General features: G+C 41.6%; 3 protein-coding genes, 1 long non-coding RNA gene and 1 other non-coding gene across 11 annotated transcripts; 3 read left to right on the top strand and 2 right to left on the bottom strand.

The window, feature by feature from the left end:
- Nucleotides 1-1,169: 1,169 nt before the first annotated feature.
- TMEM230 (transmembrane protein 230) lies at nucleotides 1,170-9,057 on the bottom strand. Of its 7 annotated transcripts, none has more exons than XM_070472297.1 (6): nucleotides 8,591-8,940; nucleotides 7,697-7,845; nucleotides 6,868-6,981; nucleotides 5,440-5,562; nucleotides 5,246-5,315; nucleotides 2,112-2,276 (listed from the first exon to the last, which is right to left on the bottom strand). In XM_070472297.1, exons 2-5 carry the CDS (start codon nucleotides 7,739-7,741, stop codon nucleotides 5,247-5,249), a joined length of 351 nt encoding a protein of 116 aa, XP_070328398.1. In that variant the 5' UTR covers nucleotides 7,742-7,845; nucleotides 8,591-8,940; the 3' UTR covers nucleotides 2,112-2,276; nucleotide 5,246. The 7 variants fall into 7 exon arrangements, with proteins under 7 accessions (XP_020739331.1, XP_020739333.1, XP_020739332.1 ...); XM_070472298.1 differs by lacking the exon at nucleotides 2,112-2,276 and adding an exon at nucleotides 3,443-4,208; XM_020883672.2 differs by lacking the exons at nucleotides 5,246-5,315; nucleotides 7,697-7,845; nucleotides 8,591-8,940 and adding an exon at nucleotides 8,947-9,057 and having other exon boundaries at nucleotides 1,170-2,276.
- Nucleotides 9,058-10,315: 1,258 nt separating this feature from the next.
- Nucleotides 10,316-15,257, bottom strand: PCNA (proliferating cell nuclear antigen). The gene is made up of 6 exons (XM_020883666.2): nucleotides 14,889-15,257; nucleotides 13,655-13,752; nucleotides 13,449-13,516; nucleotides 12,555-12,749; nucleotides 10,803-10,926; nucleotides 10,316-10,712 (listed from the first exon to the last, which is right to left on the bottom strand). Exons 1-6 carry the CDS (start codon nucleotides 15,107-15,109, stop codon nucleotides 10,633-10,635), a joined length of 786 nt encoding a protein of 261 aa, XP_020739325.1. The 5' UTR covers nucleotides 15,110-15,257; the 3' UTR covers nucleotides 10,316-10,632.
- Nucleotides 15,258-15,400: 143 nt separating this feature from the next.
- Nucleotides 15,401-17,282, top strand: LOC139036674 (uncharacterized). Its single transcript, XR_011489503.1, has 2 exons — nucleotides 15,401-15,629; nucleotides 16,928-17,282. It is a non-coding gene; the product is annotated as an uncharacterized lncRNA (long non-coding RNA).
- A 3,547-nt stretch (nucleotides 17,283-20,829) lies between these two features.
- CDS2 (CDP-diacylglycerol synthase 2) lies at nucleotides 20,830-80,148 on the top strand. The gene is made up of 13 exons (XM_020883646.2): nucleotides 20,830-21,164; nucleotides 62,455-62,591; nucleotides 63,875-63,971; nucleotides 64,730-64,827; nucleotides 66,839-66,978; nucleotides 68,770-68,828; nucleotides 69,463-69,545; nucleotides 73,503-73,590; nucleotides 74,086-74,154; nucleotides 75,054-75,206; nucleotides 76,709-76,828; nucleotides 77,262-77,365; nucleotides 77,607-80,148. The coding sequence occupies exons 1-13, from the start codon at nucleotides 21,108-21,110 to the stop codon at nucleotides 77,737-77,739; spliced, it is 1,338 nt and encodes a 445-aa protein (XP_020739305.1). The 5' UTR covers nucleotides 20,830-21,107; the 3' UTR covers nucleotides 77,740-80,148.
- LOC139036849 (small nucleolar RNA U6-53/MBII-28) lies at nucleotides 68,349-68,454 on the top strand. Its single transcript, XR_011489711.1, has one exon. It is a non-coding gene; the product is annotated as a small nucleolar RNA U6-53/MBII-28 (small nucleolar RNA).
- Nucleotides 80,149-144,080: the final 63,932 nt, after the last annotated feature.

Below are 144,080 nucleotides of genomic sequence, written 5' to 3' on the forward strand. Positions count from 1 at the left end.
GCTGTTTACTCCCCCCACCATTCCATTTTAATTTTTCCCCCCTTATTAGTAGTTATCATTACCCTTAAAAAATGGCCAAATAATTTAGTTTGGCCAAAACCTTCTGGTTCTTAGCTTTGCAAACACAGCCAAGGATACTAAGCTTTATATATTTCCTCACCTTTTCACTGTCACAGCCCAAGAACTTTAGACTACTATACTCCCCAACCTATTCTCCCATTACCAAATGCACCTAACCTTGGTGGCTGCTTCAGGTCACCCTCTCACTGTCCCTCATTTCCTGAGTCTTAGACTAGATATTTTTCCCCATTTGTGCCCACTGTGAGGGTGTAACAGCTTTTAGAAACCACCCCAATACTGACTCCCAAATTTCTAACTATAGTTTTTACTTCCTTCCCAAACTCCAAACTACATGTTGCAATTGCCTACTCAGTATTTCCACTTGGATGTCAAGTGGACATCTAAATTTAATACATCTGAAGCTGAACTCATCTTCCCCAATAACACCACTCTACCTATAGCCCTTCAAATCTCAGCCAATGGCACTTCCAGCCTTATACTTATTCAAATCCATTCATTCAGTTCAGTCGCTCAGTCGTGTCCAACTCTTTGCGACTCCAAGGACTGCAGCATGCCAGGCTTCCCTGTCCATCACCAACTCCTGGAGCTTACTCAAACTCATGTCTATCACATTAGTGATGCCACCCAACCAACTCATCCTCTGTCACCCCCTTCTCCTTCCACCTTCAATCTTTCCCAGGATTAGGGTCTTTTCCAATGAGTTGGTTCTTCGCATCAGGTGGCCAAAATACTAGAGTTTCAGCTTCAGCATCAGTCCTTCCAATGAATATTCAGGACTGATTTCCTGTAAGATTGACTGGTTGGATCTCCTTGCAGTCCAAGGGATTCTCAAGAGTCTTCTCCAACACCATGGTTCAAAAACATCAATTCTTCAGCGCTCAGCTTTCTTTACAGTTCAACTCTCACATCCATACATGACTACTGGAAAAACCATAGCTCTGACTTCAGAATAAAACAATGACTAGAAAGCAAAGTAAGCACAATGCTAGTTAACCGAAACTGCAGGTTGCCCTGGGGATTGGGATCAAAGACATATAATCATTAAACTGTTTTCTAAAATAGGTTAAAATTAATTTTTAAGTCTAGGATTTAGATTTTGACATTTTAATTTCTTTTGAATACAAGTCATTTTTTGCAAGCTAGGAGGCAGATCAAGCTAAGGCAGTTAGTTCAGTCCTCTGAGATCCAGGCCAATTCTTAAAATCTTCAGCAGAATGTCACTAACACAAGGTGCTAACAACAGGGCTATAAACTCTAAATAATAACCATTCATCTATATTTTTTTCCTTAGGAAACAACCAAAAGTCTAGTCCATAAAGGTATGATATAAGAACATCTTCATCTACACAGGACAGAATGATCCAAATTATATGCTAATTATATGCTGGCCAACCTATCAGTGAGCCAGATCAGAGCTGGTCAAGGATTGGTGTACAGAGAAAAGTGTTTACATTTTGAAAATTTGCTTGGAGGTTTAAAAAATTTCTGGTTGTTGTTAATAAGAAACCAAGTGAAAAATATAGATGCACCACAATGATATTTGATTGTGCCAAGGTCTTCCACTAGAACACAAAGTTAAAGAGTATAGGGAGAAGACACTTAAGATATTTTCAAAATAAATTTCTTAGTAATAAGAAATCTGACATATCGCATTCTTCCATTTGCCATAAGAACATTCTGACCATGAGGACTATTTAAAAGAATGCTCAACTCTAAAAAGGGTGGTGGCAGAACACTTTCCACTACAGAATAACCTCCCACTTTCCCATACAATTAATATTGCTACTCTCCCATGATGCATATTCATACAGAAAAACTTTTGTCAGGAGCTTTTTGCCAGGGCCAGAAAATGAAAAATAAGAGAATGCCTGAATGACAGTTACTTGTGAGCTTAGTTAACATCTTTCAGGATGGACCCATAAAATTTGGCCACTGTTTTGTTAAACATCTGCAAACTGCAGAACTCCTTAGCCCATAGTCATAGTTTCTGCTCAATGTCTTAAAGCTGGGCTCAGTTCCATCTGTGACTCTTTTCTTCAGGGCTGGGGTGGGTGCTAGTCATCAAAGTCTGGAATGTCATCGTAGGAGTATCCCCGGTAGCCTTTAGATGCATAGTAGGCAATGCGCAGGTGGTAAAATCCTGGCAGGAACACCAGGATGCCAATGATCAGGACAGGAACAGCCCGGTCTGCCCCCTGGTGGCAGAAGGAAGCAAACATTACTACATGCAAGTTAATAAAATTTAAAGTCATGGGTCCAATTCATAAATCAGTTATCATATACTTTTCAGAGCTTTGGGAAGTATACTAACAAGAGAAAAGGTTTACATCTCTTTGTCTCTTTAACAATTGCAGAAAAATTTCAAAGTATTAAAATTATAAAGAAATTATTCATGTTCATTCACAGATATTTTGGCTAACTTTTACTCCTTTAAAGTTTTTAGTTGTGAATATACCAAACTCTGTGCCTTGTTTTTTGTCCCTTATTATAACACAATCTGGGTTTCCCTCATAGCTCAGTTGGTAAAGAATCTGCCTGCAATGCAGGAGACCCAGGTTTGATTCCTGGATTGGGAAGATCCCCTGGAGAAGGAAATGGCAACCCACTCCAGTATTCTTGCCTGGAGAATCCCATGGATTCTGAAAGGCTACTGTCCATTGGGTCACAATAGTCGGACACAACTGAACGACTAAACCACCACAACACAATCTATAAAGATCCGCTTTTAACAGAGCTATACATGCAATGTATTGATATACCGACAGGCTGCTTCATTCAAAACTGAAATAGGATTATTTACCTCACAAGGTTATAGTGGAAATTAAATGAGGTGATTGATACATGTAAAGCAAGTAGCCTCAGCTGGCACACAATGACAATAAAAGCAAGCTTAAAACCAAAGGAAGAGAACTTGAAGGGGATTATTTGAACATTAAAAATGATAGTCTACAACTTTCACAACTGACATATTTGGTGCTATTTCTATTATCTTGTGTTACATTTTCTATTTTTTCTGTTTATTTTTTTCTGGATTTTGACTGTACATCCCTAAGGAGATATATCCTAAGGATTAAAAGAGTTGCTAAGAAAACTTACAGTGCATTCAGCCTTCTTTTACTTAGCATTAAACTGTTGTTAAACTGCTGCTGCTGCTGCTAAGTTGCGTCCAACTCTGTGTGACCCCATAGATGGCAGCCCACCAGGCTCCTCTGTCCCTTGGATTCTACAGGCAAGAATACTGGAGTGGGTTGCCATTTCCTTCTCCAATTACTTTTAAACCATTGAATGTCAAATAAGGCATGAATAAATTATTTCAATATCATTGGGATAGACATACATACCTACAAGCAAAGAAATTAAGTTCAAACTGTAATCTTAAACTTGCATGGGAAATATCTAATACTACAGCTATTATGACATATTGGATTGGCCAAAAAGTTCATTTAGGTTTTTTGTAAGATGTTTTGGAAAAACCCAAAAGAACTTTTTGGTCAGGTCAATGTCTATACAATATTTCCTTGTTTTCTAAAGGGTACTTATTTCCTAATTCTGTCTCTGAAAAAGCCTGGAAAAAATGAAAACCAATAGTAACGGCATCATTAATGCCCAGTTTGTGAGCTCTAAATCTACTCCCCATAAAGAAACCAGAGCTCCTTAGTGAAATGGCTGTTTAAAAGTTGGGGGACAGGGAATATACAGATGGGCCTGGGATAATGTACTGAGCCAGAAGGAAAGAAAACTATTAAAGGCTTTGAGAACCCATGTGTAATAGTAAACATACAGCATCCCTATGAAATATTCTTTCTAAAACAAAACTAAAGTAGATCTAAATCTAAGCAAGTTCCTAAATTTATCAGGACGCAAGAAAAAGGGGACTAGAAAAACAAAGTAAATTGTATTAAGACAATACCCCTAGATTTAGGTAAAAACTGTTAGAGATGCATACTGAAGATGCACACTTATAATAATTTACCAATAAATATAAATCTGGTATTTGCTTTAGTATACATAGGAAAAAAAAAGTTGGGGGTATAGATGAAACAAAAGGTCACTAACTGTTGATGTTCAGCTGTGGATATGTACTGGGGGTTCATTATGTTCATCTGCTTCTGTTTTGTTTGAAATGTCTGCAATAAGAAGTGAAAAAACCCCAAACCAAACCAAAAGCCAAAATAATCTAATAACTGATTTTCTTAGTTAACACCTTTATCCTTACTTATAGTCTTATATAAATCACACAAGGTGTGATCTCACCTCCATTCTCAACTTTTACATCATTAATAAAGTTAACTGAAGGCGGTCCTGAAGTTTGAAGTTCAAATTTAGACAGCACTAAGTAAGCCTCTGGAAGCCACATAATACTTTAAAAATAGCTAAAGACAAATTGCTACACAGCTAAAGCAAGTTTATATACATCTCAAAAGCCATATGCAGCCATTTTATTTTGACAGTCTACTATTCCTAATTCCAAGATGTCCAGAGTTTTAGCCCTTTGCTGTGTTCCCTATACAAAACAATGTGACCATCATCCCCTGGTCTGGTGTGTGTTGAAGATCAGATGTGAACTATGGTCAATATTAGTTTACATGCTGTGTATAAGCATCTGTATTGGGCTTCCCTGGTGGTTCAGATGGTAGAGAATCTGCCTACAATGAAGGAGACCCCGGTTCAATCTCTGGGTTGGGAAAATCCCCTGGAGAAGAATATCCTCCAGTATTCTTGCCTGGAGAAATCCCCAGACAGAACAGCCTGGAGGGCTACAGTCTATGAGGTCACAAAGAGTTGGACATGACCGAGTGGCTAACACTACCACTACTATACAATCCAAGAGACAGAATCACCAAAAACTACTTTAGGTTTCTAAGGTATCATACTGAAGCTCAATAGAACTTCAAATCCAATTTAAGAAAGATCTGGTCCATGAGCCAAAAGTCTGGCTTGGTCAGTGGCCCCAGACCTATACAAGCCTCACTGCTTCTGCCCAAACACTAACTACAGCTGTATGTCTGTGGCACTGCAGTTACAATAATAGCATCCCACTCCAGTTACAAACTTTATCACTCAGGAATCCTCAGTGCTAGACTCAGCTGTGCTGTTCCAAACTATGACGGTAGGAAAACTGCCCATATCTCAGAGAGAAAATTTGCCCACCTGCCATACCCACCTCATAGGAACTGTGGGAGAAGTTTGTTGAGGCTCAAAGGAAGAAACATCTTGTTATCTGAGAACAAAATCTTAAAAACAAAACAAAAACAACCTTTTCTTCTTTCTGGTGAAATATGCTGTACTAGATACAAGACAACAGAGTGGCTCACATTTTAAACATCTTATGGAAATCCCACAAGCCCCTCAGCTTACCCCTTTGCTGATATAGCCTGCCAGCAGGAGGGAGCCTATGATAATGAGAAAGGCGCCAATCAAAAACAGCACTGTAGCAAGCGCAATGGCCTTATATGGGATCTTAGGAGGGCTTTTCTTAAACTGGAAGAGAAACAAACAAAAAAAGACAAGGAAGAGCATTATGAATATACCAGGACTCAGATACTTTAAGGCAGGGAGGATATGAAGAATCAATCTTAGTGTGTCTTGAATAAGTCCTACTACCCAGTGCAGCTCTGGGAGAGAAAGAAAAAGGACTGCAGATGAAGCTCCAGTTACTGCTCTAACAATAACTCGAGTAAGGAAATCCCAGCAGAATGTTATTTTTTTCTAGTTCTAGTCTCATTCCACAGACTACTCATTGTACTGTTTAAAAAATAATTTTCTTACAAAAACAAGACACCTCATGTTACACATGTTTTTTAATAAACATGCCTTTGCACATGGAAGGCTGTACTAATCTACAGGGATTAAGAGTGAATACCAAGCTCTGGAAAAGTAAGAAAGAAAAAAATGATTTCTGGCATTCAAAGTTAAGTTGGCATTTGGTCAAAGGTTTTAAAAACAATTTTTTCTGAAGCATTAGCTGCCTGCCCCACAGAGCAAGTAACCTGCCTTATTAACAAGTTCAACTCAAGGTTAACATTCAAAGACAAATTTCTAAGGTTTGGCTCCTGTTTGTGTGTGACCAAACTGACTGGAAGCTTTTCCAACCTGCTTTATTAAAAAAACTCTCTCCTTCAAGTCTGAGTCCCAAAAGTACAAAGAATAATTGATTTCTTTATATTGATACTTATTTAAAAGGATGGGTTCCTGCTACTTCTTTAATCCTAGTTCCACCTAAAATAGCCTAGCCTAAAGGGAAGTGGTCAAAAGGAGATGCTACACCCTTAAGTACTTTATAAACAATGATCAGGAAGGACACACATTTAAAAAATATTCTCCGTTTTACTTACTGTTTGCCACAAAGAATACCTTTAATAAATTGGATCTCATGACATCAGGAAAGAAGGAAGATTCCCACAATCTGCTGGCTTTAGCAGTAAGTTTCTCCCTTAAAAGATGAACTGGTTTTGACTGAAGTGTAAACAAACTGGTAACACAGTCTTTAAAAAATTCTACTTAACAAAAGATAATCTGATTATTTCCAGATAAACTAAATAAAATTTGCAACTATTGGACTCTGGCATCATAACTAAAATTTCTCAGAAATGGACAATATTTATATTGGTTTGAAATTGCTCTGCCAAGGTCCCTTTGTCTGCAGGCTATGGCTGAAAGAGTCAGCAGTTTCTTTCCTGCCTTTCCCTCTAATCCCTAGGAACAATCAGCAAAACCTGGAAGATCTCCCTGCTAACTCAGCATCAACAGAGCCAGCTAATGTCATTAGGTCCTTTCTGCATTTACCTGAAGGTCAATGTAGCCATCATCTGTACTAGAGAGTCTTGAGTATTTCACTTTGCTACTAGGAATTCCAGTAGCCAAGTTGGTACGAGACGGCATCATAACACGCTGACACAGCTACAGTATGAAAACAAAGAAAAGTATTATTGTTTGCAGGCTACAACAATGTGTTTGTTATACACACTGGAGTCCTGGGCTGTCATGTTATACTAGCAGTTGGTGATTGAAGCTCCATTGCTCTTAGAGCCTGATATTCCTTTGACATGAAAACATTCTCATTATGCCTCTCCTCTAGTTTCTCCTGGTAAAATAAGAATCAAGACATTTGCCAAGAACCAGACTTCACATTTATTTTTCCATTAATGTTCCTCTGCTTCCTAAGTTTTTCAAAGTCACAAGAGAGTAGGTGAAACAGTGGTCACTTAAATCCATCTGACTTTTCAACCATTCTGCTACAGTACTGCCTGTCCCCCTGTCCCGGCTTCCAGAAAAAGCAAGAGGAGCATATACTCATGTGATTCTCTTATTTCACTAGGACAGAGGAGAGAGGGTGGGAAATGAAATACATTCACATCAGCATTTTGCCTATTTCCCTCTGATGGATATCATCCGTTTAACCCAAAGGTTCTGTAAAAGTTCTTGTACAGTTGGATAAGCTACTGGCTACCAGTACTATACCAGTGTCCTCTGATTTGCCTGTCTCTCTGCTCCACCCCAGAGGGCTTCCCCGTTGGCTCAGTGGTAGAGTCCAATGGAGGAGACCCAGGTTCAGTCCCTGGGTTGGTAAGATTCCCCTGGAAGAGGGCATGGCAACCCACTCCAGTATTCTTGCCTGGAGACTCGCATGGACAGAGGAGCCTGGCAGGCTACAGTTCATGGGGTCACAAAGAGTCCAACACGACTGAAGTGACTGAGCATGAATGCACTGCTTCACCCCAAGCACTGAAAGTAGCAATTTCACTTTCCAGGTTCCTTCTTCAGCTACATCAAAAACAAAACAAAAAAACTCTGAATGAACACATGGTTTTTGTTCAAACTAGTCAAAGTTGACTCCCATAATGAAATCGTGGCTAATACCTCACCAGCTTAAAAGAGAGTAGATAAGATTAAGTTGAAAAACATTTGTAATTTGTGTACTTTTCCTCCATAAAATCACAATGTTGTGCGAATGAAAAATTAAGCCTATTTTGATCATGAAGTTACTTGATTTCTAAAAGTGAAACATATCTAAGCTTTATATATACTTAATTCTGAATATTAATAAGCTGTTTTACGTGGCCTGTAGTCAACCTAATTAGCATTATAAAGGAACTGGTGCTAAACACTCCCGTTCCTTTTTAGTAATTTTGTAATGATGCAGATATCAAGTACTGAAAAAATAATGAGTATGCTTTCTTATATGCTTTTCAAAAATGGTTAGATCAAATTATGTCAAAAACAATGTTTTTAAGTGTTGTGATCCTGATTACACGATAATCTAAATTTAATTCTATAAAACTTTAAGTCCAAACTACCAATAAGTGGAGAGTTTTGAGAGCATTTAATCACCTGTGATTTGTATCAGTCTTTAAAAAAGTTTACATACTGTCATTAACTATTCATACACTGCATCAAAACATAAAAATGGGCATAGCGTTGAGGAACACCAGACGATTGCGTATTGGTAGCTGAGTAGGAATTCTAAAAGAGGGAAAAGGAAAAACGTAAAGCAATGTTTTCTGAGTACCTGCCCAACAGGCTTTTTTTTTTTTACCAGCCTCACCGGAATCCCAAAATTTCTTCAGCACTTGAACGTTGCAAGAATTTTTAAAGCATCAGCAAAGCACTTAGCGCACAGCTTCGCACTACGGGCCTCTCCACACTACTTCCCCGTCCGCTTACAGACCCAGCCAGCAAGAGAAATAAGAACCGACGTGAATTTAGATGGAAAAAAATCTGGTTTCAGGAAATCGGCCAGCCGTGCCCCGGAAGGGTGAATGCTCCACACCGAGGACTCCGGCCTTGACCGGCGGAGAACGCAGTCTGGGCCGCGCCGCAAGCCTGAGGTGGGCGCTTCCGCTTCCTCCCAGCGAGCACACACACCTTATCCGGGGTCCGAGCGAGGACAGCTCGCTCACGGTAGGCAGCTGGAGCGCCCGAGGCCTCCCCCAACTGCCACCCCGCCTCGACCGGCTGGACGCCGGAAATGGCGTATGTTTTGGAGGCTACGGGCCGGACGTGGCGTCAATGGGGGCGACGCCTTCTCATTATACTTGCTCCGGTTTCAAGCCCGCCTTCTTTCCAGCAGCCCGCAGAAGGCGTCGGGTCTTAGGGCTCCGCAAGCGGAGCGCGCCCCGTAGGGTTTTCTAAGGCTCTGCGGTCCGGGCTGGCTGTCCGCCACTTCCGCCGGGGCCGGTGGGTTCCTAGGCAGCGGCGCCGCCTGGGTCACAGTCAGGCCCAGGGCTACCCGGCCACGTGTTTCTTTCCGGCAGGCCGGGCAGTGTAGAGCTCAGAGTCAGCTCGAGCTGACGAAGCTCCAGAAAGTTAAAGCTGTGAGGTCTCCGTGTGCCCAGGGAAGGCCGCCTTCCCTGGGGTCTGCGCAGCCATCTCTGCCTGCTCTCGAGTAGCACTCTGCATTCTCGTGCTTGTTTCCTGCACATCTTCAGGCCATGCTCCATTAAGAGGCCTGCCCACAAGGGATATTTTGCAATACATAAAGCTTAAAATGTCAAGCTTTATTAAAGTATGATTTACATATAATAAAGTACAATTGGGTTAGTTTTTTTGACAAATGCAGTGGAGACATCACCACAGTGTAGATAAAATATTTTTTTCACTCCAAAAACTTCCACCAGGCCCTCTGCTGTCAGTCTCCTTCCCCAACACACCCGGAAGATAATTTATCTACTGGATACAGTGAGTTCTACCACCGGATAACTAGAATGTAATATGTGACTTTGTAGCACAATTACTGCTGGGCCTTTTTCACTTTCTTGGTTGACTCCCGACACCCATGGAAACTATTTTCATCCTTCAGGGGAATAAGTCCCACTTGCCCCTCCCCAAAGTCTACTTACACTAGAAAAACCATTTTTGCACAAACATATTTCTTGGGACCTATCACAGATCTGCTAACAATTCCAAGACTCCCTAGGCTAAAAAAACACTTCCCTACCACAATGCTATAAGTGGCCTTATAAAGGCCACTGAACTTTACAAACATTAAGCTTCTGTAAAGTGTTAGTTTCTGCTAATACAAAGTATTATATGTGTTCTACTCTTTTCATTTCTTGAGCTCAAGTCAGAATACCAAAGTTAGTTTGGCAAATGAATCACCCCAAAACACTCGCTGTATTCTGAATACTTTGGACTGAAAAAATAGAGCAGTTACATGAAAGAGTTGCTTGAATTGTAACTTGTTTAGGATACTTGCAATCATTGTAGTCCAAATGAAGGCACTGTCCTGTGATGCTTAAATTCAAGTGACTTTTATTTAAATTGAAAATGATACTTAAAACACATTTAAAGTCAAAACTCTTTTGTTTATAAAAACTATAAGGATTATTCCTAGGTAATGCAGAAGTATTACTCGGTTAACAAGACCAGATTTGACTTTGGACTTTTCTTTAAACAAGTTGTAGAGGATGGAGAAAAAAAATTTATTTACAGAAAACAGTATCTACAATATGTATTCAGAGGTACAAAGACAAAAAAGACTTAAGTGTGTGCTGGCATCTCAGAAGCAGTTCTCAAAGAGCTTAGTTTTATTTCTTTGAATTTTAAGAATGTCTAAGATCCTTCTTCATCCTCGATCTTGGGAGCCAAATAGTACTTTAAATGTCCCATATCTGCAATTTTATACTCTACAACTGAAAGAAAACAGGAGAACATAGTTAATTATTGAGAAGTACCACATACACTACCTACAAAACCAAGATTCAACAAGTTTATTATCTTACCAAGGGGTACATCTGCAGACATACTGAGTGTTACTGTAGGAGAGAGTGGAGTGGCTTTTGTAAAGAAGTTCAGGTACCTCAGTGCAAAAGTTAGCTGAACTGGTTCATTCATCTCTATGGTAACCTTAGGGAGAAAACAAAAGATTCATTATACTGAACAACATTAAGAAAACTGCAATCCATTCACTTATAGTATACATTAACAAATAATCAGCTAATAAATAAAGGAATAAAATATATTAATATATTACAATTCTGCAAACCCTAATGACTTAATGATTAAAGACAGAATTTACTATGGCTGATAAATCACAAAGATATCCAAATACCTCATGTCTCCTATAGAGGGACACACCACTATCTATAAAATATTCTCCTTCTCCCACCTCCAAACAAAACACCTTGAAAATCATCAAGCCCCTAGAGCTGTATCTATCAGAAAAAGGATCTGAAAAACATATTAATTGACATAAGGAACTCAGCAAAATCCAGACTTTGGAAAATTTGACAACAAATGACTTACTGTCTTCAACAAATTAAATTATAATGGAGAAAGGGAAACTGAAATTGGAGAAACAATGGATTAAAAAAAACCTGAAGAGCACATCCCAGTGAACTATGTATGGACCGTATTAAAAATCTTGATTCAAATAAACTGAAATAACAAGGGAAGCAGGAACACTGAAATATTCCTTAACATAAATTTTCTTAGATGTCATAAGATGTATATACTATAGTAACAGTAAGATATTCATGTGTGAACTTTTAAAATTTCTGGCTGTGCCCCACAGCTTGCAAGATCTTAGTTCCCAGACCAGGGATTGAACACATACCCTCATCAGTGAAAACATGGAGTCCTAACTACCGAACTATTGAGAGAAAAACAAAAATCAAGATTGGCAAGGAAATGAGATGTAATTTAGAATAAAAGAATTAGCTCCTGGAATTTTGTTACTAATACATATTTATTACACATACATATATATTTAAACTCTTTATTTAAAAGTTAATATATAAGGATTACCTAAGAGCTAGATTTTCCTCCCAACCAGACCCTTTTATTGAGCTGCTCAATTATTTGGTAAAAACAGAGTAAATACCCCCAAAAAGCCAAGAGTAGCCTTCCAATCATATTCTTAAAGAGTATGTGTGGGACTGATACACAAACCCATTGTTCTGTAGTTTATAAAGGCTGCACTGAATTTGCATTCCGTTCTCACAAATTTAAGTTAGATGGCATTTATAGATCAGTTGCAGATTTCAAGTGTCTTTTAATTCTCACAAATCAGTTACTTGAAAATGCAAATTGTAAAAAAAAAAAAAGAAAATGAAAATTGTTTTTCTTTAGAGCTTTCTTTAATCTTAGCAATTACTTTGCTATGGACCAAATGTTTGTGTCCACCCCACATCAAATTCACATTAAAACCAAATTTCCAATACGATGGTATTGGAGGGGACTTTGGGAGATGCTTAGGTTAGGAAGGCAGAGCCCTCATGAATGGGATTAGTGCCTTTTAGAGACCCCAGAGAACTTCCTACCCCTTTCACCAGGTAAGGAGGCTGCTGTTTTCTTAAACCAAGAAGCAGGCCCTCGTCAGACACCAAATCTGCCAGCTTCAGAACTGTGAATAATAAACTTTTGTTGTTTATAAGCCACTCAGTCTATGGTATTTTGTTATGGTAGCCTTAGCAGACTAGGACATAACCTAGTTTAATTTTTCAAAGTATTTTATTTACTTAAAAACTACTTACAGCTTCCTCCTCTTTATCAACATTACTTGTCTGTGACAACTTAATATTTCCATTTCCAAGTTCTCCACTTGCAGAAAATTTCACTCCATCTTTTGCACAGGAAATTACAACAGCATCTCCAATATGACTGAGATCTCGGCATATACGTGCAAATTCACCAGAAGGCATCTTTACTACACAGCTATACTCCTGTTCCTATAAAACAAAAAAATGTAAAGGTCATGGAAATGAAAGATTTGGCACCCTCACTTCCTGAAGATTCAACATCTAAACAAGAACTCAGAATTCAAGATTTTCGATTACTCTGAAATATCACTCATTGTGCAATTTCTTAGCATTCTACTAGAAAAAAAAATGCAGATATAAAAAAGTATAAGAATAATCACACTAAGAAACCAATTAGAACTTAAAACTTTTAAAAGTAAACGCACTATCCAGGTAACAAGAGCCTCCACCTATCACTCTATAGGAGGTCTAAATCTAGAAGACATTAGGATATGGCACGCAAATGGTAACAGCACAAATAGGTTTGCTTTCCAAAACAAGAGCATGTTAGGCATTGTAAACATCTGAACACATCTTCTTTTGATGTTCATAAATCTCCTCTCAATAAAAATCAAGCACTCTAGGAATAATAGTTTTTTAAAAAGATGCAGAGGCTAATACAAATATGTCCTTGGCAGCAATGAATTCAAACCAATGAGCCACTGTAGAATACCATAATTTAATAAAATGACAAATATGTTAGTCTAAATACCCTACTCTGGAATATTCATGATCAGATATATAGAAAAGTTCTGTTAGGAAGTAGGCTTTAAGTTATTATATAAATATATGTTATATAACTATCATGACTGTGTACAGCATGCTCAATCAGAAACTTCTGATACTCACTGGAATTCCAAGTTGTTCAACATCTAAATCCATTAACTTCATTTCATAGTCTGAAACCTTTTCCTGATCTACCAAAAGAAAACAAATTTGAAGAAAAACATGTAAGTTTAAAACTAAGAGGTATATTTTACAATCATCAGACTTGGGAAATACTGACACTGCATTTTAGTTTCCTCTACCATAACTCAGTAGAAGGGTGAACTTACTTGGAGCTTCAAAAACTAGTGCCAAGGTGTCCGCATTATCTTCAGCCCGTAAGGTGATGATGTCTTCATTGCCAGCACATTTTAGTATTTTGGACATGCTAAAACAGAAAAGACAAAGGGTTTTAAATCAACACCATCTTCTCAAGATCGTTAGTTTTCTAATGGAATTAAAATCAGGAGTTACCATTTTTAACCATTAGCTGCTGTAGTTTAGACCCTAAGTGGTGTTCGACCCTTTTGCAACCTCCTGGATTGTAGCCTATCAGGGTCCTCTGTCCATGAGATTTCCCAGGCAAGAATACTGTAGTGGGTTGCCATTTCTTTCTCCAGGGGATCTTCTCTACAACGGGATCGAATCCTCATCTCCTGCATTGGCAAAGGGATGCTTTACCAGTAAGCCACCAGGGAAACCCTTAACCAGTACGCCATCTGTCAGACTGGGGAGTTAGGGAAACGTACTGCACGGGGGATATGCAAGCCGTTCCAGGCATTTTGGAATGCAATCTGGCAGTATTTATACCCCAAAGGCCCACAACATACCAGGAGCAATTTCACTTCTGGATGTAAATAAAAGAACAATATTTTATGAATTTCAAATCCCTTATGGTGGGTGAAGTAAATTATCGGGCCAATTATCTTTAAAAATGACCTAATACACCTATTAAAGTACACTGCCTGTACTATGGATATTTATCATAAGCTTTAAGATGTCAACATGGTATTTATCATAAGCTTTAAGATTTAAATATGTGTATTTCAAAAGTTGAACGCCACTGCCCTGGAGAAAGTTTTCAAGTCCATGATCTTAGGGTGCTCACCGCAACTTTGCAGTAAAAAAAGAAATACTCTGGTCCCTAGATAGGGTGACAGAACTAGGATACACTATAAAGTCAACCAGGACGAAGATTTCTCGTCCAAGTCGCCTGCACTTAAAGACCAAAGCGTTCTGCAACAGTCTTTTCCTGGCACCGCAAAGTCCATCATTTTCCCGCCACCACCAGCTTTGTGACTTTGGCGCGGAAAACAGCGGGTTCGCTGTTCGCGCTGCAGCCAGCGCGGGCTTTGCAAACCGCGCGCTCTGCTGGGTCCCGCCACCACCCTACTCCGCAGCAGGCCAATGAGAAGACGCAGATGGCCCACGCCAGCCAATGAGGGCCCGGCTCGTAGGAGCTCCCGCCAAGAGCCAGAGGTAGGAGTGGACCAAGGCCCGGATGCCCGAGGCTTTGGAGCTCACCTGGTGAGGTTCACGCCCATGGCCAAGTTGCGGTCGCAGCGGTAAGTGTCGAAGCCCTCGGAGCGAAGGGTTAGTTGCACCAAGGAGACATGAGACGAGTCCATGCTCTGCAGGTTCACGCCACTTGAGCTGATGTCCCAGCAGGCCTCGTTGATGAGATCCTTAAGCGCTTCCAGCACCTTCTTCAAGATGGAGCCCTGGACCAGGCGCGCCTCGAACATGGTGGCGGAGTCGCAATGACACGGCTACAGGTGGAAGGAGTGAGGAAGGTGTAGCCGGCTTAGGCTTCACAGGATGAGAGCGAGAGGCAGAACGCGACTACGAACGCCTGAGACGAAGGAAGCCACTAACAACTCGCCGCGCCTGCAGCCGTTTAATACTGCCGCGTCTGCTAGCGCGCGCTCCGCCCCCGCGTCCCTTGTTGATACGTCATCACGCTGCCCTCCCGCTGCCTGGGCGGAGAGACTGTAGAGCCAGTCCTGTACCTGCACTGCACGAAACCCGCCCTACCCCGAACTCCATTGGAGGATGCGGGTATGGGGGCGGGGCGGGGGCGGAGCGTTTCGGAGGCCCTGCAGATAGGCGTGCGCTGGAGTCCTGGCCTTTTTGTCTTGTTACGGCACCCGTTAGAGGAGTCCCTGTGAGTGTGAACATCAGTCCTAGACTGGGCGGGAATAGTCGATGAGCGGCGACTCTGGTGCCTCGTCAGACTCCCACTTGAGGGGTAGAAAATTTACAGCTGTGAGTGAAACGTAAATCCAGCCTGTGTGCTCAGTTGTATCAGTTTGTCTGACTCTTTAGGAAGAAAAGCCACCTTGTAGCCTGAAGAGTGTAGGTGCTTTAAGGGAGGTACCGTTATGATTTAAAAAACGGACAGTTGTCACCTCACCACCAGCTCTTAAACCTCCTCCACCACCTACACACAAATTGATATCATTTATTGTATGTAACTTTCTATGTTTTTTTTCCTCTACAAATTTATATATTTTAAAAAACAAAAATGAGTTCATGCCATAAAGAATTCAGCAAAGTGCTTACTAAAGTATGTTTAATTTTATGCCAGGTTCATGTTTTGTTTATCAGCACCTCTTAAAAAGATGGCATCATATCCTACAAATGTAACCTAACCTAGTTGCCAATCTCTTATAATTCGGGCAACTCCTTTAAGTGGTATTGCTGGATAGAGGAGCATACACATTAAATTTTTGATAAATGTTAACTAAGTTGACTTCTAAAAGATTGTGAATTACATTCCAGCCAAGACTATGAGCATGCTCCTTGCCCGTAATTTTTCTAACTATAGTTATTAGCAATCTAATTTTTAAATCTGTGCTCATTTGTGTGGGAATTTCAATTTGCATATTAAAAGACTGGTGCAAATTGGATATCTTTCATACAGTTCTTGACCATTGCATGTTTATATTTTTTCTATTAAACTTTTTTCTTATTGATTAAAATTATTTCATATGTTAATCATCTCCCTATTATAAATATTCCCCTTTTGTTTCTTTTTTCCTTTGTTTACAGCATTTCTTTTTAGTTGCTTCCAATGTTTTACCTTGTTCTGTAGAATTCTTTAGTCTTTCTACCATGTATGGTGTAGATTTGGTTTTATTTATCCTGTTCATGGAATTTTTGTATTCCTCAGCCAAAAGATTCACACATTTCATCAAGTCTAGAATATTGTCAACATTATGGTTTCAAAAATTGCCTTTCCCTACTCAATGCTCTCCCTCTAGTATTTCTATTAGATGTGTCTTTAATTGAATTTAAGATACCTTCAATTGTAAGATGTAGGACAAGAAAATAAAATATGAAACTATCCTGATTTATCATTTAGATTTTCTGTTTTGTTATTATCATAGAACTTTGACTTTTCAAAACATTTGTATCATATATCACTCTTGTGCATGTGATGCACACATATTATATATATGTAAAAGCACACATATATAAAAGCTCTCGTAATATATCTTAACATTCAGTTTCTCAGTCAGTTGCTGATAACTGCTGTTTTTCCATATATCACCGTTGTCAAGGCTGTGAATGATGCAGCATTCTTAAGAGTTATACTGGGCTTCTCTGGTGGCTCAGTGATGCAGTGACCTACTGGTGTAGGACCTCTGGGTTCGAGCCTAATCCTGGAAGATCCCACATGCCTTGGAACAACGATCTATGCACTACAACTATTGAGCCTGTGCTCTAGAGCCAGGGAGCTGCAACTACTGAAGCCTGACTGCCCTATATCCCATGTCCAAAACAAGAGAAGCTATCACAGTGAGAAGCCAGCGCACTGAGACTGAAGCCAAGAGTAGCCCCTACTAGCCGCACTGAGAGAAAGTAACAAAGATCCTGCACGGCCACAAATAAATAAATAAAATTATGTTAAAAAGAGTGCTACTCTGTTGTTTCTAGAATTTATTCCAAGACTCAGCCACGCATTTGTAAATTTTGATGCTAGTACTAACTTCCTTTATGTATGATCAACTATCCTTTTGCATATATCTTTATATCAAAACACAACAGTTTCATCTTTTGTGGGTATTTTTCTTTCTAGGTCATTTTGGTGTCTGAGTTCCTTTGCAAAGTGTGGAATGCATTTATTCTTCCAGTGAGAAATATTTGCTTCACTAATAACATGTATACTCTGTTACTCTGTTTTTATGCTTTCTGCTTACATAATCACATTTTGGTTTAATGCCAAGTCAAAGTGTTATTAATTTGAAGATATTTTAAATGGCAGTTAAACTCCACTCATGATTTAAGAATGGCTATGAACTGTGGTCAGATATGGCCTTTCTGAGTAGTTAACATTTTACCAGAGAAACTAGCTGTTTGGAGAGTGGGAGAAAGAGTATTCTTGGCTAAAAAATAACATGTTTAAAAGGTCAGCATGCTTAGAAGGTGTTCAGATAGTAGTTTGTTTTAAAATTCAGAGCTTTTTGGACTTGCCTAGTGGCACAGTGGATAAGAATTCGCTGCCAATGCAGGGGACTCGGGTTTGATCTGTGGATCAGGAAGGAAGATTCCACATGCCATAAGCAACTAAGCTCATGTGCCACAACTACTGAGCCCATACTCTAGAGCCCACGAGCTGCAACTACTGAGTCTGAGCACCTAAAGCCTGTGCTGGGCAATAAGGGAAGTCACCACATTGAGAAGCCTGTACACTGCAAGAGAAGCCACCACAATGAAAAGCCTATGCCCTGCAATGGACAGTAGCCCCTGCTCACTGCAACTAGAGAAAGCCCAAGAAAAGCAACGAAGACCCAGTGTAGCCAAAAATAAGTAAATAAATTTGAAAAACTTCAAAGCCTTTTAATAAATATATCCCCCCAGTTTTATTGAGATATAATTAACATATAGGCTTCCCTAGTGGCTCAGTGGTAAAGAATCAGCCTGCCTATGCAGGAGATACGAGTTTGATCCCTGGTCTGGAAAGATTCCCTGGAGAAGGAAATGGCACCCACTCCAGTATTCTTGCCAGGAAAAATCCCATCAAAAAATCTGTGTAAAAGCCCACAGAGGATCCTGCTGGACTGTGGTTCATGGAGTTGCAAAGGTTTGGACAAGACTCAGGGACTGAACAACAACTGACATAATAGAACTCAAAGATTGATATGTCTGGAGCACACTGAACAGAGGGGAGAGAAGTTGCAAAGAGAGGCAGGGCTGAGATCTTACAGCATTTTGCAAGCCTTCTATAAGTGAAAAAGTTATCAAAGACAGCTTTGACATGAGACTTCTATTTTAAGAGGATTACTTTAACATCTAGTAAAGGTGCTATTCCAAACAGTGAGAAAAGTGAATTAAGTTATGATAAAAAATGCATTAAACTTTTAGGAAAGAATAAAGCTATAGACTCTTCCTAATTGTTTATTGAAATAAATTCAACAGATTAATTAAAATTCAAATACGTGTAAACTCAAGAAATGGAAAAATATATTGGGAAATATTTAACAGAACTTGCTGTGGACTTCGAAGCATAAAAGGAAAAAATACCCCATAAAACATAAGGAATGACTACATAAGTTTCAAAACTTCCATGTGTCTAAAAACTTGTGTTGGTTAATATATTTGAAGTTTCCACAATAGAGAAACCCAATTCAATGTATCTAAACAAAAATCAAAGGTCTCTGGCTTTCAGTGTCTAAGGTCCAGTCTTCGTAAATGTGTGAAAAATGGTTTGCATTCTGACTGTGTGCACTGGTTCTCCAGTTAGGCTGGGTTCAAAGCAAACAGCTGAGCTTCCAAGAGGACTGATGTATTGCTTACTTGGATGTGACCTCTCACGTATTTCCCAAAGGTGAGAATCTAGTTACTAACACTTCCACTTGTCTTAAAGGATGAACTTGTGGCTCTCTGTTGACATCCTTTTACATCCTATAGCTAATAAACATTGTATAATTTGTCCAAGAAGTGTCTAGTCTTCAGTTCAAGAGGTGATCACTAACAGTCAAAATAGTGGTCACACAGCCCCCAACAGATTAAAAGAGTTTAAAAATTACAATCAGCATGTTATTTACTTTTATAAATAAGATTAAGACAAAATAAAACACAAAAGCAAGGCTTTCTCTAAATAAATAATGGCTTGAATGGTTGGTCTGTTTCTCTCAAAAAACAAAGCAAAACCAAGTATTTGTGCAATGTTGTTAATAGGGAGCAAAGCATACCCTGAATCCAGTGTTCCTCCACACCTATTTTGGGCTTCCCTGGTGGCTCATCAGTAAAGGATCCGCCTGAAATGCAGGAGGGAGACGTGGGTTCTATCCCTGGGTCAGGAAGATCCCCTGGAAGAGGGCATGGCAACCCACTCCAGTATTCTTGTTTGGAGAATCCGGTGGACAGAGGAGCCTGGCGGGCTACAGTCCATTGGGTCGCAAAGAGTTGGATACCACTGAGGCGACCTAGCACGGATGTCATGTCTACTTTACTGTAGACTGTAAGCAGTGTTACAGGCATTTGGGGATCTAGTTTCACAGAAATCAAGAAAATAAGACATCCTTTCTGGAATTCTTACTATTTTCCCCAAACCTCACAGTTCAGGTCAAAATTGCTAACACAAAATTGCATCTCCTATGTGTGCAAATTTCTCTCCCTGTTAAATTACAAGATGCTAAGGGAAGGGGCCCCATTTTATACTTGTTTTACATCACTTACAAGGCAGCAAACAGGAACTGCCGAAGGCAATGCTGAGTAACACAGATATTAACAATGAATTTAAGAAGGCCGGGAGTATGTTAGAGCGGGAGTTGGTGGCAAACAGATTTATGTTCTAATTCTTAGTGGGCACTTTTTAGCCGTGAGACCTTGGCTAAATCATTTTCTTTTAGGAGAAACTTCATTCATTAGGGACTTGGGATGTGTCAGGTACAGAGGGGATACAACTGCGAACAAAGTAGGCAGCATTCCTGCCCACCTAAAAGGTCTTTCAGTAGTTCAGAAGGCAGAAAAGAAATTTGAATAATCGTGGAAAACCCTATGTGTAAAATGAAAATCATATCCACTTCCAAGTGTTGTGCAGTTTAAATGAGATAGATTACATAGTTCAGTGACCAGCACGTAAAGCAGACGATACAGACTGAAGTCTGACTTTCACTTCCTTATCAGTAATCTCCTTTACACAGGTGGGCCCCCCAGGCCTTTCCGCTCAGGGCCTACTAAGCGGATACTTATCCGTGTGAGGGAAAGTACAGACTAGGCAGGCTGGAGACTGGGGAAGTAGTCTATTATCTCCAGCAAATTGTTAACCTGTAAGACCCAGGGCGCCAGTGCTCGAGTTCCCATTGGCTAGTCTCCTTCCGAAACGCACGCCTTTTCCCCACCCCCTCAGGCTACTAGCTAATAATACACGCCTCCCCAGTACATTTCACTTGCCCCGCCTCCGCCCCGCCTCCCTAACGGGTTCGCGCCATTGGCGGATCTCCCGGGCCGTGATGGCGGTGGTGCGCCTGCGCCCTCCGTCCGGGCCTTTACCAGAAAAGGAGCTGGCAGGCAGAGGCTGGAGAAGGCTGGTCAAGCTCCGCCCGGGTGAAAGGGCGGCGGCTGCGCCGGGCGGGGCCGAGTTCCAGGGCTGGCGGCTAGGCTGCGGTGGGGCTAGCGAGGCGCTGCGTAGTTGCGCCCTGCTTTGGCGACTCGGGGCTGGCCGAGCAGAGTCCGCGCGCCGGCCCCGGCGTCTGCGCTACGCGACAGCGGCGACTAAGCGCTGGTGTCTCCAGCATGACGGAGCTGAGGCAGAGGGTGGCTCGCGAGCCGGAAGCTCCGCCCGAGGACAAGGTAGCGGCGGCACCGGGTGGGCGCGGCTGCGGAAGCGGCGTTCCCCAGAAGTCCGTGGGGGGCGCGCACAGAGGGGTCGTCTCGCCGTTTGACTGGCGCGGCCGCCGGCAGCATCGGGCCTGACTAGGGCGGAGGGTCCTTGGGTGCGGGGTCCCGCGGAGCTCGCGGCAGGGTTCAGCAGGTCGAGGTCCCGAGGACACGGCTCTGGGGTCCGGTTGGGGTTGGTATCTCCGCGGCTCTGGAAGGAAAGCGCGGGAGGTTGCGCACGTCCGCCAGCCTCGCAGGGCTGATTGGGCCGGGGGGCGGGGGGGTGTCCAGTCCAGTCCACCTCCCCAGTCATTCCCGGGTGTGAAGACGTCGAGACCCAGCAAAGATTCCTCAGAGCGTGACTTAGCCTTTCCGATCTCCCGTTATTTGTTGAGGGGTGAAGGTGTATCAAGACAAGGCCATGAGATTTGCCTGTTAGATTTAAACCCCTTCTCGAAAGTTAAATCTGTTGGCTTTAAGCAGAGAAGTCATGCAGTCATTAGGTGTTGAAAGGTATATTCCCCAAAGATAGACTTGTTTCCTGTTTCAGATGTGGGCTTTGTTGGGGTAGAGAGGAGGGTAGAACAGAGGCCATCTTGGGGGGGTGAGGGATGAGGTGAGTAGACTTATTTGGTGGAAGTGAAAGGTCTGTGTAGGAAAGTTGAGGAAGGTGATGAGTGGCCTTGTTACTGTGGACGCTAAATGACAGCGCCAACTTCTTGGTAGTATTTCAAGCCTGGAGTTAGTCGTGGTCAGGAGCAGTGTTATTTGGTGGATTGATGACAGTGATGTGTAAACTGGACTGAGAGAGCCTGGACCAGAATGAAAGAGAGTGTCTGACTCGCCGGTTGCCAACTGGTGACCTGCAGTTGTTTTCTTTGGTCCCTGTGTTGCTTTAAAAAACCAGAATGTTTCTCCCAGCCATTTGAATTTATTGCCTATTTTGGATCATTGGAAGATCTGCCATCATATTCCCAGCTGATTAATGTTTGGCTGGAACTGAGGAACAGCTGCTCCCACCAATCCCTGTTGCCCCTGCACCAGGCCCTCAATACCCGTTTATGTAGCTTTCCATTTTAGAAAACTGGAGGAAAGGAACGTTAGGGAGATATCAGGAAGGAAGAAAGCCAAGATTTGGTGTCAGGGTGTCAACAGCAGTTATACTAGAAGGGTGAAAGAAATGAAATTTGATTTCTAGAGTATGTTTTGGAGAAAAATTTGGTTGCAAGTTGAGGAGTCACTTACAGAGACAAGGTACTTTGAAGTTTCTGATCTTCCCATTAAATACCCTAGTTTGGCCTGGAAGAGCTCTGTTGCCACCATGCATTTGCCTGTTGGGAAGTTACCAGATGTTTTGAGGCTGTATAGCCCTGTATAGGGTGAGAGATCAGTCTTAATGTTAATGGGACTTTGTGGTTTTAGGTGTGAAAAGAGCAGTCAAAAAAGAAAGCATGATACCTAGTGGGCTGTATGTTAAAAAACTACTTGTAAGAATTAGACTTAATGGTAAAAACGAGCAAACCCACATACCCCAAAACCATGAGGTTATGAGGTAAAACAAAATTTCTACCCTTCCCATCCAACTGCTTGGATCCATTTCCCAGACAAAAGTGCCAGCTGATTATTAAGTACTTTCCCATCCCCTGTTTTAGGTAGGGATCGTATGAAGAACTAGCCAGCTAAAGGTACTTACTTTTTTTTACAACTTGGCTTAAACTGCTCCTATGATGAGAGAATGCCTGGGGCTTTGAGGTTCACTGAACGCTTGTTACTCCACAAACACTTAGTCCATTAGCCCAGAACAAGGCAGTTGCTCCGTTGCCAATATTTCTGGATGACCATGCATGGAGTTTATTAATAATAAAGATTCCTTTTAAAAACTGTGAAATGGTTTATTTGTCTTTGATGAATGTATGCTGTGCTTAGTCACTTAGTCGTGTCTGACTCTTTGCAACCCCATGGACTGTAGCCTGCCAGACTCTACTATCCATGGGGATTCTGCAGGCAAGAATACTGGAGTGGATTGCCATGCCCTACTCCAGGGGATCTTCCCAACCCAGGGATCAAACCGAGGTCTCCCGCCTTGCAGGTGGATTCACTGCCATCTGAGCCTTCACATGAATGTATATAAAGTATTAAAATTAGGTTTATTTTATTTCATGGTTTATAAAACTTACTTCCATGATTCTGGCTTTGCTGATATTCTTGGGTTAAAATTTAAGAAAATATAGTAAAACAAGGGTATCTTTTAAGTGAAATAAATGGCGAAATTCTAGCTTTCTTATTTTATAGTAGAATTCAGAAAACAGTGTCAGATCAACTCATTAAAAGAACTGAAGCAAATTTGAAAGATTTAGGAAAAAGTGCTACAGTTGCCTAACTGGTGTGACAAAATTTCAATAAACAGTCATTTCAAAATAATCTGGGGAATGTGTTTATTTTTATAAAAGTCAGAATGTATTATATTTAGCATCCTAGAATGGAATTGTCAAGCCAGTTGCTAATAAAGGAAATTTTTCCTCTGGGAACCGTGCTTAAAATTTTAAAGTCCCAAAGCACAGTATTGTTGCCAAAGCAAGAAGCTTGGAGTTTAAGGTTTGGAAATGATCTTCCTCCCATTGTTCCATGTTTTTCCATTGGAGCTTAGGAAAGGAGAGAATGGAACTTGGGCCAAAACATTGGCATATTAAAATTTATGATTGGGTTGGCATTTCAGGAGACTTTGTTTTGGAGGTTAGAAGGAAGGATGTGGAGTTGTCTACTATCCTTAGGTGCTAGAGTGCTGTGTAGAGTTTTACTCATTCAAGGCTTTCTTTCTAGATCAATGAAACCAGCATAAAGATGAAATAAAGGTATTATTTAGAAAGGGGAGTTTAGATTTTAACTGAAGATGGTGGTTTTAAGAGCAGGGGCATAACAGTCAGCTAGAGCTATCATCAGCCTGGACAGTGCCACTTACTAGCTGTGTGTGTGTGTGTGTGTGTGTGTGTGAGATATGTCACTCAGTCCATGTTGCTCGGTCGTGTCCAACTCTTTGCCACCCCATGGACTGTAGCCTGCGAGGCTCCTCTGTCCGTGGAATTTTCTAGGCAAGAATACTGGAGTGGGTTGCCATTTTCCTACTCCATACCAGTTTGTGTAACTTTGAGAAAATCACTTAAATTGCATAAAAGCCTCAGCTTGTCCATTTCTAAAATGAGGGGTGATAAAAAGTAGCATGTGTTTCAGAGGATATTCATGTGGATTAAATGAGTATGCATGTTACATATGTAGAGCAGAAGTTGTCACATTGTACTGTGTTAAGCGATTGTCTCTGGTTGAAATGTAGTTTTACAGGAAAAAACTAATATTCACCTTCTACTCTTGGAAGATGATTCAATCTTCAAGTTATAAGTGTTCAGAGTAGTCTTTTCCTATTTATCACCTTTTAAAGAAAATGTTATAGACAGACCTTGGCCTTCTATGACCCACCTTTTCAGTTCATTTTCTTACTGAATTTTTCATTGCTCAGAATCACAGTCAAACTTCAGCTGTAGAAGGAATACTGCTTCATGCAATTGTCTTTCCCTAATAGCTTTTTTAGACCTCCCTCGTGGCTCAGCTGGTAAAGAATCTGCCTGCAATTTGGGAGACCTGGGTTCGATCCCTGGGTTGGGAATATCTCCTGGAGAAGGGAAAGGCTACCCACTCCAGTATTCTGGCCTGGAGAATTTCATGGACTGTATAGTCCATGGGGTCTCAAAGAGTCAGACATGACTGAAAGACTTTCACTTTCATAGCATATTTTAGAATAGTGGTAAATAATTAAACATAGTTTTCTGCTAGACTTCAAAAGTGAACTACTGAAATAATAAAATCTTATTTTTGGAGCTCTGACTACTTCAGATGCAGGAGAAATGCTTTATCCTTTCAGTCTATTTTTAGGTTTTGAATAATCAGTAAACCTTAACTATGGCTCCCAGACTTAAATAGAAAGAGAAGATGAAAGATTAGTTTGTCATATAACCCAGTATTTTAAGTTGCTGATCAAAAAGTATAATTTTATTTTAAAAACTCAGTTACGTTCCAACTTATGGCTACTTAAAATTAGTTTTTTTCAAAAAACATTTTGTTTAAAATGTTTTGTGTAAATTTATGTGATATTTCATTAGCCTTTAACATTTTAAAAAATATTAAATTGCTCTTATCAGATGTTAGAACTAGAAGGGATTTTAGGGTTAGTTATTTTATAGCAGAGTAGCCCAGAGAGCTTGTTACTTTCTCAATGTCACACAGCTGGTTAGATGCAGAGTTGTTAATAGTATGAAGGTTTTCTGATTCCTTTTTACTCATTATGTTGCATAATGTTGCCTTTTAGGATACAGACTTAATTTATAGACTTTAAAAGTTTCTGCATTGATTGACTTTGATTAAAAAAAAAGCCCCAGTATCTCCTGTTTTTTCACAAAAATAGCAAAATCTTTCAAAATGCCAAATATATATATATGTATATAAACGTATGTATGTGTTCCTGAGTGAATGTTGAAACTCTGAGAAAACTTTTTTTTTTTTTGGTAGAAAAAGTTGATTAGGTCCTGTTTTCCTGGTTATTAGAAAAGTGGTGATTTATATATTTTAAGTTCGCCCCTGGGAGCACCCACTCAGGTATCCTTGAAAGGAACTCCTAGCAAGTTGTCAGCTCCTCACTCTGAGCTTTCATGGGAAGCTACTCAGAATAAATGCTTTCTGGTTGGTGGCCCTTAATATTGGAACTATTTGTCCTAGCAACAATGTCATTCAGTATTTACACATTTTCTTTTAGAATGTTCACTGAACCCAAGGTCTGCTGTTATACAGTCTCACTAGCTCTGAGAGAGGGCTGGTGTCTGTGCTCCTGGGGAAAACGTCCAGGATTTTATATCACTTTTGGCTCCAAATAATCCATTCTTTCTCCACTGATTTCAAGAAATCATAATTTTGAATGTATCTGGGAAGCTTTTGAAATGACTCTCCTAATTTCACAGTGCACATAATCACCCTTTAAGCTGTTTGAAAAAAATAGTGCATCATTATCTCTGATTTGTGCACTCTGCTATCTTTTCTAAGGTCCACACAGATGGAGTGTATTGAACTTGTTAGTGTGGCAGAGGGCTTGCCCAGTATCTCTCCTGCACACAGGTTTTTAACATGCTGTCTGTGCTTTGCCTTCCTGCCTGGTGCTGGAAGCTGTGGGGGTAACAAAACACAGCTTTCCACTTAACAGACTGTGTCTGGTTTGGAAAAGAGACTCTTGACTGTTAATTTTGCCAGCCTTTCCTTGGAAGAATGCTGATTTGTTCCTAGGGTTGGGTTGAGTTCCTGCCTTCCAAGCCTTCCTGTGCAGTAGTGGCCTGGTTGGGGCGGTGGTGCGGTGCCAGCCAGGGCAGACCTGGCCCCCTTTAGACAGTTCACCCTTCCACTGCCTGGTCTTTGTTCTTCTGCTCAAGTTTGCCTCAGCAGTGGGGATGGCATAGGGCCCACTCAGTTGAGTGACCTTTTATTTATTTATTTAGAGTGACCTTTTAAGGAAGGTTAAACTTTGTTATTTTGACTAGACAGTGTGTGCATGTCTCAGAATTTGAAAGGTGATGGTGTACACTGGGAGTGCCTCCCTCCTACCTCCCTGATTCTCCTCCCCAGCAGCAGCCTACCCCTGCCAGGAAGTAGTGCTCATGAGCCCCTGTTGCTGGCCTGGAAGGACCCGAACTGTCCTTTGAATTTGTTGCTCTTTGGCAGCAGCTCTTTTGTATTAGAGTCACCCCAGGACCAGCCTGGGACTTCTCTGTGAAGATCTTGCTGTGTTTTTGAAAGAGCCCTTGAGATTTGAGATTTACTGGCAGCATTCTCTGCTCTTGGGTCTCTGACATTGAGAGGATATGTGTCACTGACCTGAATCCCTCAGTGGGTGACTCTCAAAGCCTTGTACCCACAGTCTGTGTCCTGCTAGTCCTGTGATTTTAGTGATCTGCAGGAAATTCCTAGGTATATGTATACCTCAGTCAGCACAAACTTACTTTGTCTCAAATCTGATTTTTTCCTTTTAGACATAGACCTTCCTTCTCCTGTCTGCTCTGCTCCAGCTAGGAGTCCATTAGTCCCCGTGTCTCTGCTCCCTGATCTAGTCCAGGCCAGATGTTCACATCAGATGATACCTGGATTCCTTATCTATTGCTTTTGCATATTTAAGGTTCAGGACTTGATGCCTGAACTAGTTGTAAATCTTTCTAATTGAGTTTCCTTCCTTCAGGATTTACTGTCAGCCCCTTCTAGTCCTCCTGACCTTTCTTTGAACAGCTCTGAAACTACTCTGTGAGTTACAGAAGGGAAGAAAAAAATTCTGACCCTCTTTTCAGATCTCTTAAATTTGGTCCTTTATGACCCTGTCTCTTAACCAACCCCCTTCCTGCTTGGGGCCTCTCTGACATGGATCTTGCCTCTTGATATTTCTAACCCTAGGAAATATGCTTGTTTTCTGTCACCCCTCTTTCCACCTCTACCTGTTGAAGTCCTGTTTTCTCAAAATCCATTTAAGATCTTCCCTCATCTCAATATGCTCCTTGCTAGTCTCTGGAACTGCATTCAGATGGGTTTGTCTTTTGTTTTCTCCTTTGCCTTTTGCTTCTCTTCTTTCTCAAACTAGGCTTCAACAGTATGTGAACCAAGAACTTTTGGATGTACTGGCTGGATTTAGAAGAGGCAGAGGAAACATTAAATTGCCAGCATGGGTTGGATCATAGAAAATGCTAAAGAATTGCAGAAAAACCTCTACTTCTGCTTCATTGACTATGCTAAAGCCTTTGACTATGTAGATCACAACAAACTGTGGAAAATTCTTGAAAGAGATGGGAATACCAGACCACCTTACCTGCGTCCTGTGAAACCTGTATGCAGGTCAAGAAGCAACAGTTAGAACTGACCATGGAACAACTGACGTTCAAAATTGGGAAAGAAGTACGTCAAGGCTGTATATTATCACCCTGCTTATTTAACTTCTATGCAGAGTACATCATGCGAAATGTCTTGCTGGATGAACCACAAGTTGGAATCAAGATGGCTGGGAGAAATATCAATACCTCATATGTACAGATAACACCACCCTTATGGCAGAAAGCAAAAGGAAATTAAAGAGCCTCTTGAAAGTGAAAAAGCTGGCTTAAAACTCAACTTCCAAAAAACTAAGATCATGGCATTTGATCCCATCACTTCATGACAAGTGGATGGGGAAATAATGGAAACAGTGACAGATTTTATTTCCTTGGGCTCCAAAATCACTATGGATGGTGACTGCAGCCATGAAATTAAAAGACTCTCCATGGAAGAAAATTGGTGACAAACCTAGATAGCATATTAAAAAGCAGGGACATTACTTTGCTGACATGGAGAAGGAAATGGCAACCCATTCCTGTATTCTTGCCTGGAGAATCTCCATGGACAGAGGAGCCTGGAGGGCTACATACAGTCCAGGGGGTCGCAAAGAGTCAGACATGACTGAAGTGACTTAGCATGCATGCATGCATACTTTGCCAACAAACGTTCAAATAGTCAAAGCTATGGTTTTTCCAGTAGTCATGTATGGATGTGAGAGCTGGACAGTAAAAAAGGCTGAGTTCTGAAGAATTGATGCCTTCAAATTGTGGTGTGGAGAAGACTCTTTAGAGTCCCTTGGACAGCAAACCAAACCAGTCAATCCTAAAGGATATCAAACAAGTCAATAACTAAAGGAAATCAACCTTGACTGTTTATTGGAAGGATTGATGCTGAAGATGAAGCTCTAACACTTTGGCCAACTGTTGTAAAGTGCTAACTCACTGGAAAAGACCCTGCTGCTGGGAAAGATTGAAGGCAGGAGGCGAAGGGGATGACAGAGAATGAAATGGTTGGATGGCATCACCGACTCAATGGACATGAGTTTGAGCAAACTCCAGGAGATGGTGAAGGACAGGGAAGCCTGGCATGCTGCAGTCCATGGGGTCACAGAGTCGAACATGACTAAGTGACTGAACGACATCTCAATACTTCATCAGGCATGTATGTATTATAGAAATCACAGGAATGTATGCAAATGAGGATGAAATCCACCTATAATCTCATCGTGCAGGAAAGCAACCATTGTTCAAATGCCTTTTCCTCCTGTGCATATTGCTACACGTGGCTGTAATGCTGCCACTCATGGTCTGGTCGCTTGTCTTTTTTTTTTTTTTTAATACAAATGTAGTTGAGTTGGGAAGATCCCCTGAAGGAGGGTGTGGCAACCCACTTCAGTATTCTTGCCTGGAGAATTCTATGGACAGAGGAACTTGGCAGTCTTTTGCAGTCCATAGGGTCGCTCAGAGTCGGACACAACTGAAACGACTTAGCATGCGTGTAGTTCATTTATAATGTGTCCATTTTAGGTGTACAGGAGTGATTCAGTTTTATATATATATATATACATATATAATATACTTTTAAAGATTCTTTTCCATTATAGGTTATTACAGGATATGTCATATAGTTCCCTGTGCTGTATCAGTCCAGTTCAGTCGCTCAGTCGTGTCTCACTCTTTGCGACGCCGTGGACTGCAGCACGCCAGGCCTCGCTGTCCATCATCAACTCCCGGAGTTTACCCAAACTCATGTCCGTTGAGTCGGTGTTGCCATCCGACCATCTCATTCTCTGTCATCCACTTCTCCTCCTGCCCTCAATCTTTCCCAGCATCAGGGTCTTTTCAAATGAGTCAGCTCTTCGCATCAGGTGGCCAAAGTATTGGCGTTTCAGTTTCAACGTCAGTCCTTCCAATGAATATTCAGGACTGATTTCCTTTAGGATGGACTGGTTGGATCTCCTTGCAGTCCAAGGGACTCTCAAGAGTCTTCTCCAACACCATAGTTCAAAAGTATCAATTCTTCTGCACCGTGCTTTCTTTATAGTCCAACTCTCACATCCATACATGACTACTGGAAAAACCGTAGCCTTGACTAGACAGACCTGTGTTGACAAAGTAATGTCTCTATTTTTTAATTTGCTGTCTAGAAATTGATGGGACCAGATGCCATGATCTTAGTTTTCTGAATGTTTAGCTTTAAGCCAACTTTTTCACTCTCCTCTTTCACTTTCATCAAAAGGTTCTTTAGTTCTTCTTTGCTTTCTGCCATAACAGTAGTGTCATCTACACATCTGAGGTTATTGATACTTCTCCCAGCAATCTTGATTCCACCTTGTGCTTCATCCAGCCTGGCATTTCGCGTTATGTACTCTGCATATAAGTTAAATAAGCAGGGTGACAGTATACAGCCTTGATGTACTCCTTTCCCGATTTGGAACCAGTCTGTTGTTCCATGTCCAGTTCTAACTGTTGCTTCTTGAAACCTGCATACAGGTTTCTCAAGAGGCAGGTCAGGTGGTCTGGTATTCCCATCTCTTTAAGAATTTTCCACAGCTTGTGGTGATCCACACAGTCAAAGGCTTGAGATTGTCAACAAAGCAGAAGTACATGTTTTTCTGGAACTCTCGCTTTTTTTATGATCCAGCGGATGTTGGCAATTTGATCTCTAGCTCCTCTGTGTTTTCTAAATCCAAGTTGAACATCTGGGAGTTCATGGTTCATGTACTGTTGAAGCCTGGTTTGGAGGATTTTGAGCATTACTTTGCTAGAGTGTGAGATGCGTGCAATTGTGTGGTAGTTTGAACATTATTTGGCATTGCCCTTCTTTGGGATTGGAATGAAAACTGACCTTTTCCAGTCCTGTGGCCACTGCTGAATTTTCCATATTTGCTGGTATATTGAGTGCAGCACTTTCTTTTAGGATTAGCACATCTTTTAGGATTTGAAATAGCTCAACAGGAATCCCATCACTTCCACTAGCTCTGTTCATAGTGATGCTTCCTAAGGCCCACTTGCCTTCACATTCCAGGATGTCTGGCTCTAGGTGAGTGTGAGTGACCGCACCATCCTACTTATCTGGGTTGTGAAGATCTTTTTTGTATAGTTCTTCTGTGTATTCTTTCCATCTCTTCTTAATACCTTCTGCTTCTGTTAGGTCCATACCATTTCTGTCCTTTACTGAGCCCATCTTTGCTTGAAATGTTCCCTTGGTGTCTAATTTTCTTGAAGAGATTTCTAGTCTTTCCCATTCTATTGTTCTCCTCTATTTCTTTGCATTGATCACTGAGGAAGGCTTTCTTATCTCTCCTTGCTATTCTTTGGAACTCTGCATTCAGATGGGTATATCTTTCCTTTTCTCCTTTGCCTTTAGCTTCTCTTCTTTTCTCAGCTATTTGTAAGGCCTCCTCAGACAACCCTTTTGCCTTTTTGCATTTCTTTTTCTTGGGGATGGTCATGATCACTGCTTCCTGCACAGTGTCACGAACCTCCATCCATAGTTCTTCAGGCGCTGTATCAAATCTAATCCCTTGAATCTATTTATCACTTCCATCGTATAATCCTAAGGGATGTGATAGCTGTTACAACAGTCTACATCTGTTAATCCTCAGTTCCTGATTTATCCCTCTTCTGTCCTCCTCCCCCTTGGTAACCATAAGTTTATTTTCTGTATCTGTGAGTCTGTTCGGGTTTAAATAGAATAGTTTCTGCTTTAAATAGCCTGTTTCTGCTATAAATAAATTCATTTATATCATTTTTTTTGGATATAAAAAAATGAGCCACTGATTGATTTATTTGGCTGCGTCAGGTCTTAGTTGCAGCACTCAGGATCTCTGTGTCATGTGGGATCTTTCACTGTGGTGCAAGGACTCTCTGGTTGTGGCACATGGGCCTACTTGCTACAAGGCATGTGAAATCCTAGCTCCCTGACAAGGGATTGAACCCCTGCATTGCATGACAGATTTTCAACTGCACTATTTTTAGACTTTTTGATGATGGCCATTCTGACTGGTGTGAGGTAATACCTTATTGTAGTTTGATTTCCTTTTCTTTAATAATTAGCAGTGTTGAGCATTTTTTTCATGTGCCTGTTGGTCATCTGTTTGTGTTCTTTGGAGAAATGTCTATTTAGGTCTTCTGTCCATTTTTTGACTGAGCTGTTTGTGTTTTGATATCGAGCTGATATTTTTGATATTGCCATTTTTTGAGATTGAGTATTTTGGAAATTAAGCCCTTGTCAGTTGTATTGTTTGCAAATATTTTCTCTCATTCTGTAGGTTGTCTTTTTGTTTATGGTTTTCTTTGTTGTGCAAAAACTTGTAAGTTTGATTTGTTTATTTTTGCTTTTATTTCTTTTACCTTGGGAGACTGATTTAAGAAAGTATTTCTGTGATTTGTGTCAGAGAATTTTTGCCTATGTTCTCCATCAAATTACCCATGACATTTTTCACAGAACTAGGCCCAAATAATCATAAAATTTGTGTGGAAACATAAAAGTCCTGGAATTGCTGAAGCAATCCTGGAGAAAAAGAACAAAGTTGGAGGCATAACCATCCCAGACTTTAGGCAATACTACAAAGCCACTGTAATGCAACAGCACGCATTAGCACAAAAACAGACACATAAATCAGTGGAACAGAATCAAGAGCTCAGAAATAAACCCACACACCTGTAGTCAGTTAACCTTCAACGAAAGAGGCAAGGATTTACAATGGAGAAAAGACAGTCTCTTCAGCAAGTGGTATAAAATTAGAACACTCTCTCACACCATAGGGCTTCCCTCATAGCTCAGTCAGTAGAGAGTCTGCCTGCAATGCAAGAGACCTGGGTTTAATTGCTGCGTGGGGAAGATACCCTGGAGAAGGAAATGGCAATGTACTCCAGTATTCTTGCCTGGAGAATCCCATGGACAGAGGAGCCTGGCAGTCTATGGTCTATGGGGTCCCAAGAGTCGGACACAACTGAGCGACAAAGCAAACACACACACACACACACACTCACACCATAAACAAAAATAAACTCAAAATGGCCTAAAGACTTAAATGTAAGACATGACACCTAAAATGATACTCCTAGATGGTAACCTTATGCTGTCAGGAGCATTTTCCCACATTGTTAAGGTTTATAAAAATTTTTTGTAAACAGTGTTTCAAACTTTTAAAAAAAATTATGACATAGATGAAAATAAAATATATTCATTTTAAAAGCACAAAAAAGAAACCACCTTAATCCTGCTACTTAGAGATAACCGTTTTTAATATTTCTTTTTATACACATTGCACATTCCTGCATTATGTGTACTATTGTAACTTAACAATGTACAATTGTAACTTACAACATAACTTACAATGTACTATTGTAACTTATAAGAATATGCTCTAGGAACTTTCCTGGTGGTCCAGTGGTTAAGAATCCTCCTGCCATGCATGGGACACAGATTCCATCCCTGGTCCAGGAAAATCTTATATGATTCCATCTGTGGTCCTGGAAGATCTTATATGTGGTGGGTCAACTAAGCCTGTACAACACAACATGCTCTAGAGTCCTTGAGTTGCAACGAGAGAAGCCATAGCGATGAGAAGCTGTGTACTGCAAGAAGAGTAGCTCCTGTGTGCAGCAAAAATAAGTATCAGTAAATAAGTGAAGAATATGCCCTAAACATTGTTCGGGTCTAAACTTTTTAACCCATTATCATTTTTAGTGGCTGTGTGTGATTTTGTTGAGGCCATGGTGTTGTTCTGAGGCATTATCATGCCTTTCTTGCATGCACTGTACCTTAGAGTAACCAAATAGTTGCCTGGAAGTTTCTCTGTATAGAATAATTGAGAAAGGAGTGATAGAATATTAATATTTTTACAACCATTGGGTTAACTAGAATGAAGCAATAACCATCAGGGCTACTACCATCACACAACCAGATATTGTGTATTTCTTGATAAAAGTATATTGTACAGTACTGCTGATGGAGAAATCTTCTCAAAAAAAAAATCATACCTAAGATTATTCAAGACTCTAGGCTAACTTCTAGTTTACAGGAAATCCAAGGAACAGTGAGAAACAGCACTGGACAAGTGCCGTGGTTGCTTTAGAAAGTAAGTGGCAAGGAGACCCACCTCCCTCACTTAAAAAACAAATGAAGAGGGAAGCAATGGAGATAGATGTATGGAGGATTAAACCCATGAATTAAAAGATTTAAGACATACTAATGATTTCTGGACCTTATTTGGATCCTGATTCAATCAAACTGCTATTAAGAAGAAAATGAAATTATTGGGTAAGTTTGAATATTGGATATTTAAAGGAATTGTTAATTTTTCAGATGTGATAGAATGTTAGTAATGTCTAAACGTCCCTGTGAAAAAACGCTCACTATGAAGGAAACAGTTGACAAATTGAGCTACATTAAAATTAAGAAATTCTGATAATTGAGCTGTTAAGAGAATAGAAAGGAAGCCCACAGACAATGAGAAGATACTTATAAAAAACACTTCTGACATAAAGGACTTATTAAGAATCTGTAAGTAATTCATAGAAAATGAATATAAAAAAGATAACTCAGTAAGAAAATGGGTACTTCAGATGGTCAGCAAGGGTTGAAGCAGTCATTGTTGATCGGTGTGGATGAGTTGGGTGATGAAAAGGGTGAGACACTCTTTTTGCTCTCAGGTGTCTCAGTTTGGAGGATACATTAGGTCATCCTAATGATGGGGTTCACATCAAGTGAATTATCACATTTCGGGAATCAAGTATCTTGTTTTTGTGCTGCTGTAAATCTTCCTGAACTGTTAGGCTTTCATCTTCCTATGGACTATGGTGGACCATGCTTTAGGATGGAAAAACTGCAGAATGAAATTGTGTTATATTCTTGGTAGTTATATTAAATTTTTCTTTGTGTGGTGCTATATGATATGTGTCAGGTCATTTTTTAAAAGAAGCTTCTCGGGAATTCCCTAGAAGTTCAATGGTTAGGACTCCACATTCTCACTGCTGAGGGCCTGGGTTCAATCCCTGCTTGGGGAACTAAGATCCTGCAAACTCTGTGGCATGGTCACAAAAAAGGAAACTGCTCATTATAATATCTTTACAAGGCATGTGTTGACAATATGACTCTCAAAAGTACCTTTGGAGACCACACATCTTTAGAAATTTAATATACTATTTAAAAATTCTGATGTTCTCCCAGTACTATTTGAAATGTAACTGAAAAATTCCTCCCCTTGGATTTCCCTGGTGATCCTGTGGTTAAGAACCCACCTACTAGTGCAGGGGACACGGGGTCGATCCCTGGTGCTGGAAGATGCCACATGCCATGGGGCAGCTAAGCTGTGCAATGCAGCTACTGAGTCCTCGCGCCCTGGAGCCCGTGTTCCACGAGAAGAGAAGCCCCCACAGGGAGAAGCCCATGCACTGCAACTGGAGAGCAGCCCCTGCTTGCTGCAACGAGAGAAAAGTCCATGCCCAGCAACGCAGAGTCAGCGCACTGCCCCCCTTCCCCCCAAAAAAAATGTTCTCCAATTCATTGTCCTATTATGCTGAATGGATCTTTGGGACATAAGATATTTTGGGGACATTTTTTCCTTCTATAAACATTGGAAACATCATGTTGAGGATCATGTGCATTCTATGAAGTGTGTATTACTCCTTATATGTCTTTAGAGGAAAGCTAAACTTTACAATTTACATATGAAAGAGTTATTATCTGTCATCTCTTGCCCCTTCAAGTACAGTTGTGAAAAAGGGACAGGATGAAGGTGGGCAGGACAAACCCCATTCTGACATGGAAAGAATGGGGTAGACACATAGCAGTGTCTTGGTTCATCTCTGTCCGGAGTTAGAATTGGCCTGACTTCTATGTGGTTAGATGGAGTCTTTTGCCTGAAAGGCTTCATTTTAGGTTGAGTGGTTAGGGAGCACAGCCTCCTAAATCTCATCTACCATCTCATATATCAGATCTCAGTCCAGAGCTCTTCCAGGGTTTCAGAGGGCAGAGGGCTCCTACTTTTCCTGGAACCTTTCTTCTATATATATTCTTGGTTGTGTATGTGGTTTTTTTTTTTTTCTTTCCCTGTTTTATTCCATCCATCTTAGCTCTTCAGTCTACTTTGTCATCCAGAAATTTGTTGAAATCTCATCCACTGATTATTTCTGTCCCCTTGTTTTTCTGTCTGAGGTCATGGTTTTATTACTTATTGTACCCATTGGCATTTCAGAGGGATATTGAGGTTAAAGGGAATGGGCCCTGTCTGCACTTTTCAGTAGTTTTGAGTTTTGAGGGACCAAGCTCATCTTACAACATGAGAAGCAGGTAGTTGCAACACTGCTCTTGTTGCTGTTTGATGTGTGTAGTGAAAATAAAAATGGTTCCTCTTGACTGGTGAAAACTGAATTCTGGGCTTCTGCTTTTGACGTGCAAGAAGGACAGAGTGCTAATGACTGACCCTGGGAAGTTTGGTCGGAGTTTTCTGATGGAGGAGAGGAGACAGGGTAGAGGCCAATGAAGGAGAATGTGATGTGCTGCCAGGATCTGAGAGAACAAGTTTTTGAGAAGAAAGAAAAGGTCAGTGTCAGGTGCCTTGGAGATGTCAAGTAGAATAAGAAGTGAAATATGGTTTATCTTCTGCCACTATATTTTCCTGTAATGACCCCCAAATCAACTTACGGAAGATGCTATCTCAGAAGGTAATGGGACCTAAGTTTTTTTGAACAGTAACTCTTTATACATACATTTGCCATTTTATGGATTTTGCTAAGCTCTTTTGGTGATATTTTTTTAGCCCTTATATAGCTTTTCAAAACAACTAGCAATGTATATTTATAACCTATTTCTTTAAACATAGCAAAATCTCAGGCTTCTTTGCCAAAAATTAGCCCTTGCCCTGTTTAACTCCAAGTGACTGAAAACCAAAAATGATAGAGGATTAAACACAATGGAAATGTATTTCCCTTACATAAAGGAAGGTTACAGGTCAGTAGACCAGCAGCTTCATAATGTCAAGGATTCAGTTTCCTACTCTTGCTCTTCAGCCATCCTGAGTATGTGACTTCTGCCTCTAGTAAAGGATGGCTGCTGCAGTTCCAACCATTGCATCCATATTTCAGAAGGAAGAAGGGCAGAAGAAGAGGGCTGCTTCTTTCCTGTAAGGCCATTTCCTTGAAAATGCTCACTGTTCCTTTGTTTCCTTGAAAAACTCACTGTTTCTTTGAAAATGGTCACTGTTTCTTTGAAAAACTTACTGTTTCTGCTTACAGCTTATTGGCCAGACTTTGTCACATGTCTTCCTTTGGTTGTAAGAGAAGCTGGGAAATGGCCATGCACTTGGCTAAGCATTGGGGTTCTATTACAGTGGGGAAAAAATGAGAATAGATGTTAGGGCAACTAGTGATCTCTGAGCACTTCCAGAGGCCTGAAAATGCCTGTTAAAAATGGACAGGAGATCTGCTAAGCAAAGAAAAAGAAAAGGTGGGGGAAGATGAGGGCAGATCGTAGAAGAGATTCCTGATGGCTGAGGGTCTCCTCCAGTGGTGGCAGGCAGCTGATTTCATGGACAGTGAGGCAGCAAAGAAAGGGGGACTGTTTGGCAGGTTTGGGGATGGGAAGGAAGGGGCTGAAAGAAGGCGGCTGAGAGCTGCCTGTTCCTCAGTGGGAGAGCTATTGAGGCACAGGCCTTTGAGCATCTTTTGGATGGTGCAGTACGTTATTGTTTGGCAAACAAAGGAATAACACGTAGAAAAGTCCCTGCGTCCTTGAATCTCCCAAGATGGATGTCTAGTACCGCTTTGTTAAAAATAGAGGAAAATCCAGGCCCTCAGTTCCTGTCCATCATTATCTAATTTATATCTTTTGATCTCTCCATAGGATGGAGCAGTAATTGTTGTTTAAAATGATGTGCTTAAATTCTTACAAATTTGTGTGGTGGAAATAGCCAGAAATGGTGCGGCTTTAATAAGATGACTTTGGATAAAGGTTATTGCCCATGTACCCCCTTACCACTATTGCAGCAGAAATGTGTATTTCCTAGATGTTGGAACAGTAACTTGCTGGACAGGGCTACTGGCAGGGCTGGCATTGAAACCCAGCTGTCCTGTTGCCTGAAGAGCCTAACAGGGATGTGCAATGTGACAGTTATCTTTGAAGAAACAAATCAGTTTTTAATAAGTACAGTCTTCAAAATAATATTAGAAAGTGTTCAAAATGAGAAGTCCTTGGTGGAAAAAATAACTAAAGGATGAGTTTAAGAAATAGTCTTATATTGCATGTGAAGACTGGCTGGCTCAAGTTCTCATTGCCTCTGGCCTTTTTTTTTTTTTTTTTTCTTTTTGCCATGGGCTTAACACTTTCTCTTTTCCCTTCAGTTGCAGGTTTATAGTCTCATCCTGCTTTGAGGTTTTTTTTAGAAGCTCCTTCCTTCATTGCTGATCTTTGGCTACTTTGAATAGAATCTCCCACCATGGTCCTGTCTGTGCTGTTTGGGCCCAGGTCTGTGCCCTCCTGTAGTTTTGGGAGAGCAAATCCCACATGAGTTTTATCTTCTCATAAGGTTGTCGGTCAAACACCCAGTTTCTCTTGAACAGTTGCTATTACTAACTCTTGTTTGTTCCGCAGATTTCTTTGTACAGAGACTTTTCAGTTTGCACATAGTGGTCTAGGGAAAAGGAGCCCCCGGGGGGATAGCAGTTTTGAAAACTTCTGACAAAAGAACCATCTCTTCTGCAGGTAATAGGCTCTTACTAGGAACTTTTCATCAGACAAGTGACACCTCATATTTTTGTAGGGTCCTGCTTGAGCCCTAGGAGCTTTGGTTAGACATCTTGTTTCCTAGATCTCAGGGAAGAATTATCCTGATTATTTAGTTTGGTGTTCTCACATGGCTGTTACATTTCTTATTGGTCTTAGGATATCCAAAACACTAGAATGAACCACCACTTGAAATTGAAAAAACAGATTTTAATTGTCCCAGCAATCAAACAGGGCATAGAAAGCCAGGATGGTTTTGAGATTTTTCAGGGAAATTGGCCTAGCATTTCCAGTGTTTGTTGTCCACTAATATCTCTTGACTTTGACAAGTTGGGCACAGGTAATGCGGTTGTGGAAGCTGATCTTAGGAGTGATTCTTCTGATTGCTTCAAAGATTCTCTTATTGCCTCGTGTGTTCATCTGTGTGTGATTCCAGGGATCATTCATCAGTCTGAGGTGTTTATCACCATCTGGTCAGGGGCAGAGGAAAGACCTTGTTACAGGGGTACATTTGAGCTGCAGGAGCAGGAATGAGTCAGGGGTCCCAAAGTACAACGGGGAGGCCTTGAGTGCCCTGCCATAGAACTTAAGGAAAGGCAGTAAAGGTGTCAGCACAGAGGAGTGAGAGGCTTAGATATATTCATTTTGTGCTTTTAATTTTTATTTACTTTGTTTTTTGGCTGTGGTGGCACTCTGTTGCTGTACATGGGCTTTTCTCTAGTTGTGGTGAGCAGGGGCTACTCTGTTGCGATGTGTGTGGGCTACTCTTTGCAGTGGCTTCTCTTGTTGCCCAGCACAGGCTCTAAGGCACGTCGGCTTCAGTACCTGCAGCGATGGTCTCAGAAGTTGCGGTGCACAGACTTAGTTGCTCCACAGCACGTGGGATCTTCACGGACCAGGGACTGAGCCAGTGTCTCTTGCATTGCAAGGCAGATTTTTAACCACTGGCCCACTAGGGAAGCCCTATAATTTTTAAATTATGGAAGCAATACTTGTGGCAAATGTGGAGGTGACAGGAAACTATAACTGTGTGTAAACTACCCAGAATATAACTGCTGTTAACATTTTCATCTTGTCCTGTTAATCTTTTCCCCATGGTTTTAAAATGGCTGTTTGGCATTCTTTCCTATCTTTGTTAAACAGGTAATGGCAGAATCTTCTATTGTTGGACATATAGCTTATTTCTTTCTATAAATAATGCTATGATGAGCATCCTCATAAACTGGGTCTCTCTGGATATTCACTTAGGATAGTGTCTTAATATGGAATGACTAGATCAGAGATGTGAACCTTTAAAAGGCTGTTTGTACATATTTCCAAATTGCCTTTCAGAAAGGTGGTACTGATATACATTTCCAGGAGTACTGAATGAGTGTACTGTTTTTTGCCAACCTTGGTCTATAGTGAATATTCTTTTTACCTATTCGTTCAGTCTGGTGTGAGAAAAATGTTTTTTTTGTGTGTGTGTGGCCATTTTATTTATGTCATTTATAAATACAGGTTATTTGTATTTAACAAATTGTCTTCCTCTTTTGCTGATTCTTCTATTGGTATATTCACATTTTTTTTACTGATCATAAGTTTTTTTTTTTTTTTTTTTAAGTGATGAAGTTGAAAGATCTAAACTGTGGTATTGTTCTTAAAGGAATTTTGGAAATGATTATCCATTTTTCACAGACATGCCACTAGGATAGTCTAGAGGAGATTTGGGGCAGTGGGGTGTTCAGTAGGGCTGTGATATTATTACATGGCCTGTCATGCCATGACCGGTTGGTGACTTGTATATATTTCTAGAGGTGTGCTCACTGGATTATCAGAAGCTTTGGCTCCTATTTTACAGGGATGAGCAAAAAGGCCTAAAATTCAAGTTACAGCCTGAACTGTGCAGGGCTAAATGTTAGTTTCTCTGTCTTTGCCTTAGCCTTCTGTCCCCTCTTGGTCTCCCCAGTCATTTTTCTTCCATTGTGTGTCCAGAGAATCCCTAACACAGGAGGACCTATGAGTATCTCAGGGTTTGCCAATGGGCCCATGGGAAGGCAGTGTGGGAGCCTATGCCTCACTCTGCACCAGTCTGTGAGAGAGGAGCTGGTGACAGTGGCCACTGAGTTCCTTGGGGCCTGCCAACTGGAAGCAGGGACATCTCAGCCAGCACAGGCCCTGCAGACTGGAGGCTACACTGGTATGAGGCCTGTGAGGCATGGAGCCCTTGTCCCCTGAGGCCCAGCTCTGCCCCAGTCTCCTCTGTGGAACCCTCTTGATTACTACACCCTATTTCTTCATTCTCCTCCCTTCTCCAGTCTTCTGTGGAAACTGTCCAAATCCTGGTTAAGTCCTATCTCCTCAGCAGATGAAATCTTTGGAGTTGGGCTCCTTGTCTTGGATTTCTGCAGTTCCTATGAGCTTGGTCAAGGCAGGTTGATCCATCATGGGTGTTCCTGGTGAGCCTGAAGGCACAGCTTTCCTTTATGTCTTGGTCGTAAACTCCCAGTTGCTGTTGGACTTGGCTGTTTGTAGACCTAAAGTGATTGGGAGGTTGAGTGGTGCTGAGTCAGCTGTGAAGTTTAGCAACTGGCTGGGCAGCCTGAACCAGGCCTCTAGTTTCAGGAGAAATTTGTTGAGCTTAGTGATTAGGGTTGTGGAACAAAAAGAAAACATTGGCAGATGAGTGTTTATTTTTAGTATTGAACTACCATGCTGCATTAACATACGATATGCTTAGTATCAATCCCAATGTTTGTTGAAAAGTGTTTGGAATTTTTAAAGTTAAAAAATGGTAAAACTAAACGGTTCAGATGCACAAAATTCGGACTTGCCACAGAATATAAAGTACAATTTAAATGTATAAAAAGGCTAAACTAAAAATTATTGTTGGGGAGGAGGAAATTTTCCCCTCTACTCCTCTTAAATTCTGATGGCTGCACTAATAATAAAATTGATGGAGGACAGATTAACAGGAGAAAAAGAAGCATTTTAACTCAAGCGCATGGAGCCCCCATAGGAATGGGACCTAAAAAGTGGCCACAGCAGATAGCTTTATGCTTTTCAGACTATTTGTGAAGAATTGACAGGATGAAGAAACTTGGGTTTTGGATGCCCAATTAGTGAAGAATCTAAACAGAGCTTGGCCTTGGCGTAGTAAATTAAAGAAGTGACAAGGTTAGTTTATATAGGCTTCTTGGATAAATTCCCTGTCTCGTGGATATAATGGTTTTCTCTTAAAGCTCCGGATGCAGGTAGTACATCTTTCACATGAGAGATTTATTTCTTACTTTCAGGGAGACAGAAAAAAGGACAAAAAAAAAAAAAAAGAAAAACGGCCTTTTTCATTGGCCTTTTCTTCAATAACTAATTCAAAATAATTAGTATACTGTTGTGGCATATTTTAGGGTGGCCTGCCTGAGTCTCAGTAATGGCATGCAGGTGTGACAAATGGCTTAGACTGAACACAGCTTCATTCTCACTATGCAGCAGAACACTGGTGATTTTCCTCTCTGCCTAAGGAAGCCTGTGGATGGATTTCTTCCCTTCCCATGTCTTTCTCAGGCTCTGAAATACCTACGTGTAAGGCCTGAATACTGAGCTGTCTTGTCATTGGCCAAGCCTTTCTGGTTAAGAGATTGTTGCTCCCAGCCAGGACCTCTCAGAATAAATGCTCTGGAATAGCTGGAACTGATGTCCACAGTCTATGCCCAGAAGTTCTTGATTGGGCACTGAGCCTGAGGGCTCTCTCAGGCTGTAAAAGTTTACTGGCTCTGTCCATTCTTAGCTCAGGCCCAGTTCTAAGAGCCTTGGATAGAGGCTCCACCCATGATTGAGTTCTCCGGAAGAGATGCACCTTGGAAATGATCTCAAGGCAAGAACTGATTGGTAGGGAGGATGAACTCTAGGATTCAAGTTCAGTTCACTCCAGTCGCTCAATCGTGTCTGACTCTTTACGAGCTCCATGAACTGCGGCACGCCAGGCCTCACTGTCCATTACCAACTCCCAGAGTTTACTCAAACTCATGTCCATTGAGTCGTTGATGCCATCCAATCATCTCATCCTCTGTCATCCCCTTCTCCTCCAGCCTTCAATATTTCCCAGCATCAGGGTCTTTTCAAACGAGTCAGTACTTGGCATCAGAGGGCCAAAGTATTGGAGTTTTCAGCTCAACATCAGTCCTTCCAATGAATACTCAGGACTGATTTCCTTTAGGAGGGACTGAGTCTTCTCCAACATCATAGTTCAAAAGCATCAATTCTACTGCGCTTAGCTTTCTTTATAGTCCAACTCTCACATCCATACATGACTACTGGAAAAACAATAGCCTTGACTAGATGGACCTTTGTTGGCAAAGTAATGTCTCTACTTTTTAATATGATTTCTAGGTGGTCATAACTTTTCTTCCAAGGAGCAAGCATCTTTTAATTTCATGGCTGCAATCACCATCTGCAGTGATTTTGGAGTCCCCCAAAATAAAGTCTGTCACTGTTTCCATTGTCTCCCCATCTATGTGCCATGAAGTGATGGGACTATGATCTTAGTTTTCTGAATGTTGAGCTTTAAGCCAACTTTTTCACTCTCCTCTTTCACTTTCATCAAGAGGCTCTTTAGTTCTTCACTTTCTGCCATAAGGGTGGTGTCATCTGCATATCTGAGGTTATTGATTCTCCTGACAGTCTTGATTCCAGCTTGTGCTTCCTCCAGCCCAGCGTTTCTCATGATGTTCTCTGCATGTAAGTTAAATAGGCAGGGTGACAATTTACAGCCTTGACGTATTCCTTTTCCTATTTGGAAACAGTCTGTTGTTTCACATCCAGTTCTAACTGTTGCTTCCTGACCTGCATACAAATTTCTCAAGAGGCAGGTCAGGTGGTTTGGTATTCCCATCTCTTTAAGAAAAATTTTCCACAGTTTGTGGTGATCCACACAGTTAAAGGCTTTGGCACAGTCAATAAAGCAGAAATAGATGTTTTTCTGGAACTCTCTTGCTTTTTCAATGAGCCAACATATGTTGGCAATTTGATCTCTGGTCCTGTGCCTTTTCTAAAAGCAGCTTGAACATCTGGAAGTTCACGGTTCACGTACTGTTGAAGCCCGGCTTGGAGAATTTTGAGCATTACTTTACTAGCGTGTGAGATGAGTGCAATTGTGCAGTAGTTTGAGCATTCTTTGGCATTGCCTTTCTTTGGGATTGGAATGAAAACTGACTTTTTCCAGTTCCGTGGCCACTGCTGAGTTTTCCAAATTTGCTGACTTATTGAGTGCAGCAGTTTCATAGCATCATCTTTTAGGATTTGAAATAGCTCAACTGGAATTTCATCACCTCTATTAGCTTTGTTTGTAGTAATGCTTCCTAAGGCCCACTTGACTTCACATTCCAGCAAGTCTGGCTCCTGGTGAGTGATCATACCATCTTGATTATCTAGGTTATAAAAATCTTTTTTGTATAGTTCTTCTATGTATTCTTGCCACCTCTTCTTTTAATACCTTCTGTTTATGTTAGGTCCATACCATTTCTGTCCTTTATTGAACCCATCTTTGCATGAAATGTTCCCTTGGTGTCTCTACTTTTCTTGAAGAGATCTTTAGTCTTTCCCATTCTGTTGTTTTCCTCTATTTCTTTGCACTAATCACTGAGAAAGGCTTTCTTATCTCTCCTTGCTATTCTTTGGAACGCTGCATTCAAATGGGTATATCTTTCCTTTTCTCCTTTGCTTTTTGCTTCTCTTCTTTTCTCAGCTATTTGTAAGGCCTCCTCAGACAGCCATTTTGCTTTTTTGCATTTCTTTTTCTTGGGGATGGTCTTGCTCCCTGTCTCCTCTACAGTGTCATGAATCTCTGTCCATAGTTCATCAGGCACTCTGTCTGTCAGATCTAGTCCCTTGAATCTATTTTTTACTTCCACTGTATAATCATAAGGGATTTGATTTAGGTCATAGCTGAGTGGTCTAGTGGTTTTCCCTACTTTCTTCAATTTGAGAATTTGGCAATAAGGAGTTCATGATCTGAGCCACAGTCCGCTCCCAGTCTTGTTTCTGCTGACCGTATAGAGCTTTTCCATTTTTGGCTGCAAATAATATAATCAATCTCATTTCACTGTTGACCATCTAGTGATGGCCATGTGTAGAGTCTTCTCTTGTGTTGTTGGAAGAGGGTGTTTGCTATGACCAATGCGTTCTTTTGGCAAAACTCTATTAGCCTTTGCCCTGCTTCATTCTGTACTCCAAGGCCAAATTTGCCTGTTTCTCCAGGTGTTTCTTGACTTCCTGCTTTTGCATTCCAGTCCACTATAATGAAAAGACATCTTTTTTGGGTGTTAGTTCTAGAAGGTCTTGTAGGTCTTCATTAGAAGCGTTCAACTTCAGCTTCTTCAGCGTTACTGATCAGGGCATAGACTTGGATTACCGTGATATTGAATGGTTTGCCCTGGAAACAGAGATCATTCTGTCATTTTTGAGACTGCATCCAAGTACTGCATTTCAGACTCTTTTGTTGACTATGATGGCTACTCCATTTCTTCTAAAGGATTCCTGCCCACAGTAGTAGATATGATGGTCATCTGAGTTAAATTCACCCATTCCAGTCCATTTTAGTTTGCTGATTCCTAGAATGTCGACATTCACTCTTGCCATCTCCTGTTTGACCACTTCCAATTTGCCTTGATTCATGGACCTAACATCCAGGTTCCTACGCAATATTGCTCTTTACAGCATTGGACTTTACTTCTGTCACCAGTCACATCCACACCTGGGTATTGTTTTTGCTTTGACTCTGTCTCTTCATTCTTTCTGGAGTTATTTCTCCCTTGATCTCCAGTAGCATATTGGGCTCCTAGCGACCTGGGGAGTTCATCTTTCAGTGTCCCATCTTTTTGCCTTTTCATACTGTTCACGGGGTTCCAAGGCAAGAATACTGAAGTGGTTTGCCGTTCCCTTCTCTAGTGGACCACATTAACCTGAGCATAAAAGCACAGGGTCTGTATTATTGGGGAAGATAGCCTCTCTTCATTCATTAGCTCCTGAGGTCTGCACAAGTGGAAAAGCAGTGGAGATTCAAGGTGTTAAAAACAAGACAACAGGCCCCAAATGGAGTCACTTATTCTAAGCTCCACATCACCAAACCAAGACTTAGTTACTCTTCCAGAAACTGAAGCTTAGAGCACTCACTCAGGAGTCACCTATCAGCGCTACTTAGGGTAATCTGCCTGATGGACTCCTGCCATTCCCTGAAGGAAAGTAATATTTCAATCACCAATCTACTTGTTTCTTTCTTTTTTTTTTGCCGTACCAAGTGCAGCATGCAGGATCTTAGTTCTGGAACAGGGACTGAACCCATGCCCCCTACAGTAGAAGCGCAGAGTCCTAACCACTGGACTACCAGGGCATTCTCCCAGTCTACTTTTTTGCTAGTATAATTTCCTTGTTCCTACTCCTTTCTGTGTATCCAAGTCTTTCATTTTGTGCAACTCCTGTAACTCATTTCTTTCTGCTAGGTTAGATGTTGCCTGATCATGATTGAAACACCAAAAGATCTTTAAAGTATACTTTAGTTGAGTTTTTTTTTTTTTAATAAGGGAAATATAGAATAATTATCAGGTTAAGCATCTGTGTTGTGCGGTGCGTAATCATTTTTGGGTAGATTTGCTTTTAAATGGCTTTAAAAGGAGACTAGTTTTTTAATTGATCAAACAGGTATATTTTGTTATCTAGACATTTCACTGTGGACTAGCAGATCTTTCCTTAATACCAGGTAACAGAAATGTTAGTTTATTCTGTTCATCAACCTCAGTCCTCAGTTGAGTTGGAGTTGGGTAGAGGTGACAGCCAGACTGTTCAGTGTGAAGATTGAGTGGCCAACACTATTGCCTATGTTGTTAAGGTGGTGAGTAATTTCTTTTTTGGTTGATGCATCTGTCTGTCTGTGCTTAGAGCAGAAACTAGCTTGGAGAGTTCAACTTCTGGAAGCCCAAGCTGCAGGAGGCAGGTATTTTCTTTTTGCAAGAATACGTGGAGGGGAAAACAGTAAGCAGCTGCTTAAAATTGTCTTCTCGGTTTTACTACACACCTCTGTTCTCTTGTTTGATAGCTCATCCTTATGACATTCTCAAGAATTTCACATTTCTTCCACAGAATCTGTAAATCTATGTAAATACGTTGAGATGGAGATATTTTGTGCAAAGTGGTTGGCTATTGCAGGGTGATGTTTATGCCTGCCATTTTAACCTGCCATTTTTTACAGACTCAGAAGTGGATAATTTCTTAGTCATTCCTTAAACTATCTTCTTTCTTCCCTTCTTCCCTTTGTACAGAGACATTTATAGAGGACCTTCTGCCAGGCAGTATTGTAGACCAAGGGGATATAGCAGTAAATAAACAAAGTCACTTCCACATGGAGTTCATGTTCTAGTGGAGGAGACAGACAAATGTGTAATAACTTCAGGTGGTAATGATTTTACAAAGAAGAATAAAGCAGGTGTTTCTTAATATGAAGTAGCATTTCAGAGTTTGAGCATTCAAAGGGACCTTCCAGTATGCAGTCTAGTTGGCTTAAAGGATAAATGTGTTCTGATTCTGCCTGGAATATTTCCTGTTATTCAAGGGAAATGAGTGGAAATGTACACAGACCTATACATTCTTTGGGGCAGCATTGAAACATTTTGAGTTTAAAAGGTTTCACTTTGCCAACTTATTCTTTATTCCTTGGCAACGCATTAGTTGCTGTCCAGAATACAGCTCATTATCACTTGAGGTTTTATCGGTGTCCCTCCCCAAATAGTTTTAATCTTTGGGAAGGGCTGAAAATGTAGTCCTTTTTGTCATTAGTTACAATTGTGTAACTGTAGTTCTAGAGTTATCTTTCCTACCTAAATGGTGGTAGCCATTATTCTCGGTTTTGTAGATAAAGGTTGATGAATTTGATTAAAATTTAGTAATTTTAAAAACACTCATTGAGCTTTTACCAGATTCTAGGCAAGGAACACTCAAGGTAAAGAAAGATGAATAGGGCAGTCCTTACTTTTGATGAGCTTGAAATCTAAATTAGATTATGGAAAGTGCCTCTTAACATAACTACAAAGTGCAGTGAAGAGCAGGAGGAGGGATGCATAATGTGCTGTGGGAACTTTATTGGAAAAGAAAACTGGTGAGAAGCGTGGGGTGTTAGTTTCCTGGAACTGTTCTAACAAATTGCCATAAACCCAGAAGCTTAAAACAATAGGAAATTTTTCTCTCACAATTTTTGTAGACTGGAAGGCTGAAGTCAAGGTATTGGCAGGACCATACCATTCAGAGGACCATTCCTTTCAGAGGCTCTAGGGGAGAATCCATTCTAGGCCCCTTTCCAGCTTCTGGGTGACTCTTGGCATCTCTTGGCTTGTGGCCACATTTCTCTCTCTAGCCTGTCTTCATGTTGTCTTCTCTTTTGTTTCTGCATCATATCTCCCTCTGTTTCTCTCTTATTTTTAAAAAAATATTTATTTTATTTATTTGGCTGTGCTGGGTCTTATTTGCGGCATGTGGGATCTAAGGAGCTGAACCCAGGCACCCTGCATTGGGAACTTGAGTCTTAGCCACTGGACCACTAGGGAAGTCCCTGCCTCTCTCTTATAGGTACGTGTGATTCTGCTTAGGGCCCAACTGGATAATCAGGATAAACACCCCCTTTCAAGATCCTTAACACATCTTTTGCCGTATCAGGTAATATTTACTCTTTTGCCATGTAATATTCACAGATTTCTAGGAAGTCAGTTTATTTTGGGGAGGCATGTTTTTTTTTTTTTCTTTCCTGTTTACTGTAGATAGAAATCAGAGACAACATTCCTTAACATTCCTTAAGGAGTCTTAGTGCTCCTAAGATGGGACTTGATGAATGAGCAGGAAGGAAAAATGGCTGGGAACAAAGTGGGAGAAGAGAGCAAGGGGGGAGGTCATCAGGGTCAATGAGTAGCTATGCTTGTTTGGAGCATGAGGTTTGTGCAGGGTGTAGAGGACAAATATTGGAGGACCTGAAGTGGGAGGCTATTTGTCATTAGTAGACTAGGTGAACGGAGAAGGCAATGGCACCCCACTCCAGCACTCTTGCCTGGAAAATCCCATGGATGGAGGAGCCTGGTGGGCTACAGTCCATGGGACCGCTAAGAGTCAGACACAACTGAGCAACTTCACTTTTATGCATTGGAGAAGAAAATGGCAACCCACTCGAGTGTTCTTACCTGGAGAATCCCGGGGACAGGGGAGCCTGGTGGGCTGCTGTCTATGGGGGTCCCACAGAGTCTAGCACAACTGAAGCGACTTAGCAGCAGCAGCAGCAGACTAGGTGAAAATGAGTGGAAGAGGGGTGTAATCAGAGCTGTGCTTTATGAAGATTAATCTGGGAGTGCTTTATGAAGATTAATCTGGGGAATATGTTTGAAAAGGGAGAAATTAGTGGAGAAATCAGTTGGGAGGCCAGTATAGTAGAGAAGTGTTGACATGCAGACATTAGCAAGTATACCAGGGGTGAGAATGGAATAAGGAGAGACCCTGGAATGTTAGTATCATACAGTTTGAGTACTGATGAGGGGGATTTGGAGATGGTGATGAGGTCAGTGTTCCCTATGGAGCACATCTCAGGTAGCTTAGGTTCTTGTTGGAAAACAGAAGAGCTAGTGTGGGTGGTAAAGGAGTTGATTCATTTTGGACATACTGAGTTTTGAAATGCTGGTTAGACCTGGAGGTATCTTGTTGGCAGGTTGAAATGTAGAGCTGTAGCTAGGGAGAGACGGTTTAACTAGTGTTATGGAAGGTAGGTCCACAAAAGAGAGACTAGTGGTTAAACTCTTGTGTTAACTGCTATTTTTATATTTGTCTACTTAGCTCATCTTTCTAGCACTTTGATTTTTTTGTTTTTAATAGTTACTTTTAATTTATTTTTGTTTGCACTGAGTCTTCATTGCAGTTCACGGGCACTTCGGTGCTACATGCAGTTTTTTTTGTAGTTGCGGCAAGCAGGAGCTACTCTATTTTAGGTGCATGGGCTTCTCGTTGCAGTGGTGTCTCTTGTTGCAGAGCACAGGCTCTAGAGCACTCGGGCTCAGTAGTTGTGGCGCATGGGCTTTAGTTGCCCCACAGCACGTGGGATCTTTCCGGACCAGGGATCAATTGATACTTGTGTCCCCTGCATTGGCAAGTGGATTCTTAACCACTGGACTACCAGGGAAGTCCCACATTGATATTTTTAAGTGTTTATCTGTCTTTCTGAGCTTTGTGTCACTTGCATGTTTTATCAGTCTACCATCAGTAGTTTTATTTAAGTCATTAATGACAGAGGTGACTAGGAAGCAAAACAGAAATTGGGTGTTCAGGGTGATTACATCTATTATCCCCCCGCAATACATGTATTTATAGAAAAAGACTAGTGTGGAATATATCACTGCATTTTGGTAATCTGGGCATTCTAAAGGTGTGTATCCCAGTTATCTTTAAAGAATATATATTACTTCAGAAAAAATGTTTTATTAGGGGTTGAAGTGGTACATATCCCTAGTGCCTACAAAGTTGATATTGATAATAAATATCAGGCATTGGTAAGTGCTATAAAGAAAAGAAAGCATTCTGGGTCTTCTTGGCGGTCCAGTGGCTAAAACTCTGTGCTTCCACTGCAGGAGGTACAGGTTTGATCCCTGGTCCAGAAACTAGGATCCTGCATGCCATGTGACCAAAATAAAAATAATTTTTTTTTTTTTTAAAGAAAGCATTCTAAGGAGATAGAGAATGATGGAGATGGAGATGGAGGTGGGCCATTTTTTTAAGTAGGGTGGTCAGGGAAGCCCTCTTTGAGGACATTAAATGAAGATTGAGTAAGGTGGGCTGATTGAGCAATGAGAACATTACAGAGTTAACGTGAAGGCTCTGAATCAGGAATTAGTTCAGTGTACAGAGGGACAGCAGAAAGGCTGTGAGTTTGTCCTCCCTGGAAATCACTGGTATAGGAAAGAAATATGAGAGGTAGGCTGGGAAATTAAGCTAAGGTAGTGAGAGGTCATTAAAGGATTTTAAATGGGGGAATTGAATGCACTGATACTTATTTTAGGAAGATCACTGGTTATTTGTGAGGAGAATGGATGGTGAAAGGAGCAATTAGGAGACCATTGCAGGCTGGAGATGATGGGGGCTGGGATGAGCCTGCGTGCATGCATGTGTGTGTGCTCAGTTGTGTCCAACTCTTTGCGACCCTATGGACTGTAGCCCGCCAGGCTCCTCTGTCCGTGGGATTTCCCAGGCAAGAATATTGGAGTTGGTTACCATTTCATCCTCCAGGGGATCTTCCCAAGCCAGGAATCGAACCCACGTCTCCTGCTTTGGCAGGCAGCTTCTTTACCACTGCGCCACCTGGGAAGCCTGGTATGAGCCTAGTGACTGTGAAGATAGAAGGGATAGATTTGAGATATATTTTTGGGCATAGAAGCAACAAAACTTGAATTGTTTTTCGACTACGAATCATTTGCAGTTTGATTTACTGCAAATCAAAGTAAATTTACTGCAAATTCATTTTGTATGAATGAATGAATTCATGCAATTCATTGGCTTTAAAACCATCCTCTGTCCTCATGCTGTTGCGCCTTTCAGGTGTTGGCATCATCCGAAGACTCCCATGAAGATGCAGGCCAGTGCCTTAGCATCTGGGGCTCTGCCTCTCCATCTGTTCCCTTTTTCCTCAGGCTGGTGGGGGAAAGAGAGCTCAAGTATCTTGTCCCACAGTCGTATAATTGGATTCTAGAGTTCTAATTTGCCATCTTAGGCCAAGTGCTTACTCCAGAACAGTTATGCCCGACCCCGCCACATTGAGTTATACTGGGGTTAAAATGCCTGTTCATGAACTTGTCATTGTGGGAAAGGGCATGGGATTAAAATAAGGGAGTAGATTTTAGAAGGGAGTCAGCTGCTTGTCCAGTACTTGGGGAAAGATGAGAGAGGAATTAAGCAAATTAAGCATGACTCCTGGGTTTCCTGGGTGGTGCTAGTGGTAAAGAACCTGCCTGCCAATGCAGGAGAGACGTAAGAGATGCAAGTTCGATCCCTGGGTCAGGAAGATCCCCTGGAGGAGGGATGACAACCCACTCCAGTATTCTTGCCTGGAGAATCTCACGGGCAGAGGAGCCTGGCGGGCTATGGTCCATAGGGTTGGACAAAGAGTTGGACACGACTGAAGCAACTGAGCACACACAGCATCCAGGTTTCTGGCTTATGCTGGATACAGATTGTGGTGCCATCAACTGGCTAGCTAGGCCTTGAGGATCAAGAGTTTTGTGGGCAATGTCAGTAGTTCTGTTTAGATATGTTTGAGATGTCTGCGAGAACTTTCTGGTGGAGATGTCAGTAAGCAGTTAGAAATATAGTGTTTGGGTCTGGAGCTGGAGGAGAGGTTGGGGTTGGTGATATAATCATCAGTCATTGGCATGGAATTGGTAATTAAAGCCAAGGTGCTGGATGGTAATACTTAAGGGAGTGAGTGTAGTGGGTCCAGAATTGAGCCTAAAGCCAGTCCAACATTTAGAGGACAGGTAGAGGGAAGATAGCACAGGAACTAAGAGCAGCTGGTCAGGTAGAATGAGAACCTGGAAACTATATATCATGCAAGCCAAGAGAACAATGTTTCAGGAAAGACGTGTTCAACTAGATCTGATATTGCCAAGAGGTACCATAAGATGAAGACTGGAACATGCATTTGGTTTTGTGTCTTCGAGGCTGTTTTGTTTACTTCATGTTAAGAAATTTTAAATTCATTTTTGTGCTCAGAGCCTGGGACATCAGACTGAGGCCCCAGTGGTTTTTCTCTGCTGAGGTTCGGGGTATCTGAAAGTCACATGCATTTCAGCTGACTAGGCACTCTGGTGGTTTTTTTTTTTTTTTTAAACCTTTGTATTAAAGGAACTTTTCAAACACAAAAGAGAATAGTTTAGTCAGTTTCTTTGTACCCATTGTACAGAAAGTGAAAGTCTCTCAGTTGTGTCCAACTCTTTGCAACCCCATGGACTATACAGTCCATGGAATTCTCCAGGCCAGAGTACTGGAGTGGGTAGCCTTTCCCTTCTCCAGGGGATCTTCCCAACCCAGGGATCGAACCCAGGTCTCCCACATTATAGACGGATTCTTTACCAGCTGAGCCACAAGGGGTGTGAAAAACACATTTTTCCTTTTTTTTTTTTTAAAAAAAAATGCTTATTTGGCTGTTGGGTCTTAATTGTGTCACGTGGGATCTTTCATTGTGGTGCACAGACTCCCTAGTTGTGGCACACTGGCTTAGTTGCCCCAAGACATGTGGGATCTTAGTTCCCTGACCAGGGATGGAATCCGTGATCCCTGCATTGCAAAAGCAGATTCTTAATCACTTACTTTGTCTAGTAATCTTTGTAGTAGGAGCTGTTGGAGATGTGTGACACTGAGGCAAGTACTGGATATTGACTTATGATTTAGGGGCTCATCGGATGAATCCAGTAGCTTGTCCTGGTTCCATTTTCTTCCTAAGGTCTAGGGAGTACATTTGAGCCCAGTTTTGAGATTGCAAATATATTTCTCATCTTACTAACTCTTTTATTTCTTACTTAACTCTTATTATTTTTTATTAACTTATTTCCCATCTTATTAACTCTTGGTAATATTTGATAAACTTTCTTCTTTGCATGAGCCTTGTTCTAATAATGAAGAAACTTAAAATTACTTTGTCCCCCAGTAAGGATGGACTCATTTTTTTCTTAAATACTAATAGAGCTGCCTGACAATCTGATGATAAGAGGACCTATTGGATTCTAGCAGGGATTCTGATTTTTGGTGTTTGACTCTGGAGGACAGTAGAAAACAAGTGGTATTATTAGAACAGAACTGTGGGCAGAGCCTCCCAAGAAACAGGTGATTTTTTGAGCTCTGGGAGTCTCTGTCCTGAATTAAATAATGTCTTCTGATGATGACTGGTACTAGATTAGACTTGTATGCTTGTTCTTTTAGTAAACAGATGTGTTTACTCCAGAGGGAGGCTTTAACAGGGAAGGTGAAGAAAGGATAATACCTGTTTGTTCTGTGTCATCCAAACTCTTGGTTTAATGTGTGGGAGTAGCAGTTTTGAGGAGGTTGGGACCTAAACTAACAGTGTCCGTCTGGATTAGAAAGCCTTGTATTCAGGTAGGCTTCTTCTTATTTTTCTGACCTCCTTCTCAGACATACCTGTTTTTTTTTTTTAATACCCTGTATCACTTTTTTTTATTATTTATTTGGCCACAAATGACAGAAAACCCAGAATAACAGTAGTTTACCAAGATAGAATTGCCCTTATTTCTCATGTAATAAGCAGTCCAGCATCCATACAACTTTGTTCTTGCTACATAGTTGTCCTCTGTAGGTAGTTTTTCCTGATGGTCTCCTCTTCTTATCTGGTTGCTTAGACATTGGTAATAGATGGTTTTCACCTCATAGGGCAAGATGGTTGCTGCAGCTCCACCTAGCCTTTCCACAATTCAGTCAGCATGGAGGAAAAAAGGTGTAATTGCTCACAACACTTCTGCTAATGTCTCATTGACCAGAATTGGAAAATATACTCTTGGTTCTAAGCCCAGCTAAAAATCAGGGCTTCTGTTCTAAGAAAGAAGGGGAGCTCAACAGTGGGACAATGGACTGCAACCCTATAATGCCTCATATGGTGCTTTTAAGAGTATGGAAGATGTTGAAATGCTACATGTTGCCCAGCTCTGTAAATCTAGTAAACCCAGGATCCTCTCTGAATGATTGACTGTGGCTACTTAGGCACATGTGATAAAACTTAGTGTCTTCTCTGTACGCACCATGCCAGATGTTGGGAGGAAGTCAGCATATCCCCCTTTCCCCCACCGAGATTGTGTCTGCAGGAGGAGACCATACAGTGTGGAGTGCTTTCTTGAGGGAGGACGGGGACCACTGGGACACAGGGCAGCTGGGAACGGTTTGGAGATCTGTTAGCTAAGATCTGAAGTAAATTATAATTGGCCAGAGGAGAGATGAGTTTCTAAAGAGGGCAATCTGCATAGACTGTTCTAGGAAGGAACAGAATGAGCAAAGAGCCTAAAGTAAGAAAGTACAGGCTGTTCTAGGAACTGACTGTAGGTCAGAATGGCTGAGAGACAGTAGGCTGGAAGGGTAGGCAAGACTCTGATCCCAAAGGGGCTTGTAGATCATTTAAAAAGTTGAGATCTAGCCTTTAGATGGCAAGAGGAGGAAGAATCACCTCTGTTTAGCCTAGGGAGCTCCAGGAGGAGTACTGGACAAGGAGTGATGCAGTCAGGTTTTCTTTCCAGAAAGACCTTCCTGGTGCAATGTGAAGAGTAGAGTGGAGGTAGGAATGGACTCAGGGCTGGAGATAAAGTGGCTAGTTGGGCTGTTGCAGTTATCTGGAGGGGACAGTGTTGGCTTAGTAGTTCCAGAGGCAGTGGGAACAGGTTCAGTTCAGTTCAGTTTTCCGACTCTTTGCGACCTCATGGACTGCAGCACGCCAGGCCTCCCTGCCCATCACCAACTCTCGGAGCTTACTCAAATTCATGTCCATTGAGTCAGTGATGCCATCCAACCATCTCATCCTCTGTTGTCCCCTTCTCCTCCTACCTTCAATCTTTCCCAGTATCAGGGTCTTTTCAACTGAATCAGTTCTTTGCATCAGGTGGCCAGAGTATTGGAGTTTCAGCTTCAGCATCAGTTTTTCCAGTGAATATTCAGGACTGATTTCCTTTAGGATGGACTGGTTGGATCTCCTTGTAGTCCAAGGGACTCTCAAGAGTCTGTTTCAGAGGTAGTGATCACAGACCAGGTGATAAGAGCCGAGGGAGGAAGCACGAAGGGTGATTGGCCTCCTTTTCACTTGAGTATTCAGGGGAAAGGGAATGAATTTGGTTTGAGCACCTAGAGAATTTTAGGTATCTGTGGGACATCCAAGGGGGAACGTCAAGTATGATTGGATATGTGGGTCTGAAGCTCAAGAAGAGGCTGTTGGAGGCATCAGAGTGAATGAGATTACTCAGGAGAGTGTGTAGTAGAACAGAGGGAGCACCCAGCACGGAACCTCTTGGAGCCCCTCAATTCAAAGGGCAAGCTGAAGAAGAGGAAGCTGCCAAGGAGAAACTGGCTCAGGAAGGCCTGACTAGATAGGTAGGTGGGAAACCAGGAGGATGTGCTGCTTGAAAACCAAGAGAGGAGTATTTCTCAATAATAACATCAAAAGTTGCTGCAAGGCCTTGCTGGCAGCAGAGAACTGGGAATGCCCAGGGATGAAGGTGGCTTGGTGTGGCCCGAGGAATGAAGGTCGGTTAAGGGTGAAGGTCAGTCAAGGGCAAGGGATGGGGTGTTCAAAACTCTTCCTAAAGGTTCACCAGTGAAGTGGAGAAAAAAGTGCTTTCTTTGGATGAGCCTGCTTAAGTGGTGTAATATGAGGGCCTGGGTGAGGGGGAGGCTGGAGGACAGAGGGGAGGGAGGGGAGATCAATGGGGCAAGATGCTGAGGAGGGGACAGGATGGGGGATAGCAGCATGTGGGCTGTTCCCACTGTGGCTCTCCTGGAAACAGTTGTCTTCCCACAGGAACCCTCTCTAGGCCCAAGACTGGCAGTGGTAGATTCTCTGCAAAGAGCCCTGTGGCTCCTTGGAAATAGTATTGTCTGGAGATAAAGTGGTTCAGAGGCAGAGTTGGGTTTTAAAAGCCGAAATTTCTGCACATGCATCTTTCCATGTCCTCTCTCTGGAGCTCTTTGGTGTGGAGAGCAGTTACCCATGGAGGTACTTTAAGGAAGCAGTCCATCTGGGGTAATTGAATGCATTTTCTGTGGATCACATTACTGATATGAGGCTTTTGAAGGCAGGGTGTGGACATTTGGGGGATGATTCTAAACTTTCAGAGCTGGGCTTTGTTCAGACAACTGAATTTGTCAGATGAGGTGAGCATTAGAAAAAGCTAGAAATATCTTCTTTGCTGTTCCAAACACCATGCACATGCACACATACACTTTTTTCTCCCTCCAATAGGAACTCAGATGAAAGCTTACTTGGCTTTTTTCAGTGACAGGGACACAGAGGTCTCCTACACTCATTAGGGATAAACCTGTCTCTGATAATTTCTTTCCTGGAAGTGTGTGTGTAAGTGGGGGAGTTGATTGCCCTGGTATCTGGCCACACGGCTTGGTTAAGAGGATGGCAGGTGGGACTTCCTTGGTGGTCCAGTAGTTAAGAATCTGCCTTCCAGTGCAAGGGACGCAGGTTCGACCGCTGGTTGGGGAACTGAGATCCCACATACTGTGGAGCACCTAAGCCGGCGTGCGGCAACCAGAGAAGCCCTGTGCTCTACGGTGGAGACCCAGCACATCCAAAAAAGCAAAAAAGATGGCTGGCATGATACTTAATAGAAAGATTAGGCTCAGCCTGCTGATTTTCCTCAAACACAAGATTTGTAATTTACACCTAAAGCAGTGGGAAAAATAGTTTATGAAAGGTGTGAAGACACTCAGTAAATGAAACTTACAAATTTTAATGTAGTTTAGTATGCTCTAAACTGCTAGGGTTCTCTCCTGGGTTTCCTACCTAGATTATAGCAGAGAAAATGAGTCCTACAGATGCTATACCGGGCCAAGCCAGGTCCCTTCTCAGGCCAGGAAGCCTGGCCTTGAGCACAGGGACCTCCCTCCTCCCCTTATTACGGGGCCCTGGCCCTCCCTCACTGGCATCTCTTGCTTCTGTGGAAGGAAGGCTTCTGTGCTCTCTGAGCCCTGGTTCATTGGTGTCTGGGCAGTTGTGGGAGGTAGAAGGGACCTGGAAGGCTGGTAGGGGAAGCTTTTTATGCACGAGTTCCTCTAAAAATGTTAGCAGGTCTTATCTGAACCCTTGGTACACCATGTGTCTTATCACCAGGCTCTCCATGTGTCTATCATATCACCCAAGTGTTTCTACCTTATAGTCTAAGTGAACCAGAAGGAAGGAGGCCTCAGAGTAACTTTTTTTTCCTTCTCCTTTTAAAGCAATGCTCTTGTTTCCTGTTTACACCAGCACCACAGCCCACTTGGGAAATGGCTGCAGGACTGTGGGAGGATGGGCAGTGACTGAGATAGAATCTGAGAGATAGGGTCTGCTCTATTCAACCTCTGATCTGGCTCCTTGGCTGAAAAGAAAGGGAGGAGGAGGGGATGCCTGGGAGCTGAGCTGAGCTTGCAGCAGCTTGAGCTTGAGTTTGAGCTTGCACCTTTCCCCGCTACCGGGTGCTGGTCCCAGAGTTCCTGAGCTGGATTCTTAGACTGTCAGCTAGCAGAGAGAGGGGATGAGAGTGGGCACTGGTCTGGCTTTGTTACAAGGGTTGCTGCCGAGGCAGGGGCCTGTCAGACCTGGCACGTGAACTGGAGATCTGAGCTGATTTTGTCATATGCTTAGTGCAGTCCAGACACTGTGGTCCATGGTAGGTTAAGATGAATTAATTAGTGTATTAGTCCAGTAAATCTTTGGGTTCGTACTGTGTCCCAGGCACAGCTTAGTGTGGTGGGAATCAAGAATTCCAGGGTCACTGACCCACCACTGTGTCTGACGTGTATGTGATGTTTTTACCACATTCCCCAGCTGGCAAAGCCTCAGTTATATACATGTTTTGATAGGTTCCTCATAAAGCAGGCACAGGAAAGAAAAGATGAACGAGGTAAACAGAAGTAAGTTCTAATGTTTCCTTCCACACCTCGGTGAACTGTGCTGCACACATCCCGTGTCAGGAAGTGTTGGTAGGTACTGCTGCCTGTGTTTCAGACTTCCACCTTTATGGGAACTTTGAGAAGTGGATCATTTCTGAGTTGGGGCCACCTGTTGGAATGGAAGACAGGAAAGAGGAAGCAAGGCAGGCAGATGCTGAGTTCACCGAATTGATTAGCACATGGGCCCTAGCAAGACTTGATAAGCACTGCTCTTTCTCCACTCCACCGTCCTTGGGAGGGATGCCCAGGTTGCCTGGGATGGGTGTTTAAGGTTCTTGGGCTCCTGAGCTGTGTGCCATGGTCAGCGTACTGGAGAATGGGGGTAGGATGGAATTCAGCAGGTCCCTGTTGCTCTTCAGTCCCTTTGTAGTTTTAATAGACTTTCACTGGTGTTGCATTTGATCATTCCAGCAACCATGTGAGGTAGGGGGCGCTTTCCTCAGGGGGAAGACCAGGGACTGGAGGCCTGTGCTGAGTGTAATGAACACCAGGGCTGGGAATTGACTGGCTGCCTCTGCCTCCTGCAGAACGTCTTTCTTGGCATCTGCCTGTCTTTCCATCCCCTGGAGGAGCAAAGCAGTGAAACGCCTGACATCTCTGATTCTTGGTCCTCACGTGTGCCACTTTCTCCTGGGCAAAACCTTGGGCTCCAGGTTTTTGACTCCTCCTGGGTCCACGACAGAAGCTGCTGCCAGCATTCCTCCTCACTGAGGCAAAGCAGCCCAAGTGGAAGGCCCTGCCCCCACACAGGGAGTAGCCGGAACAGCGCAGGGTTTCCAGGTTCTCCGAGGCTTCTGTTCCTTCGTCTGCTCTCTTGGCAGCCACACCTGGAGCCCTGAGAGTTGGCTGACTTGCCTCACCCTGATCCATGTCTTCCCAGGTTGTGCCCTCTCCTCCTGCACAGGGGTTTGCCCTTCTGCCTTTTTCGACTCAGTTTCAGCTTGTGAGAGAGAGGTTATCTGTGTAGGTGTTTGTCTCCTTCTCCAAGGACACCTCCAGCGAAGGGCTCTGAGGATTTTATTCAGTGGCCTGGGCTGAGGCCCAGGACCCTGGCGTTACTTTTTAAAAGTGAAGTCGCTCAGTCGTGTCCGACTCATTGCGAGCCCATGGACTGTAGCCTACCAGGCTCCTCTTACCGTGGGATTTTCCAGGCAAGGGTGCTGGAGTGGGTTGCCATTTCCTTCTCCAGGGGATCTTCCCAACTAAGGGATTGAACCTGGGTCTCCCACATTGCAGACAGACGCTTTACCATCTGAGCCACCAGGGAAGCCCTTACTTGCTTAAAGGCAGGTGACAACTGGAAAGTTAATCTCCTTTAGGCTTATTTCTTTAGTTTACTTCATTTCTTGGTTCATCCCAGGCCTGATGTCTTGACAATAACACAGTCACTGTCTTTGTGACATTTCTCTATGTCCTTTTACTGCTTTCTGCTTCAGGATACCTCTCTTCACTGCACCTCTTCCTAGTAAGGAAGGAGAGGAGTCAGATACGGCGTTATTTGGGCTGACGTTTGTAAAAGGGTCTGCAAGGTCCAGAGACTTAGTACCAAGCCAGAGCTCCCTGCCCCTCCCCTGCAGGGGCTCTGCCAGGGTTTCTTCCTGCCCTTCCTAGCTTGGGGAACGAGCAGCCTTTGTGAGTTTCCTTGACAACAAGATGAATAAGTTAAAAATAGCTGGTGCTAGAGCTCCTGTGTGTGTGTGTGCGCGCGCACATGCATTCGCAAGCGTTTGCGCCTACATACATACCCTCTCGCCTGCTGTTGTTAACTCGGTCCCTGTGGCTTCTACATACTGGCGGAGAACATCTGTGGGAGGCCTTGGTGGGGCCCTGTTACTCGCTCTTTGCAATTCTTTGGTTTAGAGGTCAGATCTAGATAATCCCATAGCATCGTTACCTCATATCCCTGATGGTCGCTGATGGGAAAAGGATGATAATGTTAGCCTGCAGCATGGAAATCTGTTCTGAATGCCTCCGTCTTCACTAAGTGCTGCTGGAGAGAAAGAATCTCAGTTACACTTAGGGGCATTGCTGCATTTCAGAACCTTGTGGGGCAGTGGACTAGGACACAGCTCTGGGTGTGTGTCTGGGTATGTTTTTCTGGAGAACCCCTGCACAGACGGGGCGGGTCCTTTCTGGTCTCCTTTTATTAGGTAAGGAAGTGAAGTACAGCGCTTGGGTGACTTGTCCGCTGGCTCAGCCTGGTGGAGGAAGGAGCAGTGACCGCAGCAGCAGCAGCCGTGGCTCGTTCCCTCAGGTGCTACTGATGAGGACACCTCCATAATGTTGTTTTGTTTTGTTTTTTTAAATTGAAGTATGGTTGATTTACAGTGTTATGTTAATTTCTGCTGTACAGCAGAGTGACTCCCTAAGTTCTTTACCAAAGCCCCCTGTTTCTGTATCAGCAATCCTGTAGTGGTTAAGCCTTCTGTTTTGCGGTGTTATCTCAGTTGTAAGTTAATTTAGAAACAGCTGTCTCTATGAGAGGAGGGCTGCTTTACCATAGCTGGAAAAAATTCCTCTCTTTCTCCACCATCTTCCATGTATTTGTCAGCATCTGTGTGCCAGGCATGAGGATATCTTGTCTTTAGGGGCCTTATGGTCAGTTGGGGCAGCAGACAATTACAAAATCTCCCACCAACACCCCATTGTGGCCAGTGCTGAGCAAGAGGGAAGAGGTCTGATTGTAGGTGAGAGGAGGACTGAGGTGGGTTGTTAGGGTTTAGAGGAGACTGGGGGAACATGTCAGTGATACAAAGTACTTAAATTTGGAACATATTTAAAAACTCCTACACATAAAAAAAAGCAAGGAAACCCAGTAGAAAACTGACCAGTGACTTGACAGGCACTTCACAAAAGAAGACATCAAAATGGCCAAGAAATGTGTGAAGTGGTGCTCAATTTCATCTATTTATTAGTCAATAAGGAAATTCAAATTGTTCAATTTGAAAAAAAGATACAACTTTTTGTTTGTTCGTGTATGTAATGAAATCTTTGATGATTTGGTGAAACATCCTGTTGCCATTACCAGTTTACTTTGTTTCTGAATCACTTAACTGAAGAATAAAATGGATTCTGAGATGCTTAAATAAAAGGAAATGTAGTGGAATGAACACATTACAGTCAGAGACCAGTTATAGGAGATTTGGGGCCAACTATTGAATTTCTCAGAGCCCCTGTTTCCTCGTTTATAAACAGTGATCTTTCTATCTGCCTTTCCTTCCTTCCTTGAACATTACTGCTCAAATGTTCACAGGTACGGGAAATACTCTCGAAATTCTGAAGGGCTACTCAAATACTATGTAGTATCATGGCTTTGATTTCAAGTGATTTAATTTCTCCTGCACCTCTTCTCATGGCATCTATTCTAAATTCCCCTAAGAAATAAAAGCTTGGTACTTTGGATGGAGGACCTGTTGCTGGCATGCTCTGGCCCATTCATACAGGCCGAGGAGCAGTGTGAGTTCCTGCAGGCATTTCCTTACATGACTGTGACCTGGTGGCAACTCTGTGAGTGACATTGAAGTGTCTGCTGACACCCAGGCCTGGTGGCAGGGGGAGGGCAGTGGCACACACCAGTCCTGGTGAAGTGTTGACTAGAGTTAGTGGTCCCATAGGGCTTCCGCACCTGACTGGGGCTGGCCTCCTCACGTGGTGGTTGGTCTTGTGAAGCCTGGAAGTAACACCATGGGTTTTCGGGAGCTCTGTTGCAGGGGACAGTAGCCTGCACACCCAGCTTCCCTCGAGAGAGCCTGTCCAGAGTCACTAGTTGTCCTGTGGCTCTAAGAGTCCACAGTTTACTGTGGTATTGTGGCAGAGCAGGGGCTATTCCCTGTGTGACTTAGGTGTTGGTGGAGAGGCCTTTTCAAAGGTAGATGGGTCCTTTTGGATGTTTACACCCAGTATCCTACCCAGCGCTTTTGATCTTTTCCTCTTCTGTTTTTCTGCTGTGCAGGAGTCAGAGTCAGAAGCAAAGGTAGATGGAGAGACTGCATCGGACAGTGAAAGCAGAGTGGAAGCTGTTTCCCTACCACCCTCTGCAGATGATACCCCAGAGGTTCTCAACAGGGCGCTTTCCAGCTTGTCTTCAAGGTAGCTTGGCTTACTCATGCAAATGCTTGCCGAGAGCTCTGGGTCTCCAAGTGTCATGGAAGACCTGAAGCCCTTAGAGAGCCCACAGTCTTGTAGCAGGAGCCCACATCTGTTAAAGTATGAGGCCCAGACCTGCCACTTCATTGGTTATAGTCTCCCCTGCCTCTGCTTAAGGCTCCACTGAGTGTCATCGAGTACTCAGCAGTGACTACAAGCACAACCTGAGTGGATCTGGCCCTTGAAGGATACCCTAGGCTGGCTGGGAGGTACTGTCCAAGGAGCAGGAATACATGGACATAGGAGTAATCACTGGTAGAACACATGAAGATAAATGGTCCTTGGGGTTTGTGACTAATGGGCAGGCTGCTTTCCACTGAGGAGCCTAAATCTCTAGTTCAGAGTTCAGTTTTCCTTCTCCCCACACGTCTGTTTTGTACAGTCCTTTAATTCTCCTGTAGGAATTAAGAAACATTTCAACTTTGGTGAATTCAGACTTAAAATTTTGGTCCCTTGAGATTCTGGTCCTTCTGATTCCAGCTGTGTGGGCAAACTCTAAGACCCCAAAACATTATATAAAAGTGTGCGTGGGCATGCCTCCCACACATTTGTCCATTTGAAAGGCTGTATTGTGCAGCAATTAGGATTACGGGTTCTGGAGCCAGATTGGCTCCCAGGGTTCAATTCCCAGCTTAAGCACTTCACAGGGTATCATCTGTACATCCACTTCCTCATCTGTAAAAGCTAGTAGTATTGAGGGTTAAATCAGTTAATACACATGAAAGTCCTTGTAGAAGTGCCAGGTGCATATGTGCCAGGTGTGATAGCTGTTATCACCACTGTGTTTGATACTGCTGTTACCATAGTGATGCAGGAGCAGAGAAATGTAGGATTCTGCTGCAGCAAAAGTGTTAATAGTTTTTTCTCAGAGATGCCCATAGAAGCCATCTAAATAGATACATAAGGGGGGGGGGGGCAGGCAGACATTATATTTCCCTTGGGATTTTTGCCTGCTTCCTTCATTAAAAAACAGGTTGGGTGTATTTTTATGCAAGCCTTGAGCACTTGCTGAGTTTAGTGTAGATAAGGTGATGGCTCTGATGAGGTGAGGTGACCTGCTTCTTCCAGCATATAGCTACTGCCTCTGTCAAGATGAAAGACGTACTCCTGGAAAGCATTGACCTCAGAGCCCTCTTCTCCCAGAAAAGAACCACCCACCTTGAGCTTGTGCTTCAGTTCTTTCGGGCTCCTAACATGTTTTCTCCTTCCCTTCCTCTCTAACTTAGATGGAAGAACTGGTGGGTGAGAGGCATCCTGACCTTGGCGATGATTGCATTTTTCTTCATTATCATTTACTTGGGACCAATGGTTTTAATGATGATTGTAAGTGCCATTTACTTGCTATTTTAGTTTTACCTTCAGTTTTCCCTGCATGTCTAGTCATTTTAAGTGCCAGGTGTTGGTTTGGTTCTGGGAATCACTTGAGGTCCTGGCTGCTCAGACCACATCCACCTTAGAATAGCTATGATTTCTCACCTTCCAGCAGCCAACTGGAGGGCCATTGGCATGGGCCAGTTGTAGGTGATTAAAGATCACTTTAAAATTTGATTTTAGTACTTCAGCTCTTTGGTCAAACTGGGAACCTGGCTATGATTCTGTGTGACTCTTGATTTTGGTTCTTGTTTTCCTGGGGCCTCCCTCCTAAGTTTGGGACTTTTGATACAAAATTCCAATCCACAGTACTTTGTTCTGAGTCTTCCCATTGTCATAGACACAGCATCAAATGACTATACAACTGATGACTTAGCAGAGCAGTTTGGGACTTTTCAAATATGTATTTTTATTCAGAGTCAAAAATGGAAGAGATTGAGTCCTGGGGGATTCTACAATAAAAAGTTAATCAGAGTTTCAGAAGCATGTATTTATTGTGAGAAATTGGATCTGCTCTGTGTGACATAAAGGGCCTCCCAACCCTGTTGAGTGATGTGAGAGAAAGGAGGGGCGCAGAAATCACTGGAGGACTGACATTGTTCTTAAATATAATGGTTTTTCTTGAAGGCCTATGACCTGTTGGTTTCTGTTTCCACAGATCATAAGAACTGAGGAGATAGCAAGTGTTTTAATTCTTTTGTGTCCTGCAGGTGATGTGTGTTCAGATTAAGTGTTTCCACGAGATTATCACTATTGGCTACAATGTGTACCACTCCTATGACCTGCCCTGGTTCAGAACCCTCAGCTGGTAAGCTCTCTAGCCCCACAGAGACCTTTAACTGGTTTGGACAAAGGTTTTGTGGTAGGTAGTTACAGTCGTGGTTGGAGGGAGGGGTTGATGGCCATGGACCTTCACAGCACCTTTGAGACCAAAGTATTGCCTAGGCCAGACTGAGTGGCTGGCTTGGAAGGAGTGGTTCTTCCTTAGAAGAATCCAGACCAGCTGCATCTGTGACCATATTTGCATCAATATTTGGATTCCTTAGACTGTACAATGGCCCCCGTTTTCTAGATCAGTACATTTTTCATGCTCTGGTATCCCAGCATCCCACAAGTCATCTGGGAGTTGTCAACGCTGGTGTTGCTGTTTCTGGAACTTGGCTTGCTCATCCTTAAAACAGATAGTAGTGACCTAGTCAGTGCTTTTCAACCTGTGGTTTTGGAGTCCTAGTTCCTTGGAGGTTCCTTGGGTGCCAGTGGGCAGGAGTGACACTGAATGCAAGGGATCTGGGCTCCCCAGAGGAGCTCAGTTTTCTCCTCCTAAGAAAGGGCTTGGATGTCCTTAGGTTTTTTTTCTTTTTTTTTGCCTGTGTTACGTGGCATGTAGGATCTTAGTTCCCTGCCTAGGAATTGAACCTGGGTCTGGCCAGTGAGAGCAAGTCCTAACCATTGGCCTGCCAAAGAATTCTGGGCTTGTCTGTCTTGAAGCCAAAACAAAACCTGTAGTGCAGATGATGTCCAAGACACCTTCCTGATCTGAAACCTTTGCTGTATTGACCACACTCTTCCGAGGTGGTGACGTGTGAACAGAGCATTGTGAAGTTCTGAGAAGACTTAGGGCAGATACACACTCCTCTCACTCTGCTGCGCTGGGTCTTGGGCATTGATTTCATAACTTACCAGGCCAGAGAGTAGTGTTTTGGGCCCCAGCCACTTGGTTATGGCCAAGGGAGCTGACATGCTCATACTTGGGCTGGACACATCCTTCTCAGAGATGCTTCCTTGTCACCCAGCAGCATAAGCTGCCTTGCAGTCACCACAGGGCCTGTGCCTGCCCCCTGGGTTAAGATGTAGGTTTCTCTTGTGGGTCTCCTATAGCTAGAAAGCAATGTTATGAATTTTATTAACATATTCAGGATGTTTGACCCCTGACTGTGGTCACTGTTCAAGGGAAGTGTTTTTCATGTAAACAAAGCTTGTTTGGGAGTTCTTGAACTTCCACAATTAAAAAAAAAAATGGAAGAGATAAGAGAAGCTCTCCCCTTTCTTTGATGTCTGGATATTTATTGAGTGTTTAGAGTTGGGTTGCTCATTCTCATACTCAGAAACACTAGTGAGGCTGCACATGTATATGGACCATGGCCTCTCCCTCCTTGGAGCTCCCTCTAGTTGAGGAGAGGTTATAAACAAGTGACGAATTAATGCTAGTGAAAGATTTGTGTGTCAGAGCCGGGCATCAGAGAGGAAGACAGTCTGAGATGAAGCATAATAATTAATTGCTTAGTGAAAAGAGCAAGTATTTTGCACTATAGAAATAAAGGCAGGGGAGGCAGATACCACATTCGATCATGCAGGGTTTTATGAAGACAGTGGTATTTGAGCAATGAGTGATAAAGTGGGTAAGTGAAGAGGATGTTCCAGGCAGGGAGAAGAAAGGAACCACACAGACAGACAGAAAGTCAGAGAAATTTCGTTTTGATAAGCATGCAGAGTTCCTAACAGGAAGAATGGAATGAGGTACCTTTCTGGGGGTTGTCTTACAGATTGAGTGTTGTTAGACCTGGCAGTGCTATAGAAGGGGCACAAACTGGGTCCCAAGTTTGTGATAAATGGAGAGTGAATGAAAGCCACAAATTTCTAGATAAATACCTCACCTACAGGGTCACCAGAGGACAGGGATCTGTGGTCTGCTTGTCCTGCTGTGGGCTGCCTGGGGCATTCTTAAGTGTTGGGCGGACTGCTGCTCTGGTCCTGACAGCCTTGCTGTAAGGGAGGGGCCACATGTGCTCCCTTTGGCAGTGATCTGTCTTCTTTAACAGGTACTTTCTGCTGTGTGTAAATTATTTCTTCTATGGCGAAACAGTGACAGATTACTTCTTCACTCTGGTCCAGAGAGAGGAGCCTCTGCGGATTCTCAGTAAATACCACCGGTTCATTTCCTTTACTCTCTATCTAACAGGTATGTGTTAAGTGGCTTGCCAGTTGTTGCGTATGTCTTGTTTTTGCATATCTGCTGAGTTGGAGTTGGGACATTTCTTGCTTCATATGAAGTTTTGATGACTTAACTCTGACCACACAGGGAAGCAGAACTAAGGACTCTGCCTTCCATGAGCTGGAGGAGCTCTTTACTAAGAGAAATGAGGCTGAGGGGCTTGTGTGGTTGTGGGGGCTGTAGTCTGTGCCACCTGTCCATGTGTTTCAGCCTCTGTTGAAGGACCCCATAGCATTGTTGTGTCCTGACTCTCTTGTTGGCAGAGATTCTGCAGTGTGACCAGAACAAAACCATCCAGAAACTTGTATTTAAAAAAGGACTTTTCATTGACATAAACATACTATTGTATATAAAACAGATAACTAATAAGAACTTACTGTCTAGTACAGGGAACTCTGTAATAGCCTCTATGGGAAAAGGATCTAAAAGGTGGATGTATGTATATGTATAACTGATTCACTGACACCTGAAACTGACACAGTGTTGTAAATCAACTATATTCCAATAAAAATTAATTTTAAAAAAGGGACACTGTAGTGCATTAGAAATTTTATTGATTTGGATTTGAAAAGGCCTGTGACTTCAGAAGAGCCAGGAACTTACTTTGAGTCTCAGTTAGCTCTCCTGTAACCTAGAGCTAAAATGGCAGAGTTACTATGAGGATTTGACAAGCTATATTGAAATTTGACAAACGGTAAACTGCTCTGTCAGTCTAAACTCAGTTGAGACAGTACAGGAATTCAAATAATGCTAATGTTCTTCATGGTTACCCTGAAAACCAGTTTGAGGCATATGGGAAATTTGTTCTGACTTTGACCTAAATTTCAATTTGACCTATTTTTTCATCAACTTGATAGTGATACTTGGCTCTCTGAATGATACCTGGCTACTGAATATGAAGTCTACTGCTGAGATGTGTTGAGGATAGTCAGAAAGCATGCCTCAGCCTGGAAGCAGCCCCACAAAGGGAGGCCAGAGATCTAGAACAGTGATATGCTCTCTTCTGGGCAGGGCTTTTGAGGGACCCAGCACACTTGTGGGTAAAATCCGTTTTCTTGCTAGAGGTTTTAGTCATGTGGGTTAGTAGGAAAGCGATGCAAGGATGACCTTATTAGCCTTATACCATGTGGATCCCCATTCTGCCAGACCTGTTCTTTAGGATAGAGATTGGTTTCTTAAGGTCCAGATAATAATATTACAGGTTTTGGGGGCTATGGAGTCTCTCCTGCAGCTCCTTAGTTCTGCTCTTGTAGCACAAAAGAAACCCTGGATAACATGTAAACAAATAGTTATGGCTGTGTTCTCATACAAGTTTGTTTATAAAAACAGGCAGCTAACCTCGATGATGAGTCGTCATGCTAATAACTGAGCTACCAGCTAGTGCAGTGTTGCTGTGCTTTGGGTGCCAGTGAGTTTAACAACAACAACAAAATACTGGCAGCCGGCCTGACCATTATCAGCCCCTGTTCTAGAATCAAAACATTTCTATCTGGTGAACAGTATCCTAAGTTGAGTGTAATCTGTAAAATTTTAAAATATTGTCTTCCTTTGATTGTCTTGAAGTAGTCATTTTTCCCTTCTGACTGCTTATCTGTATAACTGATTTTATTCCCTAGAGCAGTGGATTTGTGCCCTGGTTAGCTGTTGCCAGGAAATTAGCAAAGGACCATATGACACAGCTAAAGGAAATGACTAGGACAAAGATAAATGTAGAATGTGATTCATTTTGCCCTTTCTCTTCCTTCCTTCTCAAACTAGGATTCTGCATGTTTGTGCTGAGTCTGGTCAAGAAGCATTATCGATTGCAGTTCTACATGGTAAGGGTAGTGTCAAAATGTGTCAGTGTCAAAACTCTTGATATAAGTGAAATTCTGTGGAAACTCCGCAGGCCTGTCATCCTTTCAGTGATAAATCAGAACTTTGGAATGTAGTCTGTTCTTGTGCATCTGAAACCTGGAGGGTGAAAGAGGCATCCCCTGTGAAGTTTGGTGGCTTCTTATCCACCTAGACCTAAGCACTGTTATATACCGTAAGCAGTCTCTCCCATCTGGATCTGAGTGTGTCCTCTAGGTAAGGCTCTAGGTGACACCTTAGACATAGAACATAGATATCCTCTCTGCTGTATTGTTGCCTCAACTTAAAAACACCCCCTCTCTGAGTGTCCTAATCTCTCAGTAAATACTAAGAAAACAAGAAGTACCCAGGCTTTTGGAGCATAAAAGGACTAACTAGTGGGCCACGTGCACCCTCTTTTTGTTGGGAACTGTAGCTGGGAAACATAGTTCTTCTCGAGGCCTGTTCTGTAGCTTATCATTTCCAATAAGACAGATAGAGAAGCAGATATCTTTCCTACCTGTTTCTCAACAATTTTCTGTTTGGTATTAGCTGTTATTTGAAGTTCCTTTCAAGGTAAACCGATAGGTAACATTTATCCTTTATCTTCTTTTGCAGTTTGGCTGGACCCATGTAACATTACTGATTGTTGTAACACAGTCACATCTTGTTATCCACAACCTATTTGAAGGAATGATCTGGTGAGTGATGTTAGTGAGGGGTATTTTTCCTTTTATTTGTGGGTGTTCTTATGTATAGGAGGACTGAGAAACCCCATTTGCTAAGTTGGCAGTTCTCACCTGAGCATATCAGCAGCACCTGCAGGCCTAGTTACAACACAGATTGCTGGGCCCCACTTTTGATTTTCTACCTTAGTAGCTATGGAGTGAAGCCTGAGAACTCCATTTCTAGTACATTCTCAGGTGATGCTGATGCTGCTGGTCAGGACCTACACTCTGAGAACCACTGTTCTAAACCAACAGCTATAGGGATATTTAAAGAGTCCAGGACTGTGTAACTGTACGGCAACAAATATGGAAATCTAGAAGAAACAAATCATTTCCTGGCAAGAGGACACCGAATAAAAGTCACAAAGAAGAAAACTTGAACAGATCAATAATTATAAAAGAGCTTTGAAAATTCCATAAGAATCTACACCTGGAAAAAATGAGCAGTAATAGCAGTTGCGTATTTATTTATTTACTTATGACTGCACACAGGCTTTCTCTAGTTTTGGCGAATCTTATGACCTGCCTTTTGAGAAACCTGTATGCTGGTCAGGAAGCAACAGTTAGAACTGGACATGGAACAACAGACTGGTTCCAAATAGGAAAAGGAGTACATCAAGGCTGTATATTGTCACCCTTCTTATTTAACTTATATGCAGAGTGCATAATGAGAAACGCTGGGCTGGAAGAAGCACAAGTTGGAATCAAGATTGCCGGGAGAAATATCAATAACCTTAGATATGCAGATGACACCACCCTTATGGCAGAAAGCTAAGAGGAGCTAAAAAGCCTCTTGATGAAAGTGAAAGAGGAGAGTGAAAAAGTTGGCTTAAAGCTCAACATTCAGAAAAATAAGATCATGGCATCTGGTCCCATCACCTCATGGGAAATAGATGGGAAGACAGTGGAAACAGTGTCAGACTTTATTTTTGGGGGCTGCAAAATCACTGCAGATGGTGACTGCAGCCATGAAATTAAAAGATGCTTACTCCTTGGAAGGAAAGTTATGACCAACCTAGATAGCATATTAAAAAGCAGAGACATTACTTTGCCAACAGAGGTCCATCTGGTCAAAGCTATGGTTTTTCCAGTGGTCATGCATGGATGTGAGAGTTGGACTGTGAAAAAAGCTGAGTGCCGAAGAATTGATGATTTTGAACTGTGGTGTTGGAGAAGACTCTTGAGAGTCCCTTGGACTGCAAGGAGATCCAATCAGTCCATCCTGAAGGAGATCAGTCCTGGGTGTTCACTGGAAGGATTGATGCTGAAGCTGAAACTCCAGTACTTTGGCCACCTCATGCGAAGAGTTGACTCATTGGAAAAGACCCTGGTGCTGGGAGGGATTGGGGGCAGGAGGAGAAGGGGACGACAGAGGATGAGATGGTTGGATGGCATCACCGACTTGATGGGCATGAATTTAAGTAAACTCCTGGAGTTTGTGATGGACAGGGAGGCCTGGCGAGCTGCGATTCATGGGGTCGCACATGACTGAGTCGAGTGCACAACTGAGTTGGACACGACTGAGCGACTGAACTGAACTGAACTGAACTGAAATGATCTAACCCTTAGTATTAAAGCTGATAAAAACACAGGGAGAAACAAGAATGATAAACTGATTTTTTTTTCATGATTTTAGTTTTACCATTCTAAATAAACTATAGCAAATAGAATCTGGCAATGTGTGAAAAGAATAATATACTTAGTAGATTTTATTCCACAAATGCAATGATTTCAGCAAGAAATCTATCACCATTAATAGTAATCAGTAGTTTGACTGAAGAAGCCATGCTTTTAATGAAAATGTGAAGACATATCCTAGTGTGTAGAGCCTCTTGATGAGGGTGAAAGAAGAGGGTGAAAAAGCTGGCTTAAAACTCAGTACTCAAGAAACTAAGATCATGGCATCTGGTCTCATCACTTCATGGCAAATAGATGGAGAAAAAATGGGGACAACGACAGACTTTAGTTTTTTGGTCTCCAAAATCACTGCAGACCGTGACCGCAGCCCTGAAATTAAAAGACACTTATTTCTTGGAAGAAAAGCTATGACAAACCTAGACAGCATATTAAAAAGCAGAGACATCACTTTGCCAACAAAGGTCTTATCTGATCAAAGCTATAGTTTTTCCAGTAGTCATGTATGGATGTGAGAGTTGGACCATGAAGAAGGCTGAGCACTGAAGAATTGATAACTTCTGAACTGTGGTGCTGGAGAAGACTGTTTTGAGAGTCCCTTGGACAGCAAGGAGATCAAACCAGATTTCCTAAAGGAAATTAACTCTGAGTATTCATTGGAAGGATGATGCTGAAGCTGAAGCTGAAGCTTGATGCTGAAGCCACTTGCTGCGAAGAGCCAACTCCTTAGAAAAGACCCTGAGTCTGGGAAAGATTGAGGACAGGAGGAGAAGAAGGTGACAGAGAATGAAATGGTTGGATGGCATCACCGACTCAATGGACATGAGTTTGAGCAAACTCCAGGAGATAGTGAAGAACAGGGAAGCCTAGCATGTTGCAGTCGCAAAGAGTTGGTCATGACTTAGCCACTGAACAACAACAGAGATACTAAAGTACTGTGATTAAAAAAAATAATAATAAAAAAAATTTTTTTTAAAGTACTGTGATTAAGATCCTGGACCATGCCTTTGTTTCCTGTTCTCAGAATGAAGATGCTGTCATACCTGCTGCCTGAGGAATAAATTAGTGAAAATATATAAAGAGCTTAGAATATGTAAAGACTAGCTCATCTAAATGTTAATATTGAGTTTTAAGCCAGTTTTTTCACTCTCCTCCTTCATCCTCATCAAGAGGTTCTTTAGAGCCTTAGGGCATTATCATGTTTAAAACAATGATAATGGCATACTGTGAAGGCATTATTATGTTTAAAACAATGGGAAGGCATATTCTTCCTCTCTTTCAGAGTGTTGTTAAGTAATTCCAAAGAGAGGCTTATGCTAAATTCTTATCTTTAGGGCTAGACATAGACTTTGTTCTAGAGTGAATCATATTAAAATCTCTAATTGGTTTTTAGATGGAACCTTCAAGACTTGATTATAGTTGTAGAGCAGAGAATATGTGGAAGCCTCAACAAAGTAAATAATATGGATAGTTTGGTGGATATAGGTGCTTTAAATCTCTCCCTTAACAAACAGGGAGTCAGAAAAATAAAGCCTGTAGTTGAGGGGCTAGGATTTATGTATATTATGTTCAACTATAGAGGAAATTTTAAAAATTTTAAGAAGTGACTGTCAGAGAATAGAGAGTGAGGAGAAGAGAGAGATGGTATAAGTGTGGAAACTGTCCCCCCCCCCCCCTTTTTTTTGTGGTAGGGATGATCAGACCACTAGCAGAAGGAGGCAGAGGAGAAATCTGGCTCTATGCACTTACGTATCAAATCTTGGTCTTGCTGTCTGTGTAGTCCTGGGGGGAAATTGGGATCATTACAGCTAGTAATAAACAGTAAAAAAAAAAAAAATCAATTATGAAATAGATAATAAATGTAACAGAATAATGGAGGTAACTACTAGAAGAAGAAGAGTCAGAAATGATTAAAAGTAGTTATTTTGGAGAATGGAGATAGGAATAGGGGAAACAAGGACAATTTTTAATTATTTTTTTCTGTATACTTAAAAATTTTATATTACTTTGTAGTGAAAAAGAACATGACATTTTATATAGAATACCACCTCCATTTATTCAGTAGTCATTCAGTAAACATTCGAATGCTGCTGTGTGCCAGGTGAAAGTGAAGTGAAGTCGCTCAGTCTGCTGCCAGGTACTCAGTAGCGTTTTTGTTCTTTTAAACTTATTCCTTAATGGGTAATAAGTACTGTTTGGTTATTTGGGTACGGAAATTTATGAATAGCATTGTTTTGTGGACTTTGGAGGTATCATCTTGGTAGAGTTGATTCTTACTTTGGTTTAATTTCCTAGGTTCATTGTCCCCATTTCTTGTGTGATCTGTAATGACATCATGGCCTATATGTTTGGCTTCTTCTTTGGTCGGACCCCACTCATCAAGGTAAACGGATCACCCTAACATGGACCATTACCGTGAAGCCGGGGTAGTGCTTTCAAGTAGATCAGCTTGGGAGACAGAAGAGATCTGCATGGCATGTACATCTTCATGTCATCCTGGATAAAGGCTAGTAATAAATTAGATTCAAGAGAAAAGCCAAAGGCCAAAGGAAGACTTAACAATTACTCACGTGGAAAAAAATAAAGAGCTGATAGAGAAAATATTTTATAGACTGTGTAGGTACACTTTTGGGGCTTTGATCTGAATTTGAATGTTGTCATTTAATTAGTTTACTGTTTTATAATTAAATTATTTGACCAATTGAAACAGAAAGGAAACTGAGGGCTGTCAGGCTATACAAGGAAACCAAGAATGGGGTATTTTAGTGGTTAATTGAATGAGGTTTTTTTTAATAGTAGAAAGACTTTAAATAATCATTATTCCCAAAGCCAGAGGTATCAAAATGCATTTTGTTAAGAACTTGCTCTCTGTCCACAGCTGTCCCCGAAGAAGACTTGGGAAGGCTTCATTGGAGGCTTCTTTGCTACTGTGGTCTTTGGCCTTCTGGTAGGTAGGGGCTCCCAGCTGGGTGAGGGTTAGGTAGAGGCCTCCCACCCACCTTCAGAGCCCATCCCGGGTTAATGAGCTTGTCTCCCAAGGCCAAGGACTCTGTCCTGCTGAAGGGTAACCTTGCCCTGTAGCAGGGCGTGAACATGGCACGGGCAGCATCAGCTGTCCTCTCTCTGCCAGTCTTGAGGCAGGGTCTTGGCGATAGAGGAGCAGAGGCCATGTACAACTTGCACTCCTCTCATGCTGAGGTCTGGTGACACTCAGGAGATGGCGTTCGTGTCCAGGCTTTTGCTACTTTGCCTGAGAGTAAGGGGTGAGGTGGGACATGCCATACTAACCCAGATTTTCTCCTGCGTGTGCCTTGCCTGGGGGGGAGTGACTTACCACCCCTTTCTAGAGCACCATTCCCTGCCTCTGACCTTCAAGCCTGTCTCTCCCCTTTTCAGAGCTGTCTAGCTATCCTTCAAGACTCACTCGCCTCTTTAGTGGTCTTCTGTTTCTTTCCTCCTGGTTGTCGCCCTCTCACTATACCACTCCCTTCACCACTTGTCATTTTGTATTAAGAGATCCTGAGAAAAATGAACCATAGGTCCTCCAAATAGGACAAAACTTCTTATAGTTTTTGCCCAGATACCTTTAGGTCTTTCCTGGATTTATTCAGGACCTGGTTGTTGGAGCAAATACATGTGAGGCCTCAGTAGGCCGTAAGTCTCTTTTTCATTTTTTTCCAGAATTCAGGTAAAATAACACATATGGTGACACATGAACCTCTGATTTAGTGCATATTTTGCAATTAGGGTGCTAGGTACTGTGAGGAGCATGGCCTAACCAGGTGCCTACTGCCCAGGCAAGATGGCTGGAACTTGTCTCCTTTGTCTGTCTGTTCTCATCCTCAGCTGTCCTATGTGATGTCCGGGTACAGATGTTTTGTCTGCCCTGTGGAGTACAACAATGATACCAACAGCTTCACTGTGGACTGTGAGCCCTCGGGCCTGTTTCGGCTGCAGGAATACAACATTCCTGGGGTGATCCAATCGATCATTGGATGGGTATGTGCCGCTCACATGGGGCGAATGATCCTCGGCTGGTTAGTGACTACAAAGAGAGCCCCCTCTCTACCACTGCCTTTCCCCCAAAACCTAGCTTCTTTTCTCCCCAAAGCTGTAAACCCCAGGATGGAAGAGAATTGCTTAAGTGAGTTCAGGGTGAGGACAGGAGGAGATGTTTCCTCCTACCTCAAATTATTAAGACCAGAGTTCTGAAAATGTGCTTTTGGTTCCTGGGGCACCCTGAGATGCTTTGAGGGTATCTGTGAGATCACAATTGTTTTCTTCATAACATAGTGAAATCATTTGCTTTTTCATTTTGTCATCATTTGCCATGGTGGTACAAAAGCAGTGGTGGGTAAGCCTGCTGACACCATAGCATGAGTGACGGCAGTGGTACCAAACTGGACTGTCATTGGATTCATTATGCCACACACTCACAAGAAGACCTACCCAGCTTATCTTAACAGTGTCTTTGATGGAATAGTAAAATTACTAATTTTATTAAGTCTTGACCCTTGACTATACATCTCCTAATATTCTGGTGCCAAAATGGAAAGTATACATAAAATACTTCTGCTGAATGCTGCAGGACAGTGCTTAACTAAAGGAAGAGTTTGTGTGCACCTGTTTGAGTTCTGAGCTGTACTGGTGGCTTTTTTATGGGGACATAAATTTTAATTGAAAAGAACTGAGAAACTATAGGCTTTCATATATGGGTTTTTGGCAGACATTTTTCTTAAAAAGAAATGAAGTGAGATTTGTCACTTCCAGAAAACAACTGACAGTAATTGTTACCAATAAAATTTGGTTTTCAAGTAAGAATTAGAATTTTGGAAAGTATATACCTGCCACGTAAGTTTGATAACTTCGTAATACTTAGAGGCTTTTCTCGTGGGATCTGTGGTGATTTTAACATATGACATTTTGACATTGTATGGCAAAATGTGTCTACATATGGCAGATTTATGTAACTCATTGAACCAGTATTTTTGAAATGGCCAATGCATGGTGTTACACAGTCATACGTGGATAAAATGATCTATTCAAAGTGCGATATAGACCAATGGATTTTAATGTGAGAGTACAAAAAAATTATTGATAGGATTTCAGATTTCACATTGCACCAATTTTTTAGAACCCTATCATTTGTCAAGTTTTGGTGTAGTATCAGAAAAGAATCCCTGTAATTATCTCAAAAGACTGCTAAAATAATCTTCCTTTTTTCAACAATGTATCCTTATAGGACTGGATTTTCTTCATATACTTCAAACAAAACATATTGCTGTAGTCTGAATGCATAATATATTAATGTCCTCTGTTAAGCAGTGTATTAGAGATCTAGCAGAAACAGAACTCCTAAACCAGTCTTTTTTCTAATTTTGGGGGGGAGATATAGTTTCATAAAGAGGTGGTTTTTTGTCTTTTTTTTTTTTTTTTTAATGGTAACAAGTAATAAGCCTGAGCTTGCAGGCGTCTGAACTGATTTCATTTATTCTTTTTAGAAAACAGTCCGGATGTACCCCTTCCAGATTCACAGCATTGCCCTCTCTACTTTTGCCTCGCTCATCGGCCCCTTTGGAGGGTTCTTCGCTAGTGGATTCAAACGAGCCTTTAAAATCAAAGTAGGAAAACGCTTTTTGTTCTCTCGTTGTCTCCTAGCCAGGCCCCTTCTCACCATCTTCTGCCTTCCTCCTCCTGTCTCACCTCATCAACTACCACCCCCTTCAAAATACCAGGCTGTGAACCCTGACTGTTAATGTGTGCTCTTCACCCATGCATGGAATTTAAGTAGGATAAAGGAAGATACATGATTTCTAAGAAAATTCTGTGGTTGGGTTTCAGTTTTATGATAATCTTTTATGTTAATCTTTCTTCAAAAGAGATATTTATAATTTAATAAGATTGTATACTATAGCTTCAGCACCTGAATCAATACTTTTCACTTTCTGTTGCCCTCAGCTGTTGAGTACAGTAGGTGGACACTGAGGTGTGACCATAGACAAGGCTTTGACTTGGATGAAGCCAGGCTTACCAATCCTTTCCTTCCTCTAACAGGACTTTGCCAATACCATTCCTGGCCATGGAGGCATCATGGATCGCTTTGACTGCCAGTATCTGATGGCCACCTTTGTCAATGTGTATATTGCTAGTTTTATCAGGTATAGTACTTTTCCTCTGAACTAAGTTGGCAGATTTTAGAGTTTCATCTACTTCTCAATTTGAGTGAAAAAAATCCCAAATATGAATGCAGTTTTCAGTTGCTATTAGTTATGGATTCTCTGAGGTCCCCTACCCTCCATTAGTAGAGAATCCAGGAAGGGAACAGCCACTAAGATAATCAGGCCCTTGAAGTTGCTTGGCCCCTGCTTTTCTCACTGTTGTTTCTTCATCCTCTTGCAGGGGCCCAAACCCAAGTAAGCTGGTTCAGCAATTCCTGACCTTGAGGCCAGATCAGCAGCTCCATATCTTCAACACGCTCAAGTCTCACCTGACCGACAAGGGGATGCTGACAGCTGCCACAGAGGACAAGTAGGGGCCACCCAGGGCCAGGAGAGCAGAAACAGGGCTGAGTGAGGGGCAGGGCTCCCAGGCAAGCCTAGCTGGACAAAGACAAGCTTCAACTCACTTTTTTTTTTTAACCAGTATTTCTATTTGTGGATTAAAGAAAAAAAATCTGTGTATACAGTCCATATGCTTATGATCTGGGTTGTGAGTAACCTATAGCTTTGAGTTGGAAAGAAGTCAATTTTTGTTTTTAAAACCAAAGCTTTTAACATCCTGGAAGACAGTGTTGCCCAGCTCTGGAGTGCCTGCTTGGGGCTTCTAGCTCCTAAGCTGGAGCTTCCATTTCTGGGCCTGATCAGAGTGGACACTCATCTGTGTTTGTCTAGTTTAGACCCCCCACCACCAACTGTCTTCGTAGCTGACCCCCAGCAGGGAAGAGGTGCACAGCTTGGATGTCTTTACTACTGGAGTGCTTTTCCTGGACTTCTCAATGATCCCTGCCTTGGAGCTACAGGAGGGTTGCCTTCTGAGGGAAGAAGGATGAAGGCTTATTAATCAGATAAGCATTCTGTTCACGAAATCCTGTGGACTATGAGCTCTGCTTTTTGATATGGATTCACCTCACTTCATCATAGACTGAAGCAGTTTTCAGTTTTAATTTTTTTCAAAAAGCATGAAAAGTTATAATAGTCTGGAAAAAAGCCACACTGTTCTATTTCAAGTGTATGCAGTAGGATGTACTGTAACGAGGTCTTTTCCCACAGGGTTTAGGCTCAAGTGGCTCCTATAGGGCAGTCGGCTAACTGGGTCTTTTCAGGGATGATGCTGTTCACATTTGTGCTATAGACTTGTTGCTGCTGAATCCTTTCTGGGGGCTTCCTCATGAGGCAGGGAGCAGAGGGCTTCTCGTTCACACACCCATGCCCTTGACCTGGCTGACCACCCATGTAGCTGCTGTGTTGTATATATTAATATATATATATGTATATATATATATTACTCTTAAGGCAAGTGTATATCTGTGTGTGTGCTTTAAAAATCACTTATTTCTTACAGTGATTTCAGTTGTACCATGACTTCTTCACTGAAACCACAAAGTCCTGCTTACAACTCTGCATAACCCAATCCAGAGGTTTGAAGCTTCTGAAGGTTAAATGCACACTTGTATAATGTGACCAGTTTAAATGTAGTTTGTATTTTACAGGGGGACCTTTTTCTTTTTAAATTGTGATATATTTATTTTTTCCTTTTAATTAGAAGAGTGAGGTTGACTTTTGGAATATACATTCTTTGTCAGGATAATAAGCAAGGGGTAGAGAAGAGATAGCTTGGTGCCCGAATGTGTGTCATTATTCTGTGCCATGGTGGTTCTCATTGCCAAACGGGGGTGTAACAGCTTGTTTCAGCACCTTGGGCTGGAGCTGCTTTTCTTTGTTTGTGTTTATCTAAACCTTACTGTATCTGTGGACGCTCGCAGCCCAGCCCAAATCACTGAAGTGTCCAGCACAGGCCAGACCCCTCTTGATGTCTCTGTTCACAATCACTGTGTGACCTTCTACATACAGCAGCTTCTTTCTTCTGAACTTTTATTTCCGTTTCAGTAAATGGCTTTTCTTTTTTAAGTCTAAGGCCCCCTTAAAAACAGAATGTGTTTTCAGTGCTGGCCATGTGACACTGGACAGAACACACCATTCTGTGGGTTCTCATTTTCTGAGCTGTCTTCTAATTTCCATATTCCATGATTCTGGCTGAGCAGGTATACGTATCAGAGGCTGCTTACAGGTGTTGAGTCATGTCCTGGGCATGCAAAAATTAAGTGCTTACAGGGCTTTTCTAAATACTTTTCCTTAAAATGCTTGTCCTCAGCAGTAAATCTTAGAGTGGAGTACAGTAATGAATCTAGTTTTCTGAATGAAGAATGAACTTGGTTCCCCAAACCAAAGAGAGAATAGCACTTCATTTGTCTCATGGTGCCCCACTGTGGGCAAGATAGGTGGGTCCTTAGGGACAGGAAATCTCAGCTGGGACCTAGCAGCAGAGAGCCACCTTTGAATAGGGCCACCGTGGGGATCAGGGAGCCTGGCACATACCTGTGGACATGGCTGCTGATGAGGGTTCCAGGAAATGGCAGCTGGAAGCTCAACAGAGCTGCCATCCAGAGAGCCCGAGGGTCGGCTAGGATTTTGTTTTCTTCTGATTTCCCACATGCTTTCTGGTGAAATAGGGGAATTTCGTGGGAAGTAGCCAGCAGACAGACACTGCCTTGTGTCTGTATAGCACATTGGTTTTCTTTCTCCCATTTATTGAAAATCTTTCACCAAACAGACAAGTTTCCAGAGATTGTTGTAACACACAGCTGTGCACATCTTAATGAGTGGCATAACTTGCTCTAGATCCATTTTTGTGTGTGTGTGAAAAATAAAAGTGACAAATTGTATGCCCTTTCTTGTCATGAATTCAGTTTCTTCCCTGTATGGTTTTCTGTTTCCCACTTGATTTTGTGCAGCCCTGATTTAGAGATTTTTGTTTTGTTTTCCAGTTTGAATTCAGTGCATTCTCACAATAGCCTTCTGAGTTATCTCAGGTGAAAGGCATGAGCACTTTGCTGATGAGGAAGCTGAAGGCTTGGGGGGAACTTGAAATTGGGGGTAACTTGAAATTAGTAGGTTTGAAATCTAATGTCTCTTTCAGATGGGGCAAAATGTAATATTTAACCTTGTACAGGTAGACTTTGAAACAGTTTATGGTATTTTATTTTTTCCCCACTGGGCTTTTTTTATCCTGTAACTTATATTGTATAAGGAGATTCCAAAAATATATTTGAATAGAGACTAAACAGACCCTTTGATTTGAGTGAACTAGTTGCTGAGTTAGCTGGAGACTGGATCCTTAAGTTCAGATCCTCAGACTGTCAGTGAGACCCTACCAGGCTCAGGAGCATCCCTGACATTGCCAGGGGTCAGGGTGTGTGACTGACTCAGGGCAAAGAGCGTCATTGCTTAGAAAACTGGAAAGCAGTGGCCTTGCTCCATAAGAAACCTGCCCAAGGTTGGTTTCCAAGGAAGTAGATTTGCATTATTCTAATAGATGTGGCACACCTGAAACTTCTTCTTGGGTCACTGATATCTTAGGCACCATTGCCTTTTGTTTTGGGAGTTACTCAAGTTGTGCCCACCTTTCTTGTGCATTGTGATTATGTGCTGAGGAAAGGGGGAAGTGTGGAGGGGATAGTTTCCCTTAGGCCCAGGGTTCCTATTCTTCCACAGTCAAGGTGAGAAGAAAAGGCTACGAGGAGGATGTCTAGGTGAACGTGTACACACATCACAAGACAACAAACCATGGGCCCACCTACTGTGCTTCTCCGCAGCAGGGGCTCTGAAAGAGTGTCTGGAAAAAACCATCAGCTCTGAAGAGAGAGTCTGACTCTTGGGCACTATTCTGTCCTTGTCTTGGTCAAAGCAAACTTCCTTTTCCCTTGATCACTTTCCATGCAGTTACCCAGCTTTTGCTTATGAAAGAGATTACCCACTCCCACCTCCTGACTTGTTTCCCCCTGTTGGATGGGGGCCTTGTGGCACAACCTATACAGGGTGCTGGATTTGGACCAAGTGGGGATAATGAGCCTAATTTAAGGGCTCATCCAGGCCTGCCTCCTCTTGGTCCTGGACCCTGCTTACCCATATTCCCTGCAGAAGATGGGCCCATTCTCAACAAGGAGTGTAGTCCCAGCTGCTGACTGCCTATTTCTATTTGAAGGTGGTTCCATCTTTCTGTTCCTCCCAGCACTATCCCTTAACCCTTTCAGGTTGACCAGCAATGACCTTATTCACCTGGGCTCTCAGGTGGGCTAGAGGCTGCTCTTCTTACCTGTGACTGCCTCTTGACAGAGTAAGGCTTTCACCTGTCCACATGTGTCACCATGTTTTCAAAGGCAAAGAGATTTCAGCTGTGAGGGTGGCTTGGGAGGTATACTTTGGGTGCTGAAGTGTTGGTGTTTTAGGACATGTAGATAATTTATGAGAATAGAATGCCAGAATAGGTGAAGTCTAGAATTTCATGTCCAGTGGCTTTCACATCCATTGGCTCTTGAAAAGAAGCCTCTGCTTCCCCTCTTACAAAATGCCTATCTGTTGAGTCTCCTTTTTACTTGAGTCATTAAGTTACTGGCATTGTGTTTATTAATAACTGCAATAATAGTTCTTAAAAGTGCCAGGCACAGTGCTAACCATACATTATCTCTTTTAATCCAGAGGACACCTTTGATCGGGTATTGTCTCCATTTTATACACGAGGAAAATGAGGCATCATGACAGGCTAAGTGCAGTGGTTATGAAGATAGACTTTGGGCTCAAATAGCCCGGGTTTGGGCAGGTTACTATGTACAATTCCAGCTCACTTGGCTCTGATCATAGCACCTCCCTTTCTGGATTGTCGTGAGGATTTTGAGATAATGCATGTAAGCATTTAGCACAGTGCCTGGCACATAGTTTTTATTGAATCCTGCTGGTAACTTGAACCCAGAATTGTGTAACTCTGGAGACTGGTTCTCAGGCACTACACTGCCCCTACCCTGTACACAGCCTGAGTGTTCAAAGTCTAGACAGTGACCACATTCTCCTTCAGAGAGAAACAGTCCAACCTTAACACCTGCCTACAGCATCTGAGTGCTTCCCACTTCATTTAGAAAGCCAGCCTGATGAAACGAGGATGTAGACAGGTTCCTGAATTCTCCCTTCCTAGTAGGAATGGTTTGCCTGAGGTCTTGCTCACCTCCTGCTGCCCCTGGTCTGATTTCCATGGGGAAGGAGGCCCTTTCCTCTCGCCCACTGGTGCCGCCCTCCCTGTGACTTGACTCAGTGATCCCCTCTGCCCTGTGCACACAGCTCAGGAGCCTGCAGCACTCCTCTGGGCAAGTGGATGTGGTGGGGGCCAAGAGGAATGGGAGAAAGACCTCTGTAGCAGATGACAGTAGAGAGGGAAGGCCTAAAACTTTTCACTTATGTCCTTACATATAACAAGTCAGGGGCTTTGTGTTTCTTGCTTTCTTTAGTGATAACAGTGTTATCTTTAGTGATAACAGGGTTAGATGGCAGGTGGCCACTTGGGGATAGATGATGGGGGTTGTTTCTCTTGGATTCTAGGTTAGCAAAGGATCACAGGGGTGATTCATGAATGGAGACTAGGCACTACCTTGAATGAAAACTATTTCTTTTAGTTTTCCGAATGCAGACAGAGGAGTGGGGGAGGATATGTGTGAAGTAGACCATTCTTCATTGAAGAAATGGCATTGACAGGAGGGATCCGTGAAGTTCTTGAGTGGATAGAATAATAATAACCTAGAACCACTGGCTTGACTGGCCTGTTTCCTGAGTGTTAGTGTGGAATGAAGACCAGGCCCAAGGGCCATTGTGTTTAAGTGATAGTCTCTCCCTTTCAGTTAATTGATGAAGTAATGATTATGACAGGAAGCAGAAACATGGTTGTGGAGGGATGGTAAGCAGCTGCTGTGATGGACTTATCCTGGGCCTGCCCTCCCACTCTTCGGGATGCGTGCTTGCAAGGCCTGGCACTGGCACTTCCTCACTCATTGTTAAATCTAATGGACCCAGGCAGCTTTTTATCTGTAGAGAAAAAAATGGCTCCAAACTGGGGGCAGTGACCCTCTGGGCCTTGGGCTAAAGTTGCTTCTGCTGTGGTCTCCCAGGTATCGGGCAGGGCCGAGCTCTTTGAAACCTCCTGAGCACTTATGTAGTGCTCAGAGGCTGTAGTTGGTTTAGCAGCTGGTGAAATTCCTTGCTGACATCACCATAGCGCAGTCCCTATCCTTGGCTGCTGGAGTACCCATTTCTCACCTCCATTAAGTTCATGTGTTGGTTTTGCTGGCTTTGTGCCAGGGAGTGCCAGAATAGGAAGGGGGTTGAGAAGGTACATACATCTTCTTGTAAGGATGTCCTTTGTGTGCTATTGCATTTAAATCCACAGACACAGCTCTGTGTGGCTGCCTTATGTCACAATGGCTGGGTATCTGGGAGCTGATTACAAACGGAAAGAGCTGAGCAGGCATCAGGGCCAGTATAATCAAAGGACTTGGAGCCAAGAGAAAAAAAGGCAGGGGCAGGGTACAGTGGTTTGTTGTTGTCCAGCCAGAGCACTGTTGAGAAGCCCCAAGGGGTGGGGGCAGGAAAAGCACAGGTAGAGGAGACCAGCCTGGTGTGTCTTGCAGGTGTGGGGACCAGGAACTGTGCTCAGAAGGCCGTCCATGGAGCCTCAGTGCTCATGGATTGTAGATTCTCTTCTGGAGTTGATGATACCAAGTTTTAATTTTTATTGATGTTTAATACTTTCTAAAAACAGGAAGAGAAGACAAAAGTGTTAGAAGAGGCCCCTCTACTGAAGGTTGTTGGGAAGCCTAGTGGTGTGGGGTGAGTCAGGCACTTCCTCAGTTCTGTTTACCCTGAAGGTCTTTTAATGAGAAGGTTTCCCCAAACATAGAAATGATCTCCCTGGCCCCACTAGGAAGTGCGTTGTAGTCAAATGAAGCCCACTGCAGTGTCTCAGACAGTAAAGAATCCACCTGCAGTCCATGAGACCTGGATTCAATCCCTGAGTCAAGAAGATCCCCTGGAGAAGGGAATGGTTACCCACTCCAGTATTCTTGCCTGGAGAATTCCATGGACAGAGGAGCCCATGGGCTACAGTCTGTGGGGTCGCATAGAGTTGGATCTGACTGAGCAACAAACACTTTTACTTTTTTTGGTCCTGGCCCTGCCTCTGGCATTTCACTAAATCTGTGTGTTTTTGCCACAGCTGACCTTTCTCTGTGCACTGTCTGATAGTATTGAACTGATTCTCTTTCAGTGCAGTGTCAGATCATGATAAACTGTACCTTGGAAAGTAATCATATTTATATATCTGTATCTTCCCACTACACAAATAAACACCTGTTAAATTCTAGATCGTTTGTGGTATCTGTTGGGGGGAGTGCTGACTTGCTATGAGATATGGGGGTTGTTCGTGTGGAACCAGTGTCACTTTCCAGGATGCTGCCAACCAATCCCTGCTTCTAGAGACATCCTCTGCCCTTGACCTTCACCACTTGCTCTCCAGCTTTCTGCCTTTCCTCCTGCTGCCTTGGCTGCTCCTCCTCAGTTGCTTTTCTGGGCATCTCTCCTCCCACCAGTCCTGCCCCTGAGATGGTAGATTCTGCCAGAGACTCTCTCCCCACCCCCCCACCCCCCACTGAATGCTCTCCTAGGTGTTCTTGCCCACTCTCAGGGCTGTAGTCATCACAGTCCTGCAATTCCCAAGTCTACATCCCTAACCTCATGGGCCTGTGAGATTTCTTCATGTGGACTTTGCATGGCCAAACCTAGGACCTGCCCCAGTCCAGTATTACTTGACCACCATCAGTTCTGTTCTAGGAGTGATCTCGTCAGTGACCAAGGCCTGCCCGTTCTGCCTTCTAAGTATTCTTCGGATTCATCCTGACTGCCAGCTGGCTCCCTGCTGCCTAGTCGCCTTTGCTCATTCCATCCTTACACAATAGTGGGGTGAGATTTATCTGTTTGGTGCCTTTCTGTGACCTTAGCTGAGGCTTGCTGCTGAGTCCTGCCCCCTCCCCATCTGAACCCATGCTCAGGTCTCGCCTCCCACAGCCACATTCCTGCTGTCCCCTCTTTGTCCCAGTTGCTCTGTCTTCTAGCCTTTGCACAAGATGTTTCCCCCGCCTGATTCCTTGTCTCTCCCTCCCGGGCTCCCCTCGGCTGCCTGACTCCTGCTCATCTTACTGTCCCATCAGCAGCAGCACCTGACCTGGGAGGTCTATGTGCTCCCCACCCCAGGACTGCTTTCCTGGTGACACTGGCCCTGGTGGAGGGTAAGGACTGCCCTGGGTCTGAAGTCCTGGGGCTAATGCCTTGGGCCAGTAGGACAGGGTTGCTTGCCTTTTGGACAGGGACCTCTCTGTTTTTCTCACCTATACGGACCCTAAATGGTGGGATTTCTGCAATGAATTGATTCCCAACACACAAGGTTTAAAAGATACAGTGTTTAATTTCCTAAATCCAACTAAAGCTGACTAAGCCCCCAATTTCCATGATTGATGAGAACCCCAGCGTTAGCAGTCTTCCTTTACTATCTTGCTCTCCTGGGCTCTTGTGGTGCTGGAGCAAGCAGGTCCCTGGTCTTCAGTCTATTGACTGAAGATTCTCCTTGTCCAGGCCTGTGAGGTCCGTCTACTCACTCCTGAGCCAGTGCTGTCAGCATCCACCTCCCAGGGCACCCTTGTAACTGTCTGCATCTGGTATCCTGCCACCTGAGGGCCCCCACAACCAGATCTTGATGCCCTCCATGCATTCAACAAACATTGGTGGGGTGCCTTCCCTGTGCTAGACCCTGGCTGGATCTTGGGGAAGCAGCAAAAAATAAAGCCGACACAATCACTGTTCTCATGGGGCTCATTTTGGAGAAGGTGGCAAGCATGTGAAAAAGGCGTGTAGATGGAGAAACTGTAGCTGCGAGAGGGGAACAGGAGATGCTGCTGAGAAGAGGCTGCAGTTGTAAACAGGGCCCTCAGGAAGGGCCTTGCTGTACCACGGTGGTGTTTGGGCAGGTGGACACACACCTGGGGAGGTGGCGGAGGGTGTCCCAGGCAGGTGCAGGACAAATGCAGACACTTTCGCCCTCAGGAGCAGCAGTGGTGGATGAAACAGGGTGAGTAGGGAGGGAGTGGTGGCAAGGAATGAGGTCCCAAAGAGTGAGTAATTACGCAGGGCCAAGGCCACTGGCTTGTACTCGGTAAGCAACATGAAAAGCTATTGGAGAGTTAAGAGCCAAGGAATGACTTGATTCGATGTTTGTTTTCAAAGGGTTACTGGCTGCTGTTCTCAGACTAGATTTCAGATGGGCACGGGAGTGGGGGGGCGGGTGCAGGGAGCAGCAGCAATCAGGGCAAGAGAGGATGCTGGCTGAGCTCCGATGATGCTGTGAGAAATTGTCAGATCCTCAGAATGTGCTGAAGGATTCTATGTGGCTGGGGAGAGTAGAGGGGGAGTCAAGGATGGCTGTGACACTGTTGACCTTGGTAACTTAAAGAATAGAATTACTGTTTTTCTGGGCTGAAGAAGGCTGTGGTGGGAAGACAGAATTGGGGTGTGAGGTGGACCAGAGGGAAGGTTAAGATTTTGGTTTTGGATGCAGTAGGTCTGACGTGCCTGTGAAATATCCATTTGGGGATGTCCACACATGCAGGCACTTTTAAAAATTGAAAGTTGTAGACATCATGTGCCTTTACAGTTATGTAACCTTATTAAAGGGCTTTCTGGTGGCTCAAACAGTAAAAAATCCTCCTGCAATGCAGGAGACTGGGTTTGATTCCTGGGTTGGGGAGATCCCTTGGAGAAGGGAATGGCTACTCACTCCAGTATTCTTGCCTAGAGAATCCCATGAACAAAGGAGTCTGGCAGATTACAGTCCATGGGGTCACAAAGAGTCAGACACAACTGAAGACCAAGAACACATACCTTATTCAAATGTTACCAATTATCCCAATAGTGTTCTTTGTATCAAAATAATACATACAGTTTTGGCTGATGCAATTTGAGGGGCTCTGTAGTGGCTTTGAGAACCAGAACTACCCTTCCTGCTTCCCCCCTCCCCACCCCCAACCTGTCCTTCATTAGCTGGAACCTGCTCAGCACGCTGTGTGCTGTAGTTAAAACTTGGTACCCAGCCCAGCAGGGCAGTGCTGTCCCAGGCCAAGCGGAGGGCAGCAGTGGGTCACAAGAGGCTCAAGGCTTTGGAGTAAGATACATTTGGGTGGAATCCTGGCTCAGGTGTCACTGACTGTGACCTTGAACAAAGCACTCAGCCTGCTCTTCTCTATCAGTTCAGTCGCTCAGTCATGTCTGACTCTTTGCAACCTCATGGACTGCCTCATGCCAGACTTTCCTGTCCATCACCAACTCCTGGAGCTTGCTCAAACTCATGGCCATTGAATCGGTGATGCTATCCAACCATCTCATTTTCTGTCATCCCCTTCACCTCCTGCCCTCAATCTTTCCCAGCATCAGGGTCTCTTCCAGTGAGTCAGTTCTTTGCATCAGGGGGCCAGAGTATTGGAGTTTCAGCTTCTGCATCAGTCCTTCCAATGAATATTCAGGACTGATTTCCTTTAGGATTCACTGGTTTGACCTTCTTGTAGTACAACAGGAGAGATTCTGCAACATCACAGTTCCAAAGGATCAATTCTTTGGTGCTCAGCTTTCTTTATAGTCCAACTCTCACATCCATACATGACTACTGGAAAAACCATAGCTTTGACTAGTTGGACCTTTGTCGGTAAAGTAATGTCTCTGCTTTTTAATATGCTGTCTAGTTTTATATAATGGAGATAATTGAGAAAATATAGAAAGCACTTGACCAGCACCCAGCACATATTAATCACTCATCAGAAATTTTATTTGTAAATTGCCACCTTGGTAAGTGAATTTCTGGGGGATGCAGGGGAAGGAGCTGGCACAAAAACTCCAGTGAAGGCAGGGGCGCAGGGAAAGGAAACCTGTTGGGGAGGAAGGGGAGGGAACTGAGTCTAATGACCTCAGCACCCCAAGGCCAGTTGGAATGAAAATTAACTCTGTCTAAACATTTCATGGCATTGTCCAGGCTCTCCTGTTGCTGGAACCCCCCTCCACAGCCATTCTCATCAAATCTTAGGAAGGAGGAATGGTTTTTCTTGTTTGCTATCTTGGTTGGGAGAGCACCCAAGTTCAGCTCGTGACTATCATTTACTTGTTTGATGTTGTGGCTTTGGGAAAATTATTTTCTGTGCTTTAGTTTCCTCATCTGCAACGTGGGGCTAATAATACTTAACACCCCATGGATTGTGAGGATAAAATGTGTTAGCACTTCTAGAGAGTTAAGATTAGCTTCTGGTACATAGTACATTTTCGTTAAGTGTTAGTTATTAATTCAGTGTTCCCTCCCTCTTCCTGATCACTCCTGAGATGGTCCCATTGTGGGTGGGACATTACTCTAGGCCTGGAGCTACCTGCCTTGAGCGCATCTGTTATACACAAGCAGCTGCTCACACTGAACTCTCCAAGGCTACCAGTCTACCTCAGAATTTTCACCCACCCAAAGGGTCACTACCTGTCCATTATCTATTGCCACAAACGTACCAGAGAGCAAGGGAGTTATTGAAAAAGAACAGGTCTGGGAGTTCCCTGGTGGTCTAGTGGTTACAATTCTGGGCTTTCAGTACTGTGACCCAGGTTCAATCCCTGGTCCCCATAAGACCCCACTGCATGGTCAAAACAATAAATCCTCCACAACAGGGTCATATCAAAATGCCTCAGAGCCAACAAAAAGATATTCCCAAAGATGGGACATTTTGAACATCAATGAAGATAACCACAGTTGATTGAAACATTATGTTTTAAATATATAAATTTATAACAATACTTTAAAAATGCAGTTGATCACACTGAATGATGCTAATAACGCCAACCTATTTCTAAGAATAGTAAACAAAGAGGAAAAACCAAGCATTTACCCTGCCTTTTAAAACTAAACCATACCACTGGTATCAGGGACCTGCAGCATAAAGATGAAACAACTAGCAACAGAGGTAGCAATTTTTAAATTGGTAAATTAAAGACTTAAAGTCTGGGAAACAGACTCACACATATATGGTCACTTTATTTATGACAAAGTTACAGTAAAAAAAGGGTGGTTTTTCAATAAATAGGCTACATCAATTGGATATCCATCTGAAAAAATTACCTCACATTACACTGTTCTAGTTGGGTTGTAGATCAGTTCCAGATGGTTGTAAGTCTAAATGTGAAGGTAAAATAATAAAGCTGTTGAGTAAAACATAGGAGATAGCCTCATGACTTGGAGAGGAAAAGATTTCTCGAACAGAATGTGAAAGGGCTAACTATAAAAAAAGAAAAGAAAGACTAAAAGACCACTGTGTTAGGTACCTAGAGGGAGGCAATGACAGCAAGACCTAGTTCTAGTCCTACTAAAGTTTATGATTAAGCCCGTCCATAGTTTTTTCTTTCTTCCTTTCTTTCTCCATTTCTTCCCTCTGTCTCTACTTTCTTTCTCCCTTTTTCCTTCCTTCCCTTCTTTCTCCCTCCCTCTTCCCCTTTCTCTTCCTTTCTGTTTCTCCTACCTCCCTCCTTTCTTTCCTCCTTCCTCCTTTCCTTCTTGCCTTCCTTCCTTCTTTCCTTCTTTTCTTCCTTTCTCTCTCTCTCTGTGTCAAGCTCTTCCTGTGTGGTGGGCTACCGCCCTCATTTGCCGTGCTAAATGTTCCCAGAAAACCTGTCTCCTCACTGAGCGATATTTTTCCTTTGTCTTGCCTATGTCACCTGGATTTGGAGAGGTGGTATGGTGGTTGAGGGATAGGATTGGAGAGGAAAACAGGTCTCCTCTGCATCACTGACGGCTGATTTCTGTTGTCAAAGTGTTAAGATTGTGAAATTGGCAATTGGTGGTGATTAAGATTCTGATAAGACACTGTGAGGGTAGGTGTGGTAGCTTTCAGAATATTACCAGAGGCATTTAGGGAGATAGAAAATTTGCTGTACAGAGCCTCCATCTGATCATTCACTGGACTCAGAGATAATTCCTTTTCTTTATCCCCCTCCTCTCCCCTTTTTTTATCCTGTGGGCTCTGGACCTCTAGTACTTAAAGGAGTCAGAGAAAATTCAGTTGCTTGGAATTATCCTTTTCTTTATCCACCAAAAAAATGTGAAGGCAAGTAAATAATTCTCTGCCTTTGTTATTATAAGAGATAGACATTTAAAGTGGACCATTACAACACTGGGGGGAGGATTATTAGTAGTTAATCATCAGTGACATTTATGAAAGTTTTCCATGGACCAAACATTGTACCTGACACTTTCTTTGTACTATTTCATTTAATCCTCATGGTATCCCTGTGAGCTAAATAATATTTTACTTATTTAATAGATTGTGAGGTTGAGACTCATAAAGCTATAGTAACTTGGTCAAGGGTACTTTCAAGGATCCCAGGACAATCCTCTTCACAAGTCCTGGCCCCTCAATCAGATGCTGCTTGGCAACAACTCTGACTTTGTTATCAAACTATCTCCCCAATTATTTGAAAGCTGAGGGAATCACAGATAGATGTGACATTTTTGTTTGTTGATATGACAGGAGAGATTGCATTTCATGGGCTTCCCTGATGACTCAGTGGTAGAGAATCCACCTGCAATGCAGGAGACCCAGGTTTGATCCCTGGGTCAGGAAGATCCCCTGGAGGAGGGCATGAGAAACCCATGAACAGAGGAGCCTGGCGGGCTACAGCCCATAGCGTCGAACACAACTGAAGCAACTAAGCAGCAGCAGCATTCCATTTCTCACCACCCATGAAATGACTGTAAAGACGTGAAACTAACATCCCCCTACCTGAGGCTTGCCATTCTAGGAGATATTTGCAGGAATTAAATGGTCTTTTTACTTTGTTTCCTCACCTCCCCCCATCTCTGATCTGTAAAGGAATCTGACATCCAGGCCCCAACAAGATGGTTATTTTGAGGCACTAGCCTGCCATCTTCTTGGTCAGCTGGCTCCCGAATAAAGTCCCTTCCGCATCCCAACACCTCATCTTGAATTCACTGACTTATCTTGTGGTGAGCAGAGTGAGCTTGGACAGGATGGCATCACCAATTCAATGGACATGAACTTAGGCAGACTTCGGGAAATGGTGAGGGACAGGGAAGCCTGGCATGCTGCAGTCCATGGGGTTGCAAAGAATTGGATATGACTTGCCAATTAGAACAACAACAACAAAAAGGAAAATTTATAATTGTAAATGCCTACATTTAAAAAGGATTCCACCTTAAGATAGTAGAAAAACAAGAGCAAACTAAAGCTAAAACAGATAGAAGGAAGGAAATAATAAAGATTAGAGAGGAAATGAGTGAAATAGAGAATAAAAGAACAATGGAGAAAATCAACAAACTCAAATCAACAAAATTGACATAACTTTACCTTGACTGACCAGGAAAAGGAGACCCAGATTACTAAAATCAGGAATGAAGAGAAAATATCACTACCAACTTTATAGAAATAAAAAGGACTATAAGAGAAAATTATGAATAACTTTATGCTAGCAAATTAAGTAAATAAAATGGACAAATTCCTAGAAAGACAAAAATACCAAAACTGACTCCTGAGGCAGACATGGCCAGGTAGGAGGCTAATGCAGTAATTCAAGTGGGAGTGCTGATGGCAACTTGGACTTGGGTGGTAGGACTGGATAGTGGGAGGCATGGGACCCTTGCTATAGATTTTAAAGGTAGGACTAGTGGGGTTGGTTAACAAGTTGGATGCAAGGTGGTGAGGGAAAGAGGAATAAGGAATGAGTTTTAGCTGTGAGACCCAATAATAGGTGGTTAGGGTATTATCGTTTCTCTGTAAGAATCTCGCTATTTAGTTTAGGACAGAGGTTGTTACGGAGATGGAGAGAAATTTGAGGGAGTGGGACCATAACTGGGTGAAAGTGGTGGAGGATGTTTCAGAGTGCAGACATCTGAAACAGCTCTCTTTCCCTTTCCCCATTTTGGAAATCAGAACTCCTGTTATTCATCTGGGAATTGCTTACACTAGCAACTTATACCAGCAAATTGCTTTGCAGCATTTGTTTCTGTTACCTTTGTTTTGATGGCATCTCTTTTTCTGGCATTAGGTGGGTGTCAGCATAATTAGTTTTGCCGAAATAACTACTACTTATTCTGCCCACTGAGTGGAATTGATATGAATGTCATTTGTGGATGTTAAGTTCTTCTGTGAAAATTACTTCCTGTCTGCCTTGGAGTCTTAAGAACTAGACTTGAAGACTTAAAGGAAGAATCAACTAAACTAATCCATTAAGCTGCTGCTTTAGGTTGGGTTTTCTCCATAAGCAGACCCTGAGACGAGTCTGTCCTGGAAGTGAGCTCAGGACAAACCTCTAGTGGCACAGTGAAGTAAGACAGAGAAGTGTGTATTAATGAGCTGGTTGCTGCTGGGGGCTACTAGTGTTTAATCCAGCTGCAGAAATTTAGGAGATTATGGAAAGCATATTGGTCAGAGTTGTCACTACTAAGACGTGAGGAAGTTCCTCCAACTTGCTTTGTCACTGGCTGAGGAGAGCTTCTGGGAGCACAAATCTTCCATCACATCCTACTGGCTGTACCAGTGGGCTGTGAACATTCCTGAAGCCAGAGGTAGCTCTCAGGCAAGGAGTCACAATTGCTTACTCTGGGAAGCCATTGTATGCATAGGAATGGTGAAGGCCCGGGAGAGATGGGTGGTGAAATGACATCACCTGCTACAATAGCTCTTAGGGAATATATGGGTTCCTGGACCCAAGGCATGGGAGGGCATGCAGATGAGTTTTCCAAGCATGACATGAAGGATGCCACTATCACTTGTGGTGATTTCATGGTTTGAGATCTTCACAACAACTTATCAACAGTAGCAAAATAATTTCCATGATAATTCCATCTCCAAAATATTCCATTAATTCCTGATAGTTCATCCAACTATTCTGTCCTTTTAAATGGTCAGTTTGTACCTAGCCCATGCAAGATCTGCAGAAGATATGGGCTAGAGGTGGCAGGTCTTTTCCAGGAGTTCATTGTATAAGTTGTTAGGATAATGGACTGGCTTTAATTTATTGAAACTGTTGCTAACCAGGTTGTTTTTCATGAAGCACAGCAAGGCAAATCCTTAGATCCTGAGATCTGCAGCAGACTAAGGCAGCCAAGCCTGGAGAAGTCTCAGTTTCACCTCTCTGATAGTGAGAGAGTTGGAGCATAAATGGGATAAACAGGGTGGTCTTAAAGTGGGAAAAGGTGGTTCAATGTAGTGAACAGGTGAGGTAATCTGTGCTCTACACAGGCTTATCTGGGCTACATCCTTCTTCATGGGATGCATATTCAATAATTGAGGCACTTAGCATGATCTAAGGTTGGAGTATTTGGCCCTCTGATATCAAAAGGTCATTCATTGGATACCTGGGCAGGCCCAGTTTTAGGGTCAGTGGTCCCAACCAGTCTTAGCTGGCTTGAGCTGATTAGGAACTGACTCTAAGTTCTGGGAAACAACTTACGCCCTTTGTTACTAAAGTAACCCATACATCAAAGGTATTATCTTTATGGGTGGTTGAGGAGTTTTGTGATATATTACCTAAACTATGTGAAGCTTAGAGTATATGCAGTTATTTAGTTAAAGGAAAAAAAACAAAAAACAAAAAACACCCCCTAACCCGTACGCCCCTAGAAAAACTAAAGTGAGCTTAATCAGTAAAGACAGGTTACAAACAGAGGCTTTTGTTTTTGTTTTTTTAAAAAAACAAACTGTTCCCTTATCTGCTTTTCTGTGAGATAAACTCAAGGATTTCTGTTAGTCACCAGCTTCTGTTAATCCCATGGGACACCGTTCCAATACCGGCTCATTTGGGCTCAGTTTGCTGGGTATGGAGCAGATTGCAAACTACTGTGAAATGAAAAATGTTGCCTGCCCTATCAGTGAACAAAGGGTATTGTAATTCTCAAGTCACTATAGCCATCCCAAACAGTGAGCCCTGGAGGAAACTCAGGATGGAGACAGGGGCTGCCCACTGCCAACCTCTCAGCCACTGTAGTCACCCCCACTTGTGCACCCCAAGGGAATTCAGGATGGAGAGAAGTATCCTGGCCCCATATAGTCAAGATGCATATCAAAGGGATGATTTCTATGAGCCCAGACTCTTGCATCTTCCCATACATAGAAAAGAGCTAAGTTCCTTAACTTGAGATGCCTGATTTTCTTTTTTTTTTTTTTTCATTTATTTTTATTAGTTGGAGGCTAATTACTTTACATCATTACAGTAGTTTTTGTCATACATTGAAATGAATTAGCCATGGATTTACATGTATTACCCATCTTTAACAGTGAAGTGAAGTGAAGTCGCTCAGTCGTGTCCGACTCTTCGCGACCCCATGGACTGTAGCCTACCAGGATCCTCAGTCCATGGGATTTTCCAGGCAAGAATACTGGAGTGGGTTGCCATTTCTTTCTCTTTAACAGTAATCTTTTCAAATTCCGAACTGCCTGGCTTTTGTTGCAAAAACTCCTGTATATCCATTATGGGATATATAAAGGCTCCTCCTTTACCTCTTTGAAGTAGTCTTTCAGAGCTAAGAGGCTGTGACAGGCTTAAATCCTAAGTTTTATCTGCCAAATAAAACATAATTCTCAACTTTTAGGTTGTATGTGTGTTTCTGTCTCCAGTCAACATCACAGGGACTGCAGGGTGATGGGGCCCAACATGCAGAACAACTTATAGCACCTAGTCCTACGTTCAGCCAGGAGATGTATCCAATCTGGGTACATCTGGTTGCAAGGAGTCTATAGCCAGTCTGAAGGATGTATCTTTTTCTAATTTGCACCAAGTTGCCATATCAGTTAATGGAAGCACCAAATAGGAAAAATGAGTTTAGAAAGCAATCATTTATAACCATGGTATGTCTTTCAGTCAACTGTTGCATATATTGAATAATAAAGACATAGCATTAGTGTTCAGTGTGGACATGAAGATGAGTCATAATTCGTTCTGGGAGCTGCCATATTTTTTCCCCTAACAGTCCACATACCCCCTGACCCTTTTGAGAATATTTATCTGTTAACTTGGGAAGGGATTAAGTGGAAAGTCATGTCAGTTGCCTTAAAGAATACCTTCTACTTCAACACATAATACCAGGTACTAAATAACCAGTCACTCCATTCTACAAATAAAAGCAAAAGGAAACACAGGAGGCTTCTAGAAAGTCTGTCCAGCTTCTGAAGGTATGTGGAAGCATTAAGATCATGCTAACACCAAGCCCCTTGCAATTCAATATCCTGTGACATGAATGATTTGGTGGCCTGAAATAATGCAATAGGAAAGTTACAATCTGAACTTAACTTTGGGCACTTTAAGGGAATGGACCCTTACATGGATAAAACAGTGAAAATGCATTAGGGTCTTTACAGTGAGAAAAGGAACTAGTAGGAAAGAATTGACACTACTCCTCGACTCTCCAAGCCCACACTTCACATGTAGCCACGAGTTCTGGGAAACAAACTCATTCAGAAGGACAATGCAGATAGTGGAGTGCAGTTTATTATACCAGCAGGCCCAAGGCAGAGTTTCCTCTTAGCCAAGGACCCTAACTGACTTTTGTGAAAACCTTATATACCTTAAGTGTATTGCTCAAGCCCACATCCCCAAATTCCTTAAACCTAGCCTGGAAAGTGTTAAAGGGAGATACAATCAGGTTACAGCCATGATTCATAATCAGAAGGGTCAGCTGGTTATACTTTGTAGCCTACACCAGTAGTTGCCATAAAGATACAGAGGTGATTGACTACATTGGGGATTACTACATTCTTGGCGATGGGAAATCTTGGTATGGAATCTGGTGTTTATCAGTCCAGGAGGCCAGTTTGGCTGCAGGTATGTTATGCCCATTGCTACCAGGCACATAGTCAACAGTCACTGAAAGTGCAAGATGGAGTTTCCTTCTTTTTCAAGATGGAGTCAGCTTGGCCTGTTCCCTTCCTCCTTCACACACAGGCAGTGTCCATGGCTGGCTCTCTTTTTGCCAATTACGGTTTTACGGTATGAATATCTAGAATACCTAGCTTCCCTGGTGGCTCAGACAGTAAAGAACCCACCTGCAATGTGGGAGACATGGGTTGGATCCCTGGGTTGTGAAGATCCCCTGGAGAAGGGAACAGCTACCCACTCCAGTATTCTGGCCTGGAGAATCCATGGACAGAGGAGCCTGGCGGGCTACAGTCCATGGGGTCGCAAAGAGTCAGACACGACTGAGAGACTTTCACACATCTAAAATAGCACTTCTGGCACAAATTCACACTTTACCTACACTTTCTCTTAAAAATGATGCATTTTTCATCTGATCTCTTCTTATCTCTTGGTATTACTTGGAACATGCTCCTCTCATCTCATATCTAGATTAGCCACCCTCCTAACTGGTGTCTCTTCTCTGTCCCTATCTTCACTCTATTATTGAGTTAGCTGCCAGTGACCCAGTTCCTTCAGATCCTGTCTCTCTTCTCAGAGCTCTACAGGGACTCTCTATCCACTCGGTAAATGCCAGAGTCCTTATAATGCTTCTTTGACCTGGCTCCATTTCCTTTTCACATTCCCTTCATTCACCATATGCCCACCAAGCTGGCCCCCAGAATAGCATGCTACTCTGGGCACATCCCACCTCAAGGTCTGCATCTGCTGTTCCCTCTGCTGGGATTGCCCTTACCCCATATATCCACATGACTCACTCTCTCACCTCCTTTTGGTCTTCATTCAAATGTCTGCTTACAGAGTTTCATCAAGCTGCCTATCCAACAGTATGCGCTCCTGATTAAATTCTTCCTTAATTCTTGTCACTATCTAACACACTACAAATTTTACTTAATTCTTTGTTTATTGCCCATCTCTCTGTGGAAGCTAAGATTGCTGAGAGCAAGGATTTTGCCTGCTTTGCTCACTGTTGTGTCCTCATCACCTAGAGCAGTGCCTGGGCCATAATAAGAGCCCTGAAAATACAGATTAAATATGAAGAATGGGAACCCAGTGGGGCTTATTCTATGAATTTGTCAGCAACCATCCCAAAAGGTCACTGAAATCACTTCCCTCATGGATTTCCTGGTGAATGGAAGGTTAACTATTTTGGTTTTCCCTCGCAATCTCTTGCTGTACGTATAATTATCTGGCTATATGGACAAAAGAATGTCATGAAAGCCTCTGGGTTGTGGTTTCCTGTAAAATAGTGGTTTTTGAACTGGATGATCTGGGGCTCTTAAATCCTAATCTTCTAAATCTTAATTTTTTTTTCTCTTTCCATTTTTGTTTTCATGTGACCAGTCTTCAACGAGACTATATTATCAGGGTAATTAATAACTGAGTTCCTTTGGTGAGTCCCAGGCTCAGCTGCTTGTAGCAGACACCATCAGTGACCAGCCCAACTTGGCACTCACCGTCCCAAAACATGCTGACTGCATTCTACTCCAAGTTGTTATGCCTTTATGCCCAAAGATCTTCTTTTATTGAAAAAAATTGAATTATAATTGACATATTAGTTTTAGGAGTACAACATAGAATAACTATTTGTATATATTACAGAATTATCACAGTGGTAAGTCTAGTTTATTTGCTTGCACTCAGATTCTTGTTTCAGAATCAGCTTCTGAAGGACCCACCTAAGATGCTGCTCTCTGACTTCTGGTCAGTCATTCATTATTCCTGTGACCTCCTGGGAACTGAGTATTTTATGAATTTCCTCCACAGGTCCCTCTTTCTCTGGGATTAATTGCAGTACTGACCCCACCCTCTCACAATATCCATTCTTTTTTTCCCTCAGACTCCAGTATGCAACTCTTAAAATTATTATGTAGAGTGATTTAGCTGTTCCTTCTCTTCACCTCTTTCACTTAAGTCGTGCCCCCAGGGATCTTTACCCTCTCTACCAACCTCACCTATCAAGACACCTGGTTAAACAAAATACATCTCACCCTGCACAGTTTGCTTAGTTTTCTGAATTTGAATTGTTGTTCAAACTGCAAGCAGTTTAAAAATGTATTTTCCTCATTACATCCGACACAATGAGCAAAAGTGAGCTCCAGGTGTACTAAGAAGTCTTAAAGTCATAGTTAGAAAGTGCTATTCATTATTCAGTGCATCTGGGGTAAGACACACTGTATATTTTTGCCAAGCAGAGATACAGGCAAGTTGTTACAAGAAACTGATGTTCCTTCTTCCTGGAATTTTTCTAAAAGAGAAAGAATGAGGACTCTCACTCTTATTTTTTTTTTCACTGTTATTGTTTTAAAAATTGTCATGTAGCCTCTAATTGCCAATCAGCCTCAAGCATAAACTTGCATTTATAATTTTCCTTGAATATCTAGCATACAAATATTAGTCTCCATGTTCTAATTAATCCCACAGCACAGACAGACTGTGGAAATGCTGAATTGTGTGCCTAGAGACAAAGGCACAATCCCATGCAACCTCATGTTCCATGGACCCGTGAAAGAGAATCTTCCACAGTCCCTCCATGCTCCCTTAGCACTTTTAATTAGCTCAAAGACCATGGGCCTGTGTGAGGGCTCCAGGGAGAAGAAGGTTTGAGGAGGAAGGCACAAGCCACAGAGGTTTTTGCCTTCCTCTCAGTCCTCATCTTCATTCAGCCACCCCAGACCAACTCTTTGCCTCAAAGATAAGGGAGAGAAATCCCCAAACTCAACTAACTGCAAGTCTGTGCACCTAAACATCCAACCCTAGGATCAAGCTACATAATCAAGGTGTGGCAATATGATTGATGAAGAGTATTGACTTTCAGGGTAAATATTCACTTATTGGGTATTTACAGGGTAAATATTGCAATTCACAATAGATTGCAGACTGCAAAGCAGAATGTTCAGGTGGTCCTGATTTTGTTAGATTTTAAAGGCAGATATAAATTATAAATGCACTTATAAATTATTTCACACACATGACCCATGCTTGCAATATACAATTTATACTGTGTGATGTATTTATGGGCTTCCCTTATAGCTCAGCTGGGAAACAATCTGCCTGCAATGCAGGAGACCCGGGTTCAATTCCTGGGTCAGGAAGATCCCCTGGAGAAGGAAATGGCAACCCATTCCAGTATTCTTGGGTTCCCTGGTAGCTCAGACAGTAAAGCGTCTGCCTACAATGTGGGAGACCCACGTTTGATCCCTGAGTCGGGAAGATCTTCTGGAGAAGGAAATGGCAACCCACTCCAGTATTCTTGCCTGGAAAATCCCATGGACTGAGGATCCTGGTAGGCTACAGTCCATGGGGTTGCATGACTAAGTGACTTCAATGTATTTATAAATCATACATTTATTTAAATATATACCTATATTTTTTTAAAAACTCACTTTATTTATTTAATTTTTTTGCCATACCATGTGGGATGTATGTAGAATCTTAGTTCCCTGACCAGAGATGGAACCTGTGCCCTGTGCAGTGGAAGAGGGGAGTCTTGACCACTGAATGGCCAAAAAATCCCTATTTTGGGGGAAATATGCTATTTGTGTGTTTTTACAGTATTTTACATATACTTTTTGTAAGTAGAAAAATATATCAAGAAAAATAATATTGTCTTTCCTCCTATTCCCATGAATATTGACACTAATGTTCTTGTCGTTCAGTTGCCAATCATGTCTGACTCTTCAGGACTCCATAGATTGCAGTATGCCAGGCCTCCCTGTTCCTCCCCATCTCCTGGAGTTTGCTGAAGTTCATGTCCATTGCATCAGTGATGCCATCCAACCATCTTCATCCTCTGTCACCCTCTTCACCTTTTACCTTCAATCTTTCCCAGCATCAGGGTCTTTTCAAATGAGTCAGCTGTTCACATCAGGTGGCCAAAGTATTGGAATTTCAGCTTTAGCATCAGTCCTTCTAATGAGTATTCAGGATTGATTTCCTTTAATATTGACTGGCTTGATCTTGCTGTTCAAGGGACTCTCAAGAGTCTCCTCCAGCACCACAGTTTGGATGCATCAATTTTTCGACCCTCTGCCTTCTTTACGGTCCAGCTCTCACAATCATATGTGACTACTGAAAAGACCATAGCCAGTGACTTTGGACCCCAAGAAAATAAAGTCTCTCACTGTTTCCATTGTTTCCACATCTATCATTTGCCATAAAGTGATGGGACTATGACTAAGATGCCATGATCATAACTATGACTAAGTTATGACTAACTATGACATCATGACTATGATCTAAGATCCAAGCTATGACTAAGATACCATGATTTTAGTTTTTTGAATGTTGAGTTTTAAGTCAGCTTTTTCACTCTCCTCTTTCATCAAGAGGGTTTTTAGTTTCTCTTCACCTTCTGCCATTAGGGTGGTGTAATCTGCATATATGAGGTTATTGATACTTCTCCCAGGAAACTTGATTCCATCTTGTGCTTCATCCAGCCCAGCATTTTGCATGATGTACTCTGCATAGAAATTAAATAAGCAGGGTGACAATATACAGCCTTGATGTACTCTTTTACCAGTTTGGGACCATTCTGTTGTTCCATGTCTACTTTGTTAGACCTGCATATAGGTTTTTCAGGATGGAGGTAAGGTGGTCTGACATTCCCATCTCTTTAAGAATTTTCCACAGTTTGTTGTGATCCCCACAATCAAAGGCTTTAGCATAGTCAATGAAGCAGAAGTAGATTTTTTTTCTGGAATTCTCTTGCTTTTTCTACGATCCAATGGATGTTGACAGTTTGATCTCTGTTTCCTCTGCCTTTTCTAAATCCAGTTTGTACATCTGGAAGTTCTCGGTTCACATACTGTTGAAGCCTAGCTTGGTGCATTGAGCATTACCTTGTTAAGCTAATAGACAGCCCAATACCCTGAAATCACAATCTAAAATGGAGTCTAAATGAATATTGCCCCGCAAGATGGCAGAGTAGAAGAATGTGACCTTACCCCTTCTTACAAAAATGTCAAAATAACAACTAACTGTTGAATAAATATTGGCAAAAAAAATGTTGGACCTACCAAAAAAGGTACCCTACATCCAAAGGCAAAGAAGCCACAATGAGATGGTAGGAGGGGTGCAATCATAATAAAATCCATACCTACTAGGTGGGTGACCCACAAACTGGAAAATAATTATACCACAGAAGTTCTCCCACAGGAGTAAAAGTCCTGAGCCCCACATCAGGTTCCCAGCTTGGGGGTCTGGCAATGGGAGAAGCCCCCAGAGAATCTGGCTTTGAAGGCCAGCAGGGTTTGATAGCAGGAATTCCACACGCTAGGGGAAGTAGAAACTCCACTGTTGGGAGGCACACACAAGGTCCTGTGCACACCAGGATCCAGTGGGAAAAGCATTGACCTTTTAAGAGACTGAGCCAGATCTACCTGCCAGCATTGGAAGGTCTCCTGTGGAGGCAGGGGTAACTGTGTCACACTGTGGTGACAGATTCACCAGAAGTGGAAGCTCTTGTGAGTACTCATTTTTGTGGGCTCCACCCTGAGAGGCTGCCACTCCTCCCAGGAACTAGCCCCACTCAGCAGCCTGTAGACTCCAATGCTGGGATGCCTCAGTCAAACAATACCAACAGAGTGGCAGCACAGGCCCACCCATCAGCAGACAGGGTGCCTGAAGTCTTCGAGCAAGCCCCTGATCACCAAAGGGCCAAAGCCCAGCTTCACCCACCAGGAAACAGGATTCAGACTTTCCCACCAGGAAACCTGAAAATCTCTTAGATAGCCTCATCCACCAGAGAGGGCAGACAGTAGAAGCAAGAAAAGCTACAATCCTGTGGCCTGTGAAATGGAAACCACAATTGCAGAAAGTCAGACAAAATGAGGTGGCAGATGAAGAAACAAGATAAAACCCCAGAACAAGTAAATGAAGTAGAGATAGGCAATGTACCAGAAAAAGAATTCAGAGAAATGATAGTGAAGATGACTCAATATTTCAGAAAAAGAGAAGAATGGAGGCAGAGATTGAGAACATGCAAGAAATGTGTAACAAAGATCTAGAAAAAAACAAAAAAAGAAGAGATGAATTACACAATAACTGAAATGAAAAACACATGAGAAGAAATCAATAGCGGAGTAACTGAGAGAGAAGAACGCATAAGCGAGCTGGAAGACAAGATGATGTTAATCATTGCCATGGAAAAGAATAAATAAAAAAACATGAAAAGAAGACAGTCTAAGAGACCTCTGGGACAACATTAAATACATGAAACTTTTGCATTATAGGGGTCCCAGAAAGAGAAGAGAAAGAGAATGGACCTGAGAAAATATTTGAAGACATAATAAATGAAAACTTCCCTAACATGGGAAAGGAAACAGTCATCCAAACCCAGGTAGTGCAGAGTCCCAGCAGGATAAACCCAAGGAAGAACATTCTGAGATCCATAGTAAACAAAATGATAAAAATTAAAGGCAAAGAAAAAATATTAAAGGCTGCTGCTGCTGCTAAGTTGCTTCAGTCCTGTCCGACTCTGTGCAACCGCATAGACGGCAGCCCACCAGGCTCCCCTATACCTGGGATTCTCCAGGCAAGAACACTGGAGTGGGTTGCCATTTCCTTCTTCAATGCATGAAAGTGATAAGTGAAAGTGAAGTTGCTCAGTCGTGCTGACTCTTAGCGACCCCGTGGACTGCAGCCTACCAGGCTCCTCCTTCCATGGGATTTTCCAGGCAAGAGTACTGGAGTGGGTTGCCTTCTCTGATATTAAAGGCAACAAGGAAAAAATCAACAAAGAAACACATACATAGAAATAACATACAAAGAAACTCCCCTAAGATTATCACCTGATTTTTCAGCAATAATTCTTCAGGCCAGGAGGGAATGGCACAATGTATTTAAAATGATGGAATAAAAGAACCTACAACCAAGAATCTTCTACCCAGAAAAGCTCTCATTCATATTCAACAGAGAAAATCAAAAGCTTTGCAAACAAGCAAAAGTTAAGATAACTCAGCAACACCAGACCAGCCTTGCAACAAATGCTAACAGAACTTCTTTAAGTGGAAAAGAAAAGACCACTACTAGAAACAAGAAAATTGCAAATGGAGAAGCTCACTGGTAAAGTCAAGCACAGCTTTCTCAGGTGGGACGGTGGTAAAGAATCCACCTGCCAATTCAGAAGACACAGGAGACATGGTTTGATCCCTAGTTGGGAAGATCTTGTGGGAGAGGAAATGGCAACCCACCCAGTATTCTTGCCTGGGAAATCCCATGGACAGAAAAGTCTGGTGGGCTATAGCCCATGGGGTTGCAAAGAGTTGAACACAACTGAGTCCACAGCAAGCACAAAAGGCAAACACAAAGTAAAGGTAGGAAATTATCTGCACACAAATAAGATATCAAAATCAGCAATTGTGAGAAGAGGAGAGCACAAATGCATGATATTATAAATGGATTTGAAATGAAAAGACCAGCAACTTAAAACAATTGTTTTTGCTATATCAAAACTTCATGGTAATCACAAACTGAAAATCTACAATGGATACACACGCATAATGAAAAAAGAATCCAAACACAACACTAAAGTTAGTCATCAAATCACAAAAGAAGAGAAACAAGTAGGAAGGGAAGAAAAAAGACCTACAAAAACAAATGTAAAACAAATAAGAAAATGGCAACAGGAACATGCATATTGATAATTACCATAAATGTTAATCGATTAAATGCTCCAGTCAAAAGACATAGACTGGTTGAATGGGTACAAAAACAAAAAACATATATATGCTGTCTACAAGAGACCCATTTCAGATTAGGGACACATACAGACTGAAAGTGAGAGGATGGGAAATGGTCTTCCGTGAAAATAGAAACCAAAAGAAAGCTGGAGTAGCAAAACTCATATTATACAAAATAAGTTCGGTTTCTCAGTCATGTCCAATTCTTTGTGACCCCATGGATTGCAGCACTCCAGGCTTCCCTGACTATCACCAGCTCCTGGAGCTTGCTCAAACTTAATCAAGTTGGTGATGCCATCCAACCATCTCGTCCTCTGTCATCCCCTTCTCTTCCTGCCTTCAATCTTTCCCAGCATCAGGGTCTTTTCCTTGTGAGTCAGTTCTTCACATCAGGTGGCCAAAGTATTGAAGTTTCAGCTTCAGCACCAGTCCTTCCAATGAATATTCAGCACTGATTTCCTTTAGGATGGACTGGTTGAATCTCCTTTCAGTCCCATGGACTCTCAAGAGTCTTTTCTAACACCACAGTTCAAAAGCATCAATTCTTCTGCGCTCAGTTTTCTTTATGGTCCAACTCTCACATCCATACATGAATACTGGAAAAACTGTTGCTTTGACTAAATGGACCTCTGTTGGCAAAATGTCTCTGCTTTTTAATATGCTGTCTAGGTTTGTCATAGCTTTTCTTCCAAGGAGCAAGCATCTTTTAGTTTCATGGCTACAGGCACCATCTGCAGTGATTTTGGAGCCCAAGAAAATAAAGTCTGTCACTGTTTCCATTGTTTTCCCATCTATTTGCTATGAAGTGATGGGACTGGATGCCATGATCTTAATTTTTGAATGTTGAGTTTTAAGCCAGATTTTTCACGCTCCTCTTTCACTTTCTTCAAGAGGCTCTTTAGTTCCTCTTTGCTTTCTGCCATAAGGGTGGTGTCATCTGCATATCCAAGGTTATTGATATTTTTCCCAGCAATCTTGATTCCAGCTTGTGCTTCATCCAGCCCAGGATTTCACACGATGTACTCTGCATAGAAGTTAAATAAGCAGTTAAATAGTTAAATAAATTAGACAAAATAAACTTTAAAATAAAGACTGCTACAAGATACAAATAATGGACACTGCATAATGATCAAGTCATCATTTTAAGAAGATATAACAATTGTAAATATATATACATCCAATATAAGAGTGTCCTAACATTAGGTAGTTAGAATAGGGAAAAGGAGTCCAAAATGGCGGTGGCTAAAAGACAAGGAAGGGAAAAGCCCACAAAAATAGAAAAGAGGAAGGTCAAGGAAGGTCCGAGGACCTGAGTGAGGACTTCAGGTAGAACAGCGCTCCTGACTAAGCCCAATTTGCATAAGGCAGGCCCGGGGGAAGAAAAAAACATATAAAAGGAGGAGCCAAAGGGCTTGTGTGCGCTCTCTCTCTCTCTCTCTCTCTCTCTCTCTCTCCCACCCCCCACCCCCCTGCACACTGGTGCACTCCTCCACACCCCTCTTCTTCAAGGATGGATTTTCCTGTTATCTTCTAAATAAAATAGAGCTGTAACACTGATTTATAACACTGATTTCTCTAATAGCTATAACACAGTCTGTCCAAGACCCAAGAGCTGTGACATGCCAAGGGGGGCTTTAATGTCCATCACTCCAAATCCTTGTGATGAGACAAAAACCAAGGAGCATACACTCTCCTGATGCTAATATATAGGAAACACTAACAGCCACAAAAGAAGAAATCTACAGGAACCCAATAATACAGGGGTTCTTTAACACCCTACTTTCATTTTGTGTGTGTGCTAGATCCATTTTAATGTAATTATACATATCTGCCAAATCAGGAAGAATGGTTTATGCATATATAACTTTTTCAGTTAACATCTGCAAGCATCAACAGCAATGATCTCAGTTTATAAATTCATCAGGGTCAGAGCAATTGATGAATGTCTCTTTACTGCTAGGCTTACCAACAATAACTTACAGATGAAATAGTGTCCTTTTGTTTTTCTTCTCTCATTCTCCTTGTCTAGAGACATTTTATTGTAGAGTTTCAGTGCAACTCACCTCCAGCTGAAGGTAATCTTCTTAGATAAGTACTCAGTTCCTCTGACTTTACTTATAACCTATTTAATCACAGAAAAACCTCTGCAGAGGTGGAGTTCAAGGGTGCATACAATAACGGAAGATCACGGTTTTGAAGTCTATCATGTATTAAAAACCATAGGTATAACATTTATATAAGATACACACTTAGTGTCTCTTAAACTACATATTGACTCCTTATAAACACTATTTTTTAAATAAAGTAGTGCATCTAGGACAATTAGTCATACAATTCACACAGCCCTGAGTTTTTCAGTACCAACTATGTATTGGTCATGAAATGTGAATGAATGTGAGACACTGTCCATTAATAAGATTCAACCAAGGACTGGCTGAAACACTGGAATACCTCTGCTTAAGAAGGCTATATCCTTCTCCTCACAATTTATTTTTGTTTATTTTTGGTGGTATTTGTTTGCACATGGCTAGATTGCTTTCAGTCACTTTGTAAATCAGGAAAACTAATGATCTAAAATTATGACATGATCTTAAGTATTAAGTGGGTTGGTTTGTCCATTTCAGGTAGCTGGTTGGTAGGCCACTTTAAGGCCTTTCATTTTCCTTCTATGCCTCCCAAGACATTAATCAGAAGATGAGTCTGAGTATCGTACCATATAACTCTTTTAACCAATGTCTGGCTAACACTAGAATGTCCAGCCTAGTATATTTAAAATTCATCCATAGAAGAGGTTCTATCAGTTCAGTTCAGTTCAGCTCAGTCCCTCAGTCATGTCTGACTCTTTGTGATCCCATGAATCGCAGCATGCCAGTCCTCCCTGTCCATCACCAACTCCCGGAGTTTACTCAAACTCATGTCCATCGAGTCGGTGATGCCATCCAGCCATCTCATCCTCTGTCGTCCCCTTCTCTTCCTGCCCCCAATCCTCCCAGCATCAGGGTCTTTTCCAATGAGTCAACTCTTCGCATGAGGTGGCCAAAGTACTGGAGTTTCAGCTTCAGCATCAGTCCTTCCAATGAACATCCAGGACTGATCTCCTTTAGGATGGACTGGTTAGATCTCCTTGCAGTCCAAGGGACTCTCAAGAGTCTTCTCCAACACCACAGTTCAAAATCATCAATTTTTCGGCACTCAGCTTTCTTCACAGTCCAACTCTCACATCCATACATGACCACTGGAAAAACCATAGCGTTGACTAAATGGACTTTAGTTGGCAAAGTAATGTCTCTGCTTTTTAATATGCTCTCTAGGTTGGTCATAACTTTCCTTCCAAGGAGTAAGCATCTTTTAATTTCATGGCTGCAATCACCATCTGCAGTGATTTTGCAGCCCCCAAAAATAAAGTCTGACACTGTTTTCACTGTTTCCCCATCTATTTGCTATGAAGTGATGGGACCAGATGCCATGATCTTATTTTTCTGAATGTTGAGCTTTAAGCCAACTTTTTCACTCTCCTCTTTCACTTTCATCAAGAGGCTCTTTAGTTCTTCACTTTCTGCCATAAGGGTGGAGTCATCTGTGTATTTGAGATTATTGACATATCTCCCGGCAATCTTGATTCCAACTTGTGCTTCCTCCAGCCCAGTGTTTCTCATGATGCACTCTGCATATAAGTTAAACAAGCAGGGTGACAATATACAGCCTTGACGTACTCCTTTTCCTATTTGGAACCAGTCTGTTGTTCCATGTCCAGTTCTAACTGTTGCTTCCTGACCTGCATACAGGATTCTTAAGAGGCAGGTCAGGTGGTCTGGTATTCCCATCTCTTTCAGAATTTTCCACAGTTTATTGTGATCCACACAGTCAAACGCTTTGGCATAGTCAATAAAGCAGAAATAGATGTTTTTCTGGAACTCTCTTGCTTTTTTGATGATCCAGCCGATGTTGGCAAGTTGATCTCTGGTTCCTTTGCCTTTTCTAAAACCAGCTTGAACATCTGGAAGTTCATGGTTCACATATTGCTGAAGCCTGGCTTGGAGAATTTTGAGCATTACTTTAGTTAACTTCAAGCAGGTTGTTAAGGAGTCCTTAGGGACGAGGTATACATTCTTTGCCTTAGTCACATAGGCTCCATGATAATTACTAAATAACAGAAATACGTCTATTACTAAATAACAATAATACATCTTTCGCACAAACATGTTTTTCCTTAGGCCTTATGTCATGTAGGCATTGTGAACAAATAGCAACAATATACTTTGCTCAAAAGCATATTTTGCTGCTTTTGTGCTGATGATTAAATGGCAACAATATATCTTGACCAAAGGCATGTTCTTTCCTCCCTCACAGGAACTTGTACCTTTTGGTCAATCTTGTGCTGATGTTATCTCAAGATGTATACCCTGGGAAAGAGCTTTGGTAAAACTTTTACAGCCTTGAAATGTTTCTTTAACTTATTGTCATAGCCCACTAAAAGGTATATAAAGCTCTGCTCAAGTTAAGGAAGCGGTATTCTCCTTTACCCTCTTCTGATGTCTATGTCAGAAACCTTTTCTGTTTCCATTCAATAAACTCTATTTCCTCGTTGCAAGACTCAGTGGTCTCTTTTATTTTCCTGGCTCAGTGAATTTTTCTCCTCACAAGACCTGTGAGCTTGGGTACAGCCTACATTGCATGGCTACACCACATCGGAACCAGTTTCGTATTGATACTGCACAAAGAAAATCCTAAAGATGCTACCAAAAAACTATTATACTTCATCAATGAATTTGGTAAATTTGTAGGATACAAAATCAATACACAGAAATCTGTTAGATTTCTATACACTAACAGTAAAAGATCAGAAAGAAAAAGAATCTCATTTATCATCATATCAAAAAGAACAAAATACCTGGGAAAAAGTCTGCCTAAGGAGGCAAAAGACTTGTACTGCAAAAACTATAAGACACTGATGAGCAAAATCAATGATGATACCAACAGATGAAAAGATATACCATGTTCTTGGATTGGAAGAATCAACACTGTCAAAATACTACACTGCACAAGGTAATCTAGAGATTCAATGCAATCCCTTTCAAATTATCAATGGCATTTTTCACAGAAATAGAAAAAATATCTTACAATTTATATTGAGAAACAAAAAGACCCTTAATAGTCAAAGTAATACTGAGAAAAAAAATGGAGCTGAAGAAATCAGGCTTCCTGATTTCACACTATTACTACAAAGCTGCAGTTATCAAAACAGTATGGTACTGACACTAAAACAGATATATAGATCAAAGGAAAAAATATATTTCTAGAAAACCAGAAATAAGTCCATGCACCAATGGCCAATTAATCTGTAACAACAAAGTGATCTGACATCACTTTTCTGACAAAGGTCCATATAGTCAACACTACAATTTTTCCAGTAGTCATGTATGGATGTGAGAGTTGGACCATAAAGAAGGCTAAGCACAGAAGAACTGATGCTTTTGAACTGTGGTGCTGGAGAAGACTCTTGAGAGTCTCTCGGACAGCAAGGAGATCAAACCAATCAATCCCAAAGGAAATCTAAATACCTTGAATATTCATTGGGAGGACTGAATATTCATTGCTGAAGCTGAAGCTCCAATACTTTGGCCACCTGATGCAAAGAGACAACTCACTGGAAAAGATCTTGATGTTGGGAAAGATTGAGGGCAGGAGGAGACAGCAATAACAGAGAATAAGACTGTTGGATGGCATTATGACTCAGTGGACATGAGTCTGAGCAAACTTTAAGACGTAGTGAAAGTTAGGGGAGCCTGGCGTGCTGTAGTCCATGGGGTCCTAAAGAGTTGGACATGACTTAGTGACTGAACAACAACAATCTGTAACAAAGAAGGCAAGACAGTCTCTTCAATAAATGATAGTGAGAAAACTGGATGGCTACATGTAAAAAGGGCTTCTCAGGTGGTGCTAGTGGTCTCTCACATAGAGCCAGACATCCTGGAATGTAAAGTGGGCTTTAGGAAGTATTACTATGAACAAAGCTAGTGGAGGTGATAGAATTCTACATGAGCTATTTCAAACCCTAAAAGAGGATGCTCTTAAAGTGCTGCACTCAATATACCAGCACATTTGGAAAATTCAGCAATGGCCACATGACTGGAAGAGGTCAATTTTCATTCCAATCCCAGAGAAGTGAAAGTGAAAGTCGCTCGGTCGTGTCTGACTCTTTGCGACCCCATGGGCTATACAGTCCATGGAATTCTCCAGGCCAGAATACTGAAGTGGGTAGCCTTTCCCTTCTCCAGGGGATCTTCCCGACCCAGGAATTGAACTGGGGTCTCCTGCATTGCAGGCGGATTCTTTGCCAACTGAGCTATCAGGGAAGCCCAATCCTAGAGAAGGGCAATGCCAAAAAAGGGTCATCAAAACTGTGCTCATTTCACATGGTAGCAAGGTAATGCTCAAATCCTTCAAGCTAGACTTCAACAGTACTTGAACCGAGAAATTCCAGATGTACAAGCTGGACTTCAAAAAAGCAGAGGAACCAGAGATCAAATTGTCAACATCCACTAGATCATAGATAAAGCAAGGGAATCCAGAAAAACATCTACTTCTGCTTCATTGACTACACTAAAGCCTTTGATTGTGTGGATCACAACAAACTGTGAAAAATTCTTAAAGAGATGGGAGTACCAGACTATCTTACCTCCCTCCTAGGAAACAGGTCAAGAAGTAACAGAACTGTACACAGAACAAGGGATTGGTTCAAAATTGGGGAAGGAGTATGTCAAAGCTATATATTGTCACCCTGCTTATTTAACTTCTATGCATAGTATATCATGCAAAATGCCAGGCTGGATGAATCACAAGTTGGAATCAAGATTGCTGGGAGAAATATTAGTAACCTCAGATATGCAGATGACACCACCGTCATGGCAGAAAGCAAAGAGAAACTAAAGAGCTTCTTGATGAAGGTGAAAGAGTAGACTGAAAAAGTTGGCTTAAAATTTAGCATTCAAAAAAACCAAGATCATGGCATTTGGTCCCATCACTTCATGGCAAAAAAATGGGGAAACAATGAAAATAGTGGCAGATTTTGTTTTCTTGGACTCCAAAATCACTGTGGACTGTGATTGCGGCCATGAAATTAAAAAACTCTTTCTCCTTGGAAGAAAAGCTATGACAAACCTGCTGCTGCTGCTGCTAAGTGGCTTCAGTCATGTCTGACTCTGTGTGACCCCACAGACAGCAGCCCATCAGGCTCCCCTGTCTCTGGGATTCTCCAGGCAAGAATACTGGAGTGGGTTGCCATTTCCTTCTCCAATGCATGAAAGTGAAAAATGAAAGTGAAGTCACTCAGTTGTGTCTGACTCATAGCGACCCTATGGACTGCAGCCTACCAGGCTCCTCCGTCCATGGGGTTTAGGCAAGAGTACTGGAGTGGGGTGCCATTGCCTTCTCCGATGACAAACCTAGACAGCGTATTAAAAAGCAGAAATTTTACTTTGCTGACAAAGGTCCATATAGTCAAAACTATGTTTTTTTCAGTAGTCATGTGTGAATGTGAGAGTTGGACCGTAAAGAAGGCTGTTCAGTTCAGTTCAGTGGCCCAGTCATGTCTGACTCTTTGCAGCCCCATGGACTGCAGCACGCCAGGCTTCCCTGTCCATCATCTGAGTGCTGAAGAATTAATGCTTTTGAGCTGTGGTGCTGGAGTCCCTAGGACTGCAAGAAGATTGAACCTGTCAATTCTGAAGGAAATTAACCCTGAATATTCATTGGAAGGACTGATGCTGAAGCTGAAACTCCAATATTTTGGCCATCTGATGTGAAGAGCAGACTCATTCAAAAAGATCCTGCTGCTGGGAAAGACTGAGGGCAGGAGGAGAAGGGGGCAACAGAGAATGAGATGATTGGATGACATCACTGCCTCAATGGAGTGAATTTGAGCAAACTTCAGGAGATAGTGAAGGACATGGAAGACTGGCATGCTGCAGTCCATGGGATTGCAAGGAGTCAGACACAACAACTGAAAAACAATACATAAAAAAAATAAACTTACGCAGGATATAAAATTAACACACAGAAATCCCTTGCATTCCTATACACTAACAATGAAAAAACAGAAAGAGAAATTAAGGAAACAATGCCATTCACCATTGCAACAAAAAGAATAAAATACTTAGGAGTATATCTACCTAAAGAAACAAAAGACCTATACATAGAAAACTATAAAACACTGATGAAAGAAATCAAAGAGGACACAAACAGATGGAGAAATATACCGTGTTCATGGATTGGAAGAATCAATATTGTCAAAATGGCTATACTACCCAAAGTAATCTATAGATTCAATGCAATCCCTATCAAACTACCAACGGTATTTTTCACAGAACTAGAACAAATAATTTCACAATTTGTATGGAAATACAAAAAACCTCGAATAGCCGACGTAATCCTGAGAAAGAAGAATGGAACTGGAGGAATCAATCTGCCTGACTTCAGACTCTACTACAAAGCCACAGTCATCAAGACAGTATGGTACTGGCACAAAGACAGAAATATAGATCAATGGAACAGAATAGAAAGCCCAGAGATAAATCCACGAACCTATGGTCACCTTATCTTCGACAAAGGAGGCAAGGATATACAATGGAAAAAAGATAACCTCTTTAACAAGTGGTGCTGGGAAAACTGGTCAACCACCTGTAAAAGAATGAAACTAGAACACTTTCTAACACCATACACAAAAATAAACTCAAAATGGATTAAAGATCGAAATGTAAGACCAGAAACTATCAAACTCCTAGAGGAGAACATAGGCAAAACACTCTCCGACATAAATCACAGCAGGATCCTCTATGACCCACATCCCAGAATTTCAGAAATAAAAGCAAAAATAAACAAATGGGACCTAATGAAACTTAAAAGCTTTTGCACAACAAAGGAAACTATAAGCAAGGTGAAAAGACAGCCCTCAGATTGGGAGAAAATAATAGCAAACGAAGCAACAGACAAAAGATTAATCTCAAAAATATACAAGCAACTCCTGAAGCTCAACTCCAGAAAAATAAATGACCCAATCAAAAAATGGGCCAAAGAACTCAACAGACATTTCTCCAAGGAAGACATACAGATGGCTAACAAACACATGAAAAGATGCTCAACATCACTCATTATCAGAGAAATGCAAATCAAAACCACAATGAGGTACCATTATACGCCAGTCAGGATGGCTGCTATCCAAAAGTCTACAAGCAATAAATGCTGGAGAGGGTGTGGAGAAAAGGGAACCCTCTTACACTGTTGGTGGGAATGCAAATTAGTACAGCCACTATGGAAAACAGTGTGGAGATTTCTTAAAAACCTGGAAATAGAACTGCCATATGACCCAGCAATCCCACTTCTGGGCATACACACCAAGGAAACCAGATCTGAAAGAGACACGTGCACCCCAATGTTCATCGCAGCACTGTTTATAATAGCCAGGACATGGAAGCAACCCAGATGCCCATCAGCAGACGAATGGATGAGGAAGCTGTGGTACATATACACCATGGAATATTACTCAGCCATTAAAAAGAATTCATTTGAATCAGTTCTAATGAGATGGATGAAACTGGAGCCCATTATACAGAGCGAAGTAAGCCAGAAAGATAAAGACCATTACAGTATACTAACACATGTATATGGACTTTAGAAAGATGGTAACGATAACCCTATATGCAAAACAGAAAAAGAGACTCAGATGTATAGAACAGACTTGTGGACTCTGGGAGAAGGCGAGGGTGGGATGTTTCAAGAGAACAGCATTGAAACATGTATATTATCTAGGGTGAAACAGATCACCAGCCCAGGTTGGGTGCATGAGACAAGTGCTCGGGCCTGGTGCACTGGGAAGACCCAGAGGGATCGGGTGGAGAGGGAGGTGGGAGGGGGGACTGGGATGGGGAATACATGTAAATCCATGGCTAATTCATTTCAATGTATAACAAAAACTACTGTAATGATGTAAAGTAATTAGCCTCCAACTAATAAAAACAAAAAAAAATTAAAAAAAAAAAAAAAGAAGGGATTAACAGTAAGCTCCTACTGTATAGGACTGGGAATTATATTCAATATCATGTGATAAACCATAGTGGAAAAGAATATCAAAAAGAATGTATATATATGTATAACTGAATCACTTTGTCATGTAGCAGAAATTAACACAATATTGACATGACATCAATCATTGTTCAACAAAAAAATTAAAAAACATATTACAAAGCTACAGTTATCAAAAAAGTGTGGTGCTGGTATAAAGACAGACAAGCAGAATAATGGCATAGAACAGAGAGCCCAGAAATAAACCCTTGTGTTCATAGTCATAGGATGTTTACAAAGGCGTCAATACCTCAGGGAAAGAAAAGCCTTTTCAACAAACGATGTTGGGAAAATTGAATATTCATATGCAAAATAGTGAAGTTAGGCCCTTATCTTATATGATATACAAAAATTAACTCAAAATCCTTGAAGATTTAAACTTAACACCTAAAACTATTAAACTCCTAGAAGGAAACATAGAGGAAAACTCATGACATTAGACTTGGCATAGATTTCTTGGATATGATACCAAAATAGAGGCAACAAAAGCAAAAACAGACAAAGGAAACTACATCAAACTTAAAAAAAGAACTTTGTCAATCAAAGGGCACAATCAACAAACTGAAAAAGTAATCTATGGATTGGGAGAAAATATCTGTAAATCATGTAGCTGATAAAGGGTTAATATCCAGCATAGATAAACAATGCTCACAACTCAACAACAAAAATTCAAATGAATTAAAAATGAACAAAGGACTTGAATAGATATTTTTCTAAAGATAGTATAGTAATAGCTGAAAAACATATTGGAAGATGCTCACTGACCATCAGAGAAATGTAAATCAAAACCACAATGTGATATTACCTCATGCTCATTAGGATGCCAACTATTAAAAATAAGCAAACAAAAACAACAGAAAATAATGATTGTTGGTAAGGATGTGGAAAAATTAAAACTCAAATTGGGTGCAACTGGTTCAATTGCTATGGAAAAATGGAATGAAAAAAATTAAAAATAGAATTATGATTCAGCAATTCCACTTCTGAGTATATATATTCAAAAGAATTGAAATCAGAATCTCAAAGAGATATTTGCACATTCTTGCTCACAGCAGCACTATTCACAGTAACTAAAGACAGAGATAATCCAAATGTCCATCAACAGTTGAATGCGTAAACAAAATGTGGGGTGTATAGACAGTAGAATATCATTTAGCTTTAGAAAGGAAGAAAATTCCATCATATGTTACAACATGGATAAACCCTGAGAATCTTACATGAGGTATCTAAAGCAGTTAAAATCATAGAAATAGAAAGTAGAACGGTGATTACGAGGGGCAAGATAGAGGGGGAAAGAGGAGTTGTTTAATGGATATTGTTTCAAATGTATAAGATGAAAAGTTCTGAATATACACTCACAACAACATGAATATACATAATAGTAGTAGTTTGTGTATACATATATACACAAACTGTATGTACATTTAAAAATGGTTAAGATGATAAGTTTTACTTGTGTTTTTTTTTACCACAATAAAAATGGGGTGGGGAAACAGAAACAGAACCATTGAGCCATTTAAAAGCTTCAAAATGAAGTGTTTTGGTAGGTTTTGTACTGAACCACTTTGCTAAATACGTAAGAATACAGCACCCTCTGGCTAGTCTGCAAGAGCATCAAGGAATATGGTGATTTAATTGCCAAGTGTCAACAAGAATTTTTACCTAGTTAGTGGAAACTACACTAACAGAAAAATGAGTATTGCAATTTGGGAGAGTCCATCCAATGATGTCATTACTATATTTACTATTCATGAGAAGTTTTTTCAGCTATGACAATAATCAAAAGCAAGTGTTGAAAGAAATAGACCTGTATTATCACAAAATGTTAAATCAACATTTAAAAAAGTAGATTAAATTAGTTTTAATTCAGAATACTAACAATAGGCATATTTTAATGCTATTTTAATCAGAACTATTTATTATAATAAACTATTAATGAACGAATTTATAGAACTATTTATTAAATGTTTATTTCATATGCAGTTCTGTTGGGGTCCTTTAATGTACTAGAACCTGGTGGTCCCGAGTCGATAAGAAAGTGAAAGAGACAAAGAAGCTAATATTCCCTGGGTTAGGCAGAGAACCAATAAAGCCCTAGGACAGGGCTTGTACCGCTCACGGAGGCACAGGGCGCCCTCTTGAGGGGGAGAGAGAGAGAGAGAGAGAGAGAGAGAGAGAGAGAGACAGACAGACAGAGAGACACGGGGACCCAAGTCTGGTGGAGCAAGGGTGTTTTAAAGATCCTTTTGTGAGTATACATAGGCTGTTGTACAAGGAATTTCTTACGACAGTGAATAAAGATCAGAAAACCAAACGTACAGCAACCATTATCAAGGGAACAAGGAATTAACAATAGTCATAAGGTCAGAAGACGATCTATATCTCAAGAAAGAGGGTCGTGACTAAGCAGTTTTGTCGTAAAGAGAATGTTTCCTGAAGGAAATCCACGTATGTGTCTCATCCTATGACCTCAGTCCTGGGAGCAGCATGCCGTTCCACTCATTCCTGTTACCAGGAACTGATAAGGAACAGAGGATTTACGAGGGACAGAAAATAGCACACAGGAATCCTCCTGTTAAACGTTCTCTGACCGAGTTCATCCTTTTAAATTTTCCTTTGATTGCAATTCAAGTATTTTTATCGCTGGGGTGCTTTAGAAGAAGTTTGGAGTCATTGTTGTAGAATTCAGGGATTTATTTTTAATTTCCTTCTTTTTAATTGGAGGATAATTGCTTAGAATGTTGTGTTGGTTTCTGACATACAACAATGTGAATCAGTCACAACTATCTATATACATATCCTCTCCCTCCTGAGCCCTCCCACTCCCATCTCACCCCTCTAGGTCGTCACCCACAAACCTCGGAGAATCTTACCAGAATTCTCTTCTAGGAATTCTGGACCAGATATAAGAAGAGACTGTTGTAGAAAGGGAGGAGAGAGAAGAGGTGTCAGGGAGGAAAGAGAAAGACTTTTGTTCTAATATGACTTTCAAGTTTTTCTAATTCTCAAGAACAGCACTGTACAGTAGAGAAGAAAATGTTCTGTAGCTGTGCTGTCTGACATAGTAGCCACTGTGTGTGCACTTGAAATGTGGCTTGTATAATTAAGGAACTGAATTTTAAATTTTGCTCAATTATTTAAATAGCCATATGTGACTAGTGGCTACTGTACTAGACAGTGTTAGAAAGAAATCATAGCCAAACATACCTAAAATGTCTAGTGACTGAGGAAAATATGAAATGTGTGAGCTAAGCAACATGAACTGTACACGAAGTGAAGAGAACTGCACATGAAGAAGTAAGTTGGTGCATGGATATAGAGATAGCATGATCTGAACAAGGTAGTTGGCTGAGTTATATCAAAGTGATCTTATATTTTCTTTTCTACCTTGATGGAAGATTTATAATTTCTATTTTGTTGTAGAAGAGAAATGTAACTTATGTTTCACAATTTACATGCCTACAAAAGGTATGTGCAATACACTTTGGTAAGTTTGTTATCATATTTCATAGTTTCAAGTTACTTTTCCTTTCAGAAGTTACAGGCAGGAAGATGTGCATACCTCTTTTTGAGTTTTCCTATGAGTATGTGCATCCCATACTCTAGGCTTATTTTTCATTAATACAAGTGGGACAGCCTCAGACTTTTTCTCCTCTGGACTGTATGTGGCCACTAGATTTCAACTTCTCTCTTCTACCTTGTTAACTCTTCTCCAAAAAGTATCCTCAAATGCTGACATAAAATTCCTCTAACAGCAAGTGAAGTTGTTTGCTCTCCACTTAGAGAGAAAAGGCTTATAATAGAGATACTACCTCACATAATATAAGAAACTTACAAATGGAAACAATAAAGCTTTTTGCAGCAAAAAAAAATAAAAAAAATAAAAAAAAAAGAAACTTACACATGCCAAGGAAAGGTCAATCAGTATATTGAGGAGACCCTCATCTCCTTCTTTATGAGGGATAGACTGATAGAAGGAAAGAAGACATTGGTTCCATAAAAAACAGATGCTGGTGGCAAAAGTTCTTTGAAAGTATGTACTGAAGATGAAGAAGAACCATATTTTCAGGTGTCATCATCACTGTGTTTAGTGCTAGATAGGAGGAACAAACTGAAATCAGTGGTTGGAGTGCTTGAAGCTCTGAGCTATGGAATTTATGGGAGAAGAAGAGGGTGGGATGATTTGAGAGAAAAGCATGGAAACATGTACATTACCATATGTAAAATAGATAGCCAGTGGGAGCTTGATGCATGACGCAGGGTACCAAACGTCAGTGCTCTGTGACAATCTAGAGGGATGGGGTGGAGAGGGAGGTAGGAGAGGGGTTCAGGAGAGAAGAGACCCATGTATGCCTATGGCCAATTCGTGTGGATGTATGACAAAAACCATCACAATATTGTTAAGTAATTATCCTCCAATTAAAATAAATTAAAAAATAAAATGGCTAGGGTAATTAGTCTCTCTTAGGGATATTGCTTGGTTATTATTGGGCTTCCCTCATAGCTCAGTTGGTAAAGAATATGCCTTCAATGCAGGAGATTCTGGTTTGATTCCTGGGTCAGGAAGATCTGCTGGAGAAGGGATAGGCTACCCACTCCAGTATTCTTGGGCTTCCCTTGTGGGTCAAACAGTAAAGAATCTGCCTGCAATGCCAGAGACTATCGGGTTCAGTCCCTGGGTTGGGAAGATCCCCTGGATAAGGAAATGGCAACCCACTCCAGTATTCTTGCCTGGGAAATCCCATGGACAGAGGAGCCTGGTGGGCTACAGTCAATGGGATTGTGAGGAATTGGCATGACTGAGTGACTAACACACATACATGAAATATTTCTCAGTAATTAAGAGGAGTACATCAGAGTTACAGATGACCTGGAGGTATATTACATATTAAATATATAAATTGTATATTTTAATAAATTTATATATTGATATATCATATATATCAGATAAATATGTGTGTATTTGTTCCCTCTAAGTTACTTCCTTCTAGTTATTGTTTTTGTCTCTATCATTGGATTCCCTCAGATGTCTGCTTGTCTGCTCACATTGAATTGCAGGTCACTAATATTGATGGGTATTTTTGTACTCATGAGTGACCTTTGTTGACCGGTCTCGTAGAGTGACCTGGCTGGGCCATTTTTTTAGAAAAATTCGGTGTCATTATCTTTAGGTCTTTCCTCTTTGGACTGGGCCAGATTTTAGAGAAGAAAACTTCTCTGCCCAGCTCTAGCAGTATTACCTTGGCTGCCAGAATTCAGGTAACTAGAGGAGAAATAGGGTTGGAGTGTCAACACTCAGTATATAGGCAGATTTTTGCCTATTTTCCAGTTTCCAATGTAACACTTCCTGCCCTCACCTGTGCCTGGTGTCTGTACTATTATTTCTCCAGGAAAAACAGTCCTTCTGTCTTTGGATGGCACCAAGAAGGAGAATCTGGATGTTAATTTGCTCATGACTACTCTCTTAACTTCATTCTCTTTTCAGCATCACCCTCAATCCTGAAATTTTTAGGGCTTCTGTTGAGCAAAGCAGATGGCATTTTGGGTTTTCCCACTGTTGATTTTGGACTCTACTTTCTCATGTCTACCAACTCAATTACCACACATCCTACTATGACCCAGGTTTCAAAATATGGTGGCTGTCACTTCCTCTCCCGCTGTCTTCATTTTTTTTTTTTTTTTTTGGTTTATATTATACCTTTAAAAAATCTTCTCAAGATCTATGGATGAATGAAAGATTTACACATAAAATAACATATGCTGTATAATTCTATTTTTTTGACATTTAAGAAAGGTAGTAATACTCTATGGTTGTAGATATTAAAATAGTGCTATCCTTGGGCTGAGGAGAAGAGTCCTGGGAAGTGACATGTGAGTGCTTTCTGGAATGCTGGAAATATCTCACAACTTATCTGATGATAGTTACACAAAAGCATCATATATAAAAATTGTATCCCTCTTCATCCTGTTTGTGAGGCCGATTGTCGCACTGTTCACACTATTCACTGAACCTAGGGTAGGCAAGGCGCGAGCTAAGGGACTGGAAGGAGACTCAAGGAGCCATAGGAACTACAGACAGGTTTGTTCTCTCCTGGCTGACGCAGCAGCTGTAGCAGCAGACACGCTTTATTCTTTCCTCCCTTGGCTGACCCAACAGACACAACTGTGGCACAGCAGTAAATGCCGCTGCTTATCTAGGTGGAGCTCACGTATCCCTACAGCATACAACCCGTGACCCAGCGAGTACTTCGTGACATGCATGTGCAGTGCTATAAATCTCAGCTGTTACATAGTCATTATTTACAAAACATGGGGCAAGAGAGCCTAGATAGTCCATCTTGGCTAATTTTCTCTCTCCCCGCAAAAATCAATCTCAGTAAATTTAAAATTCATGGCATTAACTTTTCTAAAATTTAATTTTAATTGCAGGATAATTGCTTTACAATGTTGTGTTGGTTTCTGCCGTATAGCAGCGAGAATCAGCCATAAGTAAATATTTGTCCCCTCCTCCCCCACCCCAGCCCACCCCTCCAGGCTGTCACAGAGTACCACGCTGAGCTCCCTGTGTTATACAGCAACTTTTCATTAGCTATCTATTTTACATATGGTAATACATGTTTCAATGCTATGCTCTCAATTCTTCCCACCCTCTGTGTCCAAAGTCTATTTTTTATGTCTGCGCCTCCATTGCTGCCCTGCAAACAGGTTCATCAGTACCATTTTTCTAGATTCCATATATATGTACTAATATACAATATTTGCTTTTCTCTTTCTGATTTACTTCACTCTGTATAACAGGGTCTAGGTTTATCTACCTCACTAGAACTGACTCAAATGTGTTTAATTTTATGGCTGGGTAATATTCTCTTGTGTATATCTACCACATTGTCTTTACCATTCATCTGTCCATGGGTTCTCCAGGCAAGAATACTGAAGTGGGTTGCCATGCCTTTCTCTGGGGGATCTTCCTGACCCAGGGATTGAACCCTCATCTCTTAGATCTCTTGCATTGGCAAGCAGGTTCTTTACCACTAGCACCACCTGGGAAGTCCAACACACTTCTTACCAAATATTTCTTAAAATTATCCAGACTTGGAGTTGGCAATAGCCATAGTGTGTCTCTCTACCCCACAGAGCACTGGTGCTCGGTCCTGGTTGGCTCTTTAGAATCACCTATGGAGCTTACTGAAATATGTAGACACCTGAGCCCCACTCCCAAGAATTCTGATTTCAAGCCTGGAGTGGGAATTAGGAATCCTTATTTTAGCATGTTCTACTAATGCTGATTGAAGGCCATTGCAGTAGAGAAACTTTCTGTCAAAGAGTTCCTCAACAGATGATCAATCAGTTCCTAGTTTACATCTTCATTGACAGGATGTGCAAGTAATTAAATGAATCTGACTATTAGGAAGTGACTTTGACTGTGTGGATCACAACAAACTGTGGAAAATTCTTTAAGAGATGGGACTACTAGACCACCTTACCTGCCTCCTGAGAAACCTGTATGTAGGTCAAGAAGCAACAGTTAGAACTGGATATGGAACAATGGACTGGTTCAAATTGGGAAAGGAGTGCGAGGCTGTATATTGTCACCCTGCTTATTTAACTTCTATGCAGAGTACATCATGTGAAATGCCAGGCTGGATGAAGCACAAGCTGGAATCAAGATTGCCAAGAGAAATATCAATAAACTCAGATATGCAGACAACATCACCCTTATGGAAGAAATCAAAGAGCAACTAAAAAGTCTCTTGATGTAGGTGAAAGAGGAGAGTGAAAAAACTGGCTTAAAACTCAACATTCAAAAAACCAAGATCATGACATCTGGTCTGATCACTTCATGACAAATAGATGGGGAAACAACGGAAACAGTGACAGAATTTATTTTCTTGGTCTTCAAAATCACAGCAGATGGTGACTGCAGCCACGAAATTATTATTATTATTATTTTAGCCACGAAATTAAAAGACGCTTGCTCCTTGGAAGCTATGACAAACCTAGACAGCATATTGAAAAGCAGAGATGTTACTTTGCTGACAAAGGTCCGTCTAGTAAAAGCTATGGTTTTTCCAGTAGTCGTGTATGGTTGTGAGAGTTGGGCCATAAAGAAAGCTGAGTGCCGAAGAATTGATGCTTTTGAACTGTGGTGTTGGAAAAGACTCTTGAGAGTCCCCTAGACTGCAAGGAAATCAAACCAGTCAATCCTAAAGGAAATCAGTCCTGAATATTCATTGGAAAGACTGGTGCTGAAGCTGAAGTGCCAATACTTTGGCCACCTGATGTGAAGAGCCAACTCATTAGAAAAGATCCCGATGCTGGGAAAGATTGAAGGTAGGAGGAGAAGGGGATGACAGAGGATGAGATAGTTGAATGGCATGTCTGACTCAATGGACATGAGCTTGAGCAAACTCAGGGAGATATTGAAGGACAGGGAAGCCTGGCATGCTGCAGTTCATAGGGTCACAAAGAGTTGGACACGACTTAGTGACTGAACAACAACAAAACCAGTATATAATTTACATAAATGCACAGGGTTTATTTCAAATGCAAAAGAGTTGGGCACCACCGAGCGATATCCAAAGAAGTCCCTTCCACTTCCTATTAAAATCATTTATTCATTCACTCATCCATCTATCTACTCATTCAGCATATTGTTAGAGTACATTATTGAGTGTAGCCGTGAGACACCTGACCTAAGGAATCTAGATGGAAGATCTCACTGGGAGAGGGCATCTAGATCCAAGATCAACCTGAACCATCAGTAAAAGAAAGGACTCCAAGTATTGCCTTGTTGGTCCAGTGGTTAAAAATCTGCCTGCCAATGCAGGGGATACTGGTTTGATCCCTCGTCAGTTCAGTCCAGTCGCTCGGTGGTGCTGCTCATTTCTAGGTGTTTCCTTGCTTCTCTTCATGGATATTCCACTTTCTTCCACTTGGCTTCTCACCAGAAATCTGGTAGCTTGCTGAGATGCAGAATCCTGTGGCTTCATCTTTTTTTGTTTTTATTTGTTTTGTATTCTTTTAGCTGTACTATGAAACCTGAGGGATCTTAATTCCCCAGCCAGGGATGGAACCCCTGCCCCTTGCATTGGAAGTACAGAGTCTTAACCACTGGACCACCAGGGACTTCAAGTCCCTGTGGCTCTTGGTGTATCCACAGGGAAGGAGGGAGGTGAGAGTTCTCAGAACTGCAACCTGGGAGACTTATGTGAAACATACTGGAATTCATATCTAACCAAGTCATGCTAAAGGTGGAGTGTTAGCTGGTATTGACTGTGATGGGAGGTCTAGGAATGAAGGCGTCAGTAGGCAGATAGCACTCTATACTTGGAGAAGCAAGGATGGGTAAACGGATACTATGAACAGTCTCTAGGTTTAAGCCATCTTGATAGGAGGTTGCTCAAGAGGTGAGGGCACTACAGCATGAAAAGGATTTCGGACAGCCTAGCTGGGCAAGAATTAGAAAGGAAGAAGCATGCAGGTTATGCACAAAGCACATTGCCCACATCAGAAAACTATACAATATGGAGGCTTGTGTAGGGATACTTCCAAAGGATCTGCCAATTCACCTGACCAGGTGCAAGGTAGGAAGCCTACCATGTACAAAAGACTTCTATAGCCAAGAGACAATCATAAACAGCACTAGCTAAGTAAACTGAGGCTTCCCTATTTTTTCTAATATCTTCTACTTTGTCTCATTACAGGGAGGAAGTAGAGGAAGGGTGGAATAGCTCACATCCACTATTCTCATTGCAAGGCCTCAAGTCACAGTTTAGGTAGAACCTGCATGGAGAATTGATACTTGGAATTGCATATGAGATTGGAGTTTTGACTTGGGCAAGATGGAACTTGACTTTTCAACAGCTAAACAATGACTCATTATCAAAATGAGACTGCTATTATTGAAAGTGTTTGAGATGTTTTCTAGGGGTAGGAACCAAACAATTTTTTTTCAAAAATGGAAAATTAAGCTTCCCTGGTGGCTCAGATGGTAAAGAATCTGCCTGCAATTTGGGAGACCCAGGTTCAATCCCTGGGTTGGGAAGATCCCCTGGATAAGGGAATGGCAACCCACTCCAATATTCTTACCTGGAGAATTCCATGGACCATTAGCCTGGTGGGCTACAATCCATGGGGTCCCGAAGTGTTGGGCAAAACCGAGTGAATAACATTTTCACTTTCCCATTTGGACCTCAAAAAGCTCAGTATATTTAATACTGAATGAATGAGTGGATTCAAGATTGGTGGCAATGGATTCCTATCTTTGTACACTCCAAATCCCTGTTTCTTGGACTCCTGATGTCCTTGTAGTCAAAAAAGTCATTCATTCATTCATTTATTCAACTTTTAATTGGTTTCTCAGTTTGTGTCTAGCACTGAGATAGGCCCTGGGGGCCCCAAATGAGTGAGCCAGACCTCAGACATCCAGGAGCTTGCCTTTCTCTTGAAGGAGGGAATTCCACTGAGCTCTGAAAGATGCCTCAGGCCTGGGTTGGGAGAGAACTGGGGTGTCAGCTCAAGAAGGGAGTGCTATTGTTCAAAGGTCAGATTTCCTGACTCTCTGCTCTGGCCCTGGCTTGCTCATTCATTCACTCAAGAAATCTGTGTAAAGAACTTCCCTTCTTTGGAGTTAGTCTGCTTGGCATTGTCCTTAGAAGGGCATCCCTGATGGTAGAGCTCCCAGTATGACAAGTCTATGTTTCACACTCTGAGAAGTTCAGATAGCAAAGATACAGTGGTATGGGTTAAATATTTTGGGATCTATATTTTCTATTAACTCCCCAACTTTCCCAGTTACTTGATGGTGCCATGTTTACCTTAGACCAGAAATAGTTCTAGAAAACAAGGCAGGTTCCATTGGCTAGAGTCAGAACGTTGAGGGCCTGAACACCTGCAGGGAAATGAGGAAGTATCTGTGGCAGTTGTGGTATTCCCCCCTCATCTGAACCATGGGAATAGGGTTGCCAGATATAGTTGAAATACTTGGATATACTTATTCCAAAGCATTAGGTATCATTTATCTGAAATTCAAGTTTAACTGGGCGTCCTGTATGTGTTTGCTATGTGTGCTTAGTTACTTCAGTCATATCCAGCTCTTTGTTATCCTTTTGGACTGTAGCTCACCAGGCTCCTCTATCCATGGGATTTTTCCAGACAAAATTACTGAAGTGGGTTGCCATGCCCTCCTCCAAGGGACTTCCCAACCCAGGGATTGAACCTGCATCTCTTATGTCTCTGCATTGGCAGGCAGGTTCTTTACCACTAGTACCACTTGGGAAGTCTGAGCATCCTGTATCTCAATTTGTAAATTTGTAATTCCCAGTCTTACCTGGTAAGAGTTCTCTTTGGCCCAAGAAAAACCATGAAACTCATCTCTCGGGTTTTCAAGAACCTCTTTCCCTATGAATCTTCTCTTTATGCCCATATGTGGGGCCTAGCTGGACCCTGCTGATGACCCTCTGCAACAAGCCCTCATGGAGGGGCTGAGGATAATGCAATGTGAAAAACTTACTTGGGGACCAGGAGACTGGGTTCTAGACCATAGTCTGCCACGTGAACAGTTATGTGACTTTGTACAGGACAGTTTGCCTCTCTGGACATTTCCCTATTCAGAAATTCAAGTATCAAGGTGGATTTAGCTTCAGAGTGCAATTAGGGCAGGAATACTTGGCATTTACCCATTCTGTACCAAATTAGGGGTCTCTTTCTGTGTGTGTGTGTGTGTGTGTGTGTGTGTGTGTGTGTGTGTTTAGGGATGGATGAGAGATCCCAAACTGTCCCAGATATTGCAGGACTTAACAAGCCATGCTTTTCTGGTTTTGTAGTTTGAAACTGACGCCTGACAGAGACAATGGGAGAATGAAGAACAGTTAGAGGCTCTGTCCCATTTCTGTCTCAGTTTTCCTCTTTCAGAATGACCCCACTCCCATACCTCCTGGCTAAACAAAAGTTCTTTTCTATGTTCCTAAATACAGCAGGCTCACAAGAAACAACAAAGGCACAGTGGCAGACTGTTGAATTGAGATTGTAAAGGTTCAGCCATGGCAGCCTAGTGTTCAAGCTTCCTGGGGATCTGGTCATCCTATCTGGGAGGCTGCTCCCAACAGCCTTGGTTATTCATTCATTCTGTCTTGTTCTGAAGCATAAGGCAAAGATGAACAGCAGCTCTGTACAGAATCCAAAGGGGAGACAGAGAAACAGCTGCAACAAGAGGAGAGAGAAGTGTTTTCCTTCAAGTGCTGCCTTTATTTCTCACTCTTAGGTCACAGACAATCAGAAGGATAGAGAGAGAACTGAGAGGATCCTCACTAGCCGCATGACCTGGGGCAAATTAATCAACCTCTCTGAGCCTTAGTTACCTCATCTTTAAAATGAGACTAATAGTGGTTCACACCTCAGAGGAGAGTTGAAGGGTTAAATGAGCTAATGTATGTGCCTGCAGGTGGTGAGTGTGTTGGTTTTGGTCCCTGATTCTCGGTGTTAAGATAAAATAGAAGCCCACACTCTCTGTTTTAACCAAGATGCCATTCTAAGGTAGGATATGACTACTGCTAAATAAGGCAGCCAGCCCATAATTTTTGCAACAGTTGTTATGGCAACCATACTTTTTAAAGTCACTAAAAGTTGTCAAAGGACATGAAATTAGGTGACAACAAAAAGTGCTGGGATGACACAAATAAACCTAGGAAGAAGGAAAGGAAGAAACTCAGAATATGAAATGCAGGTAGGGAAACAAGAACTCAGCCAGGGCAGGATAATTGTGTGTGACCAACCTGGGGGCTGGGAATCTGTCTCTGGTCTGAATAGGACAAAGGATGTGAACATGGAATGAGTATTGTTACACAGTCTGTAGCCCTTCCCATCATGATTGCCTGAGTCATTCTGCTACTTGTTGGGCGCACCCTGGAAGAAGAGGAGGGATTATCACCCACTAACTGGAACAAAGCATCCTGGCTTGAGCTTCTTAGTCCTGTGGCCTTCCTCTCATTTGCTTCATCCCACCTGCCTATGTCTCCACTGGGAGCTCCCTTGGTGGAGACATGTCTCTATTGTCCTCTCTCCGTAAATTCCCAGTAACTCCTAGCATCTGAGAAGTACCAGGTATTCCCTGCCCGGGAGTGGGTCTCACTCATATCTGAATAGTTGGAATACTTTTGTGGGAACCATAACACACTGGCTATTGCCAGGTAGATACCTCATGAAGGGCTTAAGAGAAACTCCCCTGTCGGGAGGCCAGGAAGCCCAAGTCTGAAACACTCATGGTTGCAGGAGAAATGAAAGGTCTGACATGAGAAACAAAGGGTCTGCTGTACTCATCTGGTTGGGTTTGACCAATGGAGGCGCTTGAGACTGGAGGGCAGCAGGAGAGAGAGGTCAGGGTATACTACTTCTTGCTCTGACGGTGGCTCCATCCCTCCAGGAGCAGCCCCTTTCCAGTGACTCCAGCTCTCACTGAGCTCCTGTGTCATCATTTCCTTCTCTTGCTCTCCCGTCCTAAGGGTGATAAAGCTACCCTCTGCTGCTGGTTTCTGGGAGCCCCATCACCCCTTGTTGATTCCCTTATCTCCACCCACACCTCTGTAAATACCTTCTTTATCAAAGATTTCTCATTTGAACCAGCTGAGTTGAATTCACTTCCTACTAAGCTTCCAGCTGGAACAGAGAGAAAGACTAAAGACATCTAGGATCTTAATTTGGTTTTCTGGGTATCAGGGGTGCAGGTTAGAGGTGGGGAAGGAGGTGTAATAAAGCTGGAAGATATGGGAGAAGGACATAGGAATCAAGCCCAATAGAAGAACTGGGTCACATGAATCTAAATTACAGGTTTCTGTTATTGGTCTGTGCTAGTGCTGAAACCTGGGAGGCATTCTCTGGGAAAGGAGAAGGCAGCGGTCTCTCATATTGGGAGCAAAGTTGCATCTTCACTCTGGGGAATCCTTCTGCATCCAGCAGAGCTCATTCCCAATGTAGTGGAAACCAGGGCTGTGCATGAGACCAGAACCAGCCAATAGTCATGAGAGAGAGCTAATTCTATCAGAGAAACTGGAGCAGGTAATATGGATAAAGGCAGGAAGGTTTAGGGTTACTCTCATGGTATTAGAGAAGCCTGAGTAGGGATAAGATCAGGGACAGGCAGGAATAGACACAAATCAACTGGTGGTAAATGCATGATGGCAGAATCACAGCTCATGAGTTATGCAGCTTTGGCTGACTCTTTAGTGATTATGGGGAAGGAGAGGATTATTGTGATAAAGATAGGTAAAGATGATTGGGAGACTGGGACTGACATATAGACACTACATATATAAAGCAGATGACTAATAAAAACCTGTTGTAGAGCACAGTGAACTCTACTCAGTACTCTGTAATGGACTATATGGGGAAAGGATTTAAAATAAAACAGTGGATATATGTACATGTATAACTGATTCACTTTATTGTGTACCTGAAAATAACACAACATTGTAAATCAACTATGTGCTAATAAAAATTAAAATAAAAAATGGGTAAAGACTCTTGAAAGCAGAAAAGACAATTGCAGAATGCATTTAGGAAGTAGGTTGTCAGTGTGTTGTGCACAGAAGAATTCTATTGGTAATATATGATATTTGACTGGATTTGTGTAAAAAGTTATCCTCGGACCAGGCTCCCAGCTTCCTAGTCTGTGTCAGTGGAGTTTCTTTTCAGTCTTTTATGAGATATTCACCTGACAGTAGCCAGGTCATCATGGCTCCCATCTCCACCTCTGCTCTCTTTGTTGTTGACCCAGGAATGCCTGGGCACCACTCTCCCTTCACCCCCTTGGATGTTGCATTAACACAGGCTGAAGTGGGAGTAGAGCCTATTTCCCTGTTCTGTCCCATCCCCTAATCCTTTTCAGTGCCTCCACAAAAGGTAGATAGGTGGTGTAGATTTTCTGTAAAGAAGTCAAGTGTTTAAAATCTCAATTTATTCCTCTGTAACTGAGATTAAATTAGCTCTTTAGCCTTGATTTCCACATTTTGGGAAAAATATGGATTTTGCCAATTCCTAAACATACATACATCTGAAAACTGGGGTTTTAAATTTTATTTGATTGGCCTATTTGTTTATCCCTTCTGTGAATACCCTACTCTTCCAGTTTTACCATGACTTGATAATAAATATTGCTGGCTGATAGATTAAGTCCCTTCTTCAAAAATGTGCCTTGAAAAAATATGTGCTTTGGTTTGAATTTGGTATAAGTTTGTCAAGTTCACTGTTGATTTTTGTTTCTGCATCTTGTAGTCAACTAACTTTTTTTACTCTCTTATTAGTTTATTAGGTTTTACTAGGTTATTCTGGGTTTTATTTGCAGACAAACATATTATCTGCAAATAATCACAATAGTATTCTTCTTTTCTAATCCTTATAATGTTTTTTTTCCCTTGTCTTATTAGGCTGACTTCTAGTAGTTTGAATGGAAGGGATGAAAGCAGACAGTCCTATCTCATTCTTGCTTTAAAAGGGGGGGCACCAACTTCTTTTTAATGTTCATTGTGGGACTCCTACTCACTCTTTTAGAAATTCTGTTATCTACCTAAGGGGTTTGCCTCACCCAGGATTTGTCCCTCTCCCCTTGGCAGTACTTTCCCTATTGCTAAGAACTCCATCCATGAGAATTTCCTGGGGATTCCAGAAGGGCAGTGCAAGGTAGCTGTTGACATTGCAATTTCCACAGCACAGCCCAGGATGAGCTTTTGCTTCCAGAGCTTCTCCCCATCCGCATTTTTTGCAGGCACACCTCTTCATCCTCTACATTTTCCAGTGAGTGTCTGTTGAATCAGGTAGAAAGGCATCTCTCTCTCTCTTTACCCCACCTCTCTCTCTCCTTCTCACTCTCCATTCTTCTCTCGTCAAAGACAAATGATATAGTTAAAACCCACAAGGAAGCAGAATAACATTTTTTTCATGCTCCATAATTTCCAAGACCACCTCTTCTCAGTGAATTAAACTTCACAGTTTTATGTGGAAGATTCCTGGATCCTTTTGTTTTGTCCCAATCTCCTGCTTCAGACAGTGTTCGTGGGTCCACTGAGAGTAAGACATAGCACTACCTCTTAGTAATTGTCCCCTCGGCTCTGCAAAAACTAACTTTGAAAACCATTGAAATGACCACAAAGAGGCTCACAGTCTTAGCCATGGGCTACCCTTCTTTCCGCTCTGGGATGGGGACAGAGTGTGGTTGTCTTCTTGTAATGCAATAGAGCAGATGAGGGGTATCTTTCAAGTTCAACTTTCTTTTTTAATGGGGAAAAAACCTGCTTTCCTAGACATGTGATCTCCAGTAAGTGTGGGCTGGTGTTTGGTTAAATGTATGTGTTTTCATCGCAGACCTTTCTTTCCAAGGGCTTTCAATTTGTGGCAGACATGTAGGAAGGAGGGGCTTCAGGGATGCTGCAAAAAGTGGTAATTTGATCAACTCAAACCTTGGGCTCTGATTTTATTCAACTAACACTTCAAGTTATGTCTTGTGACAAACAAAATATGAACTTGAAAGGTTACAGTCAATTCTCTTTATTCACAATAGTTATGTTCCATAAAGTTACCACAAACAATGAATATTGAACTATTGCTCTAAGGGAATTATAAGGTTAGGTTCCTGCAAGTCTCTGGTCACAATATTTTCATCAACCAATCAATACATAACCTTGTTTTACATGTGTTTCTGTTCAAAGACAGAAACATATATATCTGTTTAAGATATATTGTTGATTCACAAATACTCATGGCCCACAGTACTGCAACTCATGCCTCAACAATGCTTATCTCATACATATATTTTCTCTTTCATCTTGTGCTTAGATCACTGAAAGTCCTTCAGCTGTCATTTAAACAGCAAAACTGATACCAAAAGCATAAGAATGCAAAAACCATGGCACTACAATGAACATGAAAAAGATACTTGTTTACACTATGAGAGCTGAAACAAGGAAGGAGAGTGTCAATTTCTTTGATCTCTGCTGGGAACATGAGCATTGGGTGACTCACATTTTCCCCTGCTCCGCACATGCCTGTGAATGACCATGAACGTGCCATGAATATTGATTTTGGGGTACAAATATATTTTTGCATGCGGCAGAATTCACAAATATACTCTCTGAGAATAACGAGCACTGACTGTACACAGTAAAGAGTCTGTCCATCTATTTCTTAAAAGTAAGTTTGTTTCTTAAAAACAAACATTATTTGAACAACTCTTGGATGAAGTTGGGTGCTTTGTGATTCTAATAGCTATTCACAGGGGAGCCTTGAGAACAACTCATATTTCAATTTGTCCAATGATCTCATTCCTACCTCAAGGACTTCTAGTCTGGGCAAGGGCGGGGAGGTTTAACCATCTTTAAATGATGGAGTTAAATGACACTGAGGTTTAAACATGCCTCCACATATCAAATGTGTCTCATAGAAGCTGGCAACAGAGAAGGTGGCAATATAGGTGCTTTCTTATTTCCTATTCTCTCCCTAATTTGATTACCTCTTCTTTTTAATTTTAAAAGAGATGAGGATAGTTGGTAACGGGGAGGGTATGAGTGAACTCTCCAGCTTAGAAATTTCTAAATTTCCAAAGAAGTGTCATCCTGGGTTTATTGTATCGGAGCAGATGCTGTGACGTTCTACAGAGGCAAGTACTTGGCTTCTGACATGTTTTCTGACATTTTTATAGCCTGAAAGTTCTGACAAGTTGTGTCTAGTGGGACGGAATTCAAATAGTTCTGCTTTGACTTCAGTCTCATGTAGGTCTTTGATCTCTTTCTGTGGCAAAGAGTTCCACCCTGTTGATCTACAAATCAAAGACAGAGATGGAGCCATCACATGAATAGCTGAGCACATCATGCTGTTACTTGGGGTTGAGTTTGCTGTTTGACTGCCTGGGCTCTGCCTGATCCTTCTGCTTTTATTTCTCTCTCTAAACTTGACCCCTAGGCTGCGTTTACGAGCAGTATTACCTGTCCCTTTCTGGACCACCTTTTATGTGCCTTCCAAATCAGCCTCAACATACAGCTGTCCTCACTAATACGCAGGAGAGTAAATACCCAGTTGGAGTCAAGCAGTTTGGGGAGTACCAAAGTGCTACTGATTATTCAACCTTAAAGATGGTGATAGAGTTGGTAACTGGGTGAATTAGTTTCCTAGTATTGCTATAACAGATCAACATAAATTTAGTAGCTTAAAAAAATACAAGTTTATTCTCTCATAGTCCAAAAAGAGTTTGTGAGGCTAAAATCAAGGCATCAACAGGGTTGCATTCCTTCTGGAGACTCTAGGGGAGAGTTTGTTTTGTTACCTTTTTCAGCTTTTAGAAGGTATCTGCATTCTTTGGCTTGTGACTCCCTCCATCTTCAAAACACATTGTTTCAGTCTCTGCTTTTGTTGTCACACCTCCTTTTTTCTGACTTTGTCTTTGTTTTTCTCTTATAAGGATGCTTATGATTACTTTGGACTCCCCCCAGATAATATAAACTTATCTCCTAGTCTCAAGATGCTTAATTTAATCACATGAAGTTCCTTTCCCCATAAGATTACATATTGACAGGTCTTAGGAATTAGGATGGGGACATATTTAGGTGATCACTATTGAGCCTACCATATTGGGGAATACAAGACTCAGTCAGAAGTACTTCACTGGGTTTGTAAACCCAAAGTTAAAAGATCAGTTCAGTTCAGTCACTCAGTGGCGTCTGACTCTTTGCAACCCCATGAACTGCAGCATGCCAGGCCTCCCTGTCCAACACCAACTCCCGGAGCCTACCCAAACTCATGGCCATTGAGTCAGTGATGCCATCCAACCATCTCATCCTCTGTTGTCCCCTTCTCCTCCTGCCCTCAATCTTTCCCAGCATCAGGGTCTTTTCCAATGAGTCAGCTTTTCACATCAGGTGGCCAAAGTATTAGAGTTTCAGCTTCAATATCAGTCCTTCGAATGAACACCCAGGACTGATCTCCTTTAGGATGGATTGTTTGGATCTCCTTGCAGTCCAAGGGACTCTCAAGAGTCTTCTCCAACACCACAGTTCAAAAGCATCAATTCATCTGCGCTCAGCTTTCTTTGTAGTCCAACTCTCACATCCATACATGACCAATGGAAAAACCATAGCCTTGACTAGGCGGACCTTTGTTGGCAAAGTAATGTCTCTGCTTTTTAATATGCTGTCTAGGTTGGTCATAACTTTCCTTCCAAGGAGCAAGCATCTTTTAATTTCATGGCTGCAATCACCATCTGCAGTGTTTTGCAGCCCATAAAAATAAAGTCAGCCACTGTTTCCACTGTTTCCCCATCAATTTGCCATGAAGTGATGGGACCAGATGCCATGATCTTAGTTTTCTGAATGTTGAGCTTTAAGCCAACTTTTTCATTCTCCTCCTTCACTTTCATCAAGAGAATCTTTAGTTCTTCTTCACTTTCTGCCATCAGGGTGGTGTCATCTGCGTATCTGAGGTTATTGATATGTCTCCCGGCAATCTTGATTCCAACTTGTGCTTCCTCCAGCCCAGTGTTTCTCATGATGCACTCTGCATATAAGTTAAACAAGCAGGGTGACAATATACTCCTTTTCCTATTTGGAACCAGTCTGTTTTTCCATGCCCAGTTCTAACTGTTGCTTCCTGACCTGCATACAGATTTCCCAAGAGGCAGGTCAGGTGGTCTGGTATTCCCATCCCTTGAAGAATTTTCCACAGTTTATTGTGATCCACACAGTCAGAGGCTTTGGCATAGTCAATAGAGCAGAAATAGATATTTTTCTGGAACTCTCTTGCTTTTTTGATGATCCAGTGGATGTTGGCAATTTGATCTCTGGTTCCTCTGCCTTTTCTAAAACCAGCTTGAACATCTGGAAGTTCATGGTTCACATATTGCTGAAGCCTGGCTTGGAGAATTTTGAGCATTATTTTACTAGCGTGTGAGATGAGTGCAATTGTGCAGTAGTTTGAGCATTCTTTGGTTAAGAGATAGTTTAGCTAAAATCTTGCTTGGAGCAAAGAAGTCCGGCTCAACTGGAGTAATGTGAGAACCAGAAACATCAGCACTGTGTATTTCTATGATGCTGTAATAAGAATAACTGTGGAGTAGAACCATGGCATTACCCCTTCTTTAAGTGAAGCTCAGAGATCAGGAAAGTGATGGCTTAATTATAAAACAAAAATTCTGCAGTGAAAACTGGGTAGCTGTGGGTGGTAATGCTTTCCTGGGTCAGCTATGGGGCCCCTCAGTTTTCCCTTTCTCTTGATACTCCTACAACTCTCTGCAGATGGTAGAGGGTGATGATATAATGAGGTGGCAGAGCAAGAGGAGAACTAATTCCCAGAGTTCACAGTTGCCTCTATATGATACAATAACCATTTGCTGAAATAAAAACGCAGAACTTCAGGCATACTGCCTGAGTAAGAATGCCAAGTGATGCTTGAAGCCTTTTGTGAAATTTTCTGTTAGCTGTTGTAGCTCAAACATCAAACACCAATGAGAAGGAATTCATCTAAGTATTTCCTGTCCATGGAATTCAGGGATCCAAATCTTTAATAATCTTGCCTTCTCTAGGTTCAGTCAAGTAATGGCTAAAATCTTTAGATTGACATAGATGTTTAACTAATCAAAATACCAAGCTATTGAAAGTTTAACTGAGATGAAGAAAATTTAGAGCCTTACCTTTGGAAACCCCTTATTATATCACTAGCATTATGGCATGTAATTTCTTCCTTAAAATACATTTTTTTTTTTTTTGCCACAGGCCGTTGCATTTGTGGGAATATTATGAATCACTTCTTATTTCTCTATAAAACTTATATTCGATTTACTTGTGCCATGGATTGGAATAAGCAAACATATGACTATGTTAATTTATCTGAACTTCTATTCTCTGGCTATGAACTATCATTTTCTTAAAGGATCCTTAACATCTCACCTACTAATATTTTCATTCTTTCTTAATTTTTAACATTAGCATCAGGTTCCATCACCGAAAAAGCTGCTGGCTTTCTTTTAGGGCCATAGACATTTTTTAGACTAAGATATATAGTCTTTCATTACTTCATAAGAGCAACTGATAATACAATGTTGAATAAATAACAAGGAAGCTCCATTGAAATGGACTGCCATGTGATTGGCTAGTCACTATTGACTAGTCATTATTGACTAGTCACAATAGATCTAGTCACTATTGTCTGAGATTGAAGCTTTCACCTCCAAAATGGCAAATGATTACATCATGAATTTTTTGATTCCTCATGAATAATGTCACAAATATCAAAGTTGCCAATATCAAGGGCTCCCATATTTGATATCAACTGTATTTTCCTGCACTGTCAATGTTGAAGACATACTGGCTTCTCCTTACTTATTATTTTTTTTTTGGAGGCATGTATTTTTTTTTTAGTCTTTCAAAGAACCAATTTTTGGTTATATTGAATTTCTCTAACAATTTCCTATTTTTTATATCATTGATTTCTGCTTTAATTTTTAAAAAATTTATTTATTTTTTAATTAAAGGATAATTGCTTTACAGAATTTTGTTGTTTTCTGTCAAACCTCGACATAAATCAGACATAGGTGTACATATCTCCCCTCCCTTTTGAACCTCCCTCCCATCTCCCTCCCCATCCCACCCCTATATGTTGATACAGAGCCCCTGTTTGAGTTTCCTGAGACATACAGCAAATTCCCATTGGCTATCTATTTAAATATGGTAATGTAAGTTTCTATGTTACTCTCTCCATACATCTCACCCTCTCCTCCTCTCTTCCCATGTCTGTAAGTTTATTCTCTATGTCTGTTTCTCCATGCTGCCTGGCAAGTAAATTCTTCAATACTATTTTTCTAGATTCCATATATATGCATTAGTATACTTTATTTATCTTTCTCTGACTAACTTACTTCACTCTGTTTAATAAGCTCTAGGTTCATCCATCTCATTTGAACTGACTCAAATGCATTCCTTTTTATGGCTGAGTAATATTCCATTGTGTATATGTACCACAACTTCTTTATCCATTCATCTGTCAATGGACATCTAGGTTGCTTCCATGTTCTAGCTGTTGTAAATAGCTAGAACAATGGGATACATGTGTCTTTTTCAATTTTGGTTTCCTTGGGGTATGTGCCTAGGATTGGGATTGCTGGGTCCTATGGTGGTTTTATTCCTAGTTTTTAAAGGAATCTCCATACCATCTTCCATAGTGGCTATATCAATTTACATTCCCACCAACAGTGCAAGAGCATTCCCTTTTCTCCACACCCTCTCTAGCATTTACTGTTTGCAGACTTTTTGATGATGGCCATTCTGACCAGAGTGAGGTGATATCTCATTGTAGTTTTGATTTGCATTTCTCTAATAATGAGTGATGTTGAGCATCTTTTCATGTGTTTGCTAGTCATCTGTATGTCTTCTTAGGAGAAATGTCTGTTTAGGTTTTTCCCCCACTTTTTGATTGGGTTGTTTCTTTTTCTGGCATTGAGTTGTATGAGCTTCTTGCATATTTTGGAATTAATTCTTTGTTAGTTGTTTCATTTGCTATTATTTTCTCTCACTCTGAGGGTTGTCTTTTCACCTTGCTTATAGTTTCCTTTGCTGTGCAAAAGCTTCTAAGTTTAATCAGGGTCCACTTGTTTACTTGATTGAAGGCAGGAGGAGAAGGAAGTAGAAGACTGAAGGCAGGAGGAGAGGGGGATGACAGAGGATGAGATGGTTGGGTGGCATCACAGACTCAATGGACATGAGTTTGGGTAAATCCAGGAGTTGGTGATGGACAGGGAGGCCTGGCATGCTGCAGTCCATGGGGTTGCAGAGAGTCAGACATGACTGAGTGACTAAACTGAATTGAACTGACTTGTTTACTTTTGTTTTTATTTCCATTACTCCAGGAGGTGGGCCATAGAGGATCTTGCTTTGCTTTATGTCATGGAGTGTTCTGCCTATGTTTTCCTCTAAGAGTTTTGTAGTTTCTGGTCTTACATTTAGGTCTTTAATCCATTTTGATATGATCTTTGTGTGTAGTTTTAGCAAGTGTTCTAATTTTATTCTTTTACATGTAGCTGTCCAATTTTCCCAGCACCATTTATTGAAGAGGCTCTCTTTGCCCCATTATATGTTCTTGCCTCCTTTGTCAAAAATAAGGTACCCATAGGTGCATGGGTTTATTTCTGGGCTTTCTATCTTGTTCCATTGGTCTATATTTCTGTTTTTATGCCAGTACCATACTGTCTTGATGACTGTAGCTTTGTAGTATAATCTGAAGTCAGAAAGGTTGATTCCTCCAGCTGCATTCTTCTTTCTCATGACTGCTTTGGCTATAGGGGGGCTTTTGTGTTTCCATATGAATTGTGAAATTTTTTGTTCTAGTTCTGTGAAAAATGCCCTTGGTAATTTGATAGGTATCACATTGAATCTGGAGATTGTGTTTGTAGTATAGATTTTCACAATATTGATTCTTCCTACCCAGGAACATGGACTATCTCTCTAGCTGTTTATGTTGCCTTTTATTTCTTTCATTAGTGTCTTATAATTTTCTGTGTACAGTTCTTTTATCTCCTTAGTTGAGTTTATTCCTAGTTTATTCTTTTTGTTGCAATGGTGAATGGGATTGATTCCTTAATTTCTCTTTCTCATTTTTCATTGTTAGTACATAGAAATGCAAGTGATTTCTGTGTATTGATTTTGTATTCTGCAACTTTGCTAAATTCACTGATTAGCTGTAGTAATTTTCTGATACTATCTTTAGGGTTCTCTATGTACAGTAACATGTCATCTGCAAACAGTGAAAGATTTACATCTTTTCTGATCTGGATTCCTTTTATTTCTTTTTCTTCTCTGACTGCTGTCTCTAGGACTTCCAAAACTATTTTGAATAATAGTGGTGAAAGTGGACACCCTTGTCTTGTTCCTGATCTTAGGCAGGATGCTTTCAGTTTTTCACCATCGAGAATAATGTTTCCTGTAGGCTTATTACATATGGCTTTTACTATGTTGAGGTAGGTTCCTTCTACGGCCATTTTTTGAAGAGTTTTAATCATAAAGGGGTGCTGAATTTTGTCAAAGGCTTTTTCTGCATCTGTTGAGATTATCATATGGTTTTTTTCTTTCAATTTGTTAATATGGTGTATCACATTGATCGATTTGCATATATTGAAGAATCCTTGCATCCCTGGAATAAACCCTTATTGATCATAGTGTATGAGCTTTTTAATGTGTTGTTGAATTCTGTTTGCTAAAATTTTGTTGAGGATTTTTGCACCCATGTTCATCAGTGATACTGGTCTGTAGTTTTCTTTTTTTGTGTTTTGGTATCTTTGCCTGATTTTGGTATCAGGTGATGGTAAGTCTCATAGAATAAGTTTGGAAGTATTCCTTCCTCTGCAATTTTTTGAAAGTTTTAGAAGGATAGGCATTAGCTCTTCTCTAAATGTTTGATAGAATTCTCCTGTGAAGCCATCTGGTCCTGGGCTTTTGTTTTTTGGGAGATTTTTGATCACAGCTTCAATTTCAGTGCTTGTAATTGGGTTATTCATAATTTCTATTTCTTCCTGGTTCAGTCTTGGAAGATTGATCTTTTCTAAGCATCTGTCCATTTCTTCCAAGTTATCCATTTTATTGCCATGTAGTTGTTTATAATTGTCTCTTATACTCCTTTATATTTCTGCATTGTCAGTTGTAACCTCAAATTCTTCATTTCTAATTTTGTTGATTTGATTCTTCTCTCTGTTTTTCTTGATGGGTCGGGCTAAGGGTTTGTCAATTTTGTTTATCTTCTCAAAGAACCAGCTTTTAGTTTTTTTAATCTTTACACTTGCTTCTTTCATTTCTTTTTCATTTATTTCTGCCCTAATTTTATGATTTATTTCCTTCTACTAATTTTGGGGTTTCTTTCTTCCCCTTTTTCCAGTTGTTTTAGGTGTAAAGTTGGGTTGTCTAGTGACTGTTTTTCTTGTTTCTTGAAGTAGGATTGTATTGGTATAAACTTCCCTCTTAGAACTGCTTTTGCTGCATCCCATAGGTTTTGAGTTACGTTTTCATTGTCACTTGTTTCTAGAAATTTTTTGATTTCCCTTTTGATTTCTTCAGTAACCTGTTAGTTATGTAGAAATGTATTATTTAATCTCCATGTGTTTTTGTCAAATCTGTTTTTTACAGTTTTTGTTCTTATAATTGATATATAGTCTCATTCTGTTGTGGTCTGAGAAGATGCTTGATATGATTTCAATTTTCTTAACTTTACTGAAGCTTGATTTGTGACTCAAGATGTGGTCTATCCTAGATAATGTTCCATGTGCACTTGAGAAGTAGGTGTTTTCTTCTGTATTTGGATGGGATGCCATGGATATCAAGAGATCCATCTCATCTAATGTATCATTTAAGACTTGTGTTTCCTTATTCATTTTCTGTTTTGATGATCTGTCCACTGGTGTGAGTGGGGTGTTAAAATCTCCTACTATTATTATGTTGCTGTCAATTTCTCCTTTTATGTCTGTTAATGTTTGTTAGTGTTTTTCTTATGTATTGAGGTGCTCCTGTGTTGGCTGTGTAGATATTTACAGTTGTTATGTCTTCCTCTTGGATTGATCCCTTGATCATTAGGTGGTGTCCTTCCTTATCTCTTGTAATCTTCTTTATTTTAAGGTCTATTTTGTCTGATATGAGGATTACTACTCCAGCTTTCTTCTGCTTTCCATTTGCATGGAATATATTTTTCCATCCTCTTACTTTCAGTCTGTATGTTTCTTTAGGTCTGAAGTGGGTTTCTTGTAGACAGCATATATATGGGTCTTGTTTTTGTATCCATTCAGCCAGTCTGTGTCTTTTGGTTGGAGCATTTAATCTATTTACATTTAAAGTAATTATCAATATATATGTTCCTATTGCCATTTTCTTTATTGTTTGGGGTTTTATTTTATAGATCTTTTTCTTCTCTTCTGTTTCCTGACTATAAGGCCCTTTCATTTGTTGTAATGCTGGTTTGGTGGTACTGAATTCTCTTAACTTTTGCTTTGCCTGAAAAGCTTTTTTATTTCTCCGTCAATTTTGAATGAGATCCTTGCCTGGGTACTGTAATCTTGGTTGTAGACTTTTCCCTTTCGGTACTTTAAATATATCCTGCCATTCCTTTATGGACTTCAGAGTTTCTGCTGAAAGATCAGCTGTTAAACATATAGGGTTTCTCTTGTATGTTACTCATTGCTTCTCCCTTGCTGCTTTTAATGTTCTTTCTTTGTTTCTAATATTTGTTAGTTTGATTAGTATGTGTCTTGTCATGTTTCTCCTTGGGTTTATCCTGTATGGAACTGTTTGTACCTCTTGGATATGATTCACTATTTCCTTTTCCATGTTGGGGAAATTTTCAACTATAACCTCCTCAAAAATTTTTTCATACCCTTTCATTTTCTCTTCTTCATCTAGGACCCCTATAATTTGAATGTGCATTCGATATTGTCCCAGAGGTCCCTGAGACTATCCTCAGTTCTTTTCAATCTTTTTACTTTATTCTGCACTTTAGAAGTTATTTCCACCATTTTGTCTTCCAGCTCACTGGTTCATTCTTCTGCTTCAGATATTCTGCTATTGATTCCTTCTAGAGTATTTTTAATTTCAGTAATTGTGTTGTTTGTCTCTGTATGTTTATTCTTTAACTCTTCTAGGTCTTTGTTAATTGATTCTTACATTTTCTTCATTCTGCTTTCCAGGTTTTTGATCATCTTTACTATCATTTTTCTGAATTCTTTTTCAGGTATTTGCCTATTTCCTCTTCATTATTTAGAGTTGTGTTTTTCTAGTTTGTTCCTTCATTTGTGCAAACACTTACTGTGTTTGAGGTCTCATTTTCCCAGGCTTCAAGGTTGAATTCTGTCTTCCTTTTGATTTCTGCTCTCCTAAGATTGGTGCGGTGATTTCTGTAAGCTTTGTATAGGGTGAGATTTGTGCTGAGTTTTTTGTTTGTTTGTTTTGTTTTGTTCTCTTCTTATGGGCAAGGCTGAGAGAGGTGGTACTCCTGTCTGCTGGTGATATGATTTGTATTTTTGTTTTATTTTTTTGTTTGGATGAGGCATCCTGCACAGGGTGCTACTGCTGATGCTGTCTTCTATTCAAGTGGTTTCCTTTGTGGGAGTTCTCACTATTTTATACTCCCCAGGGTTATTTCTCTGGTAGTCTAGGGTCTTGGTCAGTGCTCCCACTCCAAAGGCTCAGGGTTTGATCTCTCACCACAACAAAGTACATACATGACAAGTCCACCGCTGACATCACACCCAGTGGTGAACAGTTGGAAGTACTGCCTCTCCTTCAACAGCAGCCACCACTTCTCTCCACATATGCCTTCCTCATGATGACTTCTGGCCTCCTGAGCTCCACTCCTTTCATGACCATCTGTTAAGCTTCAGGTGCAAGTCTTTCCTGTCCCTTTTCAGTGCTTACACACTTCTATGCTGGTCCAAGTGAGAGTACCATCATATCCTCCTTATTGTTTTGAACCCTATTCCATAAGATTTGGATCTGGATCCTATATAACAACTCCCCTTTTTTATCATGTGTTTGCAGTGTGATAACTTCTTTTCCTCTTTTCTCCCCATGCCGGTCCTCAATCTTCTGTTGTTTTTTCATCATTGTTATATGTGCAGTGTTGTCTGACACTACACTTGTATGATGGGGAAAACATAGCTTCTTGACTTTTCTATCATTGGTCAAAGTTTTATAAGTCCCTGTCTCACTGGGAGGTAGAGAACAAATTTAAACTTCACTATTAATAACATATAGTCTTTTTGGACCTACGTATACTCCATTCAGTTTAAATCACCCACTTTCAGATAAATGAAATGTTTGGGATTTCAGCCCCTTCTTCTTACTCTTTCCCAATATGGTAGAGCTCCCATGAAAGCATGTTGGGAAAGGATAGAGGGAACACTCAGAATCACATGCTGTTATGTGGATTCTGGATCCTTGCTGGCTGTACTGCAGAGTGGGTTGTTGAAAAATAATGCATTTCAACTGGTCTTTTGGAGCCTATGGTCCTAGCTATTTGTGTTTGATTGCAAAGGCCCCATGTATAATGGCCTCTTTGACTCAATCCCAGGCTTTTGTCCATCCATCTGTGACCCCTAAGTGGGGCACATGGTAATTTATGGATCCCTATGCCTCACTGATTTCTGTGAGGTGTCAAGGTACTATGTCAGACTCCTCTATCTTATAGCTTCTTCCACTGCTGTCTCACTATCTCTGGGCTTTATGCATGACTTCTATTAGAGGTCTAGGGCATACCTCAGTGAACGTGGGCAAGCATTTAATTGGTGCTTCCCTGCCCCAAGCATTTCTTAGGCTTCCCTATAACTTAGGTGCTTCTATTGCATCTTCACTTCACCACCTACAATTATATTCTGAAAGAGAAAGCAGGGACAAATGCATCTGTCTTTAATCAGCTTGTTTCCTTCTTTCCCTACACCATTGGGATTGGAAGGGGTATGCTCTGTTTTCTTCTTTCTGTATGGAAGGGACTTCCCCTACATTAATGCCAACTTCCTTAGAATCATTTATCTTTTTGGTTCAGCCTTAATGGTGAAAGAGCATCTTCCTTATACTATGGAAGAAATCCTATGACTTGAGCTGGCCAGGTCAAATTGGGAGTCCAAGATAGCTAGAGACTTGGAGTCACAGAAGATGAAAATACTCTGGTGAATAAATCCCAAATAGTACATTCATTATATGTGACACAATACTCTGGATTCCTCTAAGAGTAATTCTGTTCCCAGAATTAATCATTCTAAAAATAATAGCTAATATCTATTGACTGCTTATGATGTGCTAGAGAAAAGGAAAGATATACCCATCTGAATGCAGAGTTTCAAAGAAGAGCAAGGATAGATAAGAAAGTCTTTCTCAGTGATCAATGCAAAGAAATAGAGGAAAACAATGGAGTGGGAAAGACTAGAGATCCCTTCAAGAAAATTGGAGATACCAAGGGAACATTTCATGCAAAGATGGGCACAATAAAGGACAGAAAAGGTATGGACCTAACAGAAGCAGAAGATATTAAGAAAAGGTAACAAGAATACACAGAAGAACTATACAAAAAAAACTTCATGATCCAGATAACCATGATGGTGTGATCACTCACCTAGAACCAGACATTCTGGAATCTGAAGTCAAGTGGGCTTTAGGAACTGTCACGATGAACAAAGCTAGTGGAGATGATGGAATTCCAGTTGAGCTATTTCAAATCCTAAAAGATGATGCTGTTAAAGTGCTGCTCTCAATATTCAAGCAATTTTGGAAAACTCAGGAGTGTCCACAGGACTGGAAAAGGTCAATTTTCATTCCAATTCTAAAGAAAGGCAATGCCAAAGAATGTTCAAACCACCACACAATTGTACTCATCTCACATGCCAGCAAAGTAATGCTGAAAATTCTCCAAGGTAGGCATCAACAGTATGCAAACCGACAACCTCCAGATATTTAAACTGTATTTAGAAAAGGCAGAGAAACCAGAGATCAAATTGCCAACTTCCATTGGATCACAGAAAAAGCAAAAGAGTTCCAGAAAAGCATCTACTTCTGTTTTATTGACTATGCCAAAGCCTTTGACTGTGTGGATCACAACAAACTGTGAAAAATTCTTCAAGAGATGGGAATACCTGACCACCTGACCTGCCTCTTGAGAAATCTGTATGCAGGTCAGGAAGCAACAGTTAGAACTGGACATGGAACAACAGACTGGTTCCAAATTGGGAAAGGAGTGTGTCAAGGTTGTATATTGTCACCCTGCTTATTTAACTTGTATGGAGAGTACATCATGTGAAAATGCCAGGCTGGATGAAGCATAAGTTAGAATCCAGATTGCAGGGAGAAATATCAGTAACCTCAGATACACAGATGACACCACCCTTACGGCAAAAGTGAAGAGGAACTGAAGAGCCTCTTGATGAAAGTGAAGGAGGAGAATGAAAAAGCTGGCTTAAAGCTCAACATTCAAAAATCTAAGATCATGGCATC

Source organism: Odocoileus virginianus, chromosome 9 (genome assembly GCF_023699985.2).
Source record: "Odocoileus virginianus isolate 20LAN1187 ecotype Illinois chromosome 9, Ovbor_1.2, whole genome shotgun sequence".
NCBI classification, from domain to species: domain Eukaryota; kingdom Metazoa; phylum Chordata; class Mammalia; order Artiodactyla; family Cervidae; genus Odocoileus; species Odocoileus virginianus.

Excerpts from the sequence above, each read along its gene's own strand:
- TMEM230 (XM_020883670.2), bottom strand. The coding sequence starts at position 7,741 with ATGAACTGTAGCCTGCCAGGCTCCTCTGTCCATGCGAGTCTCCAG. Across the intron at positions 6,982-7,696 it reads CTGTCCATGCGAGTCTCCAG|CTGTGTCAGCGTGTTATGAT; the intron begins GCAAGAATACTG and ends TTCATACTGTAG. Across the intron at positions 5,563-6,867 it reads ATGGCTACATTGACCTTCAG|TTTAAGAAAAGCCCTCCTAA; the intron begins GTAAATGCAGAA and ends TTTCTCTTCCAG.
- CDS2 (XM_020883646.2), top strand. The coding sequence starts at position 21,108 with ATGACGGAGCTGAGGCAGAGGGTGGCTCGCGAGCCGGAAGCTCCGCCC. Across the intron at positions 64,828-66,838 it reads TGGTTCAGAACCCTCAGCTG|GTACTTTCTGCTGTGTGTAA; the intron begins GTAAGCTCTCTA and ends CTTCTTTAACAG. Across the intron at positions 75,207-76,708 it reads TCCAATCGATCATTGGATGG|AAAACAGTCCGGATGTACCC; the intron begins GTATGTGCCGCT and ends TATTCTTTTTAG.
- PCNA (XM_020883666.2), bottom strand. The coding sequence starts at position 15,109 with ATGTTCGAGGCGCGCCTGGTCCAGGGCTCCATCTTGAAGAAGGTGCTG. Across the intron at positions 13,517-13,654 it reads ACTAGTTTTTGAAGCTCCAA|ATCAGGAAAAGGTTTCAGAC; the intron begins GTAAGTTCACCC and ends TTCTTTTGGTAG. Across the intron at positions 10,713-10,802 it reads GTCTGCAGATGTACCCCTTG|TTGTAGAGTATAAAATTGCA; the intron begins GTAAGATAATAA and ends GTTTTCTTTCAG.